This window comes from Furipterus horrens, unplaced genomic scaffold (genome assembly GCF_987537825.1).
Source record: "Furipterus horrens unplaced genomic scaffold, mFurHor1.1.pri manual_scaffold_5, whole genome shotgun sequence".
In the NCBI taxonomy this organism is placed as follows: Eukaryota; Metazoa; Chordata; class Mammalia; order Chiroptera; family Furipteridae; genus Furipterus; species Furipterus horrens.
Window position 1 is genome coordinate 168,989,324 of NW_028327175.1, and position 142,074 is coordinate 169,131,397.

The 142,074-nt window shown below is 46.0% G+C and overlaps 3 protein-coding genes, 1 non-coding gene and 8 pseudogenes across 7 annotated transcripts; 9 read left to right on the forward strand and 3 right to left on the reverse strand.

Annotated features, from left to right (window-relative positions):
- Positions 1-3,444: 3,444 nt before the first annotated feature.
- Positions 3,445-3,964, forward strand: LOC150010345 (large ribosomal subunit protein eL24 pseudogene; annotated as a pseudogene).
- A 5,691-nt stretch (positions 3,965-9,655) lies between these two features.
- Positions 9,656-10,175, forward strand: LOC150010346 (large ribosomal subunit protein eL24 pseudogene; annotated as a pseudogene).
- Positions 10,176-15,867: 5,692 nt separating this feature from the next.
- On the forward strand, positions 15,868-16,387 carry LOC150010347 (large ribosomal subunit protein eL24 pseudogene; annotated as a pseudogene).
- A 5,692-nt stretch (positions 16,388-22,079) lies between these two features.
- On the forward strand, positions 22,080-22,599 carry LOC150010348 (large ribosomal subunit protein eL24 pseudogene; annotated as a pseudogene).
- A 5,693-nt stretch (positions 22,600-28,292) lies between these two features.
- Positions 28,293-28,812, forward strand: LOC150010349 (large ribosomal subunit protein eL24 pseudogene; annotated as a pseudogene).
- Positions 28,813-34,505: 5,693 nt separating this feature from the next.
- On the forward strand, positions 34,506-35,025 carry LOC150010350 (large ribosomal subunit protein eL24 pseudogene; annotated as a pseudogene).
- Positions 35,026-35,215: 190 nt separating this feature from the next.
- LOC150010351 (tRNA wybutosine-synthesizing protein 3 homolog pseudogene) lies at positions 35,216-36,185 on the reverse strand (annotated as a pseudogene).
- An 867-nt stretch (positions 36,186-37,052) lies between these two features.
- Positions 37,053-82,486, forward strand: ANXA11 (annexin A11). Its single transcript, XM_090278292.1, has 15 exons — positions 37,053-37,109; positions 62,103-62,165; positions 64,186-64,298; positions 65,269-65,667; positions 67,531-67,618; positions 67,870-67,964; positions 68,700-68,813; positions 70,930-71,020; positions 71,448-71,527; positions 71,666-71,722; positions 73,805-73,898; positions 78,692-78,787; positions 79,753-79,811; positions 80,016-80,138; positions 81,690-82,486. Exons 2-15 carry the CDS (start codon positions 62,111-62,113, stop codon positions 81,747-81,749), a joined length of 1,524 nt encoding a protein of 507 aa, XP_090134418.1. The 5' UTR covers positions 37,053-37,109; positions 62,103-62,110; the 3' UTR covers positions 81,750-82,486.
- LOC150010353 (protein CEBPZOS-like) lies at positions 74,203-75,421 on the forward strand (annotated as a pseudogene).
- Positions 75,109-75,271, forward strand: LOC150010354 (U1 spliceosomal RNA). Its single transcript, XR_016511525.1, has one exon. It is a non-coding gene; the product is annotated as a U1 spliceosomal RNA (small nuclear RNA).
- A 6,321-nt stretch (positions 82,487-88,807) lies between the features above and the next one.
- Positions 88,808-104,911, reverse strand: PLAC9 (placenta associated 9). The gene is made up of 4 exons (XM_090279490.1): positions 104,596-104,911; positions 95,319-95,416; positions 90,278-90,401; positions 88,808-89,594 (listed from the first exon to the last, which is right to left on the reverse strand). Exons 1-4 carry the CDS (start codon positions 104,657-104,659, stop codon positions 89,584-89,586), a joined length of 297 nt encoding a protein of 98 aa, XP_090135616.1. The 5' UTR covers positions 104,660-104,911; the 3' UTR covers positions 88,808-89,583.
- Positions 104,912-133,214: 28,303 nt separating this feature from the next.
- Positions 133,215-141,610, reverse strand: TMEM254 (transmembrane protein 254). 4 transcript variants are annotated; one of them, XM_090278294.1, is made up of 4 exons: positions 141,481-141,610; positions 139,535-139,638; positions 139,281-139,340; positions 133,215-135,481 (listed from the first exon to the last, which is right to left on the reverse strand). In XM_090278294.1, the coding sequence occupies exons 1-4, from the start codon at positions 141,568-141,570 to the stop codon at positions 135,361-135,363; spliced, it is 375 nt and encodes a 124-aa protein (XP_090134420.1). In that variant the 5' UTR covers positions 141,571-141,610; the 3' UTR covers positions 133,215-135,360. The 4 variants fall into 4 exon arrangements, with proteins under 4 accessions (XP_090134420.1, XP_090134419.1, XP_090134421.1 ...); XM_090278293.1 differs by lacking the exon at positions 141,481-141,610 and adding an exon at positions 141,109-141,248; XM_090278295.1 differs by lacking the exon at positions 133,215-135,481 and having other exon boundaries at positions 139,277-139,340.
- Between the last annotated feature and the right edge of the window lie 464 nt (positions 141,611-142,074).

The following is a 142,074-nucleotide window of genomic DNA, read 5'->3' on the forward strand; positions in this document are numbered from 1 at the left end:
CGTACTATGCCACCACAGTCGTATCATCTCCAGGTGGCAGTGTAAGATCCATGGCAGTTCACCAAATCCCTGCCATGGACCCCGAGGAGCCTATGGACACCACTCCTGCTCCATAGGAAAACCACTGCCCCCTGTCCTTGCCCTTCCTAATTCTGACCACATACCACCCAGTGGCAACATTCCCTTGGCTAAAGTCACCCCCTCTTTTCTTAACTGGGGATCCATCTGGCCACAGCATGGCTGCTGCAGGAGGAGGAACATCCACAACCTCATTGCAGAGTATAACACCTTCCCCATGATCACAGGCACTAGTGTTCACGCTTGCCACCAGTGCACCTGCAGTCCACCTGGCGTACAAGATCTCCGACACTTGCAACAGCCACCACCATGGAGAATACAGGTATGTCATGAGACATGTCTCTTTCCACCTTCTGTCAGACCACTGGGGGCATTTCTGGCTGCGTCACAGCCATTATTGTTGCAAGTCTTAGCATCATCCCTGTGTTTAGACACACTTGTAGCTGCACTGTATTTCAAACCTGGAACCTACCTGTGCTGAATCTAGGTGATGCTATGGCAGGTTACAACTTCCCTCCCGTGATGGGAGGGCGTGTTCTTCCCACTTTGCATTAGTACAACGGGGGCCCACCTGGCCATGGTGGCTGATTTTTTTTAATGACAAAGTCAATAGAGTAATAATTTGTGGTATAATCAGTAGCTTCTAATTCTTTTGATTTGTCCAAAGTTTGTTTATAGGAAGGTCGTGATGCTTTGGTCATGAGTTCAATCTCTGGGTCCTGCTTTCGGTTTAGAAATTATTGATGAGATAGTTTGATCTTTTATTTATTCAATTACTGAGAAGTTCTGTCACACAGAATCATCTTTGAATACCTATTTGTCTGTTTATTTTTTAGACAAAAGCATTTCAAGTTGCTACCAACAACATTTTTAAAACCCATAAAATTGTACAATGGAATGTGTTGCTTCTTTGGATGATATCTTTCTTGGAATATATAGTTTTATGGTTTGGCTCAGTGGATTGAGCGTCGGCCTGCGAGCTAAGTGTCGCTGGTTCGATCTTCCAGTCAGGGCACATCAGAGAAGGAAAACTCTGACTCCAAAAAACCTCCGCTGCCTTGCGGCATACCTCTTCAGGGGAAAGGCTAAGGGAGTAAACCCCGACAGAAAATCCGGAGCCGGAGTCCCTAAGGCGGTTTGACGTTGTAGTCAACACCGGCAACTCCTGCGGCGCACCTGAAGCCAAGCTGTATTGACTCCGTCTTTCCCTTGGACCCTTCAGCTGCGAAGAGAGGGGGGGTCTGCTGCATGGGCAACAGCAGACCCTCCATATCACCCTGCCCAGGCTCTGTAGCTTCAGCTCCACTGGAGAGGACACTCCAGCGTCATCGCAAGATGTCGATTCAACATGGGAGGAGACAGATACCGTGTCACTCCCGAGTCGGACTGCACAGCCATTCTCGGCGGTGCAGATAGACTCTTAAGAAGCTACACCATCGTCTCTCGAGACGGACGGCTGCCGACGACGACGAGTTCTGATTCTAATCCATGGAAGTTGATAGAAATTAAAATTCTAACACCCCAAAGCTGCTTTTGGGGGATATTAATTTTAGGTGTTTATTAAGAAACAGGACTCAGAGAGAACCTTCGACCCTCTCCACCCGCTTTCCTGTCCAAGAGAGTCAGATTGAGAAACCTGTTTTAGGAAGGAGATTTTAGATTGGGTGCTGCCTTAGCCTAATTTGAATTAAGTATGGTAAATCACAGGGCTTCAGGCAGGTGCCTATCAACTAGATACCCCTGTGCCCCATTGTTTCTGGGTTGCCTAGCAAGAATTTGTTCCCCTCCTCCTCAACTACCTGAAAATGGCCCACTCTCACTTCTGAAATCGAATAGCCCTCCTCCATTCTTTGTACAAAATGTCTTGTATACCCAAGGTTGCCGCACTTGTCTTTTGGATTTTCATGCCTATGTGAGTTTCCCATGAGCATGTATTAAAACTTTGATTTTCTCCTGTTAATGTCTCTTGTTAATTTGATTAGTCCAGCCAGAACATACAAAATGGAAGGAAAAGTATTAAGACCTTTCTTTAGTCTCCCCACTATTAACCGTTCTGACCTTGAAGGGCTCAGTTCTGAGGCAAGAAAGTGTGTGCTACATACAGACGGAATGCCATCCTAAATGACTTATTATTGTTTAAAAGTAATAATTAAAGAACCTTTCACTGAGCCTTATAAAAAGTGAGTCATTCAAAGAAGCTGTCTTTGTGGCAATGATGCGCTGGGATGAGGGAGAGGCGACCAGGGTGTCTAGGCAGAGGGGTTGGGTAGGTGGATGCCAGGTGATCTTGACAAATGAACTCCCCCCTCCCCGCACCCCATGAGAGCGCGAGGGATGCTGCGGGTTAGGTGGAGGCTTCACCCAGGCGCCGCAAGTCCGGCCAGCTACTGCACCGACCTGGTGCCAACACCCTCTGGTTTTCTCTAAGTTGCTCTGAAGCCTTTGGCCTCAGTTTCACCCTCATCCGCCCACTTATCTCCGAAAAATTCAGTGCAGGCTGGAAAAAGAGCCGTGCCTTGGGAGAAGCCATGGAAGACGACTGGGTCCCCAGGGCTCATCGTGGGGCTGAGGCTAGGTTATAAAAGGGCTAGCTAGCCTTGCGCCCAGTTCACACCCAGTTCTCACTCCCATTCAGAGGGCTTCAGCCGACCGCTTCCGGCCTTTCTCGCGTCACCAGCGGTATAAAAGCAAACAGGACCACCTGTTACCGCTTGTAACAGCTGCCAATAGGCGACAACGTAAATATCCTTCCCTAAGGAGCTAGGTGATAAAGAATGACACACACGATTGCGCACACTGTGCAGTCATTAGGAAGAATCAAGTTGATCCAGCTCTGCTTGCATGGTCCCTCCAAAACAGTGTGAAAAAGCATGTCGCAGAAAAATACTGCAAGGCTGCTTTGTAAATAATATATGTGAATACACACACACATAAACACACAGAGAATTTGTTGCAGAGAAGGGCACACCTAAAAAGTGGGTTGGGGACTGAAGAGTGAATCTCAGCTTAAAAAAAATTTTTTTTTATCATAGGATAGGAACCCATCCAAGATACCACATTACATTTAATTTTCACATCTCCTTAGGGCTCTCTTGGCTGAGACAGAGTGTGTTCCAGACTTTCTTTGTTTTTGATGACTTACATAGTTTTAAGGAGTACTGTTTAGGTATTTTGTAGAATATTCCTCAACTGAGAATTAGACTGGGAGTATGTGTTCTGGGAAAGAAGACCACACTGGTACATACTATTCACTTTTTTCATTAAAAATCATTTAACTTTTGTAATGAATTTCTGTGATTTAAAAGATGGTAATTAAATCAGCAAATATTATACACAGCTATTTTAAAAAGTCATCTATGGTCTTCACCATCTTTCCTTCTTTCCGGCAGTAGCAACCATGAAGGTCGAGCTGTGCAGTTTCAGCGGGTACAAGATCTACCCTGGACATGGGAGGCGCTACGCCAGGACCGACGGGAAGGTTTTCCAATTTCTTAATGCAAAATGTGAGTCGGCGTTCCTTTCCAAGAGGAATCCTCGGCAGATAAACTGGACTGTCCTCTACAGAAGAAAGCACAAAAAGGGACAGTCGGAAGAAATTCAGAAGAAGAGAACCCGCCGTGCAGTCAAATTCCAGAGGGCCATCACTGGTGCATCTCTGGCCGATATAATGGCCAAGAGGAATCAGAAACCTGAAGTTAGGAAAGCTCAACGAGAACAAGCTATCAGGGCTGCCAAGGAAGCAAAAAAGGCTAAGCAAGCATCTAAAAAGACAGCAATGGCTGCTGCTAAGGCTCCCACAAAGGCAGCACCTAAACAAAAGATTGTGAAGCCTGTGAGGGTTTCTGCCCCCCGTGTTGGTGGAAAACGTTAAGTTGGCTGATCAGATTTTTAATAAAAATCTATAAAGTTAAAAAAAAAAGTCATCTATGTTTATAAGATGGGTGTCTCTAAAATCTAGAGAAAAATTAAATCTTGCTTTTCTAAATGTCTGCTACACTCAACAAACTAAAATATAAAGAGCAGCTTTATAATGCTTATAAGAAACATTATTCTACAAGACACTTTAGAATCAGATCTTAGTAATCTTCAGGGAAGATAGTAACACAGATTCCTGGATCATCATTGTCAAGGTCTTTTGTGTTTTTTTTTTTAAAGATTTTATTTATTTCCTTTTAGAGAGAGGGAAAAGGAGGGAGAAAAAGATGGAGAGAAACATCAGTGTGTAAGAGATACCTTGACCGATTTTACCTCTCACATGCCCCCAAACGGGGACCTGTCCTGTAACGCAGGCATGTGTCCGGACTGGGAATTGAACCGGTGACCTTTTTCTTCACAGGGTGGCGCCCATTCCACTGAAACACACCAGCCAGGCTTCTGTTTTCATCTTAATAGTCGTTTTTAAACATTTCACATGTTTAACAAATTCTAAAGTTAATATATATGTATGTTCCTTCTGAGCAATTCGGTATGCTTTGATTTCCATTAGTTCCTTCCCTTTTTATTCATTAGTAATTCAGCACATTGGGTTTACACCCCTGCTAGCTGCCAGCTCTTTTCTGGGATGTCTCCAGGTGCAGCAGCCTGTTGGTTAGGGCTTTGTGTCCACTCCACCTCACAGTGTTTCACAGCTGACTGGTGAGGCTGGTGGCCAGGGCAGACATGGAGAAAGTGCTCCTGCCTCGGGCTTCCAAGAGAAGCTGAAAAGGTCCCCTGAGGAGGTGGGCCATGTCCAGGAAGGAGCCAGGTGGCTCCCGTACTGACTTTGAGCAGGACCTGGCCCCTGGGACAACAGTGGGGCAGGCGCCAAAGCTCCCACAGAGCCAGTGGCCAGACACGGTGATGTCAGGCAGGTGGGGCCTCAGTGGTATGGGACAAAGGCCTCATGGAGGGCAAGGCAGGTGCCAAACACTTGCTACACAGAGATGCAGGTCCCAGGTGCTAGAAGGTCATGATGGGATTGGCCATTCAGGGAGGCCCCGCCCCTTCCTCTGTGACCTCTCAAGGTCCATTGATGTTTCCATGGAGACATCAGAAGGTCCTGGCTGAAGTCAGTTCAGTGTGTGCTAGAACCCCAGAGGAGGAGGAAGCAAAGGAGAGACTCTCCCTGTTTCCACTCTTATTTGAGTTCGTTTGGCGCACAACTGCCCCTACATGGGCAATTTCATTTCTCGGATTCGCTTGTTCTTCTGCCGCCTCCGCCGCGGCCACCATCCCTTGCCTGGTGGCCATCACCATGTCACCCGTGATTATGGCCCACCTGGCTGGGACCACCCTGCTGTCAGACATTTCCACCCACTATGTCATTTCTGTCATGCTCCCGGTCCATCGGCCTTCGGCCTTGTCCCGAGAGGGCGGTGTCCTCTCGCACAGACTGTGCGCTTCCCTCTGGAAGTCCACCAGTTGGTGAAATGGAAGGACCCCCCGCAGAAGCCTGTGCTTCCTGCTTGTACATCCGGGAGGTCTGGAAGCTTGAGACCGGGCCCTATTCGTCATTCAGGTCGCAGATCTTCTGGCCTGCGCTCACCACCTGAGCAGGCAGTCAAGGCTGAGGAGCCGGGACCCTCTATAATCGTCCCACTTCCTTTCCCAAAGGAGGTGGTGGGGAAGGTCCCGGAAGAGTCCCCAAAAGACACGGCACACAAGACCAGCCAGGTAGAGGAAAAAGGGCAGGATCATGGGGACAGCCCCCACAGCAGTGGGCATCTGCCCAGCACTCCAGATTCAGTATGTGTAGGGAAGGAGAAGCAATCCAGCAGCAATTCTCCCCGGGCCTCTGCCAGCAGGAGACCCCGCAAAAGAAAGCAGTCTGGGCCGCTCTTGCTTCCACTGCCACCACTGCGGTGGGATCGAGGTGAGCTGCCCCCGCCTGCTAAACTTCCTTGCCTTGCCATGGACCCAAAGCTGCACACCATGGAAAGATCTGAGGGTCCAAGGAAAAAGACTGCGGGGGACAAGACCCAGGTCACTCAGCCTGCTGCTTCTCTGCCTCCACCTGCCTCGGTGCCTGCAGGAACCCTTCCCCTGGCCACTCAAATGGGGCAGGCCCCTGTTACGATCACTGCCAGAGCATCTACACGTTTGACCTCTCGGCCCGCTTTACAGGATGATGACACCGAAATGGACACGACTCCTCCGTACTATGCCACCACAGTCGTATCATCTCCAGGTGGCAGTGTAAGATCCATGGCAGTTCACCAAATCCCTGCCATGGACCCCGAGGAGCCTATGGACACCACTCCTGCTCCATAGGAAAACCACTGCCCCCTGTCCTTGCCCTTCCTAATTCTGACCACATACCACCCAGTGGCAACATTCCCTTGGCTAAAGTCACCCCCTCTTTTCTTAACTGGGGATCCATCTGGCCACAGCATGGCTGCTGCAGGAGGAGGAACATCCACAACCTCATTGCAGAGTATAACACCTTCCCCATGATCACAGGCACTAGTGTTCACGCTTGCCACCAGTGCACCTGCAGTCCACCTGGCGTACAAGATCTCCGACACTTGCAACAGCCACCACCATGGAGAATACAGGTATGTCATGAGACAAGTCTCTTTCCACCTTCTGTCAGACCACTGGGGGCATTTCTGGCTGCGTCACAGCCATTATTGTTGCAAGTCTTAGCATCATCCCTGTGTTTAGACACACTTGTAGCTGCACTGTATTTCAAACCTGGAACCTACCTGTGCTGAATCTAGGTGATGCTATGGCAGGTTACAACTTCCCTCCCGTGATGGGAGGGCGTGTTCTTCCCACTTTGCATTAGTACAACGGGGGCCCACCTGGCCATGGTGGCTGATTTTTTTTAATGACAAAGTCAATAGAGTAATAATTTGTGGTATAATCAGTAGCTTCTAATTCTTTTGATTTGTCCAAAGTTTGTTTATAGGAAGGTCGTGATGCTTTGGTCATGAGTTCAATCTCTGGGTCCTGCTTTCGGTTTAGAAATTATTGATGAGATAGTTTGATCTTTTATTTATTCAATTACTGAGAAGTTCTGTCACACAGAATCATCTTTGAATACCTATTTGTCTGTTTATTTTTTAGACAAAAGCATTTCAAGTTGCTACCAACAACATTTTTAAAACCCATAAAATTGTACAATGGAATGTGTTGCTTCTTTGGATGATATCTTTCTTGGAATATATAGTTTTATGGTTTGGCTCAGTGGATTGAGCGTCGGCCTGCGAGCTAAGTGTCGCTGGTTCGATCTTCCAGTCAGGGCACATCAGAGAAGGAAAACTCTGACTCCAAAAAACCTCCGCTGCCTTGCGGCATACCTCTTCAGGGGAAAGGCTAAGGGAGTAAACCCCGACAGAAAATCCGGAGCCGGAGTCCCTAAGGCGGTTTGACGTTGTAGTCAACACCGGCAACTCCTGCGGCGCACCTGAAGCCAAGCTGTATTGACTCCGTCTTTCCCTTGGACCCTTCAGCTGCGAAGAGAGGGGGGGTCTGCTGCATGGGCAACAGCAGACCCTCCATATCACCCTGCCCAGGCTCTGTAGCTTCAGCTCCACTGGAGAGGACACTCCAGCGTCATCGCAAGATGTCGATTCAACATGGGAGGAGACAGATACCGTGTCACTCCCGAGTCGGACTGCACAGCCATTCTCGGCGGTGCAGATAGACTCTTAAGAAGCTACACCATCGTCTCTCGAGACGGACGGCTGCCGACGACGACGAGTTCTGATTCTAATCCATGGAAGTTGATAGAAATTAAAATTCTAACACCCCAAAGCTGCTTTTGGGGGATATTAATTTTAGGTGTTTATTAAGAAACAGGACTCAGAGAGAACCTTCGACCCTCTCCACCCGCTTTCCTGTCCAAGAGAGTCAGATTGAGAAACCTGTTTTAGGAAGGAGATTTTAGATTGGGTGCTGCCTTAGCCTAATTTGAATTAAGTATGGTAAATCACAGGGCTTCAGGCAGGTGCCTATCAACTAGATACCCCTGTGCCCCATTGTTTCTGGGTTGCCTAGCAAGAATTTGTTCCCCTCCTCCTCAACTACCTGAAAATGGCCCACTCTCACTTCTGAAATCGAATAGCCCTCCTCCATTCTTTGTACAAAATGTCTTGTATACCCAAGGTTGCCGCACTTGTCTTTTGGATTTTCATGCCTATGTGAGTTTCCCATGAGCATGTATTAAAACTTTGATTTTCTCCTGTTAATGTCTCTTGTTAATTTGATTAGTCCAGCCAGAACATACAAAATGGAAGGAAAAGTATTAAGACCTTTCTTTAGTCTCCCCACTATTAACCGTTCTGACCTTGAAGGGCTCAGTTCTGAGGCAAGAAAGTGTGTGCTACATACAGACGGAATGCCATCCTAAATGACTTATTATTGTTTAAAAGTAATAATTAAAGAACCTTTCACTGAGCCTTATAAAAAGTGAGTCATTCAAAGAAGCTGTCTTTGTGGCAATGATGCGCTGGGATGAGGGAGAGGCGACCAGGGTGTCTAGGCAGAGGGGTTGGGTAGGTGGATGCCAGGTGATCTTGACAAATGAACTCCCCCCTCCCCGCACCCCATGAGAGCGCGAGGGATGCTGCGGGTTAGGTGGAGGCTTCACCCAGGCGCCGCAAGTCCGGCCAGCTACTGCACCGACCTGGTGCCAACACCCTCTGGTTTTCTCTAAGTTGCTCTGAAGCCTTTGGCCTCAGTTTCACCCTCATCCGCCCACTTATCTCCGAAAAATTCAGTGCAGGCTGGAAAAAGAGCCGTGCCTTGGGAGAAGCCATGGAAGACGACTGGGTCCCCAGGGCTCATCGTGGGGCTGAGGCTAGGTTATAAAAGGGCTAGCTAGCCTTGCGCCCAGTTCACACCCAGTTCTCACTCCCATTCAGAGGGCTTCAGCCGACCGCTTCCGGCCTTTCTCGCGTCACCAGCGGTATAAAAGCAAACAGGACCACCTGTTACCGCTTGTAACAGCTGCCAATAGGCGACAACGTAAATATCCTTCCCTAAGGAGCTAGGTGATAAAGAATGACACACACGATTGCGCACACTGTGCAGTCATTAGGAAGAATCAAGTTGATCCAGCTCTGCTTGCATGGTCCCTCCAAAACAGTGTGAAAAAGCATGTCGCAGAAAAATACTGCAAGGCTGCTTTGTAAATAATATATGTGAATACACACACACATAAACACACAGAGAATTTGTTGCAGAGAAGGGCACACCTAAAAAGTGGGTTGGGGACTGAAGAGTGAATCTCAGCTTAAAAAAAATTTTTTTTTATCATAGGATAGGAACCCATCCAAGATACCACATTACATTTAATTTTCACATCTCCTTAGGGCTCTCTTGGCTGAGACAGAGTGTGTTCCAGACTTTCTTTGTTTTTGATGACTTACATAGTTTTAAGGAGTACTGTTTAGGTATTTTGTAGAATATTCCTCAACTGAGAATTAGACTGGGAGTATGTGTTCTGGGAAAGAAGACCACACTGGTACATACTATTCACTTTTTTCATTAAAAATCATTTAACTTTTGTAATGAATTTCTGTGACTTAAAAGATGGTAATTAAATCAGCAAATATTATACACAGCTATTTTAAAAAGTCATCTATGGTCTTCACCATCTTTCCTTCTTTCCGGCAGTAGCAACCATGAAGGTCGAGCTGTGCAGTTTCAGCGGGTACAAGATCTACCCTGGACATGGGAGGCGCTACGCCAGGACCGACGGGAAGGTTTTCCAATTTCTTAATGCAAAATGTGAGTCGGCGTTCCTTTCCAAGAGGAATCCTCGGCAGATAAACTGGACTGTCCTCTACAGAAGAAAGCACAAAAAGGGACAGTCGGAAGAAATTCAGAAGAAGAGAACCCGCCGTGCAGTCAAATTCCAGAGGGCCATCACTGGTGCATCTCTGGCCGATATAATGGCCAAGAGGAATCAGAAACCTGAAGTTAGGAAAGCTCAACGAGAACAAGCTATCAGGGCTGCCAAGGAAGCAAAAAAGGCTAAGCAAGCATCTAAAAAGACAGCAATGGCTGCTGCTAAGGCTCCCACAAAGGCAGCACCTAAACAAAAGATTGTGAAGCCTGTGAGGGTTTCTGCCCCCCGTGTTGGTGGAAAACGTTAAGTTGGCTGATCAGATTTTTAATAAAAATCTATAAAGTTAAAAAAAAAAGTCATCTATGTTTATAAGATGGGTGTCTCTAAAATCTAGAGAAAAATTAAATCTTGCTTTTCTAAATGTCTGCTACACTCAACAAACTAAAATATAAAGAGCAGCTTTATAATGCTTATAAGAAACATTATTCTACAAGACACTTTAGAATCAGATCTTAGTAATCTTCAGGGAAGATAGTAACACAGATTCCTGGATCATCATTGTCAAGGTCTTTTGTGTTTTTTTTTTTAAAGATTTTATTTATTTCCTTTTAGAGAGAGGGAAAAGGAGGGAGAAAAAGATGGAGAGAAACATCAGTGTGTAAGAGATACCTTGACCGATTTTACCTCTCACATGCCCCCAAACGGGGACCTGTCCTGTAACGCAGGCATGTGTCCGGACTGGGAATTGAACCGGTGACCTTTTTCTTCACAGGGTGGCGCCCATTCCACTGAAACACACCAGCCAGGCTTCTGTTTTCATCTTAATAGTCGTTTTTAAACATTTCACATGTTTAACAAATTCTAAAGTTAATATATATGTATGTTCCTTCTGAGCAATTCGGTATGCTTTGATTTCCATTAGTTCCTTCCCTTTTTATTCATTAGTAATTCAGCACATTGGGTTTACACCCCTGCTAGCTGCCAGCTCTTTTCTGGGATGTCTCCAGGTGCAGCAGCCTGTTGGTTAGGGCTTTGTGTCCACTCCACCTCACAGTGTTTCACAGCTGACTGGTGAGGCTGGTGGCCAGGGCAGACATGGAGAAAGTGCTCCTGCCTCGGGCTTCCAAGAGAAGCTGAAAAGGTCCCCTGAGGAGGTGGGCCATGTCCAGGAAGGAGCCAGGTGGCTCCCGTACTGACTTTGAGCAGGACCTGGCCCCTGGGACAACAGTGGGGCAGGCGCCAAAGCTCCCACAGAGCCAGTGGCCAGACACGGTGATGTCAGGCAGGTGGGGCCTCAGTGGTATGGGACAAAGGCCTCATGGAGGGCAAGGCAGGTGCCAAACACTTGCTACACAGAGATGCAGGTCCCAGGTGCTAGAAGGTCATGATGGGATTGGCCATTCAGGGAGGCCCCGCCCCTTCCTCTGTGACCTCTCAAGGTCCATTGATGTTTCCATGGAGACATCAGAAGGTCCTGGCTGAAGTCAGTTCAGTGTGTGCTAGAACCCCAGAGGAGGAGGAAGCAAAGGAGAGACTCTCCCTGTTTCCACTCTTATTTGAGTTCGTTTGGCGCACAACTGCCCCTACATGGGCAATTTCATTTCTCGGATTCGCTTGTTCTTCTGCCGCCTCCGCCGCGGCCACCATCCCTTGCCTGGTGGCCATCACCATGTCACCCGTGATTATGGCCCACCTGGCTGGGACCACCCTGCTGTCAGACATTTCCACCCACTATGTCATTTCTGTCATGCTCCCGGTCCATCGGCCTTCGGCCTTGTCCCGAGAGGGCGGTGTCCTCTCGCACAGACTGTGCGCTTCCCTCTGGAAGTCCACCAGTTGGTGAAATGGAAGGACCCCCCGCAGAAGCCTGTGCTTCCTGCTTGTACATCCGGGAGGTCTGGAAGCTTGAGACCGGGCCCTATTCGTCATTCAGGTCGCAGATCTTCTGGCCTGCGCTCACCACCTGAGCAGGCAGTCAAGGCTGAGGAGCCGGGACCCTCTATAATCGTCCCACTTCCTTTCCCAAAGGAGGTGGTGGGGAAGGTCCCGGAAGAGTCCCCAAAAGACACGGCACACAAGACCAGCCAGGTAGAGGAAAAAGGGCAGGATCATGGGGACAGCCCCCACAGCAGTGGGCATCTGCCCAGCACTCCAGATTCAGTATGTGTAGGGAAGGAGAAGCAATCCAGCAGCAATTCTCCCCGGGCCTCTGCCAGCAGGAGACCCCGCAAAAGAAAGCAGTCTGGGCCGCTCTTGCTTCCACTGCCACCACTGCGGTGGGATCGAGGTGAGCTGCCCCCGCCTGCTAAACTTCCTTGCCTTGCCATGGACCCAAAGCTGCACACCATGGAAAGATCTGAGGGTCCAAGGAAAAAGACTGCGGGGGACAAGACCCAGGTCACTCAGCCTGCTGCTTCTCTGCCTCCACCTGCCTCGGTGCCTGCAGGAACCCTTCCCCTGGCCACTCAAATGGGGCAGGCCCCTGTTACGATCACTGCCAGAGCATCTACACGTTTGACCTCTCGGCCCGCTTTACAGGATGATGACACCGAAATGGACACGACTCCTCCGTACTATGCCACCACAGTCGTATCATCTCCAGGTGGCAGTGTAAGATCCATGGCAGTTCACCAAATCCCTGCCATGGACCCCGAGGAGCCTATGGACACCACTCCTGCTCCATAGGAAAACCACTGCCCCCTGTCCTTGCCCTTCCTAATTCTGACCACATACCACCCAGTGGCAACATTCCCTTGGCTAAAGTCACCCCCTCTTTTCTTAACTGGGGATCCATCTGGCCACAGCATGGCTGCTGCAGGAGGAGGAACATCCACAACCTCATTGCAGAGTATAACACCTTCCCCATGATCACAGGCACTAGTGTTCACGCTTGCCACCAGTGCACCTGCAGTCCACCTGGCGTACAAGATCTCCGACACTTGCAACAGCCACCACCATGGAGAATACAGGTATGTCATGAGACATGTCTCTTTCCACCTTCTGTCAGACCACTGGGGGCATTTCTGGCTGCGTCACAGCCATTATTGTTGCAAGTCTTAGCATCATCCCTGTGTTTAGACACACTTGTAGCTGCACTGTATTTCAAACCTGGAACCTACCTGTGCTGAATCTAGGTGATGCTATGGCAGGTTACAACTTCCCTCCCGTGATGGGAGGGCGTGTTCTTCCCACTTTGCATTAGTACAACGGGGGCCCACCTGGCCATGGTGGCTGATTTTTTTTAATGACAAAGTCAATAGAGTAATAATTTGTGGTATAATCAGTAGCTTCTAATTCTTTTGATTTGTCCAAAGTTTGTTTATAGGAAGGTCGTGATGCTTTGGTCATGAGTTCAATCTCTGGGTCCTGCTTTCGGTTTAGAAATTATTGATGAGATAGTTTGATCTTTTATTTATTCAATTACTGAGAAGTTCTGTCACACAGAATCATCTTTGAATACCTATTTGTCTGTTTATTTTTTAGACAAAAGCATTTCAAGTTGCTACCAACAACATTTTTAAAACCCATAAAATTGTACAATGGAATGTGTTGCTTCTTTGGATGATATCTTTCTTGGAATATATAGTTTTATGGTTTGGCTCAGTGGATTGAGCGTCGGCCTGCGAGCTAAGTGTCGCTGGTTCGATCTTCCAGTCAGGGCACATCAGAGAAGGAAAACTCTGACTCCAAAAAACCTCCGCTGCCTTGCGGCATACCTCTTCAGGGGAAAGGCTAAGGGAGTAAACCCCGACAGAAAATCCGGAGCCGGAGTCCCTAAGGCGGTTTGACGTTGTAGTCAACACCGGCAACTCCTGCGGCGCACCTGAAGCCAAGCTGTATTGACTCCGTCTTTCCCTTGGACCCTTCAGCTGCGAAGAGAGGGGGGGTCTGCTGCATGGGCAACAGCAGACCCTCCATATCACCCTGCCCAGGCTCTGTAGCTTCAGCTCCACTGGAGAGGACACTCCAGCGTCATCGCAAGATGTCGATTCAACATGGGAGGAGACAGATACCGTGTCACTCCCGAGTCGGACTGCACAGCCATTCTCGGCGGTGCAGATAGACTCTTAAGAAGCTACACCATCGTCTCTCGAGACGGACGGCTGCCGACGACGACGAGTTCTGATTCTAATCCATGGAAGTTGATAGAAATTAAAATTCTAACACCCCAAAGCTGCTTTTGGGGGATATTAATTTTAGGTGTTTATTAAGAAACAGGACTCAGAGAGAACCTTCGACCCTCTCCACCCGCTTTCCTGTCCAAGAGAGTCAGATTGAGAAACCTGTTTTAGGAAGGAGATTTTAGATTGGGTGCTGCCTTAGCCTAATTTGAATTAAGTATGGTAAATCACAGGGCTTCAGGCAGGTGCCTATCAACTAGATACCCCTGTGCCCCATTGTTTCTGGGTTGCCTAGCAAGAATTTGTTCCCCTCCTCCTCAACTACCTGAAAATGGCCCACTCTCACTTCTGAAATCGAATAGCCCTCCTCCATTCTTTGTACAAAATGTCTTGTATACCCAAGGTTGCCGCACTTGTCTTTTGGATTTTCATGCCTATGTGAGTTTCCCATGAGCATGTATTAAAACTTTGATTTTCTCCTGTTAATGTCTCTTGTTAATTTGATTAGTCCAGCCAGAACATACAAAATGGAAGGAAAAGTATTAAGACCTTTCTTTAGTCTCCCCACTATTAACCGTTCTGACCTTGAAGGGCTCAGTTCTGAGGCAAGAAAGTGTGTGCTACATACAGACGGAATGCCATCCTAAATGACTTATTATTGTTTAAAAGTAATAATTAAAGAACCTTTCACTGAGCCTTATAAAAAGTGAGTCATTCAAAGAAGCTGTCTTTGTGGCAATGATGCGCTGGGATGAGGGAGAGGCGACCAGGGTGTCTAGGCAGAGGGGTTGGGTAGGTGGATGCCAGGTGATCTTGACAAATGAACTCCCCCCTCCCCGCACCCCATGAGAGCGCGAGGGATGCTGCGGGTTAGGTGGAGGCTTCACCCAGGCGCCGCAAGTCCGGCCAGCTACTGCACCGACCTGGTGCCAACACCCTCTGGTTTTCTCTAAGTTGCTCTGAAGCCTTTGGCCTCAGTTTCACCCTCATCCGCCCACTTATCTCCGAAAAATTCAGTGCAGGCTGGAAAAAGAGCCGTGCCTTGGGAGAAGCCATGGAAGACGACTGGGTCCCCAGGGCTCATCGTGGGGCTGAGGCTAGGTTATAAAAGGGCTAGCTAGCCTTGCGCCCAGTTCACACCCAGTTCTCACTCCCATTCAGAGGGCTTCAGCCGACCGCTTCCGGCCTTTCTCGCGTCACCAGCGGTATAAAAGCAAACAGGACCACCTGTTACCGCTTGTAACAGCTGCCAATAGGCGACAACGTAAATATCCTTCCCTAAGGAGCTAGGTGATAAAGAATGACACACACGATTGCGCACACTGTGCAGTCATTAGGAAGAATCAAGTTGATCCAGCTCTGCTTGCATGGTCCCTCCAAAACAGTGTGAAAAAGCATGTCGCAGAAAAATACTGCAAGGCTGCTTTGTAAATAATATATGTGAATACACACACACATAAACACACAGAGAATTTGTTGCAGAGAAGGGCACACCTAAAAAGTGGGTTGGGGACTGAAGAGTGAATCTCAGCTTAAAAAAAATTTTTTTTTTATCATAGGATAGGAACCCATCCAAGATACCACATTACATTTAATTTTCACATCTCCTTAGGGCTCTCTTGGCTGAGACAGAGTGTGTTCCAGACTTTCTTTGTTTTTGATGACTTACATAGTTTTAAGGAGTACTGTTTAGGTATTTTGTAGAATATTCCTCAACTGAGAATTAGACTGGGAGTATGTGTTCTGGGAAAGAAGACCACACTGGTACATACTATTCACTTTTTTCATTAAAAATCATTTAACTTTTGTAATGAATTTCTGTGATTTAAAAGATGGTAATTAAATCAGCAAATATTATACACAGCTATTTTAAAAAGTCATCTATGGTCTTCACCATCTTTCCTTCTTTCCGGCAGTAGCAACCATGAAGGTCGAGCTGTGCAGTTTCAGCGGGTACAAGATCTACCCTGGACATGGGAGGCGCTACGCCAGGACCGACGGGAAGGTTTTCCAATTTCTTAATGCAAAATGTGAGTCGGCGTTCCTTTCCAAGAGGAATCCTCGGCAGATAAACTGGACTGTCCTCTACAGAAGAAAGCACAAAAAGGGACAGTCGGAAGAAATTCAGAAGAAGAGAACCCGCCGTGCAGTCAAATTCCAGAGGGCCATCACTGGTGCATCTCTGGCCGATATAATGGCCAAGAGGAATCAGAAACCTGAAGTTAGGAAAGCTCAACGAGAACAAGCTATCAGGGCTGCCAAGGAAGCAAAAAAGGCTAAGCAAGCATCTAAAAAGACAGCAATGGCTGCTGCTAAGGCTCCCACAAAGGCAGCACCTAAACAAAAGATTGTGAAGCCTGTGAGGGTTTCTGCCCCCCGTGTTGGTGGAAAACGTTAAGTTGGCTGATCAGATTTTTAATAAAAATCTATAAAGTTAAAAAAAAAAGTCATCTATGTTTATAAGATGGGTGTCTCTAAAATCTAGAGAAAAATTAAATCTTGCTTTTCTAAATGTCTGCTACACTCAACAAACTAAAATATAAAGAGCAGCTTTATAATGCTTATAAGAAACATTATTCTACAAGACACTTTAGAACCAGATCTTAGTAATCTTCAGGGAAGATAGTAACACAGATTCCTGGATCATCATTGTCAAGGTCTTTTGTGTTTTTTTTTTTAAAGATTTTATTTATTTCCTTTTAGAGAGAGGGAAAAGGAGGGAGAAAAAGATGGAGAGAAACATCAGTGTGTAAGAGATACCTTGACCGATTTTACCTCTCACATGCCCCCAAACGGGGACCTGTCCTGTAACGCAGGCATGTGTCCGGACTGGGAATTGAACCGGTGACCTTTTTCTTCACAGGGTGGCGCCCATTCCACTGAAACACACCAGCCAGGCTTCTGTTTTCATCTTAATAGTCGTTTTTAAACATTTCACATGTTTAACAAATTCTAAAGTTAATATATATGTATGTTCCTTCTGAGCAATTCGGTATGCTTTGATTTCCATTAGTTCCTTCCCTTTTTATTCATTAGTAATTCAGCACATTGGGTTTACACCCCTGCTAGCTGCCAGCTCTTTTCTGGGATGTCTCCAGGTGCAGCAGCCTGTTGGTTAGGGCTTTGTGTCCACCCCACCTCACAGTGTTTCACAGCTGACTGGTGAGGCTGGTGGCCAGGGCAGACATGGAGAAAGTGCTCCTGCCTCGGGCTTCCAAGAGAAGCTGAAAAGGTCCCCTGAGGAGGTGGGCCATGTCCAGGAAGGAGCCAGGTGGCTCCCGTACTGACTTTGAGCAGGACCTGGCCCCTGGGACAACAGTGGGGCAGGCGCCAAAGCTCCCACAGAGCCAGTGGCCAGACACGGTGATGTCAGGCAGGTGGGGCCTCAGTGGTATGGGACAAAGGCCTCATGGAGGGCAAGGCAGGTGCCAAACACTTGCTACACAGAGATGCAGGTCCCAGGTGCTAGAAGGTCATGATGGGATTGGCCATTCAGGGAGGCCCCGCCCCTTCCTCTGTGACCTCTCAAGGTCCATTGATGTTTCCATGGAGACATCAGAAGGTCCTGGCTGAAGTCAGTTCAGTGTGTGCTAGAACCCCAGAGGAGGAGGAAGCAAAGGAGAGACTCTCCCTGTTTCCACTCTTATTTGAGTTCGTTTGGCGCACAACTGCCCCTACATGGGCAATTTCATTTCTCGGATTCGCTTGTTCTTCTGCCGCCTCCGCCGCGGCCACCATCCCTTGCCTGGTGGCCATCACCATGTCACCCGTGATTATGGCCCACCTGGCTGGGACCACCCTGCTGTCAGACATTTCCACCCACTATGTCATTTCTGTCATGCTCCCGGTCCATCGGCCTTCGGCCTTGTCCCGAGAGGGCGGTGTCCTCTCGCACAGACTGTGCGCTTCCCTCTGGAAGTCCACCAGTTGGTGAAATGGAAGGACCCCCCGCAGAAGCCTGTGCTTCCTGCTTGTACATCCGGGAGGTCTGGAAGCTTGAGACCGGGCCCTATTCGTCATTCAGGTCGCAGATCTTCTGGCCTGCGCTCACCACCTGAGCAGGCAGTCAAGGCTGAGGAGCCGGGACCCTCTATAATCGTCCCACTTCCTTTCCCAAAGGAGGTGGTGGGGAAGGTCCCGGAAGAGTCCCCAAAAGACACGGCACACAAGACCAGCCAGGTAGAGGAAAAAGGGCAGGATCATGGGGACAGCCCCCACAGCAGTGGGCATCTGCCCAGCACTCCAGATTCAGTATGTGTAGGGAAGGAGAAGCAATCCAGCAGCAATTCTCCCCGGGCCTCTGCCAGCAGGAGGCCCCGCAAAAGAAAGCAGTCTGGGCCGCTCTTGCTTCCACTGCCACCACTGCGGTGGGATCGAGGTGAGCTGCCCCCGCCTGCTAAACTTCCTTGCCTTGCCATGGACCCAAAGCTGCACACCATGGAAAGATCTGAGGGTCCAAGGAAAAAGACTGCGGGGGACAAGACCCAGGTCACTCAGCCTGCTGCTTCTCTGCCTCCATCTGCCTCGGTGCCTGCAGGAACCCTTCCCCTGGCCACTCAAATGGGGCAGGCCCCTGTTACGATCACTGCCAGAGCATCTACACGTTTGACCTCTCGGCCCGCTTTACAGGATGATGACACCGAAATGGACACGACTCCTCCGTACTATGCCACCACAGTCGTATCATCTCCAGGTGGCAGTGTAAGATCCATGGCAGTTCACCAAATCCCTGCCATGGACCCCGAGGAGCCTATGGACACCACTCCTGCTCCATAGGAAAACCACTGCCCCCTGTCCTTGCCCTTCCTAATTCTGACCACATACCACCCAGTGGCAACATTCCCTTGGCTAAAGTCACCCCCTCTTTTCTTAACTGGGGATCCATCTGGCCACAGCATGGCTGCTGCAGGAGGAGGAACATCCACAACCTCATTGCAGAGTATAACACCTTCCCCATGATCACAGGCACTAGTGTTCACGCTTGCCACCAGTGCACCTGCAGTCCACCTGGCGTACAAGATCTCCGACACTTGCAACAGCCACCACCATGGAGAATACAGGTATGTCATGAGACATGTCTCTTTCCACCTTCTGTCAGACCACTGGGGGCATTTCTGGCTGCGTCACAGCCATTATTGTTGCAAGTCTTAGCATCATCCCTGTGTTTAGACACACTTGTAGCTGCACTGTATTTCAAACCTGGAACCTACCTGTGCTGAATCTAGGTGATGCTATGGCAGGTTACAACTTCCCTCCCGTGATGGGAGGGCGTGTTCTTCCCACTTTGCATTAGTACAACGGGGGCCCACCTGGCCATGGTGGCTGATTTTTTTTAATGACAAAGTCAATAGAGTAATAATTTGTGGTATAATCAGTAGCTTCTAATTCTTTTGATTTGTCCAAAGTTTGTTTATAGGAAGGTCGTGATGCTTTGGTCATGAGTTCAATCTCTGGGTCCTGCTTTCGGTTTAGAAATTATTGATGAGATAGTTTGATCTTTTATTTATTCAATTACTGAGAAGTTCTGTCACACAGAATCATCTTTGAATACCTATTTGTCTGTTTATTTTTTAGACAAAAGCATTTCAAGTTGCTACCAACAACATTTTTAAAACCCATAAAATTGTACAATGGAATGTGTTGCTTCTTTGGATGATATCTTTCTTGGAATATATAGTTTTATGGTTTGGCTCAGTGGATTGAGCGTCGGCCTGCGAGCTAAGTGTCGCTGGTTCGATCTTCCAGTCAGGGCACATCAGAGAAGGAAAACTCTGACTCCAAAAAACCTCCGCTGCCTTGCGGCATACCTCTTCAGGGGAAAGGCTAAGGGAGTAAACCCCGACAGAAAATCCGGAGCCGGAGTCCCTAAGGCGGTTTGACGTTGTAGTCAACACCGGCAACTCCTGCGGCGCACCTGAAGCCAAGCTGTATTGACTCCGTCTTTCCCTTGGACCCTTCAGCTGCGAAGAGAGGGGGGGTCTGCTGCATGGGCAACAGCAGACCCTCCATATCACCCTGCCCAGGCTCTGTAGCTTCAGCTCCACTGGAGAGGACACTCCAGCGTCATCGCAAGATGTCGATTCAACATGGGAGGAGACAGATACCGTGTCACTCCCGAGTCGGACTGCACAGCCATTCTCGGCGGTGCAGATAGACTCTTAAGAAGCTACACCATCGTCTCTCGAGACGGACGGCTGCCGACGACGACGAGTTCTGATTCTAATCCATGGAAGTTGATAGAAATTAAAATTCTAACACCCCAAAGCTGCTTTTGGGGGATATTAATTTTAGGTGTTTATTAAGAAACAGGACTCAGAGAGAACCTTCGACCCTCTCCACCCGCTTTCCTGTCCAAGAGAGTCAGATTGAGAAACCTGTTTTAGGAAGGAGATTTTAGATTGGGTGCTGCCTTAGCCTAATTTGAATTAAGTATGGTAAATCACAGGGCTTCAGGCAGGTGCCTATCAACTAGATACCCCTGTGCCCCATTGTTTCTGGGTTGCCTAGCAAGAATTTGTTCCCCTCCTCCTCAACTACCTGAAAATGGCCCACTCTCACTTCTGAAATCGAATAGCCCTCCTCCATTCTTTGTACAAAATGTCTTGTATACCCAAGGTTGCCGCACTTGTCTTTTGGATTTTCATGCCTATGTGAGTTTCCCATGAGCATGTATTAAAACTTTGATTTTCTCCTGTTAATGTCTCTTGTTAATTTGATTAGTCCAGCCAGAACATACAAAATGGAAGGAAAAGTATTAAGACCTTTCTTTAGTCTCCCCACTATTAACCGTTCTGACCTTGAAGGGCTCAGTTCTGAGGCAAGAAAGTGTGTGCTACATACAGACGGAATGCCATCCTAAATGACTTATTATTGTTTAAAAGTAATAATTAAAGAACCTTTCACTGAGCCTTATAAAAAGTGAGTCATTCAAAGAAGCTGTCTTTGTGGCAATGATGCGCTGGGATGAGGGAGAGGCGACCAGGGTGTCTAGGCAGAGGGGTTGGGTAGGTGGATGCCAGGTGATCTTGACAAATGAACTCCCCCCTCCCCGCACCCCATGAGAGCGCGAGGGATGCTGCGGGTTAGGTGGAGGCTTCACCCAGGCGCCGCAAGTCCGGCCAGCTACTGCACCGACCTGGTGCCAACACCCTCTGGTTTTCTCTAAGTTGCTCTGAAGCCTTTGGCCTCAGTTTCACCCTCATCCGCCCACTTATCTCCGAAAAATTCAGTGCAGGCTGGAAAAAGAGCCGTGCCTTGGGAGAAGCCATGGAAGACGACTGGGTCCCCAGGGCTCATCGTGGGGCTGAGGCTAGGTTATAAAAGGGCTAGCTAGCCTTGCGCCCAGTTCACACCCAGTTCTCACTCCCATTCAGAGGGCTTCAGCCGACCGCTTCCGGCCTTTCTCGCGTCACCAGCGGTATAAAAGCAAACAGGACCACCTGTTACCGCTTGTAACAGCTGCCAATAGGCGACAACGTAAATATCCTTCCCTAAGGAGCTAGGTGATAAAGAATGACACACACGATTGCGCACACTGTGCAGTCATTAGGAAGAATCAAGTTGATCCAGCTCTGCTTGCATGGTCCCTCCAAAACAGTGTGAAAAAGCATGTCGCAGAAAAATACTGCAAGGCTGCTTTGTAAATAATATATGTGAATACACACACACATAAACACACAGAGAATTTGTTGCAGAGAAGGGCACACCTAAAAAGTGGGTTGGGGACTGAAGAGTGAATCTCAGCTTAAAAAAAATTTTTTTTTTATCATAGGATAGGAACCCATCCAAGATACCACATTACATTTAATTTTCACATCTCCTTAGGGCTCTCTTGGCTGAGACAGAGTGTGTTCCAGACTTTCTTTGTTTTTGATGACTTACATAGTTTTAAGGAGTACTGTTTAGGTATTTTGTAGAATATTCCTCAACTGAGAATTAGACTGGGAGTATGTGTTCTGGGAAAGAAGACCACACTGGTACATACTATTCACTTTTTTCATTAAAAATCATTTAACTTTTGTAATGAATTTCTGTGATTTAAAAGATGGTAATTAAATCAGCAAATATTATACACAGCTATTTTAAAAAGTCATCTATGGTCTTCACCATCTTTCCTTCTTTCCGGCAGTAGCAACCATGAAGGTCGAGCTGTGCAGTTTCAGCGGGTACAAGATCTACCCTGGACATGGGAGGCGCTACGCCAGGACCGACGGGAAGGTTTTCCAATTTCTTAATGCAAAATGTGAGTCGGCGTTCCTTTCCAAGAGGAATCCTCGGCAGATAAACTGGACTGTCCTCTACAGAAGAAAGCACAAAAAGGGACAGTCGGAAGAAATTCAGAAGAAGAGAACCCGCCGTGCAGTCAAATTCCAGAGGGCCATCACTGGTGCATCTCTGGCCGATATAATGGCCAAGAGGAATCAGAAACCTGAAGTTAGGAAAGCTCAACGAGAACAAGCTATCAGGGCTGCCAAGGAAGCAAAAAAGGCTAAGCAAGCATCTAAAAAGACAGCAATGGCTGCTGCTAAGGCTCCCACAAAGGCAGCACCTAAACAAAAGATTGTGAAGCCTGTGAGGGTTTCTGCCCCCCGTGTTGGTGGAAAACGTTAAGTTGGCTGATCAGATTTTTAATAAAAATCTATAAAGTTAAAAAAAAAAGTCATCTATGTTTATAAGATGGGTGTCTCTAAAATCTAGAGAAAAATTAAATCTTGCTTTTCTAAATGTCTGCTACACTCAACAAACTAAAATATAAAGAGCAGCTTTATAATGCTTATAAGAAACATTATTCTACAAGACACTTTAGAACCAGATCTTAGTAATCTTCAGGGAAGATAGTAACACAGATTCCTGGATCATCATTGTCAAGGTCTTTTGTGTTTTTTTTTTTTAAAGATTTTATTTATTTCCTTTTAGAGAGAGGGAAAAGGAGGGAGAAAAAGATGGAGAGAAACATCAGTGTGTAAGAGATACCTTGACCGATTTTACCTCTCACATGCCCCCAAACGGGGACCTGTCCTGTAACGCAGGCATGTGTCCGGACTGGGAATTGAACCGGTGACCTTTTTCTTCACAGGGTGGCGCCCATTCCACTGAAACACACCAGCCAGGCTTCTGTTTTCATCTTAATAGTCGTTTTTAAACATTTCACATGTTTAACAAATTCTAAAGTTAATATATATGTATGTTCCTTCTGAGCAATTCGGTATGCTTTGATTTCCATTAGTTCCTTCCCTTTTTATTCATTAGTAATTCAGCACATTGGGTTTACACCCCTGCTAGCTGCCAGCTCTTTTCTGGGATGTCTCCAGGTGCAGCAGCCTGTTGGTTAGGGCTTTGTGTCCACTCCACCTCACAGTGTTTCACAGCTGACTGGTGAGGCTGGTGGCCAGGGCAGACATGGAGAAAGTGCTCCTGCCTCGGGCTTCCAAGAGAAGCTGAAAAGGTCCCCTGAGGAGGTGGGCCATGTCCAGGAAGGAGCCAGGTGGCTCCCGTACTGACTTTGAGCAGGACCTGGCCCCTGGGACAACAGTGGGGCAGGCGCCAAAGCTCCCACAGAGCCAGTGGCCAGACACGGTGATGTCAGGCAGGTGGGGCCTCAGTGGTATGGGACAAAGGCCTCATGGAGGGCAAGGCAGGTGCCAAACACTTGCTACACAGAGATGCAGGTCCCAGGTGCTAGAAGGTCATGATGGGATTGGCCATTCAGGGAGGCCCCGCCCCTTCCTCTGTGACCTCTCAAGGTCCATTGATGTTTCCATGGAGACATCAGAAGGTCCTGGCTGAAGTCAGTTCAGTGTGTGCTAGAACCCCAGAGGAGGAGGAAGCAAAGGAGAGACTCTCCCTGTTTCCACTCTTATTTGAGTTCGTTTGGCGCACAACTGCCCCTACATGGGCAATTTCATTTCTCGGATTCGCTTGTTCTTCTGCCGCCTCCGCCGCGGCCACCATCCCTTGCCTGGTGGCCATCACCATGTCACCCGTGATTATGGCCCACCTGGCTGGGACCACCCTGCTGTCAGACATTTCCACCCACTATGTCATTTCTGTCATGCTCCCGGTCCATCGGCCTTCGGCCTTGTCCCGAGAGGGCGGTGTCCTCTCGCACAGACTGTGCGCTTCCCTCTGGAAGTCCACCAGTTGGTGAAATGGAAGGACCCCCCGCAGAAGCCTGTGCTTCCTGCTTGTACATCCGGGAGGTCTGGAAGCTTGAGACCGGGCCCTATTCGTCATTCAGGTCGCAGATCTTCTGGCCTGCGCTCACCACCTGAGCAGGCAGTCAAGGCTGAGGAGCCGGGACCCTCTATAATCGTCCCACTTCCTTTCCCAAAGGAGGTGGTGGGGAAGGTCCCGGAAGAGTCCCCAAAAGACACGGCACACAAGACCAGCCAGGTAGAGGAAAAAGGGCAGGATCATGGGGACAGCCCCCACAGCAGTGGGCATCTGCCCAGCACTCCAGATTCAGTATGTGTAGGGAAGGAGAAGCAATCCAGCAGCAATTCTCCCCGGGCCTCTGCCAGCAGGAGGCCCCGCAAAAGAAAGCAGTCTGGGCCGCTCTTGCTTCCACTGCCACCACTGCGGTGGGATCGAGGTGAGCTGCCCCCGCCTGCTAAACTTCCTTGCCTTGCCATGGACCCAAAGCTGCACACCATGGAAAGATCTGAGGGTCCAAGGAAAAAGACTGCGGGGGACAAGACCCAGGTCACTCAGCCTGCTGCTTCTCTGCCTCCACCTGCCTCGGTGCCTGCAGGAACCCTTCCCCTGGCCACTCAAATGGGGCAGGCCCCTGTTACGATCACTGCCAGAGCATCTACACGTTTGACCTCTCGGCCCGCTTTACAGGATGATGACACCGAAATGGACACGACTCCTCCGTACTATGCCACCACAGTCGTATCATCTCCAGGTGGCAGTGTAAGATCCATGGCAGTTCACCAAATCCCTGCCATGGACCCCGAGGAGCCTATGGACACCACTCCTGCTCCATAGGAAAACCACTGCCCCCTGTCCTTGCCCTTCCTAATTCTGACCACATACCACCCAGTGGCAACATTCCCTTGGCTAAAGTCACCCCCTCTTTTCTTAACTGGGGATCCATCTGGCCACAGCATGGCTGCTGCAGGAGGAGGAACATCCACAACCTCATTGCAGAGTATAACACCTTCCCCATGATCACAGGCACTAGTGTTCACGCTTGCCACCAGTGCACCTGCAGTCCACCTGGCGTACAAGATCTCCGACACTTGCAACAGCCACCACCATGGAGAATACAGGTATGTCATGAGACATGTCTCTTTCCACCTTCTGTCAGACCACTGGGGGCATTTCTGGCTGCGTCACAGCCATTATTGTTGCAAGTCTTAGCATCATCCCTGTGTTTAGACACACTTGTAGCTGCACTGTATTTCAAACCTGGAACCTACCTGTGCTGAATCTAGGTGATGCTATGGCAGGTTACAACTTCCCTCCCGTGATGGGAGGGCGTGTTCTTCCCACTTTGCATTAGTACAACGGGGGCCCACCTGGCCATGGTGGCTGATTTTTTTTAATGACAAAGTCAATAGAGTAATAATTTGTGGTATAATCAGTAGCTTCTAATTCTTTTGATTTGTCCAAAGTTTGTTTATAGGAAGGTCGTGATGCTTTGGTCATGAGTTCAATCTCTGGGTCCTGCTTTCGGTTTAGAAATTATTGATGAGATAGTTTGATCTTTTATTTATTCAATTACTGAGAAGTTCTGTCACACAGAATCATCTTTGAATACCTATTTGTCTGTTTATTTTTTAGACAAAAGCATTTCAAGTTGCTACCAACAACATTTTTAAAACCCATAAAATTGTACAATGGAATGTGTTGCTTCTTTGGATGATATCTTTCTTGGAATATATAGTTTTATGGTTTGGCTCAGTGGATTGAGCGTCGGCCTGCGAGCTAAGTGTCGCTGGTTCGATCTTCCAGTCAGGGCACATCAGAGAAGGAAAACTCTGACTCCAAAAAACCTCCGCTGCCTTGCGGCATACCTCTTCAGGGGAAAGGCTAAGGGAGTAAACCCCGACAGAAAATCCGGAGCCGGAGTCCCTAAGGCGGTTTGACGTTGTAGTCAACACCGGCAACTCCTGCGGCGCACCTGAAGCCAAGCTGTATTGACTCCGTCTTTCCCTTGGACCCTTCAGCTGCGAAGAGAGGGGGGGTCTGCTGCATGGGCAACAGCAGACCCTCCATATCACCCTGCCCAGGCTCTGTAGCTTCAGCTCCACTGGAGAGGACACTCCAGCGTCATCGCAAGATGTCGATTCAACATGGGAGGAGACAGATACCGTGTCACTCCCGAGTCGGACTGCACAGCCATTCTCGGCGGTGCAGATAGACTCTTAAGAAGCTACACCATCGTCTCTCGAGACGGACGGCTGCCGACGACGACGAGTTCTGATTCTAATCCATGGAAGTTGATAGAAATTAAAATTCTAACACCCCAAAGCTGCTTTTGGGGGATATTAATTTTAGGTGTTTATTAAGAAACAGGACTCAGAGAGAACCTTCGACCCTCTCCACCCGCTTTCCTGTCCAAGAGAGTCAGATTGAGAAACCTGTTTTAGGAAGGAGATTTTAGATTGGGTGCTGCCTTAGCCTAATTTGAATTAAGTATGGTAAATCACAGGGCTTCAGGCAGGTGCCTATCAACTAGATACCCCTGTGCCCCATTGTTTCTGGGTTGCCTAGCAAGAATTTGTTCCCCTCCTCCTCAACTACCTGAAAATGGCCCACTCTCACTTCTGAAATCGAATAGCCCTCCTCCATTCTTTGTACAAAATGTCTTGTATACCCAAGGTTGCCGCACTTGTCTTTTGGATTTTCATGCCTATGTGAGTTTCCCATGAGCATGTATTAAAACTTTGATTTTCTCCTGTTAATGTCTCTTGTTAATTTGATTAGTCCAGCCAGAACATACAAAATGGAAGGAAAAGTATTAAGACCTTTCTTTAGTCTCCCCACTATTAACCGTTCTGACCTTGAAGGGCTCAGTTCTGAGGCAAGAAAGTGTGTGCTACATACAGACGGAATGCCATCCTAAATGACTTATTATTGTTTAAAAGTAATAATTAAAGAACCTTTCACTGAGCCTTATAAAAAGTGAGTCATTCAAAGAAGCTGTCTTTGTGGCAATGATGCGCTGGGATGAGGGAGAGGCGACCAGGGTGTCTAGGCAGAGGGGTTGGGTAGGTGGATGCCAGGTGATCTTGACAAATGAACTCCCCCCTCCCCGCACCCCATGAGAGCGCGAGGGATGCTGCGGGTTAGGTGGAGGCTTCACCCAGGCGCCGCAAGTCCGGCCAGCTACTGCACCGACCTGGTGCCAACACCCTCTGGTTTTCTCTAAGTTGCTCTGAAGCCTTTGGCCTCAGTTTCACCCTCATCCGCCCACTTATCTCCGAAAAATTCAGTGCAGGCTGGAAAAAGAGCCGTGCCTTGGGAGAAGCCATGGAAGACGACTGGGTCCCCAGGGCTCATCGTGGGGCTGAGGCTAGGTTATAAAAGGGCTAGCTAGCCTTGCGCCCAGTTCACACCCAGTTCTCACTCCCATTCAGAGGGCTTCAGCCGACCGCTTCCGGCCTTTCTCGCGTCACCAGCGGTATAAAAGCAAACAGGACCACCTGTTACCGCTTGTAACAGCTGCCAATAGGCGACAACGTAAATATCCTTCCCTAAGGAGCTAGGTGATAAAGAATGACACACACGATTGCGCATACTGTGCAGTCATTAGGAAGAATCAAGTTGATCCAGCTCTGCTTGCATGGTCCCTCCAAAACAGTGTGAAAAAGCATGTCGCAGAAAAATACTGCAAGGCTGCTTTGTAAATAATATATGTGAATACACACACACATAAACACACAGAGAATTTGTTGCAGAGAAGGGCACACCTAAAAAGTGGGTTGGGGACTGAAGAGTGAATCTCAGCTTAAAAAAAATTTTTTTTTTATCATAGGATAGGAACCCATCCAAGATACCACATTACATTTAATTTTCACATCTCCTTAGGGCTCTCTTGGCTGAGACAGAGTGTGTTCCAGACTTTCTTTGTTTTTGATGACTTACATAGTTTTAAGGAGTACTGTTTAGGTATTTTGTAGAATATTCCTCAACTGAGAATTAGACTGGGAGTATGTGTTCTGGGAAAGAAGACCACACTGGTACATACTATTCACTTTTTTCATTAAAAATCATTTAACTTTTGTAATGAATTTCTGTGATTTAAAAGATGGTAATTAAATCAGCAAATATTATACACAGCTATTTTAAAAAGTCATCTATGGTCTTCACCATCTTTCCTTCTTTCCGGCAGTAGCAACCATGAAGGTCGAGCTGTGCAGTTTCAGCGGGTACAAGATCTACCCTGGACATGGGAGGCGCTACGCCAGGACCGACGGGAAGGTTTTCCAATTTCTTAATGCAAAATGTGAGTCGGCGTTCCTTTCCAAGAGGAATCCTCGGCAGATAAACTGGACTGTCCTCTACAGAAGAAAGCACAAAAAGGGACAGTCGGAAGAAATTCAGAAGAAGAGAACCCGCCGTGCAGTCAAATTCCAGAGGGCCATCACTGGTGCATCTCTGGCCGATATAATGGCCAAGAGGAATCAGAAACCTGAAGTTAGGAAAGCTCAACGAGAACAAGCTATCAGGGCTGCCAAGGAAGCAAAAAAGGCTAAGCAAGCATCTAAAAAGACAGCAATGGCTGCTGCTAAGGCTCCCACAAAGGCAGCACCTAAACAAAAGATTGTGAAGCCTGTGAGGGTTTCTGCCCCCCGTGTTGGTGGAAAACGTTAAGTTGGCTGATCAGATTTTTAATAAAAATCTATAAAGTTAAAAAAAAAAGTCATCTATGTTTATAAGATGGGTGTCTCTAAAATCTAGAGAAAAATTAAATCTTGCTTTTCTAAATGTCTGCTACACTCAACAAACTAAAATATAAAGAGCAGCTTTATAATGCTTATAAGAAACATTATTCTACAAGACACTTTAGAACCAGATCTTAGTAATCTTCAGGGAAGATAGTAACACAGATTCCTGGATCATCATTGTCAAGGTCTTTTGTGTTTTTTTTTTTTAAAGATTTTATTTATTTCCTTTTAGAGAGAGGGAAAAGGAGGGAGAAAAAGATGGAGAGAAACATCAGTGTGTAAGAGATACCTTGACCGATTTTACCTCTCACATGCCCCCAAACGGGGACCTGTCCTGTAACGCAGGCATGTGTCCGGACTGGGAATTGAACCGGTGACCTTTTTCTTCACAGGGTGGCGCCCATTCCACTGAAACACACCAGCCAGGCTTCTGTTTTCATCTTAATAGTCGTTTTTAAACATTTCACATGTTTAACAAATTCTAAAGTTAATATATATGTATGTTCCTTCTGAGCAATTCGGTATGCTTTGATTTCCATTAGTTCCTTCCCTTTTTATTCATTAGTAATTCAGCACATTGGGTTTACACCCCTGCTAGCTGCCAGCTCTTTTCTGGGATGTCTCCAGGTGCAGCAGCCTGTTGGTTAGGGCTTTGTGTCCACTCCACCTCACAGTGTTTCACAGCTGACTGGTGAGGCTGGTGGCCAGGGCAGACATGGAGAAAGTGCTCCTGCCTCGGGCTTCCAAGAGAAGCTGAAAAGGTCCCCTGAGGAGGTGGGCCATGTCCAGGAAGGAGCCAGGTGGCTCCCGTACTGACTTTGAGCAGGACCTGGCCCCTGGGACAACAGTGGGGCAGGCGCCAAAGCTCCCACAGAGCCAGTGGCCAGACACGGTGATGTCAGGCAGGTGGGGCCTCAGTGGTATGGGACAAAGGCCTCATGGAGGGCAAGGCAGGTGCCAAACACTTGCTACACAGAGATGCAGGTCCCAGGTGCTAGAAGGTCATGATGGGATTGGCCATTCAGGGAGGCCCCGCCCCTTCCTCTGTGACCTCTCAAGGTCCATTGATGTTTCCATGGAGACATCAGAAGGTCCTGGCTGAAGTCAGTTCAGTGTGTGCTAGAACCCCAGAGGAGGAGGAAGCAAAGGAGAGACTCTCCCTGTTTCCACTCTTATTTGAGTTCGTTTGGCGCACAACTGCCCCTACATGGGCAATTTCATTTCTCGGATTCGCTTGTTCTTCTGCCGCCTCCGCCGCGGCCACCATCCCTTGCCTGGTGGCCATCACCATGTCACCCGTGATTATGGCCCACCTGGCTGGGACCACCCTGCTGTCAGACATTTCCACCCACTATGTCATTTCTGTCATGCTCCCGGTCCATCGGCCTTCGGCCTTGTCCCGAGAGGGCGGTGTCCTCTCGCACAGACTGTGCGCTTCCCTCTGGAAGTCCACCAGTTGGTGAAATGGAAGGACCCCCCGCAGAAGCCTGTGCTTCCTGCTTGTACATCCGGGAGGTCTGGAAGCTTGAGACCGGGCCCTATTCGTCATTCAGGTCGCAGATCTTCTGGCCTGCGCTCACCACCTGAGCAGGCAGTCAAGGCTGAGGAGCCGGGACCCTCTATAATCGTCCCACTTCCTTTCCCAAAGGAGGTGGTGGGGAAGGTCCCGGAAGAGTCCCCAAAAGACACGGCACACAAGACCAGCCAGGTAGAGGAAAAAGGGCAGGATCATGGGGACAGCCCCCACAGCAGTGGGCATCTGCCCAGCACTCCAGATTCAGTATGTGTAGGGAAGGAGAAGCAATCCAGCAGCAATTCTCCCCGGGCCTCTGCCAGCAGGAGGCCCCGCAAAAGAAAGCAGTCTGGGCCGCTCTTGCTTCCACTGCCACCACTGCGGTGGGATCGAGGTGAGCTGCCCCCGCCTGCTAAACTTCCTTGCCTTGCCATGGACCCAAAGCTGCACACCATGGAAAGATCTGAGGGTCCAAGGAAAAAGACTGCGGGGGACAAGACCCAGGTCACTCAGCCTGCTGCTTCTCTGCCTCCACCTGCCTCGGTGCCTGCAGGAACCCTTCCCCTGGCCACTCAAATGGGGCAGGCCCCTGTTACGATCACTGCCAGAGCATCTACACGTTTGACCTCTCGGCCCGCTTTACAGGATGATGACACCGAAATGGACACGACTCCTCCGTACTATGCCACCACAGTCGTATCATCTCCAGGTGGCAGTGTAAGATCCATGGCAGTTCACCAAATCCCTGCCATGGACCCCGAGGAGCCTATGGACACCACTCCTGCTCCATAGGAAAACCACTGCCCCCTGTCCTTGCCCTTCCTAATTCTGACCACATACCACCCAGTGGCAACATTCCCTTGGCTAAAGTCACCCCCTCTTTTCTTAACTGGGGATCCATCTGGCCACAGCATGGCTGCTGCAGGAAGGAGGAACATCCACAACCTCATTGCAGAGTATAACACCTTCCCCATGATCACAGGCACTAGTGTTCACGCTTGCCACCAGTGCACCTGCAGTCCACCTGGCGTACAAGATCTCCGACACTTGCAACAGCCACCACCATGGAGAATACAGGTATGTCATGAGACATGTCTCTTTCCACCTTCTGTCAGACCACTGGGGGCATTTCTGGCTGCGTCACAGCCATTATTGTTGCAAGTCTTAGCATCATCCCTGTGTTTAGACACACTTGTAGCTGCACTGTATTTCAAACCTGGAACCTACCTGTGCTGAATCTAGGTGATGCTATGGCAGGTTACAACTTCCCTCCCGTGATGGGAGGGCGTGTTCTTCCCACTTTGCATTAGTACAACGGGGGCCCACCTGGCCATGGTGGCTGATTTTTTTTAATGACAAAGTCAATAGAGTAATAATTTGTGGTATAATCAGTAGCTTCTAATTCTTTTGATTTGTCCAAAGTTTGTTTATAGGAAGGTCGTGATGCTTTGGTCATGAGTTCAATCTCTGGGTCCTGCTTTCGGTTTAGAAATTATTGATGAGATAGTTTGATCTTTTATTTATTCAATTACTGAGAAGTTCTGTCACACAGAATCATCTTTGAATACCTATTTGTCTGTTTATTTTTTAGACAAAAGCATTTCAAGTTGCTACCAACAACATTTTTAAAACCCATAAAATTGTACAATGGAATGTGTTGCTTCTTTGGATGATATCTTTCTTGGAATATATAGTTTTATGGTTTGGCTCAGTGGATTGAGCGTCGGCCTGCGAGCTAAGTGTCGCTGGTTCGATCTTCCAGTCAGGGCACATCAGAGAAGGAAAACTCTGACTCCAAAAAACCTCCGCTGCCTTGCGGCATACCTCTTCAGGGGAAAGGCTAAGGGAGTAAACCCCGACAGAAAATCCGGAGCCGGAGTCCCTAAGGCGGTTTGACGTTGTAGTCAACACCGGCAACTCCTGCGGCGCACCTGAAGCCAAGCTGTATTGACTCCGTCTTTCCCTTGGACCCTTCAGCTGCGAAGAGAGGGGGGGTCTGCTGCATGGGCAACAGCAGACCCTCCATATCACCCTGCCCAGGCTCTGTAGCTTCAGCTCCACTGGAGAGGACACTCCAGCGTCATCGCAAGATGTCGATTCAACATGGGAGGAGACAGATACCGTGTCACTCCCGAGTCGGACTGCACAGCCATTCTCGGCGGTGCAGATAGACTCTTAAGAAGCTACACCATCGTCTCTCGAGACGGACGGCTGCCGACGACGACGAGTTCTGATTCTAATCCATGGAAGTTGATAGAAATTAAAATTCTAACACCCCAAAGCTGCTTTTGGGGGATATTAATTTTAGGTGTTTATTAAGAAACAGGACTCAGAGAGAACCTTCGACCCTCTCCACCCGCTTTCCTGTCCAAGAGAGTCAGATTGAGAAACCTGTTTTAGGAAGGAGATTTTAGATTGGGTGCTGCCTTAGCCTAATTTGAATTAAGTATGGTAAATCACAGGGCTTCAGGCAGGTGCCTATCAACTAGATACCCCTGTGCCCCATTGTTTCTGGGTTGCCTAGCAAGAATTTGTTCCCCTCCTCCTCAACTACCTGAAAATGGCCCACTCTCACTTCTGAAATCGAATAGCCCTCCTCCATTCTTTGTACAAAATGTCTTGTATACCCAAGGTTGCCGCACTTGTCTTTTGGATTTTCATGCCTATGTGAGTTTCCCATGAGCATGTATTAAAACTTTGATTTTCTCCTGTTAATGTCTCTTGTTAATTTGATTAGTCCAGCCAGAACATACAAAATGGAAGGAAAAGTATTAAGACCTTTCTTTAGTCTCCCCACTATTAACCGTTCTGACCTTGAAGGGCTCAGTTCTGAGGCAAGAAAGTGTGTGCTACATACAGACGGAATGCCATCCTAAATGACTTATTATTGTTTAAAAGTAATAATTAAAGAACCTTTCACTGAGCCTTATAAAAAGTGAGTCATTCAAAGAAGCTGTCTTTGTGGCAATGATGCGCTGGGATGAGGGAGAGGCGACCAGGGTGTCTAGGCAGAGGGGTTGGGTAGGTGGATGCCAGGTGATCTTGACAAATGAACTCCCCCCTCCCCGCACCCCATGAGAGCGCGAGGGATGCTGCGGGTTAGGTGGAGGCTTCACCCAGGCGCCGCAAGTCCGGCCAGCTACTGCACCGACCTGGTGCCAACACCCTCTGGTTTTCTCTAAGTTGCTCTGAAGCCTTTGGCCTCAGTTTCACCCTCATCCGCCCACTTATCTCCGAAAAATTCAGTGCAGGCTGGAAAAAGAGCCGTGCCTTGGGAGAAGCCATGGAAGACGACTGGGTCCCCAGGGCTCATCGTGGGGCTGAGGCTAGGTTATAAAAGGGCTAGCTAGCCTTGCGCCCAGTTCACACCCAGTTCTCACTCCCATTCAGAGGGCTTCAGCCGACCGCTTCCGGCCTTTCTCGCGTCACCAGCGGTATAAAAGCAAACAGGACCACCTGTTACCGCTTGTAACAGCTGCCAATAGGCGACAACGTAAATATCCTTCCCTAAGGAGCTAGGTGATAAAGAATGACACACACGATTGCGCACACTGTGCAGTCATTAGGAAGAATCAAGTTGATCCAGCTCTGCTTGCATGGTCCCTCCAAAACAGTGTGAAAAAGCATGTCGCAGAAAAATACTGCAAGGCTGCTTTGTAAATAATATATGTGAATACACACACACATAAACACACAGAGAATTTGTTGCAGAGAAGGGCACACCTAAAAAGTGGGTTGGGGACTGAAGAGTGAATCTCAGCTTAAAAAAAATTTTTTTTTATCATAGGATAGGAACCCATCCAAGATACCACATTACATTTAATTTTCACATCTCCTTAGGGCTCTCTTGGCTGAGACAGAGTGTGTTCCAGACTTTCTTTGTTTTTGATGACTTACATAGTTTTAAGGAGTACTGTTTAGGTATTTTGTAGAATATTCCTCAACTGAGAATTAGACTGGGAGTATGTGTTCTGGGAAAGAAGACCACACTGGTACATACTATTCACTTTTTTCATTAAAAATCATTTAACTTTTGTAATGAATTTCTGTGATTTAAAAGATGGTAATTAAATCAGCAAATATTATACACAGCTATTTTAAAAAGTCATCTATGGTCTTCACCATCTTTCCTTCTTTCCGGCAGTAGCAACCATGAAGGTCGAGCTGTGCAGTTTCAGCGGGTACAAGATCTACCCTGGACATGGGAGGCGCTACGCCAGGACCGACGGGAAGGTTTTCCAATTTCTTAATGCAAAATGTGAGTCGGCGTTCCTTTCCAAGAGGAATCCTCGGCAGATAAACTGGACTGTCCTCTACAGAAGAAAGCACAAAAAGGGACAGTCGGAAGAAATTCAGAAGAAGAGAACCCGCCGTGCAGTCAAATTCCAGAGGGCCATCACTGGTGCATCTCTGGCCGATATAATGGCCAAGAGGAATCAGAAACCTGAAGTTAGGAAAGCTCAACGAGAACAAGCTATCAGGGCTGCCAAGGAAGCAAAAAAGGCTAAGCAAGCATCTAAAAAGACAGCAATGGCTGCTGCTAAGGCTCCCACAAAGGCAGCACCTAAACAAAAGATTGTGAAGCCTGTGAGGGTTTCTGCCCCCCGTGTTGGTGGAAAACGTTAAGTTGGCTGATCAGATTTTTAATAAAAATCTATAAAGTTAAAAAAAAAAGTCATCTATGTTTATAAGATGGGTGTCTCTAAAATCTAGAGAAAAATTAAATCTTGCTTTTCTAAATGTCTGCTACACTCAACAAACTAAAATATAAAGAGCAGCTTTATAATGCTTATAAGAAACATTATTCTACAAGACACTTTAGAACCAGATCTTAGTAATCTTCAGGGAAGATAGTAACACAGATTCCTGGATCATCATTGTCAAGGTCTTTTGTGTTTTTTTTTTAAAGATTTTATTTATTTTTAGAGAGGGGAAGGGAGAAAAAGAGGGAGAGAAAACATCGATGTGAGAAACATCCATCGGTGCCTCTCCTCTGTGCCCCCAGTGCCCTGGCTGGGACCAAACCTGAAACCCTGGCATGTGCCCTGACCAGGAATGAAACCCTGCAGCCTTTCACTTTGCTAGACACCCAGCCAACTGAGTCACACCACTCAGGGCTCATTTTCGAGTTATCATTTTCTTCAGTAATGCATTTGCCACGTTTTTTTTTTTTTTCTGTTTTCTTTTTTACTTGTGAGAATATGGATTATTTGTCTCATTTATTTTCTCTTTGGGATGTTAGTTTTTCTTTCTAAAGCACGTTGCAGGCAGTTGTAAAATCTTTAAATTCTCCTTGTTTTTCTCCATTTTCTGATTTGCTATCTTTAATAGTCGATATTTTCCTCTGTTACCATCAGTTTTTCCTTATGGCTTAATGGAAATTAGCCATGCGTGCTCTGGACAGCCGCATATCCTCTCCTCTCATCCCCTGGTGGGCCAGAGTTCCTGAAACCAAGATCTATCGCCACTGAAAGCAGAATCTGCATCTCTGCAAAAAGGGGCTCAAATTTCAAAATGTCATCACCATTCGCATTTTTCAGAGCTACTATCACATCATCTTTTACACAAAGTTTGTGTGTAACTAGTAGCCAGCAAGTTTTGTTTCTGAACCTCAAAGCCATTTATACTCCCATCTTGGAGGATGATATGGCCAGCTCAGTAATTGGTGGTAAAAAACTGTTCATCCAGGAGCTGCACAAGCTCAGCCATATCCTGTCCACACTGCCCTTCTGGCTGAGGTCCCCTTTGCTCAGACACTGCGCCTTCCATCTCCTGAACTCTGCGCCAAGATCCACGCGGGGAGGGATTTAGGGTCTGTACTTTCACTTTAGCTCTCGCCTGCCCCTGGGAGCAGCCATATTGAAGCCCTATTCACTCTGGATGTTGACCTTGATCTCCTGGCTGAGGTAGTTAGTTGGTCAGATTTCTCCACTATGAAGCTATTCTCCCCACCGCCTTTCCATTTCCGTACTATTGTGTGACGTTATTAATGTAGAAAGTTTCTCTACTTCATTTTATTTTTTATATATTTTTATTGTTGTCCCGCGTTTTCCTCCATTGCTCCCCCCAACCCCTTCTCCCAGTCAATCCCCACCCCGTTGTCCACGTCCATGGGTCAGTTATACTAGTTCCTTGCCTAGACCCTTCTTCCCCTTCTTACCTTCCTTCTCTCCCTCCCCCCACCCCCTTCTTTAAATAGTCACTAACAATGGTACCCAAGCCTGGGGGGACTTGGGGAACCCCCTCCCGGAAAGCGGTGCACGGAGAGCGGGACCGATCTCCGGAGGTAGAGGAAGCTCCACGCAGACCTCGGTGCCCCCGCGGAGTCCTCTCATGGGCGCTTAGGAGCCGGAAAAACTCGGCTTCCTTGTTCAAGCCGCGGGAGGCAGCTCTCGGCCAGCTGGCCCAAAATGGCTCACACCTGGGGGTGGTGCTGCGCTCAGACCACGCCCCTTGCGCCCCGGGCCCCGCCCTTGGAACGAGCGGCTCCGCCCCGGGGCGCGAACCCCAGGCGCTCTTGGAGTTTTCCGCACTGCTGGCTCCTCCCCGCGCCCCGCCCTGGCCGCTGTGAAGCCGGTAGGTCCAGAGTGTCCCGAGAGCCGGAGCGGGAGCGAGCCCCAGACCTGCCCGAGGCGCCGCGCTTGGGACGCGCGCAGAGAGAGCCGTTGCTGCCCGCGTCCCCTTTGCTCCTCGCCGCTCCTTTCCCCCCCGTGGCCGGTGGCTAGGTGAGTGAGTTTCCCCAACCCGCCCTATGGCTTCCTGGTTGCACAGCACAGGGGGTGGGAGGCGGTGTCCGGCTGGTCCCGGAGGAGCTTCATCTGCTTACATGGTCTGTGTGCATCAGCTTGATCAGCTGTGCGGATTGCCTTCCGTGTGGGCCCCTCATGGCCAGGGCCACGTGAATACGCTGCGCTGCCGGGGACGGGGTTCAGCGGGCCTGGGCTGACCTGGGACCGGGTGATCCTGCGACCTGAAGGCGACTGGCTGGTGTGGGTCATGGCCCATAGCCTCGTCCCCTCCGACCAGCTAAGTTCTCGAGGGTGTTTTGTGTGCCTTCCGGGAAAGGCTTCTTTAAGGAGAAAGCTGGTAGAGGAGCTGCCTTCAGGAACTTTCTTCCGGAACTGGGAAGACGCAAATTCCTGGCAGCTACTGCTGTGGGAGTTTTATTTGTAAAGCACTGTATTTAAAAGAATGTGGGGTTCATCCCGGGTGCTGTGTTCACCTGTTTCTTTACCTTCTCTGCCTTTTCACCTTCTCCAACCTTGGCCACAGCTTCAGGGAGGGATTGCTGGACTTTTCTCTCTCCTGGGGCCTCACCTTAGTCCCCTCAAGGCTTAGCAAGGTAGAAACTGTGTCTTGTGTCTTAAGGAGAGTTGTGAAGTTCCTCACCTAGAAACTTCGGAGGGCAGAAGTCAAGCTAGCCTGTGCTATCCCAAGTGGGGAACAGCTTGCCTGGGACATTTCTGTGTCCACCCATGTAATCTGTGACCTGTTGTGGAGATGGGTGTTTAGGACAGACCCCGGGTATTGACGTATCTAGCCACTCTGCGCTCTCTGCAGGCCGTTCGCTTTGTTCCCTGCTGCCCTGACTTGGGTATGGAGTGGCATTGTGAGGGGCGAGCTTCTGCCCTGCCTGCACACAGGAACAAAAGCTTGCAGGGTAGGGCCAGGTTGAGTCCAGGAGCTGGACAGGCAGGGCCTGTTACCTTACTCACCCATAACTGGCTCTCAAGGTCCTTTATTCCTTCCTTGCTTCAGTTAATGGTTGGGAATTTGAGGGGGATTAACAGGTACCTTTCCTTCAAGGCACTTTCTGTGCTGTAAGGTGTTCCCTGATAAGATGGCTGGGTGAGGTGCCTGGGCAGTTTGTTGCCCTGGCATTGGGTCCTCCTCACCTTGGTCATCCTTCCCTAATCTTGCCTCTTACAGTCTCCATGCCTTTGTTTCCTCATCTTTAAAATGGAGGTGTTAGCCCTCACTGGTGTGGACCAGGGAGTTGAGCACTGGCCTGTGAACCAAAAGGTTCACTGATTCGATTCCCACTCAGGGCACATGCCTGGTTGTGGGCCAGGTCCCCAGTTGGGGGCATGCGAGAGCCAACTGATGAATGTTCCTTCCCCTCTCTTCCCCTCCCTCTAAAAGTAAATAAATAAAATCTTTTAAAAATGGGGGTGTTAACAATACCTACTTCTCAGGGTGATTGTGAGGATTAACTGAATATATTTAGTGACAGTACAGCTCAAGCAGTGACCTGAGCAAGTGGTGGCTGTTCTGTCATACCCGTGTGTCACAGGTGGGTGTCACCCAGATTAGACATAAAGTTTACATCAGGGACTCGTGCATAAGTCACAAGATAATAGTAATAGCTGTCACTTCCTTCATGCAGCTGAAAGTCCTGTTGAGTTGAACTGCTCTTCAGACCTGTCCCTCTGTCTTAGCTCATGCCATTCCACCCTCCTGAAATGCCCTCCTTCCCTATTTCTGTCCATTATTCACCACCCTCCTGGGAGCCATCCAGGTGCCTGCTCCCAGCAAGAAGGGACCAGATATGTTGTGAGCCCACAGAGCTTTGGCACTGACCCACTTCTCCGTGCTGGCCTTCTGTAGTATTTGTATGGCCACATGTCTTCTCCCTGCCCCTTCCTTTGCCTCTGCAGGGTGAGGGCTGTTTCTTAGCTCAGTGGATGTTGGCTGAGTGAAAGAGGCAGACCAGGGAAGTAAAGGTTCCCTGTTGTTAAAATATTTGACCTTGAGATGGAAATGAGTCCAGACTGAGTGGTGGGAATAGGAGCTGGCTGAGAGGTTAAGTAGGAAGCCCCTTGACTCCTTTAGGTAGCCTTTACGTAGCCAGGGCAAGGGTGACAGGGCACGTTCTGGATTGGTGTTCCTAGAAGGCCAAGGTTGATTAGTGATGCCTTGGTCATGTGATTTGGAGGAGGATGGGTAGTTTGGGATGAAGGAGTGAAACTGAAGCTGGAATAGGTTAGTGTGATTCTTTTTGAGAATTCACTTAAGAATAGAGAGGGGGGAAAGGCTGTTGTGGGCAGGAGGCGAACGTAGAAATGAAATCTGTGCTGTGTGCTGGATGGTCAGAGGTCCTGGGCCTTCTGGAGCTCTCCGTCCTGCCCCTCTCTTCTTAGCCACTGTCTCCCTCTGAGCCCGGTGGAGTTACTGGCACTTGTTTTGTGCGGCAGTTGAGGGAGAGTCTGTATGTGGGTGGAAATTTGCCTTTTTAAAAGGCATTGCTGAAATTCGGTGGCATATCTAATAACCACTGAAGCCATACACTTGGTTTGCTGACCATAACCCCGAACTAAAGGTCTGATGTCATATGGTGGGGGGATCCTAACAGTACAGCCTGAGCAGTGACTTGAATCACAGCTGACCATGCTACACGGATGTGAGAACCAAGGAGACGAGACTGAGGTCATTTGTGCTAAGTGACTTGGGACAAGCCATGTAACCACACAGGCTCCCAGTATTCTGGATGGTAAAGGGCCTACCTCAAATGGTTGTTTGTATTAAGATGTTTGCAGAAGGGGTTTGAGATCAATTAGGGGGTGGTGATGACAGTGGTGATATTGTGGGTGTGTTACTGCAGAGATCCTTGAAGCTGGGAGTGGTGTGTGTAGGTGGTTTTCGCCGCTCTGTGACACTGTGACGGTGTCTATTCCTCCAGGTGCTTGTGTTCCTGAAGGTCCCACTGCCTTTGCAGAACAGAAGGAAGGAATCACTCCTGAAATTGAAAGTCAGGTGTCTCTAGCATCTCACACCTGGAGTGTGAGGAGAGGCTGGCTTGGAGCACAGCAATGAGAGAGCAATCAGAGCCCGGGAGAGAAATTAAGAGGCTGTTAACAGGAAGGTGGAGGGAGCATATGGCAGATTAAGCCCAGGGAGTGGCATCTCTGGGGAAAAGAGTGAATATGTGGGGGAGGCTGGGGATAGCAGATGTGAGCTTGTTGTGTCCACCTAAAAGGTCACGGCTATTTTTATAAAGTGGGTAATGAGACTTGTTGAAGTCCCTGTTAGGTTGTAACTGATGTCAGAGGCATGGTGAGATGAGGAACTCACCTGGAACAGCTGAGTAAAGAAAGGAAGATGAGCCTGTAAAAGAGCCAGAAAAAGAGCCATTCAAAAGGGGATAGGAAAACCCAGACATCGTCCCGCCTAGAAGCTGGGTGAGCCTGCTCCAGCAGTGGCCATTGCTGCTGTGGGAAATGATGTGGAGAACATTGCTCACCTTAGCTGCGGCTGCTTTTGTGGGATGATGGGTTGGGGAGTAGTGGGAGGTGATGACCTGGGGATAGTAAGTATAGGCAAGGTTTGAAGATGTGGGCTTTGAAGGGGAGGAGAAGGATTGGGTGGTGCTGGAGAAGGGCGGCCTTGAGGGGTACTTGTTTCTGTTTCCTTAACCCATTCTCCTCCCATGTTTCTCCTGAGAAGTTAGCAGTGTGGATGGCCTGCAGTCAAGGAGATCCCTCTCTCCTTCCCTCCTTCCATGTCACAGAGACGCACCTGAGAAACTTGGCATGTTTCACCAAATGGATTCATAGTATATATCCTACTCTGTAGCTTGTGTTTTTGGTTACTTTTATCATGGACAGTCACTGGGGGTTACTATTCTACATCAATAGCAGGTCTATATATAATGTTCAGATGTACCATAATTTATTCAACTTTTCCCTTATTGATGGGTATTGAGACTGTTGATTATTTTAAAAACCTGGAACAATGGTGGAATAAACAACCTGTAGGATCCTAATTGGAATGTCATTGAAGGTATTTATTAGGAAAAGTTGACATTTTTATGATGTGAAGTTTTCAAAATCAGGCACATATTACAGACCTTGTAATATATCTTTACTAGATATTGTGAATGGGATTCTAACTGAATATGCTGAATTTATAGATAGATGAGAGAGAGGGAGTGAGAGAGAATTTTGTGTGTGTGTGTTTGTCATTTCAACCTTTATTTTTATAATTTCTCCTTTTGGCATATCTTTTTAAAATTTATTTATTTATTTGTAGAGAGAGGAGAAGGGAGGGAGAAGGAAAGGAAGAGAAACATCTGACCTGACCCACAACCCAGGCATGTGCCCTGACTGGGACTCAAACCTTTAGGTTTGCAGGCCAGCACTCAATCCACTGAGCCACACAAGCGAGGGTGTTTTGGTATATTTTGTTGCTCTACCTTTAATATAATAAATAGTTCATTTATTTTTAGTCTTTATAGAGCATATAAAGAACCACAGTTAGAGTACATGTCTAGCTAAATGGGCTTTTGTATGAAATGCTTGCCTTTCCATTGCTTCCTAGTCATTATGTAGATAAATTTTGATCCAAGGATTATAAAATGGGATCCTGAATTTCTGAGTAGTTTTGCGGGGGTGAGGTGTGATCATATTTTATTGTTGACTGCTATATTCTTTGGGTTATAATTAGTGAATGTGATCAGCAAAATCTTTTTATTGGGCTGTATTAAGGTTTTCTTTGTGGCAACTACATGATTAATATTAAAAGATTTTATGGACATGAAAGAAGACTATATATTCACTGTGTGAAACAACTTTAGATTTATCTCTTAACTTGAGCTTGCTCAGTCAGATACTGAGAGGTATATCAAAAACTCTTACTAAAGTCTTATTAATATTTTTTTTAAGTCAAACTCTACTTATATATTTTCTAGCGTTATGAATTTGGCCTTCATGTTTGATGTATGCAAGTTTATCAAACTTTGTGGATTGCACCGTGTGTCATTTGTTACTTATTTGATGCTTTTGGCCTTTGGCCGTGAATTCCATATTATCTGTGTTTAGGAGAACATATAGCCAAGGATGTGGAAGAATTCCTCCTCCTGTATAGTCCTAAAATTAATAAATCAGTGCATTTTAAAAAACAGTAAGTGAGAGGCTCAGAAATTTAGAGGCAGGTGTCAGTCACAGTGGGGGGTCATCCTTGCTCCTTTAGTTTCAATTCTAGCTGTGGAGTGGGTACTAATCGGGTCTTCCTCACCTGCTTCTCAGCTCTCCCCATGATCGAGAGCTCCCCTGCCCCCCGACTGTTCCAGTGGTTCCCCTGAAAACCAGATTTTTAGGAGGGATGGATAAAATGAGATTTGCATTCAAACCTCAGGGTCAGGCCTGTGTACCTCTTTTCTTCCTTTGAGGTTACCACCTGCCTCTGTGTTCAAGGATATGGTCCAGTTGCTCTTGATTGCAATTCATGTTTCCTTCCTCATTTGTGGCAGCAAGATGGGCTTTCTCTGTTTCCCAAGGGATATGACAAAATATACAGCTAGTACACAAAAAATGGACTCAGGGCCAAATGTCAGATGTAAAGACTTAGTCCCCCAGTCTTACGCTGTTTTCTGTATGGTATTTTAGGTCACATAAACTGTTTAAAGGCACTGGAATGGCTAAGCCTTGTTGTACCACGAGATCGTGGTGAGTAGTTTTCCAAGTTCTGTTTTTCCAGAGTAAGGCAAATGACTGAAAATGGCTGGAAAAAACCCTTAGCCTGCTGAGGCAGGATTATCGAAAAGTCCTCTACATGTTTTTAATGTTAATTTCATGTGTCATTTTTCTCTGTTTACCTAATATGTTTTTGTCCTACCCTTTATTTTTAGCCTTTCTTTCTCCCTTAAAAAAGAAAATGTTTCTCTTGTAATCAGCACATGGCTGGGGTGGAGGAGGAAGAAAGGATTGCAGAAGACAGTGATAATAAAACAACAAATCAAATGTTGTGGCTTGTGTCTTTGGCAGAGAATTCAGGCTGTTCAGATACTGAATATTCTTGATTTTATTCCTTGCATCTTGTCTTCTGTTTATTATTTATTATACTTGGATGTTATTTCTTTCCTGTTGCTGCTATCTTGGTTAAGTTTCTCATCATTCCCTCTTCCTCACCCGCCTGCATTAGGATTAAGGTTTGGTCGTGAATTAGGAAAGGAGTTTCTTTCTCTCCTTTAGAAATTGGAGGGTTAGTAAGTGTCTGTTCCATGAAGTTGTCCAGGTATCACACTGCACACGTGAAGTTGCTCCCAGCAGTCTCTAGGGCTATGGTTTTCAAACTTGAGCATGTATGAGAACAACCTGGAAGATTTGTTAAAACACAGTTTCGTGGACCCCAGCCCCAGAGGCTCTGATGTAGGAGGTCTGTGGTGGGGCTTGAGACTTTTCATTTCTAAAAGTGTTACCAAACAAAAAGCAGAGGTTCGGCCGCCTATCGACACAAAAAACCAGACTAGTGAGGCAGGTGCTGATGCAAAAGGAAAGAGATCTATTCAGGTGCTGCACAACCTGGGAGAATGGTGGACTCTATCTCAAAGACCATCTCAATCCTGCTGAAGCCCGCAGTTCTTACAGAGATAGGGAGGGGAGGACTTTTTTCCTAATCTAGTTACCATTCTAGCTTTTGGTCCAGTGTGTGGGGCTGTCCATTCATCTTTCTAGCTTTCCTGTGCTTGGTCCCTATCCATTTATCTTCATAGCTTTCCAGGCTCTGGGGCCCTTTCTATTCATTCATATCTCTAGCTTTTGGTTGCTCAGTGTAAGAACCTCCTCCTGTCACCCTCTTGGCCAGTGGATGGAGACTCCCCTGGCGTTGGATTAATTTAAGGTAACTAAGTGTCCAAGTTGTGCTGATGCCACAGTCTGGGGACCACACTTTGGGCTGCACTGCTCTTCCTCATTTGCAGTCCGTCCCTTACCTGCCTGGCCCAGGACAGCAGACTTTCATATCTACACAACAGGGCCCTGCCTGGCTGCCAGGGAGACTTTGAAACAGTCTTTATTTGGGGCTGCCATGTGCCAGGCTACGGCTAGTGTTCTGTTATAGAAGTAAGGAGGAACAACCAGAAGTTTCTGGACCATCACCCACTGCTGTCTCTAATTTTAAGCCACTATGCTGCTTGTCAGTGTTGCCATTGGCTAGGCCAGTATTCCTCAGGTTAAGAAGTGGGAATGGCTGGTGTCTCCTGACAGTGCAAGGCATGGCGGCCTCTGATCCTGTGGGCTGGTGAAGAAACTAGCAAGTTGCTGCTGCTACTCTGCTGATGTGCTGAGAGTCCTTGTTGCTTCCAGGCCATTCCCTCTGATCAGGACTGGCAGCTACACATTCTGCCACATGAAGCCACCTCCCAATTTTACAGGCCCTGCAGGATGGGAGTTGGGGCTCCAAGACCCAGTTTTGGGATGCGGAGTATCTTGCTGTGCTTCCTCCCCCGGACTTGCCTCCCTCTACTTCAAATATTATAGGTGACCATTTCTGGAAGATCTTGAGGGCAGAGGCCATTTGAACCCAGAACTGAGCTAGGGCTAATGGTCTGTGCATCTCCTGGTACCCCACTGAGATAAGAACAAATGGCTGTCAGCCTGCTGTCTGCTGCTGTTCACTCATAGAGAGATGAACCTGAGAAGAAAAAATGTTATAGAGACTTCCCTGAAACAGGTGACACTTCCTCTGTGGCTCAGTTCTGGGGGATTTTATTTGGGAGGTAGCAGAGTCATTTTCTCATTCTGTCTTTCCCAGGGTAGCCTTTATATTTCCCAAGTCCATTTTCCTGCCAGGAAGGTGGAGTGGAGCCTAGAAGTATGATGAGTGGAGGGGAGCCAAGCTGGGCTGTAGTGCACCTGCCAGGAAATGGAGAGGCACGTAGGGTTTGTCCTGCCCCAGCCAGTCCTGAGACTTCTGGCAAGCCCCTTCTGCTTTCTGGGCCTCGGCTCTCACCTTAGTAAAATGAGCTGGTTGAAACAAATGATTTCATGAAGGCCCCTTCCAGCTCTAATGTTGTAGGATTCTTGTGTGGTCCAAATGTCACTGCACGGGGACTGACTTTTAATTTCTAAGAGATGTCTTTCAGAACCTGCTTGCTCAAGTTCAGTTCCTAGGTCAAGACTACACACTGCCCTATTGCCACTCTCCCAACCTGTTTTGCCCAGATTTCTCCAGGTTTGGGAGGGCAATGTCTGAGGCGCTGCTTGGCTAATGATTGACGAGGGCTCTAGCTATTCGTAATTCATGGAGTATGGGTGGGAGAGTTGAATGTTCAACAGCACCTTCTGAGAACTTTTGTTCAGTGCCTGGGAAGTACAGTCAGGAATGGTGGACTGCTGCCCTGAGGCTCTCCCTGGCTTGTTTCTGTGGCTCACTGGCACCTATGACCACACCTCAGAGGTGAGACAGAGCCCAATGAGGGCAGGGCACTGGGGCTCTGCAGTCCCCGCCAAGAGTAGGGCCCACTTGCCTACTTAGCACAGTTAAGGATTTTCATACACCCCTGAGCCCCTGCCTTGGCATGGGAAGGAGAGAGGAATGTGTTAGCTGTATCCTCTGCCCCCAGAATTCCTGGATCTTACGTACCAGAAAGTCGGACCAAAGAGGCTGTTGGAATGGGTGCCACTCAGGGTGTGGAAGAGGGCGTTGCTGTGCCCAGCCCTGCACTACTCTCTGGTAGAGGCCAGGGGGATTCTCTGCTGCCTTTAAATCTTTAGTCTTTACCTTACCTGGCATCCCTCTCCCCATTTTCATTGTGAGAAAGGACCTATGACAGATTTTCATATGCAGGTGAGGTGACATCTGTTCCTTTGATGACAAATTCAGGTGCTTGGAGGTAGAGTCCAGGTGGGGACAGTGGGCAGCTGAAGCAGGCACACCTGTCTGAAGGGGTAGCTGCGACAGCCATAGCATATTGCTGTATCTCCTATTTTTTCATTAAAACAGAATTAAGTCAGAGAGTTTCTTTTGGAACACTACCCCTTCTCACAAAGAAAGAAATGTTTGTGAACTACAAAACCTTCACAGAGCCCCAGGTTCTGGGCAGCACAAGGTCACAACATGGATTCCTCACAGACCCACTCATTTATTAGGTGAGGGAGGAGAGATGCCCCAGAGAGCCTCGGGTTTGCCTGCTGGAGAGAAGGCGTTTTCTAAACACTCCCCATCCCCTCAAGATTGCATTTCCTGATTCTCAGCCTTATCTCCGTTCTTCCTGGGAATGGCTCTTAAACAGGTCCTCTGAGAATTTCCTGTAACTGCTCTATTGTGTTTCTCTCCCCAGCCAGAGGGAGAACCTGGAGCTGGCCAAGACTTTGTTTTCTCCTCCTGTGTACCCTGGGAGTCTAGCACAGAGGTGGAATTCCTGTGAAGCTAATGAAATTTATAAGCTTCACCTTTAGACCCCTGCCCCTCTGCACTTGGCTTGGGCCTTCCAAGGCCTGGCCCTCAGAGGAAATTCAAAGCTATCTGCTTTTGTAAAATTTGTCCCGAAGGGCTGTTACATATTCATTTTGTTTTTTATTGTTTCACTTACTTGTTTATTTATTGGCTGATTCTTGTTTGTGTCTGACTGGGGATCGAACCTGCAACCTTAACATATCAGGACAACACTCTTAACCAACTGAGCTACCCGGCCAGGGACAACATATTCATTTTCTTAAAGAGGGCCCCTAAAATTGTATATACTCCAGGTCCCACATAACCTGGGCCTCCCCTATAGATGATGATGATGATGATGTGCTTGTGTGTCTGGTTTATTTACTTAGCATATTTGTGAGGTTCATCTGTGTTGTAGCATGTATCAGTCCATTCTTCTTTATGGCTGAATAATATTACGTTGTGTGACTATATCACATTTTATCTGTTCATTAGTTGATGGACACTTGGGTTGATTTCTCTTTTGGGCTATTATGAATAATGCTGCTAGTGTTACCAGTGATATATGCTGGTGGTGAAACAGCACCAGTTGTTACCAGCAAAGTTGGACATTGTTTCTTGAGTTTGGCAAAGAAAGAATTCAGAGCCAGCCACTCAAATTATAAGGGAAAGATTATTTACAAAGTTATAGAAGTAGTACAGAAGTAGAGGAAGGGCCCTTGCAGCTCAGGAGCAGCAAAGGCAAAGGTAACTCTCAGTGGGGAAGAGGAGGGCGAAGGGAAAGGTGTGCCAGGAGGTGCCTGTTTTTATCAACAATTGGCTGGCAGCCTACCTTTTGGAGAGTGAACTCTTGGCTTAGGGGCAGGAGGTGGGGGTCCTGGGCCAGCCCTGTTAGGATCTTAATGTTTCACCTTGGCATGTCACTTCGTCCTCTTTGGTTGTCAGTTTTCTCATTTGTGAAATGAGAGCAGAGGTGGGGTGGGTAGGAATGAACTGAGTTATCTCTAGGGCTGAGTGACCTGACTTCCCATTTGCCTGACCCTAGCCGACTGGGTGAGACTGCCCTGCTTGTGCAGATTATACTGGGACCTTTTCCCTCAGTAGAGTATTTGCATTGCTTGCTGGGTGTGTCTGTCCTGGTCACTGGGAACCCATTCAGAGTCTCACCATGGTGACTCATGTTGACTGATACTACGAGTGAGCAAAGTTTTTCTGAGCTCTTATTCCCAGACTTACAGGAGAGGTGAGCACCTGGTCCTTCTTTTCATTGTTGGAATGGTTTGTCTTGGTAGTCTTAGTGGTCTTGGTGGTTTATTATTGGGTTGGCCACAAAATTCATTGGGGTTTTTCCATAAGATGGCTCTAGTAGCGCTTATTTTTCTTTAACTTCATTTGAAACAATTTTGTTAGATTGTATTGTGACAGCTGTCATATCAGCGTATATTAAGAACAACTTAAAAAATTGGTGAATTTTTGTGTGGCCATTTTAATATTGAAGATGGATAAAAATCTGCAACATTTTTGGCATATTTTTATTATTTCAAGAAAGGTTAAAACACAACTGAAACACGTACACAAAAAAGTGTATGGAGAAGGTGCTGTGACTGATCAAACATGTCAAAAGGGCTAGAGATTTCTTGCTGGGTGATGTTCCATAGTCGGGTGATAGAGAAAAATCGAGACATTAATTGAGAACAATCAATGATATACTATGCAGGAGACAGCCGACATACTCAAAATATCCAAATCAGTAGTTATTGGTCAAAATGAAAAACGTGTCTTTTGTTTTATGGAAAAAACCTAAATGGACTTTTTAGTCAACCCCATACTTACCGTGTCAAAGAAAGCTTGCTGAGCTAGGGAGACTTGTGTGTAGATCTCTTATATAAAGAGACCAGAGATCTTTTCAAAGAGGACACCATGAAAGTGTTGCTGGACAGGGGTCTGGCCCTGAGTGGGTCTGTCCAGGACCAATTGTAGTGTGGGTTCTTGACTTCATATAGAAAAGATTTCACAACACCAGTCCAGGTGACTATGAGGATACATTTATTAAAGCTGGGGACACTGAAACAAGGAAGGACTTAGCATAGAAGAAGCAACAGGAGAGCCTAGGCTGGGCTGTTTTATTAGCTCACTGGGAAGTCAGAGAAAAGAGGGCTTTGGGGACAGGTTCAGGGAGTTAGCCAGCTGCCGATTGCCTTAGAGTTTAGGAGACACAAGCCTGTAGGGGAAAGAAGTGGAGGAAGAAGGGGAAGGAAATGGCAGGAGCTGTTTTTCTTGGCCTGGAGCTGAATTACAATTGAGGCCTGGATGTCATCTCCTAGGTGTTATCTCTAGGGAGGAGAGGTTACCCTGGAGGTGAGGTCCATGTTTTTCGAGTTTTGCCCCCTGCAGGCACTCAGGGTCTTCACCCTGGTGACAGTGTGCACCTGGCTGTAAATTGCTTGGCCATTATGTTTTTTCTCAGTTTCCCTATTCCACTTGCCAAGGAATTTTCCTAGCCTCTCACTATCCTGTCTCACAAGGAACTTGAGAGAAGGAGAGATGTATTCATTTTCTATTCCTGCTGTTTAACAAATTACCATAAACTTAGTGACTTAAAATCACTACTTTTTGTGGTAAAATGTACATAACATAAATTTACCATATTAACCATTTTCAGGTGTGGAGCTTCATTATATAAAATGCGTTCACATTGTGCAGCCATCACCACCATCCTTCTCTAGAACTTTTCATCTTATAAAACTGAAACTCTGTCCCAACAGTAACGCATCATTTCCCCCTCCCCCAGCCACCCTTCTACTTTCTGTCTCTGAATTCGACTACTCTAGGTACCTCATATAAGTGGAATCATACAGTAGTTATCTTTTTTGTGACCAGAGTTAACCAAGTAAATTTGATGATGTAATTGACTTTATTAAGCAGTTCATGAATCTAGCAACTGGAAGGGTGCTTTGAGAGGCTGTACAGAAGGGAAAGTTTTTATAGGAAGAAGGGCGGGGCAAGGGAATTATTAACAAACAAAGATTATTTTGGGGCCTGGACATCTTTGTGGGGGGAGAGAAGGGAAATGGAAGGGTTTTTAGGTGTAGGTGGCCCCCTTCTGTGGCGGGCAGGGGTTGGAGAGGGCCTGCACAACAGACTACCTTACTGGTGCTTGACCAGGAAATTCCACACTGGTTGAAAGGTTTCTGGGAAAGGTTGAAACTGCAGTTAGGTCAGGTATTAAATCTAGTTTGATATCATGGGCTTTTAGCAAGAGTGATGACATTTTGGGCCTGTATATTTTTCCTTTAACACTGGCTTGTTTCGATTAGTGTAATGTCTTCAAAGTTCATTCATGTTGTAGCACATGTCAGAATTTCCTTTCTATTTAAGGCCAAATAATATTCCTTGTATATGTGGGTTTGACCAAACTGACCACAATTGCCAGGAAGCAAAATCTCAAGGAATTGAGAATGGCAGTTTTTCAGTTTATTTTATACATTATAACCAAAGGAGGAGATGTGAAGAGGATTTCATGAAGTCCATTGGTGATAGATTAGGGAGCTGGGAGAAAGCAAAGTGGGTAAATCTCTGAGATTGGATGAAAAGTAAAATGGGTAGACACATACTTCTTCTACATGGGTGGGTACAGGACAGTTAACAATAAATGCAGCACATAGAGCGGCTGTTTGGGAGCAAGATGACAACGGGAGGTTTTGTACTCTGGGTGAGGAAGTCCAGAAAAATGCAATTACTCTGACATTCCAAGGGTATGTTATCGTAGATGCAAAAAGACAGGCTTACTTAAAGGTAAAGATTGACCTTTGTCAAGGAAGCTATAGGCCTCCCATGTGACTACCCTACATGATTCGCTTTCAGCTAGGGATTTTAATTTCAAACCATCCTGTCTGGTTACTTTTGGTCTCTTGAGTTTGTAAGGCTGCCATGCCAGCCTCTCCTGAGTTTGTCAGATTTAGTATGTGGCCTCTTTTTAGTTCACGTGAGTAATACTGCTCTGAACATGGGCATACAAATATGTTTGAGTCCCTGCTTTCAGTTATTTTGGGTAAATGCCCAGAAGTGGAATTGCTGGATCAGATGTTTATTTATTTACTTATTTTAAGATGCTCACCTGAGGATATGCTTATTGATTTTTAGAGGAAGGGAGAGAAGGGGAGAGAGAGAGAGAGAGAGAGAGAGAGAGAGAGAGAGAGAGAGAACGAACCATTGATCAGTTACATCCTGTATGCACCCCAACCAGGAACCGATCCCACAGCCTAGGTATGTTCCCTGACCAGGAATTGAATCTGCAGCCTTTTGGTGTATGAAACAACCACCACTTGTTTGTTTGTTTGTTTATTTATTTTTGAGAAATTGTCCAGCTCTTTGCCACAGCAGCTGCACTATTTTACCATTTTGCTCCCCAGGCTTCTTGGCTGTTGGCAGGGTTGTATCTTTTCTGGAGGAGACTCCCTATTTCCTTGTCATTTCCAGCTTCTCAGCGCTGACTTCATTCCTTGGTACATGGCCCCCCTTCCTCCACAGATGGAATCCCTCATGCTGTTTTTTCCTTTTCATCTTATTTCTCATTATTCTTTCTTTCATCCTTAACACAGCTAGGAAAGGACACCCGTAATTAGATTGGGCCCACCTGGATAATCTCTCCATCTCAAGGTTGGTAACCTTAATCACATCTGTAAAGTTCCTTTTGTCATGTAGGGTAATACAGTCACAGGTTCTGGGGTATTTTTGAAGGACCTAATTAAGGAACCTGATGGCACCTTGATCTTGAGCTTTTCAAAGTCCCCCCTTCTCCCCCTTGCCCTTCTCAGCATTGTCCCGACTGTCCTCCATCTCCACGTGGGCTGGACACCTGGTAGACTGTACATCAGAGCCTGTTCCTCTTTAGCACTTGAGACAACAACAGTGGGTGAGCTGGTCACAGCGAAGGGAACTATCCATACTTCACGTAGGTCTTTTCTTCATTCAGTCCTCTCAGAAACTCCAAGGTAGCGGACAGTTTGAAGTTCAGAGAAGTCGGTTCTCAGTGAAGGTCACTTCGCAAGTGCTGCCAGGCTAATGCTTCTTAGGGATGTCGATGTAAAAAAAGTCCGAACCTGTAGAAAATTTTAATAAATATTTATTTGCGCCTGGAAGCAAGAGCTCAACAGACTGAGAGAAATAATTCTGAGAATAAACATATAAGCTTGCTGTTTCTTGTATGCATTTGAGATTAAGGAAGATTACCTAAAGGTGGGAGGAAGCAATTTGGGGTTGAAATTACAGGATAAATTAATATTATGTACTCTCTTGGGGCTTATTTCAAAGGTGTGTTAACCTAGATGCACAGAAACAATAGTAAGCTTGCTTAAGGCAGAAATAAATCTTTTATTAACAAGTTACATGCCTGCGACGTGACTACCCGCCATGGCCTGCCCCGTTAGGAATTTATGATCAAATCACCCTGTCGGTTACTTTTCATTTAGAACCCTTTTTTTTTTCCATTTATAGGGAGTAGGTTAAAATTAACTGAGTGCCTACTGTATGCTAATAAGCTACCTGGTGGATAGCTTTATACATGTGTGTATCAGTGTGTCAGAACCTCACAGCCACATAGTTAAGATGGATGTATTGTTTTTTCCTAATTTTACATGTAAGGCAAAGGCTTGAAGAGGTGAAACGACATGCCTAAGGTCACTCAGCCAGCAAGTGGTAGAACTAGAATTGGAATCATTGTCACGGGCTCCAAACCCTGTGTATCGCCCCGGTTCCCCAGCAGCAGAGTTAGAAAATGATACCATGTCCGTGGGCTGTGGGTAAAATTCATACAGTAGAGCCGAGAAGTCTCTGGTGACTGTCCTGTGATGTTTCTGGCTCTTGATGGGGGACTGTGGGTTGTATGAAGATGGGGAGCTCGTGTAGAGCATGCGAGGGAGAGGAACTGGGGGTGGTAGAAGCAAGGGCCTGCCGAGACTCTGGAGTTGGACATTCTGAGACCCACTGTTGGTGCTGCTTGGCTGCGGGACCTGGGATGAGTCACTCAGCTTCCCCTTTCCCCATCCGGATGAGGAAGGGGTTCAGAGAAGTAGCTCCCCAAGTTTCCTTCCAGCTGAACCAGAGGGGTTGTGTTGTACAGGTCATAACTGCTGTGGGGCATGGAGTGTGTGGCATCCCTGTGGGCTGAGGTGTTGGTGGAGAAACAGCACTTGAGTTGGACTTGGCAGGAAGTGGAGTGACTTGAGAGCTGAGGGTGGATGGCAAAGGGTGTGGTCAGGCATCTCTGGGACTTGTGCTTGATTAACATCTGCTGGTCCCTCCTACTTGGTTTCTCAGGCTGGTCCTGGGAGGAGCCTATTCTGATCAGGTGGCGGAACTTGAGCAGCTTCCCTGTGCGGAAGTGGTGCAGCAAAGACCCAGACCTGTCTCCCTGGCCTGAGCTGTGCTTTGAAACACAGCCCACAATTACCCTCTTTTTTTTTTTGAGTGAGGGGGTGGGGGGTGTTTCCTTATGTCCTGACCTTACATAGGGCTTGGGTGGAGGGCTTTTTAAAAATTTCTGCCACTGTGATAAGAAGTTTGGTGTCTATAAGGACTGCAGCCTGAGTCCCCCCACATTCTGCACCTGGGTTTCAGCCAGATAGTGACACCGTATGGGTTCAAGTTTTTCCTCTGCCTGCTTTCCACTCCTTTGAAATACTGAATTGGGGGTGGCATTTGAAGGTGATGGCTCTTTCTGAGGCCCATTTAGTGTGGGCAGGTTCAAAGGGGACTCTCCCCAGGAACAGGAATGAGCCAGGTTTGTGGGAGAGCTGTGCTGTGGAGGGGGTAGGTAGAGAGACCTCATGTATGTATCTTTTTGCATGTGAAAGTGGTCCTTGGCGCAGGTGAGCATCGCTCAGTGAAAGTGGTTCTTCCTGCCTCTCTTCCTCCCCTTCTCGGTTTCAATGACCTGGCCTGAAAAGGCAGTGAGAGGAGAGAGAATGATGTCTGTCAGGGTGAAGAGCCCAGAGTGGAAGTATAGCCACCATCCCTTAGTATTCACAGGGGATTGGACACCAAAATCTGAGGATGCTCAAGTGACTTATATAAAATGGATTAGTATTTGCATATAACCTATGTACATCCTTCCACATCCTTTAAATTATCTCTAGATTACTTACAATATCTAATACAGTGTAGGTGTTGTGTAAATAGTTGTTATACTGTATTGTTTTGGGATCAACTTTTAGGAAATTTTTTTTTTCAAATATTTTTGATCAATGGTTGGTTGAATCAGTGAATATGGAATCCACAGATACGAAGGGCTGAATGTACTGACAACAGGCTCCTGGGTCCCTTCAGAGCTGGAGCCCTGCTTCCTCCCGTCCCTCTTCCCAGGCCTGTTTCTTTTCATAGAGGCCGTTTCAAAGGTGTCTCTCCCTTCCCCACAACATTCCCCACAGTCAGCTTCTTGCTTCTGTTTCCTGCCCTTCCCCACTCCCGCAGCTTGGACCAGGGCATGCAGAGAGGATTCCTGGGGTTACTGTATTGGAAAATACAACACAGCCATTCACAGGACCTGCTGCTATAGGGCAGGGCCTGGTATGGGAAAAGGAACCTGTAGATTTCACTCCTCCCTTCCTCTGCCCTTCATACGGTCCTGACTCTCCTGTTGCTCTCTCACCCCATCTCCACCCTGCCCCCACATTCCGAAGTATTATCAAATGGCCCAGTGTCCTCTGGGACCCTCTAATTCTGTCTGCCATTTTGTATTGTGGAATCTGACATAATGAGAGGTTAAGGGATATGAGAACATTTGATATTAAACTGTTAGCATTCACATTTTATAGATATAGAACAGGGAGGCCCAGAAAGGTTTAGTATAAGCTCACACTAGTAGATAGCAGAACTGGAATTTGAACCTGGGCCGATTGGCTTCAGAGTTCATCACCCTGTGCTGCCTTTGATGAAGTACCTGGGTTACGGTGAAACCTGACATTCTGATTCCTAATCTATTGCTCTTCCATCACTCGGTGTTTTTAACATTTCAGTCTTTGAAATATTAATTTATCGGGCAGGTGGGCTCTGTGAGGAAGTAGAGCATGGGTTGAAAGCGAGGCTTTGGAGCCTGACTGCCTGGGTTTGAATTCTGGCTCAGTCAGTTACCAGCTGTAGCCTTATGCAAGTTCCATAATCTGTTTCCTTATCTCTAATATGGGGGTCATAATCTTAGTGTTTGTTTTATGGAGTTGTTGTGACGTTAAATTCCATGTAACATGCCTAACACAGTGCCTAGTACATACTAACTATTCAATAAATGTTAACTATTATTGCCTAATAAGTTTGGGAAATTTAAGGAAAGAGTTAAGCCATCTTCTTCGTTATAGGCCTTGTCAGAGCCTTTGTTATGCTGTTATGAATTGGTACTTTCTTGGAAGGGGATGTAGTAGGCAGCATTTTTCAAAGATTTTGGACACCTAATCTCTCTTTTTTTAACTGGGTAAATTCTCAACTTGCAAGGTGTTCAGCTGGTGTCAGAGAACACAGTTCAGGAAACACTGAGCTGTGGGTGTCACGCAGCCTGTTGATGCTTGCCAAGACTGAGCCAGGGATGGGGGCCAGGTTAGACCCGGGACACTTACTGACTGCCTGTGGCAGAGCTTGGGCTATGCCTGGTCTCCCTCCTTCCCTTTCCATTAGTATGGGGAGAGGGAAGCGATGTGAGCTGAGGCTCCTGAGGGTTTCTGGAACCTCCCAACCAGGAGGAATGGCCTTAGTCGACCCCAGTTCAAAGTACAGTTACTGCACCGTCTTCCTGCTGCCCTTGGAGGAGGGGTTTTTAAGTAGGTCACCTACTGCGGGACCACCTGGGACCACCAGACAAGCCAGCCTAGTTCAGGTTGAAATGGCCATGGATTTTGCAGCCCTGTGAGGGGAAGGAAGGCAGCTCTGCTCTCAGCAGGCTGAATTCTAGCGTGTGTTTGTGGCTTGAATAAGCCATGTCCCTGGCATATTTTAGCTACAAAACCGAGACGGTTGGAAACTAGGTAATCTTCAACATCCCCACCTTTGTGGACATTCTGAGAGTCTCTAAATCTAGGGTTGGGCTGAAAACCTGAAGAGGTGTGTCCCCTTCAGGAGTTCTAAAATCCAATGGAAGGGTGAACCCTGAAAAGGGAAGTCCCCTGTCACACCCATGAAACAGTGAGGTCTCTGGAGGTGAGGACCTGGCTTCAGGTCGCACTGCTTGAGATCCTTTTCCATGCGAGAGTCTTGGAACTGAACTACCTTAAATAGACATTTCTGTCTTGCTTTGGGCCCCATTCACAGACTGCTCTGGGTCGTTGCCTGTCACTGTCCAGTGCCGTGACCTGGGGAGGAATGTCCCGTGCTCTGGGGTGGTGTATGGGGAGGCCCGGAGCTGCTCAGACCAGCACAGGGCTGGCTAACCCTTCTTGCCCCCTGCAGCACCAGGAGGTGTGCCGGGTAGGAATTCAGATGACTAATTACACTGAGTCTAATTATAACTTTGTATGGAGGGATGAGAATTTGCAGATAAGCAAAAAAATATCTGTTTTTAAAAATCATACGTGTCTATGAACATACATAAACTGATATGCACAGACACATTTATGCATTTACATTTATATGTGTGTGGTTTTAAAAAATATTTATTTTTAGAGAGAGGGGGAGGGAGGGAGAAAGAGAGGGAGAGAAACATTGATGTGAGAGAGAAACATCAATAGGTTGCCTCTTGAAGGCACCCCAGTCAGGGACTGAACCCGCAGCCCTGGCATGTGCTCTGACTAGGAATCTAACTGGTGACTCTTTGCTCTGTGGAACGATGCTCAACCAACTAACTTGAGCCACACTGGTCAGTGCTATCTGTATGTGGTTTTGTTTTGCTTTGTTGGTCTTGAATTATATTTTAGAAACTGCTCAGTGGTGACCTTTGAGTGAGGGGTTAGAGAGGAGAGTGACTTTTGGTTTTCACTTTGCATCTTTCTGTTCTTTTTAATTTCCCTGCCCTGTACTCCTATTCCTTTTATTTTTAAAATTTCACTTGTAATTTATTTATAGAGCAATTTTAGGTTCACAGCTTAAGTGGAAAGCGCAGATTTCCCATATGCCTCTTGCCCCCGCACATGTCCAGCCTTCCACCCCTCCTTTTTCTCCCATGTCCCTGCCAGTCAGGCGGGACACTAGAAGATGTTCGAGGTGCAGAGTCCCACCTGTATGAGGAGTGAGGTCCTTGTTCTGGGTGACTCTGCCTCTTCTCCCAACACACTATTTCTGGATTCCTGTGTTTGGGGACTCTGTCTGGTGCCCTTATGGAGCCCTTAAAATTTAATGATATACTTGTGTACGTATACACAGCTGTAGGGGATGGGTCCTTTTATGGTCCATGAAAAGCCCCCTATGTACCTGCTGTATTTTTCTTTTCATTTTTTAAATGTTTTATTTATTTATTTTAGAGAGAGGGGAGAGGGAGAAAGAGAGTAAGAGAAACATCGATCGGCTGCCTCTCTCACGCCCCCAACCAGGAACCTGTCCCGCAACCCAGGCATGTGCCCTGACCAGGAATCGAACTGGCTGCCTTTTGGTCTGCAGGCCGGTACTCAGTCCACTGAGCCACACCAGCCAGGGTTCCTGCTGTATTTTTCAACAGTCCCCAGCATGCCGAAACTCGGTGCTTTTCCTCAGAAGCAACTGCTGAGAATAGAAGCTAGAAAGTGTCCAAGTATCTCAAAGAGAGTTTTCTAGGGTGGAGCACAGAATCATTGGGGATGACGGTGGGGATGGGGGTGCTTGAGTTTCAGATTCCTGAGTCCATCCAGGTTGAAAGGCCCAAAATGATTGGGCCCAGCCCACAGCATTTTTTTAGTGAGCTCTCCAGGGGATTCTCGTGCTTGGTGACACAATGCTGCCCAAAGTGTGGTCCAAAGTCAAGCAGCATGGAGGGGCCCTCTCCCAGGTCTGCTGATTCAGACACTAGGGGAGGGACCTGGCAATCTGGTGTTAACAAGCCCGGGAAGTGATTGTTTTGCAGACTGAAGTTTGAGGAGCAAACTTCACAGTGTACCCAGGGAAGGCCACAGCTGGATGAAATCAGGGTGTACAGCTGCAGGTAGAAGGGCCCAGTGAGGAAGGAGGGTGGTGTTTGTGCTGTGTGGCCCCAGGAGAGGGAGGAGCAGAGGCCCCGAAGTTCCCTGGAGGCTGCTTTCTAAGAATTGGAGCAATCCCAGAAGGCCAGCTGCCTGCCGGAGTCCTGAGGCAGAGTTCTGTGACTGGACCCGGACGTGCCCTGTCAGAATTGTGTCAGCAATGTGAAGCATTCCCCACCCAAGCACCGTTTTTCTTCGTGAGAGGGCAGCAATAAATAGGAGAGCAGTGCAGAAGGTTGCTACTGTGGATGCCAGAGAGACAGCACGGCTGCTGGATTGCAGCGCACTGTGTTGCCTTCTGGGGTGGACAGTGCGGGTGGACCGGCTTTGGGCGGGGACAGTGAGGGGCCCTGGAGGTCCTGCCGAGCTCCCTTTTGAGCATACCCAGGGTCCCAGAACAACTTTGCCAGTGACAGCACGCCTTGGTGGTGGCTTCTTTTGAGAAGAAGGGGAGACCAAAGTTACCCAAAGACTGAAGGATGAGCAGATTTCTTAATTTCCAGAAAAGTGAGGAAGAATGTGAATGTTGAGTTAGAGCCGCATCAGCCTCTGAGGACAGGCCCTAGTTGAGAAGGGAAGAGGCCGGCACTGGGAGCCAGGGTGGTGCACCCCAAGGTTGCCCCAGGCTCTCCAGTTGGCCTGCTTTGCTCCTGGGGGTCACATTGGAGGATCTAAGTGTGGGGGATGTGTTCAAACCCTCATTTGATAGAGGCCCTCCTTATACTGTTGTGAGCGCCATGGGGACATGTGCTGTTTTGTGGTTTAGTTAGGTGGCCAGGTAGCTGGTGAGCACCTGTACCCACTGTTGTCTAGCTGGGGACTGGTCAGCCGTGACAGTTCAGGAGTGTCTGTCCTAAGTCCTTTCTGTATCGGTGGATATAAAAAGACTGAGAGAGCACACCGAAATGTTCGATGTTGGTCAGAATGCCAGGAGATCTGAGTAGCTGAACTTCTGGGCAGAAGGTATGGAAGGAATTTAATAGGAATCTGCCTCAGGTCTCCATTATCCAGAATACCTTTGTGTTACCAGTACGGGGGCGGAGGGGTGAGGCACTGCCCTGCGCTCTCCACACCACAACAGGGGCCTCTGGTTCTGAAAAGACTCAGAGAAAAGGAAGGGTGTGGGTTATAGGCCTGAAATTATTTCAGACAGGAAGTGGGAAAAGTGACTATTCTTTCAGGAGGGGAAGACTGGAGATCTCCTGGGGTAAGAGGGAGACCCAGAGATGAAGGACTGTTCGTTGGACGTGAGATTAGACCCAGCCTGTGGGGCACTCTGGGGCCAACTTCATTGCCAGGGGACAGAGTCTGACTCTTGCTGGGAACTCTGAAGCCCTGGTGGGAATGAACAGTCACCCTGGGAGCAGACTGAGGCTAACCCATGGTCTTGCCTCAGGCGGGGAACACCCAGATGGGGAACACCAGAGGTCCAGGCCCGAGCCCTATGGTATATTTATGTAAATATGCTAATCCCAGGCTCAGTGGGGGGCTGTCTCAGACTGAATGGACCCTGTATGTGTTATACAATTCTTGAAAGAACAGCCACAGCCTCCAGTGAGCTCAGAAATCCCCATCTGAATTGGGCCTTTTAACAGTTTTTTTTTTTTTTTTTAATAGGCATTACTTATGTGGCAAAAAAATGCAAATATAAATAGTAAGCTTCCATTCTGTCCCTAGTTTTTTTCCACCAAAGGCAGTGAGTGTTACCCAGTCTCTTGTTTATTGTTCCAGGGATGGTCTCTGTGCATGTATATATATTATACATATACACATACACACACAAACACACACACACCACTAAGTTTGTATGTTTTCTTTTTAAAAAATACTTGATTAATAACGACGACGACCCTGCAGATTTCAGGTGTACAGCTTGCCAGCAATTACTGTGTCTTCTCAGAAGCTAAAATTTAAATGATGATCGTTTCATATCCCCATATATAGAGTTGGCTATTCCAAAAATAGCTACAGAGTAGCCATTGTATAACTGTTGTGATTTATTTAGGCTCATATTAAAGGGTTTATTGTAACAAATGATGCTGCAGTCAAATCCATGTGTGGATCATCTCACACAGGTATAAGTGTATCTGCAAAATTGATTTCCAGAAGTTGAGTTTCTGAGTCAAAGAGTGTGTCGTTTTTAATTTTGACCTCTGTATTTTGATTTTATTATTATTTAAAAATATTTTATTTATTTTTTTAGAAAGAGGAGAAGGGAGGGAGATAGAGGGAGAGAAACATCAATGTGTGGTTGCCTCTCATGCACCCCCAACTGGGGACCCGGCCTGCAAGCCAGGCCTGTGGCCTGACTGGGAATCAAACTGGTGACCCTTTGGTTCGTATGTCAGTACTCGGTCCACTGAGGCACACAAGACAGGGCTCTGTGTGTTTTTAATTGGTGATTCTCAGCATATTAGCATGAACATCTTTAATCGTTAGTTCTTTTTCTGTATTACCTGTTCACATTATTTAAGTTTTTCTAGTGGTCATTAGTCTTTTTCTTATGGTAAAATGTTTTTCATAAATTTGTCATTTATGTTTATGTTGTTTTCCTTATCTTTTTCTTATCATAACGTCAGTGTGTTTGGAGTTTGGAACTACCTCTTTCATTTAAATCTTTGGTCTGGCTGAAATTTATTTTGGGGTATGGAACAAGGTAGTATCCCACTTTTTTTTTTTTCCTGCCACCTGGCTGTGGCTGGGCCTTTTGCCCTCATTGCTTTGGGAGAAGATGAGAAGTGGACGGGGGTCTTTGATGCCCAAAGTTTCTGTGTAGTGGTGGTCTCCAGAGAGAAGGGTGTCGGGAACACAACCACACTCACCCTGTTGTCTCGTACAGGAGTTCCTCTTAATCCCATCAGAAGGTTCCTGGCTCATCCATCATTCAGATTCCCAGGATATTTTCACACCAGTGATGTCTGAGGGATCCGAGGGTTCCGGCAGAAGGGGCAGGCCAAGGGCAGGACCTGGAGGGCTTTGTGCTGATTGCTCAGTGAGTCAGCCTTAAGGTAGCCCCACTGGGGTCTTGACCATCATACCACATTATACGAAGGTCTTGGGGCCACACTGCAGGTAGCCAGTTCTAGCTCTCTCCAAGGTCACTTGGCCATTGTCTGGCCTTCCATTGCTTTGCCTACAGTCACCTCTGGGCCTACTGACCAAAACAAATGACCTCACCATTTGGCTCAGACCCAGACCTACCCTGTGGGGACTGGTGATACCTTCAGGAAGTCCTGCAGCTTCCTTGAAAAAGGCATGCCCAGTTCTCCAACATAGCTAAGAAGAGCAACTAGACTCTTGTAGGTAGATAGTAGCCTCTAGAGCAGTATTTATCAAAGTGGGGCCCTGGACCAGCAGGCAGCATCATCTGGGAACTTGTGAGGCATGCAAATTTTGGTTCCTCTAACTCAGACTTCTTCTGCAGGTGGAGCCCACTGTTGTGTTTAACAAGCCCCCCAGGTAGATCTGGTGCAGTTTTGAGAACCAGTGGTCTCTGCTGGCTTGGGGCCCAGTGCACTAGGAGCAGCTCACTTGGGGCCAGCAGGTGTGATTGTTAAGGGGCCTACAGGTTTCAGCAGCAGTAGGCAGGTTGTATGACAATGAGTGGCTGATGTCACAGCAGATCTGTGTCTCTCCTGGGCAGTTTAATTGGCATGGGGCATGGCAGAGGGGTCTGTATACAAAGGGATTTTTTAGAGCAAGTATCCTATCCAGCACCAGCCTGCAAGAGCCGCTGTTCCCAAGCCTATTTTCTTCCCTTCTGATCCGCAGGTCACTTACCCTTTTTGAGCTCCAGCTGCTCCATCTTAGAAACATGATGTGCGGGCCCACTTGCCTGATTCCAGATCCTGGATCAGATGAGCCCTCCCGAGGTCCCTTCTTTTTTCTGGGAACAATGATTCCATGTCTGGTTCCCTTGCAGGATGAACCAGGCTCTAGAGAATGAAAGTGTAGCCTGGGGCCGATCTAGTCTGGGGGCCGCTGTGAGAGCATGGGGTCTGCAGGTTGTGCTCAGGAAGATGGGCTCTGGTCCCCTGTGGGATGGATGGTGATAAGGACACTGGAAATAAAGACAAACAGACCTGGACCCCTGAGGTGGGAGAAAATCTCGTGCACACACACAGACTCCCTTCTCGGGAGAGGTAGGAGTAAACTGAGGGTGAAAGGGGTTTTTAAGGAAACCCACTGCTCCTGGGTGGTGAATCCTCTAGTGGTGGGTGTAGGCCTGAGCCTGACCCTGAAGAACAGTGGCCTCAGTTGCTCTTTGTAGCTGGAGGCCCTGGCAGGTAGAGGGTGAACTGGTTGCCACAGTCCGGCCTGATGCAATTTCTCCTTTGGGGGCCTGGCTTGTGGGTATTGCTGTTCTCCCAAGAAGCTGCTGGTTAAGGCTGGTGGGAGTTCCTGGCAGACCCTGAGTGTTTTTTTTCTTCCTTTCAGATCTGACCATGAGCTATCCGGGTTACCCCCCACCTGCAGGTGGCTACCCCCCAGTTGCACCAGGTAAGAGGGTTGCAGGGGAGGGATGAGATTGCTTTCCAGTCATTTCCTCACTCTCACTGTTCTCCATGGTATAGCCAGGTCCGGGGGGTAGCGGGGTTGGGTGGCTAGAGGTGGCTGGAGAGCACGGACTCTTAGACCAGGAGAGCCGGGGTTTGAAACTGCTTCTGGAAGGCCAGGACCAGGTCTTTTAACTTATTAGCTAATAGGAGTGGGCAGATGCCCTCTCTTCTCTGGCTCTGTTTTCTCCTTTGCAAGTGGCTTCATGGATCTCTTCCTCACTGGGTTATCCCCTAACAAGGTAGCCAGGTAAAAGCCTCTGGCATAGGTGTCCTTGAAGCACTCTTAGGTGACTTGTCACTTCTCCTACCCCATGCTCAGGGTGCATGGTTTTACAGCGGCTGAGGGAGGAAGTGAAAATGGTCCGTATCGGTCAGGTATTCCTTCTAAGGCTGCCAGAAGCTGTGGGCCGATAGCCATGAGGCTGCACCAGCGGGTGAGGTGCTCAGAACCTGGCCCCAGCCACAGTGCTGCTCTTCATGCCTGGGTTCCTGAAATGAGATTTGGCCCCCAGGGGAGAGGGAACATGAGCACTACTGGGACAAGGGGGAGAGAAGGGACCACTGCATGCTGGTCATCCTGAGCTGTATTGCCCCTTGCCCCGTGAGACCCCTGGACACATTTGCCAAGGGCCCCACAGACCATTTGGACCCACCGTCCCAATCAGCTGGTGAAGAATGTCCAGAATGAGGACGCAGCTCAGCCACTAGCTTATCAGGGGTTGATCTGGGCCATTTCTTTCGTTCTTTTTTTTTTTCCTTTTAAAGATTTTATTTATTTATTTTTTAGAGAGAGGGGAAGGGAGGGAGAAAGAGAGGAAAAGAAATATCAATGTGTGGTTGCCTCTCACACGCCCCTAACTGGGGACCTGTCCCGCAACGCAGGCATGTCCCCTGACTGGGAATTGAACCAGAGACCTTTTGGTTCGCAGGCCGGCGCTCAATCCACTGAGCCCCATGAGCCAGGGATCTGGGCCATTTCACTCTGAACATGCCCTTGTCCATATTTGCCACCGCTGGCTTGAGTCCCCTCTCCCTAGTAGGAATCCTGTTGTTTGTGTTCTACCACTGCCACTCTGTCAGTGCCCGACAAGAGGGGATTCTGAGAAGGCTCTGTCCTGAGAGTCCCAGAACCCCACAGCTGAAAAGCCAAACTTGAGGTTTCAGGACCTTTTTGCTGCGGAGAACAGAAATGCATCTAACAGGCCAGCAGCCCACACAATGATACCATGCTTGTCACAATGACAGCTGTAACATAGCTGCTCATCGGGCACCCAGCTAAGCCCTGCACGGGCATTAACTTTTAGTCCTCAGCACAGCAATTTGAAGCAAACACTAATTATTATCCCCACTTGTCAGCAGAGAAAACCGCCTCGCCCTAGGGCACATACCCTGGTTCTGCTGGTTTCAGAGCTGGGGCTTTTCACTGATGCTCTCTCACTGTCCGCCTTACAAGGACGGTGTCTGTGCTTTCTGTGATTCAGGCCCATCTCCCTCCATCTTACCAAGCTGCTTCTCTGTGATAGCAAACAGCCACAGCTGCAGGACCCCCCTCCCCACCCCAACCCCCACACTTTTGCATGTCCCTGGATTCTCAGTGCTCCCTGAGCTCATTGCTGCCATGGGCTTGGTACAGTATCCTAAAATGACCTGTCCTTGCGCCTGTGATGAGCCCATGGGGCAGGTCTGCCCTTGAGTCTCCTGCATACACAGTTTCCCCCTCGAGGGGCTTGGGAGTGTTTGCCGAACCACCTGCTTCCTCTCTGGAAAAAGAAGAAGTCTCCCTCTTCTCTTCTTCTGGCAATAGGATTGGGTTAGCCTTTGTTGCCTGGGTGTTTTCTGTGTGGTCTGTAATGCTGTCCCCAAGACCCTGCTTGGCATGCCCCCGGGACCACCTGAGAGCTTGCTGTCTCTTCTCCTGTTGGGAGCTGACCAGGGGCTAACAGGCTTGGTGTTGCTTTCAGGTGGCGGTGCCTGGGGAGGTGCTGGTTACCCCCCGCCCAACATGCCCCCTATTGGGCTGGATAACGTGGCCAACTACGCAGGGCAGTTCAACCAGGACTACCTCTCGGGAATGGTGAGTCCTGCTGGGCTGCCCCCAGGCCCACTCCTGCATGGCCAGAGGTGGACACTGGCTTCCCTGTGTCAGAGGTGTCTGTGTGTATTATCCATGAGTGCTGAGTGTATAGAGGGGCATCTTAGAACATAGGGGTTTTTTTTATCAGGGCTCTCACCTGCTCACTGTCCCTCTCTGGATCTCCATTTGTCCATCTGTAAAATCAGGGAAGAGGAATGTTTTGGGCACACAGTCTGTAGGTCCTTTTTGGCTCTGTGGGATTGGATAGGGTGGGGCCTTCATGGAATGTGTATTGAGCGCCTTCAGTATGAGTTCAGAATAGGGTCTGCAGGGAGGTGGGGGTAGGTATGTGTATGTGCATGTGCCATGTACAAGTGTCCATCTGCATGGCCATGTCTGGATGTCTGTTCTGGTTGGGCCTGGGAGTGGGTGCCCAGTAGCATGGACAGACATGCTACTTTTAGTTGTTGATTTGCTTTAAAATAGTAAATTTTGTAATCTGAAAACAAATATATGCTCAGTGTAAACAGTGCAACCAATAGGCAGTCTCATTTGTGCCAGGCCCATTCTGGGCACTGGGGATATGTGAATAAAAAAGCCCACAGTCTCAGCCCTAGAGTACTTATGACCCACTGGGAAGAGATAGGTGATTGCCACAAGTAAACCATGTGGTAGAGCTGGTGTGGGGGTTTGGGCACAAGCATAGCTTAGGGGGTCAGCAGTGCAGGTGGAATGCATGTAGGACAGCGTCAGGGTGCTCAGACTCTGCTTAAGCTCTGAGAGCAGCCTCTGGGACCCTGCGCAGGGGCTCAGGTAAGTGAGGGACAGAGGCGAAGGCTCCCTCTCCCTCTGGCAATGGGATTGAGTGGACTTTCTTGCTTGGGTGTTTCCCATGTGGTCTGTAGTACTGTCCCTGGGGCCCTGCCTGTCATCCTCACTAGTCTTATGCTCTACTTTGTGGCTTTTTCAGGCGGCCAACATGTCCGGGATGTTCGGAGGAGCCAACGTGCCAAACATGTACCCTGGGGCCCCAGGGGGCGGTTACCCTCCTATCCCCCCTGGGGGTTTTGGGCAGCCCTCTTCCACCCAGCAGCCTGTGCCTCCGTATGGAATGTACCCACCCCCCGGAGGAAACCCGCCATCTGGGGCACCCTCCTACCCGCCATACCCAGGGGCTCCTGTGCCAGGCCAGCCTATTCCGCCTCCTGGACAGCAGCCCCCAGCGGCCTACCCTGGGCAACCTCCAATGACCTACCCTGGGCAGCCACCAATGCCACCTTCTGGGCAGCAGCAGCAACAGCAGCCGGTGCCAAGCTACCCAGGGTACCAAGGGTCCGGGACCGTCACCCCTGCTGTACCCCCAGCCCAGGTGAGTGCCAGCCCTGGGCTACCCTCAGTCGCATCCTGGCTCCAAAGGCCCAAGACGTGTGGCCCGCAAAGGCAGATTTAACAGCGTGCGCCCTGCGCCCCAACTTCTGAAGGGCCCTGCAAAAACCCCAACTTTACACTTTTTTCTAATGACACCAAATTTGGTTTTATATGTGCAATTTTAATTACGTACAGGTTTACAGTCGGAGGTAAAACCTGATAGTATGTTTATATTCGCTTATTTTCATTACTACGCTGCATACTACACACATACTATGCTGCATGGGCCCCGTGCGGCTGCGCTACCGCTCATCAGAGCAATAGTCGTATTTGCTCCTTTGTACTTACAAAGGTTCTCCTGCAGTGCAGACTTAACAGTATATGCAATTACGCAAGGATGTAAATTAGTTTGTGGATGTGTACTTGTTTCATTTATGGTTAAAATAGCTTTCTGTGCGTAAAAATAAATATTTTTATTTTCCCTGTCTTTTTTTTTTTTAAGAGGCCCAATAATTTCTTCTGCGCCTGGGGCCTCAACCGAATTTAATCTGCCTCTGTGTGGCCCAGTGTCCTCTGCTAGCAAAGCTGGGGTGGGTCTGGGGGGGACAGGACAGGGCTTAGTCCTCCAGCTATAACTTGTTTTAACAAAGTGTCAATTTCTCATAGACTTCCCAGCCCAGTGTGTATTCCTGAAGACTAGGGAGCTGCCCTGTCTCTCCTAGTTTGGTTATGTGTTCTGTGTGCGAGTTAGGTGCGAATGTCCCAGGGAGCTCTTCCTTCCTCTCTGTTAGTTATTTACTGCCTGGGCTCTGTGTATTCTAAGAACTGCTCAGGCTACTGGGCTCACGGCTTTATGCTCCACAGCTTTCAGTCTTCAATTTTTGGATGGGTGTCCCGTCCCGTGTCCCCCCCCCCCCCCCCCCCCCCCCCCGCAGCTCACTTGAGAGGATTTGTAAAATCTCCTTTGGGTAGGGAAGATTGTTGGCTTTAGAGCTGCTACTCTTTGCTCATTTTGGAGAGCAGTTCATGTCTGCAGAGCCTAGAATTCATTGTCATGGTTACTTGGCCAAGCCAGCACAGTGCAAGGCTAGTGGTATGTGCTTGATGACTATTTTTAGACAGAGGGTCCCCTCTCCCCCTCCCCCTCCCCCATTCCCCAGCCTCTGCCCTGCTCTCCATCCTCCCACCCTTCCTTGTACCTCATCTTTTCTCAGAGTTTATCTCCTTAACTCTGTTAAAATCAGTTTGTATTAGCCACAGAAGGTAATCCACCAAGAGACTGTTTAGACAAGAACATTTAAGCGTTCTGGGGAGCACAGCTGTTAGTGACCAGGAAGAAGTGAGGCAGGCAAGCAGGTTATGGAGTCTAGAAAACACGCCAGAAGACTGGTGCTGGTCCAGGAGGTGGTTGGGCTGCATGGACCATCGTGAGGCTTGGACACCTACATCCGCCTAGAGGAGTCACCTTTTCTGATTTGCACAGAGAGGCTCTGTGGTCAGACCAGGTCCCATTAGGAGGACCCTGCTGCGTGCTCACGTGTGCTTTGGTGGTAAGGCACCAAGAAGCCAGTGGCTCCTGCTCCGGAGGCCTCTTCTTCGGCAGGACCCAGCCAGCCCCGGAGGACCCGGGTGTAGGGCAGAGGTTTCAGCATCAGGACTCAGCTATAGATGAGTGGGCTTCTAGCCATGGGAACCAGACCAAAGCTTCAGTACCAGGACACAGTACAGATAATGGCCACATTAGGGCCACTCAGTGCAGGTACCCCAACTTTTAGAGAAAAGGTTATTCCCAGAGTCCGGGGGTCGGGGGGTCGTCTCCATCTGCGGAATACAGCATCGTACCTAAGTCTGTTTGTCTGAACAGTTTGGAACGCGAGGCACCATCACAGATGCTCCTGGCTTTGACCCCTTGCGAGATGCTGAGGTTCTGCGAAAGGCTATGAAAGGCTTTGGTGAGAAGCCCCAGTGGCTCAAATGCTCACTCCCCCCCCCCCCCCCATTCCCCAGGCAGTTACCCAGTGGCTCTGTGGTCTGGGGTCACTGGGTGGAGGCAGCCTGGCCCCAGTGGTAGTGGAGAGGAGATGGATATGGGGGTACATTTGGAGTGCCCAGAAGAATGGGAGGACCCATGTCAGGGAGTCTCCAGCTGCAGAGCATCCCCATGACCCCCATCCCTGCCCACTCCCACCTCTTCTTCCTCCAGGGACTGATGAGCAGGCCATCATTGACTGCCTGGGGAGTCGCTCCAGCAAGCAGCGGCAGCAGATCCTCCTGTCCTTCAAGACAGCTTATGGGAAGGTGAGTGTGTGTAGGGGAAGTACACAGGGAGGCCTGGCCCCTCCTGAGTTGAGGCATATCCTCCAGCACAACCCCGTTCACCCTTGCTTTTCCTTGGGGCTGAGTAGGCCTAGGTCTCCTGCACATTAGGGTGTTCCTTGCTGCCCACTCAGCCAGTGGGCGCTCAGCTGATGGCATCTGCTGGTGTGAATGCTGCTCTGGGGGAGAAACCCAGAGTTCATAATGTACTGAGATTTGATGTGAGGTGCCCAGAGATCTGGGTTCTCACCCTGGCTCTGCCACGATTCACTGGGACCCGAGGCAAGTTATTTCCCCTCCACTCCCACCTGGACTTTGTCCTCTTCTGGGAACCCTGACTGCTATTCCTGTCCTCTTCATGGCCACCCTGGGAGGTTTAGCTGGTAGAAGGGTTTTGAAGGAAAAAAAAAAAGGCTCTCAGTACTGAACAAATGCAAAGGCGGCATATTTTGAACTTTCGGGCTTTTGAACCTTAGAAAGGTAATACCTGGGTAAATAGTGAATAGGCAGGCTAGTGTGATAGCCTCATTCCTTCTCCATCGTTGATGTGCCTTGGACACTCTGGGTGTGGAGTCAGATGCAGGCTTTGATTTTGCAGATCTGGGCTGGGGATGGAGATTTGGCTTTTTAAAAAATTTTTATTCTCTCCCTGTTAATCACCTCCTATGGATTCTCTAAGTAGGTTTTTTTTGTTTGTTTGTGTGACTCTCCAATCAGGATTTGATCAAAGATCTGAAATCTGAACTGTCAGGAAACTTTGAGAAGACTATCTTGGCTATGATGAAGACGCCAGTCCTCTTTGACGCTTATGAGATAAAAGAAGCCATTAAGGTGTGTTTGTGTGTGTGTGTGTGTGTGTGTTCATGTGCGTGGACACAGTCCCTGGGAAGGCCTGGGCTGCACGGAGTGTCTTAGCCCATTCACTAGCTACTGTTGTCATTTCGGCTCCTATAACCTCATTGGGCTGGAGTCCAAGTGCCGTAGAAAGGGGAACTTCAGTGACTTCCCCAAGAGGAAAATGCAATGTCATTTATTGTCAGGAAACATCTAAGTCTCTCCGTCATAAAAACATGGTGGGAGCTGGAGTTGTAAAGGGGTATGAGGCATGGGTGGGGTCATCCTCATTCATTAGACCTCTTATTATTATTAATATTTTTGTTTTAATTTACTGATTTTAGAGAGGGGGAGAGAAACATCAATTTATTGTTCCACTCCTTGGTGTATTCATTAGTTGCTTCTTGTGTGTGCCCTGAGCAGCAATTGAACCCACATCCTTGGCATATTGGGGTGACAATCTAACCAACTGAGCTACTCTGCCAGGGCAGGACTCTATTATTAGCAAATAACAGAAACACCCTGAGGACTTTGAGAACAACAAAGTGGCGATTTGGTTATGAGGAGAGAGACAAGCAGCCTGTCATGGAGAAAGATGGGACCAGGAGATGTCATGACCAGACACCCAGGCAGGGCTTCTCTCATCTCTGCTTTATTCTTCGTCTGCTTTCCTGCTTCTGCTTCCACGTTTGCTTGGCAGGGGATCCTTGTCCATTTACTCATCAGAGATCCAGCCACAGGAGAGACCAGCTGCTTCTGAGTCCAGATTCCAAATAGAGCACACACTGTGAATGGCTTAGTTTGGTTTAGTATCTGTCCCCAGTCCTTCAGTCATGACCAAGATCAGGGACCTCTACGTTCCATATACTCCTGGGGTTCTCAGTCCTACAGCTAGACTCCTGTGGGTGGGGAGGGGCAGTACCACAGGAGAATCCTTGTGAATAGGACAGGTGCTTCAGTAGGAATTGAACATTTCCTCAGAGGCTAGAGGCAGACCCTTCCTGCCCCCAGGGGGGTAGGTAAAGAATTCAGTGTGGAGCCCAGAAGGGAGACAGGACTCTACTGGAACACCCTACAGTGTAGGGTCAGTGTGCTTTCTTCTACAGAGGGATCTGGAGGCGGTTGCGGAGGGCACCTGGGGGTTGCTCCTAGACCTCTGCCCAGCCTCCACCCCCAGCCATTTATGAGGCTGCAGTGTTTGTGGGGTGCTGGAACCAACACAGATTTGGCGTCATTTGTCACTGAGCAGCTGTGTGTCCTTGAGCACCTGTAAAATGGGAATGTGGTAGCTCTCCTGACGTGTGGTGAGCACAGAGCCAGAGGATGACGGGAGTGCTTTGTGAACTCTTGAGTCATCAATAGTAGCAGTAAACATGAACTAGCTAAGCCTTTGTTGGCTTACTGTGTGACACGTGCTTAACTTTATGTAACTCGTCTAAACCTCGTGACTTTACTACAAGGTCGGTGCCAGTATCACTCCCATCTTACGGACAGGTAAGCTGAGGTGCAGAGGCTACGTAATGTGTAAGGTCACACAACTAGTCAGCAGCAGAGCTGAGATTCAAACTGACATACAAGCTGGTGACCAGCCCTCCACCTCCTCACTGTCCCTGGCATGGTTCTCCCTTGTCCTCACTGTTGCTGCCTCTTCCTGGATGTCTCCAGATGCTCCACAGTCCATTCTAAGACACGTTTTCCCACATGTCCATGCTTGCTTTAAACCCATTTTCTCAGATATTTCTCATCTCATTCATGGGTTAAACTTGGAATAAAAGAGTTCTGGGTCCACATCTCAATCCACTGTTTCCTGTGTGGCCTTGGACAAGTCACTACACTTCTCTGATTCTCAGCTTCCCAGTGGATAGAATGGGGATGATTCTTCTTTCAATCTCCTCATCACCATGTGGCTCTCATTGTCTGGTACTTTCCTGGGGCTGTGGAGGACAGCGTGGCTGCTGGCAGTGGGATAGCAGCAGCAGCCCCAGGGGTTCCTCCTGGCTTCTGTTGCTGGGATTTGTACCCTGGGGAATAAGGCAGTGGTACGGCACCTGCTCTTTCCTGGATACCAGTGAGGGAGCTGTAACAAGCCTGTAGTTTGTTGTGTTCTCTGCAGGGGGCTGGCACTGATGAAGCCTGCCTCATTGAGATCCTCGCCTCCCGCAGCAACGACCATATCCGGGAACTGAGCAGAGCCTACCAAACAGGTTAGGCTGCCCCCGCCCTCTGCAGCTCCCTGTATGTTCAGGGCCTTGGCAACACCCTCGCCCAGGGCCTCTGTTCCTTCCTGGTATTCTTATCACCTCATCTGCCACCACCAACACGTGGGGCTTTGATCTGGACCCAACCCTGCCTGCTGTTTGCACACAGGACAGGTGGCTAAAGTGAGGGAGGGTGGAGGAGAATCTCATTGGTATGGTTTGGGCCAAGCCTGAGGAGGGGCCAGGTCAACCTGGAGTTCATAGCCCCTCCCGGATTTCCAGTTGTGTGTCCCTGGAGAGCCTTGTGGGTCACCTGTCTCCTCGAGCTCAGGACTCCCAGGCCCTTCTCTTCTCAGTGCCCACTGTTGACTGTGTCTGCAGTGGGCAGCTTTGTCCATGGGGCTACAAAGCAGGCCTTCCCTGTGTCTCCCAGAATTCAAAAAGACCTTGGAGGAGGCCATTCGAAGCGACACGTCAGGGCACTTCCAGCGGCTCCTCATCTCTCTCTCTCAGGTACCTTTCCCACGACAGAGCTCAGAGCCAGAGCTCAGCGTGGACAGGGGGGCATCCCTGAGCAAGGAGGATAAGCAATGGGGAGGGAGGGGTGCAACTCCAGGGAGCGGTCTTTACCACATAGCCTGTTCCTTTCAGGGAAACCGGGATGAAAGCACAAATGTGGACATGTCACTCGTTCAGAGAGATGTTCAGGTGAGTTTGATGGCCAGATCAGACAGTCTTCCTGGGCTTCCTAAGGCAGTGGGGGTGCCCCACTTTCTTCATGAGGGAGGAGCTCTGGTATGGAAAGAGAACTGATAAGGGGTGGGTTCCAGATGCTATGACTTTAGAAGGGCTCTGCTAGTTTTCAACTGGGTGGCCTTGAGCAGGTCACCCAACCTCTGGGCTTCAGTTTCCCTACCTGTAAGAGGGAACATGCGTGATAACTGTAGCAGCAGTTGGTAGATCACAGTTATGAACATGGGACTTCATGTGACTTGGTACTTTGTCTGTTTGGTTGCATATGCCACTATATTTGCAAATAGGCAGAACTCACACTTTCTTGTGAAGCTTTTGAAGGTTTGAGCCTAGAAACCAGCTGTCACATTCATTGTGCAGCCTTAGAATTCCGCCCTATCCCCAACCTGGTGTGACTGCAGACAAAAGGGGAAAAGTTATCATTTCTCTCTTTATCCAGGCATCTGAGTGTTCCTCTAGAGGAGTTTAGGTTCCCCACTAATGAATTCAGACCATCAAAGCTGTGGAGAGAGGCATAGCTTTCTGGTGGGATTGAGATGACCATACCTCTCTCCCTCTTCATTGCTCCCGTCCCCGACCCCAAGCTCCCAGAGCTGGTCTCCTTATTTCTCCCATCTGTCAGGTTGAAGAGAACCTCTGTGGAATGCCTTCTTGTTAGGGTTGGAAGAGAGCCACTCTTATGATCTGGTCCATTTTGCTTTCCAGATAGGGAAACTGAGGCTTAGAAAGGTGGAGCATTGTGCCCAGGGAAATCCGGAGGCAGACTTGGACAAGGGCTCAGACTCCTCGCTCAGTTCTCTGCAGGGAGGCATGGATACCCACACACACCTGGTCCCAGATGCCTTCCCGTCTTCCTGGCTTGAGACATCCATTCCCATTTCTAGACTCGGCTGGACAGTTTCAAAGCTCCTGGACTCTGGCTCTGGCCTCAGAGGGAATATTCCTATTCCTGTGTTCCTATTTCCTGTATTTGCCGTTCCCCAGCTGATGCTGAAGTTGCCTCAGTTTCAAGGTGTCATACCTGCTGCTCTGCTTTCATAGTTCTGGACCTGCTGCTGCCTCACCTTGATCTGTGGGATATCTGAGCCTCTGATGGCCACCTTCTTCCTCTGGGTATTGGTGTCATTAGATCCAAGAGCTGTTAACCTGAGGCCAAAAGGCACTTTCGAGTCATATGTTGGCAGGGGTTACAAATTGGCAAATATTTTGGGCTCACACTTGCAAAGCCTTATCAGGTAAATGCACATTCTGCCCATTCGCAAACATAATGGCGTATACAACCAATCACAGGGAAAATACCTATCATGAAATCCCACATCTGTAACTGATATATCAATTGTTGTATTATTTATTGTCTCACATGTTTGTCCTTATAGATAGGCAAGCTGCTTTTAAAGATTGGGGGACTTTACATAGAAACCAGGATTTCTGGCTGCTTATGTGAAATGGATCTGGTACCTGTGAGCCTGAGCTTCTCATTGTCTCAGCAGGTGCTAAGAAGTAACCACCCCTCTGTGTGGTTACCCTTGATCCTCAGCACTCTCTGGCCTTACAACGAGCCTGTTTTCCTCAGGTTACCCAGCTGGCCCCTATGGGCTTTCAGATTTCTGGCCCCAAAATCTAATCCGATCATCACGTTGTAGAGACAAGGAAATGGGGCTCAGAGAGGGCCAGAGGGTCTCATGGCAAGTTGGCTGTGGAGCTATGACTTGGGCCCAGGCTTCTCATGCCATTTTTTCCCTTTGTACTGCTGTTCCCTTGGTTAGGTTAAAGCTGTTCCTTGCCTATCCTGGGCTCCAGTCAGCCTCAGTTCTGAGTTCTCACCAGCTTCAGAATCCTTTGTGTTGCCCAGTGAGGGGATGTGTGGATGGATGGTGTCTAGGTTTGCACAGTGAATGGAGCATAGGCAGGGAACTATTTCCTTCCTCTCTGGGCCTGCAGGGCCTGGCATCTCTGCACAGCTCTCCTAGGTCACCTGAGCCTGGTGTCTGGGGTAAGACCTACATTGCATGTCTATCTTTCCCTCGGTCTATCTAGGAGCTGTACGCAGCTGGGGAGAACCGCCTGGGAACAGATGAGTCCAAGTTCAATGCAATCCTGTGCTCCCGGAGCCGGGCCCACCTGGTGGCAGGTAAGGCAGTCCCAGGTCTCCCTGGGGCCAGGTAATGAGGGCAGACAAGAGCTTGTAGGAACACCTGGCAGTTCCTTTCTGCATGGGATTTTCACTTGCTGGTAGTAAAGGGTAGGGGGGGTCAAATATGTGGTGACGGAAGATGACTTGACTTTGGATGGTGGACACATGATGCAATATGAAGATCATGTATTATAGAATTGTACATTTGAAACCTATATAATCTTATTTAATAAATTTTATTTGATAAATTTTAATAAAAAGAAGAAAAGATATTATCAGACCTGTGTGTACACAACTGAGGATGACCCACACTATGGAACCATTGGCAAAGAATATCTTTAAAGGAGTTTTAGTAGCTGAATTTGTAGGTGTTTTGGGAGCATATATCTTGTTTAATAAGGTGAACATAAGCCAAGATTTCAGGTGAACAGTGAGCAAGAAGTTTCCCTTCATCTTGGAAGTTTATTTTAAATCTATTCAGACATCCCGCCTGGGTCTACATGACTGTGGCCAGGTGGTCTCAAGCAGAAAAAGAGGTTTATAAAATGTCTTGAGATTGTGAGTCAGTCAGTGATGCTCTCTTTAAAGTAAATGAATAAATAATTATTTATTTTTAAAGGATTTTATTTATTTTCAGAGAGAGGAGAAGGGAGGGAGAAAGAAAATGAGAGAAACCTTGGTTGGTTGCTTCTTGCATGCCCCCAACTGGGGACCTGGCCCGCAACCCAGGCATGTGCCCTGACTGGGAATCGAACCGGCGACCCTTTGGTTTGCAGGCTGGTGCTCAATCCACTAAGCCACACCAGCCAGGGCAAAAAAAAATTTTTTTTAATCCTCACCATAGGATATGTTCTTAATGATTTTAGAGAGATAGGAAGGGAAAGAGAGAGAGAAAAATATTGATGTGGTAGAGAAACACTGATTGGTTGTGCCTGATACATGCCCCGACCAGGGACTCAACCCTCAACCTAGATATGTGCCCTGACTGGGAATCAAGCTCACGACCTTCTGGTGCATGAGTGATGCTCCAGCTGAGTACCCGGCCAGGGCAGTGAAAGGAAAGAACAGAGCTGCACATTTCATGCTTAACAGGCTGTGTTCTTCTGTTGTCTTAAGCAGAGCATACCTTCTCAAACTTGCTTTATAGGCAGGCCTGCAGGCCCCGGGACAACACTACATGCTAGTGCAGTTATGACTTAAGAAGGGCTAATTTACCTGGCAGGAGAGATACCATGATCATGAAGGTGGTTTCCCAGGGTGAGGCTTATCCATTGCATTCCAGATGTGCTGACCCCTGAGATTTCCCCAGATGTGGAAAACTCGACTACGTAATTTATGGTAATGGGGGACTGCGTTTGTGCTGTGCCCTATTTAAACAAAAAGGAAACATTGAACATTCTGGAACGTATGGAATCAGAGAGCAAGATCAGGAAACGTGCTTGTACAGTAAAAATTAGGAATTTGGCCACCAATCAAGGTTTACCCTATTTCATAGTATCAGGCAAGATTAAAATGCAAAAGTTGACATGGATGGGATTTGGGGTATTTAAAGCAAAATGTAAATTTTAATTAAGCCAGAGGTTTTACTGTTTGGACTAACTGAAGAAATTGGTGGAAGGTAAGCGTATTAAGTTATAAAGTTTTGTTTATACTAAAAATAAAGTGGTTCTCCTTAAAAACAAACCAAAAAAAACCCCATCATCTATAATTGTGATATAAACTTTTAAAAATAGATAAAATAGTAACATCTTTTAAAAGTATTTATTGTATTTTAATTCACACATTTGAGATCTAAAAATGTTATAGGAAATACTGCTTTTATCCATTTCCTAAAACACTACTACCGAAATTCTTTGCATCTTTGACATCAATGTCTCTGGCACTACTAGAGCCACTTTTTTAAGAAAAATTATTATTTTTCTTAATCTTTACCTGAGGACATGCTTATTGATTTTAGGGAGAGGGGAAGGGAGAAATAAAGAAAGAAACATCAATATGAGAGAAAAACATCAATCGGTTGCCTTGTATGTGCCCTGACTGGAGGCCGAGCCCTCAACCTAAGTATGTGCCCTGACCAGGTGTCAGACCCGCGATTTTTAGGTCTGACCAGGGACTAGAGCCACTTCTTAAAAACAGCTTTACTAAGGAATAAAAATTTTCCATAAAACTCCCAAAAAACAAAGGAGATACCAGCACATTTTCTGAGTTTGTTCAAGAATCAGCTCTGGGGGAAAGCAAAGGAAGAGGTGAGGGAAACGTGAGCCTCCTGTTGGCTGGCACCTGGATGCTAAAATGTGGAATATTAGACTTGAGAGAGCTGTCTAATCCAATGTTTTCCAAAGTGGGACATTAAAAAGTAGAAGAACTAATAAATACTAAATAGCATTTATTTATTCATTCACAGATTTATAAATGGAGCTCCTGCCATGGCCAGGTCATGGAGTTGGTGTGGGAAGCAGTAGGGAACAGCACTACATCAGCTCTGTTCTCATGGGCTTCACATTCTTGTTTGGGGAGACAGGCAGTAAAACAACATTAAGTGAGATCTGTACAAGATGGCAAGTCATTTAGATAAAATAATTAAGTTGGAAACAGAAATGAAAGTGGGAGGATTGGGGGTGCTTGGGGCAGTTCCCACTGGGGCGGTGGCATTTGAGTTAACATGCAGGTATTTTAGGTGCAGGGCCTTCTTGCACGGCTGTGAGATGGAACGGGGGCTGGTGAGGCCAGAGTAGGTGGAGTGAGTGAGAGTGGTCAGGTTAGCCGTGGCAGGAGATGCTACTGACGACTGTGAGGACTTAGGTTTCTATCCTGAGTGAGCAGGAAGCCTTTGAGGACTATTGAGTGGAAGAGGACATGACTTAGGATCTGCAAGTTCACTGGCTGTTGTGTTGAGAAGAGTGAAGGGGTCGATGGCAGAGCAGGACACCAGCGAGGAGGCTGCCGCGGTATATCCAGAGGAGGAATGCTGGTGCCTTGGACCGGGTGGCGGGGGCAGGTGGTGAGAAGGGGTCAGCTTCTGGCCTTGTTTGCCCATGATTTGGACGTGGAGTGCATGCAAGAAAGCAATCAAGGATGTGACACAAGCATTTCCTCTGACTGAGTCAGTGGAAGAAGGTGCTTGGGAAGCTGTGGACAGAGCAGGCCTTACGAGGGAAGGGAATAGGGAGCCTAAGGCTAGAGGTACCAGGCAGAAAATTTGACTTATAAGTCGGGAGGTCAGGAGAGATCTGGGCTAGACATGGAAGTTTGGGAGCAGTGAATGGGTGGGTCAGACCTGTTGAGGTTCTGGGACTGCAAGAAGACTAGTCAGGAGGGAGACTGGAGAGGGACAAGCAGTCTGAGGACAGGACCCTTGCGGTAGGCAGAGACACCCAGAGAAAGGGGAGTGCTGGAGGCTAATATGTGAAGGCAGGTGAGGACTAAGAATGAGGACCACACTTAGCGAATGGCCTGGGTGAAAACTTTGGTCCTTACTCTGTGCATGCACTAAGTCTTACAGGGCACACGAGTAAATGCTATTGTTCGCTCCCTTTACAGATGAGGAAGCCAGGCATAGGGCAGATGGGGAAGTTAGGTCACCCAGCTGGGAACCTGGCAGAGTTTGGATTTGAACTCAGGGTGCCTGGCTCCAGAGCATGCTTTTCAACGTCTACACTGGAGTGTGAGTGAACATATTTTCATCTTAGTCATTATTTATTTTAATGAATTTAATATGGAAACAGCATTTTAAACCCTGGTTTCACAAGCGTAATTACTTAGGAGAAAAGAGGAGCTGATCTAAAGAAAATATTAAGTAATGAAGACAAATACAGCAGAAATCACCACACTGATATGCAAATGACAGAAGTTTGGAGAACAGTGATAGGAACTGAGACCTAGGCTGGGGAAAGAGTGATTTATATCCAGGTCAGAGCTGGAGTTAGGACCCAGGGCTCTATGGTGCCGCCTGCCTCTCTCATAACCGAGTCAGTTCCCATGGGTGCTCAGCTCACCCTAGTGTAAGTTGGGGGGCTGGATAGGCGTTAGCTCATGGTCAGACTGAGAGAGACAAGACTGACACGTGGAATAATGGAGAAGGAATGGCATGGGCTGGAAGTGCAGGAATTTTAGAAGAGAGGGGTCACTGTGTTGTGTTTTGGTGGGGGGGTCCAGGGTGGGAGCTTGGGTGCAGTTTGGGTAAGCAGTCTGGTGGGGGCAGCCCTGGCAGTGGGACTGTGTGAGCAGGTGTAGGGGTGGGGTACATACAACTTGGGGTAAGGAGACTGGCTGACTTGAGAGCTGGGCAGGTGTGGTCCGTGGGGCCATCCAGATGCTGGGAGCAGAGGGAGAGGGGGCTTGGGGAGGGACAGAGCTCCTCACCATGTGTCCTGTGTTAGTTTACTCTGGTTGCCATAATAAATACCACAGGCCGAGTGACTTAAAATCATTTATTTTCTCATGGTTCTGGAAACTAGAAGTCCAAGATCAAGGTGTCAGCATATTTGCTTTCCTCAGAATCCTCTCCCTTGGCTTTCAGTGCTCACCTTTGTGCTGCGTCCTCACATGGCCTCTTTGCGTGTGTATTCCTGGTGTTCCCTTGTGTGTTCAAATTTCTTCTAAGGACACCAGTCAGAGTGGGTTAGGGCCCACGCAAAGGGCCTCCTTTTAAATTAATTACCTCTTTAAAGGTAATCAGATATCTCCAAACACAGTCACATTCTGAAGTATTGGGGGCTGGGACTTCAACGTGAATTTAGAGGGGGAACGACAGAATTCATCCATAACAAATCCCTTCTCTCTTCTGCTAGTTTTCAACGAGTATCAGCGCATGACCGGTCGAGACATTGAGAAGAGCATCTGTCGGGAGATGTCTGGGGACCTGGAGCAGGGCATGCTGGCTGTGGGTAGGTGTCCTGGGCCTGCCGCACCCACTGCCTGCCTGCTGGGACTGATGTGTACTGGTTGAGGGGCAGGCAGTGCAATGAAAGAACCACAGGGTTCAAGATTGCTAAATCCAGCATGCCTAAGGGGTGGGAAGTCACACTGCTTCCCAGATCACCGCGTGGTTGTACCCCCAGGCGTCCTGGAGGTGGCTTGTTTCTATTTCCAGTATAACTCTGGGAAGGGAGCTGCAGTGTGGGTATTAGTGGGAGAGCAACCAACTGCGCTGCTGGAGGAGATGACTCATATCCTGCCAAGTTTCCTCTAAAAATACATCCCTGCAGGCAGTTGTCAGATGTTTGTGATGGAAACACGTGGTTGCAATAGCAACACACGCCTTAATAAAGGAAAGCTGGCCCAGCTCCCGTGATGAGGGTGTGCTTCTTGCAGGCCCATGCCCCGCCCTTTATAAGGCAAGGACTCTAGGTCCCGCGCCATCAGGGATTGGCCCATCTTTAAATCCACTTGGGAAATTCATGGTTTGCTCGTCTTTAGCTTTTCTTTTCTTGGAGTGCTCTGATGGGAGAGATGATGAATCCTCCTTATTTCCCTGCGTGTCCCCCATGGTAGATTTAATGGCCTGAGAATACTAGGGAGACATTCACCCACTCGGCCATCCTTTCTCCAGGAGGTTCCCGCATCTCCAATTCACCCCCTGCACTTGAGCAGCAACACGGTGCCTCATCCTCAGCCTATTTCTTCCCTGCACAGCTCCTTTCACTCTGTTGGTTGCCAGGAAAGAGGTTGGGCTGTTGTTCAGGCTCTACATGTTCCTATTTCAAAGAACTGGAGCCGAGACCATGGATAATTGATTGAGCCTGGAGAAGGGGGAGATGAAGGTGGCCTCCTAAGAGGGCACTATGTACTCCATGCCCCCTGGACTGGCAGTTCCCTGCAGATCAAGTAATGCTGTGTTTCTCTCTTCTAGTGAAATGTCTCAAGAATACCCCTGCCTTCTTTGCTGAAAGGCTCAACAAGGCCATGAGGGTATGCAATGTCCATCTGGAGGGTGGGTGGGGGTGTGTGAGCCCCACCTGTGCTTACAACCAAGGGCTCGGGGTCGAAGGCTGGGGGAGAGCCACACCTCAGCAAAGAGGACAGAGGGCCCATGGGCAGGAGGGGACCAGAGTGCAGGGCAGGCTGGGATGGTGAGGAAGCCCATCGCTTACACTTTTGGTGGACACTCTTTAGGGAGCAGGAACAAAGGACCGGACCCTGATTCGCATCATGGTGTCTCGCAGTGAGGTCGACCTCCTGGACATCAGGATGGAGTACAAGCGGCTCTATGGCAAGTCGCTGTATCATGACATCACGGTACGGCTTCTGGGGGTGACTGGGCTGCCTGTGAACCCCCTGGTCAACCCACACTGTCTCCTTTACCGCCCCCCCCCCGCCCCCCCACCCCCCAGAACTCCCGCAGCTTGGCCTCCAGCGCATGGGCCCCTTCTTTGTGGACTTTGTACTTTCACTCTTCCTTTTACTACTTCTTCCAGTTGCCCCAAGCAGATTGTAAGCTCCTGGTGGCAGCAGGGTCTTCACTCTGCTGTCACCCCCACCCTGCATCCTCAGCACGCAGCACACCTGCTGTGCATGAAATGGATGGAGGAGGTGGTTTTTAACATCGCTGTCAGAGAATGCAGGACCTTCCTCACCTGGGTACCTGGCCTCCTGGCCGCCCTATGATTCTGTTGCCGTCAGTGACACTCGTTCCTGAGGCCTCCAGGATTGACACTTGGCTCACTAGGAGTTGCTTCTTTCTCTCACCTTGATGGTGGAGGCAGTGAGGAAGGCAGTTCAAAGTGAGGGTGCTGGGGTTGGTCATGCTGCTTGGAGCCCAGGTCTGGCTTTCCTACTTGTTCAACATCTGTGTGATGTTGAGCAGTTATCTTAAACCTCCCTGAACTCCAGTGCCACCATCCTTAAGACAAGGGCAATGGTAGCTTCCCTATGGGCATTGAATCTTGAGTGAGGTGCTCCGTGTAAAGCATATTGAGTGACCCATGTGAGCGTCTCGCTAACACCAGCTACTCTTACCAGTGTGTGCTGGAGCCAGTGTGACAAAATGTATTCCTATCTGGGTGATCTGACAGTTAAATTATGAACTCATATGAACCTTGCAACTAAAGTCACCATGGTCAAGTCCTGATTTCAAAGTCACTAGCATTTGATATTGGGCATGTCACTGAGAGAGCCTAACCTCCATTGTCCTGGCTGTAAAAACGATACTGTTGGTAGCAGAGGGTTAATAACTAGCCACAGATATTATTTTCTGTGTGTCAGTGGGCTGTGGGCATCTGGAAGAAGCCATAGGCCTTACTCTTGAGGAAGGAAATGATTAGAAATTAGCTTAGCATGGCCTGCACTTCTGAAGTAAGCCCCATGGGCTCAGGTGGAGGAGGCAGCCGTGTGAACTGGGATACCCAAATAATAACGGTGCCTTCCACTGGAAGGTCATGTCAGTCCATTATGCTTCCTGGATGGGACATCCTACTGTCTTATGGTATAATCCCAACCGAGTGCAACAAAACAGCTCCAGGAAATGCCACCATTAGTTAGCCCTGGGTGGGGGTGGTTTTTGACTGTTTAAATTCTTTTTTGCATTTATTTTTCAAATTTTGACTTGGATATTGGGGTAACGGTAGCTTTCTGTTTTTTAAAGGGGGCTGGGGAAGGCTAAACTGCATTGTCCAAGGCCTGCCCCGCCTAGCGTATGAGTCTCGGCTGCTCTGGGAACTGCATGATGGGGCATTTCCTTAGGACGGGACCTGCCGCTCTCTCTAAGGGCACCCGGGGCAGAAGAAAATGCGGAGCCAGGCCAAAACTGGCCCCACCTCCTTTAACGGATGTACTTGTTTCTGTGACCAGGGGGACACCTCGGGGGATTACCGGAAGATTCTGCTGAAGATCTGTGGTGGCAACGACTGAGCGGTGACAGGTGGCTCACTTCTGTCCACCTGCAAGCAACATTGTTGCCAGGAAAAGGCCAAAGGATTGTCTGTCTGTTTCTGTCAAACCCACAAAATAGCCCCTTAGGTGTCCCAGTGCTGACCATCGTAGAGCCGTGGCCTGTCCTCCACCCGCCCCTCCTGGCCGTGGGTTGTGGCCGTGCTCGTGCAGGAAGGCCTGGGCTTGGTCCGGAAGTCTCAGGACGCCTTTTCCTCCGCTCCTCACAGCCTCTCACTGCGCATGTAGCTGTTGTTTCCTGACTCAGGCAGTCATTCCCTTTTGCTTGCAGCTGTGACACTCAGCTTCATTTTAGTCCTGTAATTTTAATCTTTATTTTGAGGCATTTTTTTTTATAGTCGGTGCCAGACAGCATATACAAGTCTCACCGCTGCCATACACAGTCACTCTGCTGTCAAGTTAGGGAGCAGCATGCCTCACTGAGGAGGAAAAGGGAAGATATTTAAGGATAATCATTGAATCTGGTGAGAATGTGTCATGAGCTTTGTTATTGCCAAACTTACTGCTTTTTAGAAAAGAAAAAGAAGAGCCAGAAAGTTAGCTGTTCCTTCTTCCATGTAAAACCACGAAAACAAAGCCAGCTCCCTGCCAGTCATAGGGCTTCTTATAACTGAGAATGTGCCTTAAACCTGAATGTTGATAGCCAAAAGCCATTTCTAAATTAAAGTCAGCCAGCTCTGGGACAGTCTGGAAATGTTTCCCTGGTGCCAGCTTGTTTTCTTCGGCTTCATGATTTTGCCCTGTAGCCCATGGGTTCCAGCCTTATTAGCCAGTGAAAGTTTATATGACTTCAAGTAGAAACTTGTTCTCAGGAAACCCTGAACGTAAGTAATTTTCAGGGAGCCAGGTTGTAAGGATTTGAGAAAGGGGTACTCAGGTGGGGGCTCAGACACTGATAAGGGGATTTTGGTCCCAAGTGGACACAGCGAAGTCCACTGAGAGCAAAGTAGGAAGAGTGTGGTCTTTCACTCAGGTCCTGAAGGAGGGACACTGGTAGGAGAGTATGTGCGTGAGTCCTGCGGCAGGCCTTAACAGCTGGGTTCCAGAGAGGCATAAGAGCAGCACCTTCCCTGAGGACCCTTCTGTCTGAAAGGGTGGTCCTGGTTGTGGTCTTGACTGGCTCATTGCTCCCCCCCATCCCCCAAACCACCATGGCTGATGCTATTAGTATAGGGCAAGTCCAGAAGGGGCAGAGTTTCTAAAAATCATTGTCATGTCCTGAACCCAGAGCTTGCCTTGCTTGTCATGGGTCTCTTCACTCCCTTTCTGACCTATGTGGAAAGTTTAGGAAGGAGAGAATCCAGAGACTAGGCTGGGAGACCAGCCTGCTGGGGGCCCTGGCCAGGGGCTCCAGTGGTGGTTTGTCCACAGAGTGGACATCTGCTTGGAGATACCTCCTGACTCCTCGTGATACCCCTTGGACATGGTGAGAGGAGGGGTTAAGCCAAGGATCATGGAGCAACCATTAGCTGGATACTAGCTTGGTCTGCCTAGACCTGCCTTCCCCAGCCAGAAAAAACTGATGTGGGCATTGGAGTCTGTGGCAAGCCCAACACATCAGTTCAGCTCTGCCTCAGTTGCCATGCCTGGACCTTCTTGATCAAGACCCAGCATGCTTGCCCTTGCCGTTGGGTGCCAGGTGTGACCTCCCTGCTGGGATGGACTGCTTGGCATTGTACAACTTGCCGTGTACTCAGGCTGACCCCAGAGGCCTTCAGAGTTGTGCCAGGGCCTCAATTCAATCTTATAATGTGACTGCAGATGTTTTATGACATTACTTTGCCCAGTTGTCTGTACCAGAGATTTCAACCTTGTGCCCTGAAGGCACTATCTGACCTGCACGTGTATTTACTTGGGTCTCCAAGGAGTCTTTTTAGATATTTGAAATTGTTGCCAACATTGAAGCATTGAAAGGTTTTATATTTAAAAAACATTTAGACTCCTGGCTTCTCTTGAAAAAAACAAAATTTCTGGGAGTGCTGGCCCAGCATTTCTGCAGAGCGGTTGCTGCTTGAGCCAAATTGCCGCCGCCCCCATTAGGCATGTACTCCTCATTTTGCTACAGGACCCACCACTCCCTAATGTGTCCTGTCATCACATGTTACCTATTTGGCCCCTTTAGACCTTTGAATTTGAGACCCTGGTCTCTGTACTTTGACCACCTGTGTTCGTCCTGAGCCTGGTTGTCTTTACCTTCCTGTCCCTCTGGCTGCTCTCTTGGTCATGTCCATGGGACCCAATCCATAGTAAGTAAGTATGGGCTGGAGGACTCTGAACTTCTCACAGATCTCTCCAGGGGCAAAGGAACCTACTGGCTTTTAAGGTTAGTAGGAGGTTGTTATTAATGTTGATTATACCCAGGACAAAAAGGATGGGAGGCAGACATTTGACCTTACAGATCATCTTTTTGGGAGAGTCCTACACTGGGTCTGTGGAGTTGTCAAAGCCAGTCCACAGTACACATCTAATGTCACTTCCAGAATAGAGGATGAGGCAGCAGGTTAATACAGCTCTTGGTAAATTTTCAACAGCTGTGGGGCGTTGGAAGGAACACTGTGTAAGGAATAGGACTGAGACTAAGGTGAAGTGCAAAATTTAGGAAAGGAACCTTAGAATGCTCACTTCGTGGATGGAGAAATGGTCCTAAAGTAATGACATAATATACCAAATAAAGACTCCAGTAACATTAAAAAAAAAAAAAAAGCCCTGTTGCAGTCACGGAGTCATTATGCTGTAATGAGATCCCATGGAGCTGAGGCTTCAACTGGGTAGCTCAGGTGATCAAAAAGAGAAAAGGGAAAAAAACAGTAGGTAGCCACCACTGTTAAGAACCACCATGAACTTCCATAGATGATACTTCATCTCTGCAAATCAAATTCTGCTTCCACCATGGAAGCCCATTCAATATTTCCATCAAGGTGTAAGCAAGTTGGTCTTGAGCACTTTAGATTAGAAAACAGAATGAGAAATAAAGCACGGGGGAGGTAAAACTCTAGCTTATATTCACAATAATCTTGACAGTGAATTTCTCAGGAAACCGCAGAAACAATTTTGCCTCAAAAATGTGAGGGGGGTAGGGAATTATCAGATGTTAGCCTTTTTAAACACTTGATTTGTCTGAGATGTGTGCTTCTATGACACTGAATCAGATAAAAGTAAAAAAAAAAAAAAACCCTTAGTGCGCATCAGGATCTAAGGAGCTTGTTAAAGATGCAGGTCCTTGGACCCCACCCTCAGATTTTGAGCAGGCATGGGGGCCAGGAAACTGCATTTGTAACCTGCTTTCTGTGATTCTGATGCTTATCTAAAGTAGATAACAGCTTAAGTTTTCACCCCAGCACACCTGAAAGTTCTCTATACCTGCCTGTGTTCCTCTGGGAAACAGGTGTCATTACTCTGTCCTTCATCTGGCTACATGTAGGATCCCCTCAGCAAAGGATTCAATCAGTTCTACAAGGGGCTCCTACCCTCAGCCCTTGCTCCTTGGAAAGCTCTCCTTTGCCTAATACTGGGGTCCACTCTGAACCTGGTTCCTTCCCAACAATTAGAGTTGATCTAATAGAAAGAGCAATGGTCTTGGAATCAAGCATCCCTATTCTGATCTCAGCTGAGCACTTAACAATAGAGCCCCCCCCCCCCCCGAAAGTCTGAAACAAAAACAGACAGAATTGAAGGGAGTAACAGTTCAACAATTAATAGTTGGAGACCTCAACATCCCACTTTGTCTATTGTGTAGAACAATTAGACAAGATAAGCAAGAAAACAAAATTTGAACAACACTAAACCACCCAGACCAAATAGACATATAAAAAACAGTCCACTCAACAACAGAATATACATTCTTCTCTAGTGCACATGGAAAATTATCCAGATAGACCATAAAACTAAATAAATTTTAGAAGATTGAAACCATACAGAGTATCTTTGGTGATCACATGGAATGAATTTAGAAATAAGGAAATTTGGAAATTTTACAAATATGTGGAAACTAAAAAACATTGTTTATGTTTTCACTTTTGTTTTTTGTTTATTCTGTTAAGTTGTCCCAATTATTTTTTTCCGTTTACCCCCTTCTACAGTCAATCCTCTTTTGCCCACAGTCAGTCCTCTCTTTGTTGTTCATGTCCATGAGTCATTCATGCGTGTTCTTTGACTAGTTCCTTCCCCTTCCCCCATTCCACTCCTACAACTATCCATCTGTTTCATGTTTCCATGTCTGGTTCTATTTTTCCCATTAGTTTATTTGTTCATTAGATTCCAGTTATAAGGGACATCACATGGTATTTGTCTTTTGCGACTGGCTTAGTTCACTTAGCATTAACAGTCTCTGCTGTGTAGTATTCAGTAACATATTCTTTAAAAACCCCAGTGGTTAAATAAATTACAAGACAAATTAGGAATTACTTTGAGGTTAATGAAAATAAAAACTATATACAAAAATGTGGGATGCAGTGAAAGCACTGTGCTAAAGGAAACTTACAGCTGTAAATTCTTACATTAAAAAAAGAAAAGATCTCAACCCATTCTTCCAAATCAAGAAATTGAACTAACAATCATATACAAACAAAGTAGAGGATTACGAGAAAATAGTTAACAATTCTATGTCAACACATTAGATAACCTACAGGAAATGAAAGAATTCCTAGGAACACTAATTCCCAAATCTGACTCCGGAAGAAATAGAGAAATCTGAATTAACCTATAATGAGATTAAATCAGAAATTTAAAAAACCCACCAAAGAAAAAGGATCAGGAGACTTCACTGATGCATTCTATCAAGCATTTAAAGAAGTAATACCAGCTCTGGCCTGTGTGGCTCAGTGGGTTGAGCACCAGCCTGCAAACCAAAGGGTCACCGGTTCGATTACCAATTGGCACATACCTGGGTTGCTGGTGAAATCCCCAGTTGGGGGCATGCGAGAGGCAACTACACATTGATGTTTCTCTCGCTCTCTCCCTCTCTCTAAAAATAAAATGTTATTAAAAAATAATACCAATCTTTCTCAAGCTATTCCCAACATATAGAAGGAACACTTCTGATTCAGCCTTTGAGGCCAGTGTTAACCTTGATACCAAAGTCAGACGAAGACCTCACAAGAAAAGTGCAAATCCTCAGTAAAATACTAGCAAACAATCTAGGAGATGTTAAAAGAATTATTTACCATGACCAAGTGGGATACATGAAAGGAATACAAAAGTGAATGTAATACACATTAAGAGAGAAAAACCACATGATTATTTCAAATGCAGAAAAAGCATTTGAGGAAACCCAACAACTTTATGATTTTAAAAACTCAAGAAGCTAAGGGGTGAGGGCAGAGGGGGAAGAACTGGGACCACTATAATAGCATAAACAATAAAATAAAATAATAAAATAACCAGAAAAAAGGAAATTTATCAACCTGAAATAAAGGGCATCTATGAAAAGCCGCAATTAACTTGAAAGAATAAAGGCTTTCTCCCCAGATTGGGAACAAGACAGAGTGGTCTTGCCACTACTATTGAACATTGTATTGGAAGGTTTAGCTAGGGCAATTAGTCAAGAAAAAGAAAGAAACGCATCTAAGTTGAAAAGTAAAAAAATACTATTCACAGATGGCATTATTGTATATATAGAAAACTCTAAAATACTCATACAAAAACTAGTTAATAAATGAACTCAACGAAGTTGCAGGATAAATGATCAACATACAAAAATCAGTTGTCTTTCTAAACAGCAATGAACAATGTGAAAAAACAATTCCATTTACAATAATTAAAGAATAAAATACTTAAGGATAAATTTAACCAATGTGGTGTAAGGCTTGTACATTGAAGAATACAAAACTATAGAACATCTCATGTTCATTGATTGGAAGATAGTATTATTGAGATGGCAATACTCTCCAAATTCATCTACAGCTTCAATCCAATCCCTACCATAATTTCAACTGCTTTTTTTGCAGATAGACAAGTTGACCTTAAAATTCATATGGAATTGCAAAGGCCTAGTCCCCAAAACAGTCTTGGAAAAGAACAACAAAGTCAGGGAACCCGTACTTAATTTCAAAACAATGCAAATCTATAGTAATTCATATAATGTGATACTGATGTAAAGACAGGTGCATAGACCCATGAGATAGAATTGGAAAGTCAGTCTAAACATCTCTGCTCAATTGATTTTGGCAAGGGTACCAGGGCCATTCAAAGGAGAAGGAATTTCTCATCAACAAATAGTGCTGGGAAAATGATATCCCCAAGCAAAGGAATGAAGTTGTCTCCCTCACATCACATACAAAAATTAATTAAAAATAGATCAAAGAACCCAATGTAAGAGCTAAAGCTATAAAAATCTTAGGAGAAAATAAGTATTTATGACCTTGGATTTGACAGTGGATTCTTAGATATGACACTAAAAGTACATGCAACGACAAAACATGGACTTTGTCAAAATGAAAACTTGTGTTTCAAAGGACACTATCAAAGTAAAAAGACCACCCACAGAATAGGAGAAAATATTTGCAAATTATGTATTTGATATTTGATAAAAGCCCAGTATCCACACAATAAAGAACTAATAACAAAAGGCAATTCAACTTTTAAAATGGGCAGAGGACTTGAATAGCCGTTTTTCCAAAACAAAAACATACAAGTAGCCAACAAATTCGTGAAAAGATGCTTAGCATCACTAGTCATTAGGTAAATGCAACTTAAAACCACATGCTATACCACTGGTTACCTACTGATGGCTATAAGAAAATCAAAAAGACACGGTGAGGATGTGGAAACAATGAAACCCTTATATAAACATTACTGGGGAATGTAAAATTAGCTGCTATGCAAAAGAAGGGGAAAAAAGTTTGATGATTCTTCAAAAATTTAAACAGTTACTATTTGAATCAGCAATTCCATCCCTAGTTACAGACCTCAGAGAAATGAAAGTATGCATCTACACAAAAGGGAATGAAGCACTGATACATGCTGCAGCATGGATGAACCTTGAAAACATGCTAAGTGAAAAAAAGACACAAAAGGCTGCATATTGTATGATTCCATTTATATGAAATGCCCAGAACAGGCCAGTCCATAGAGACAAAATTTCAGTGGGTTTCGAGGGATGGTGAGAGGGGAAATTAGAAGTGATGCTTAATAGGTACAGGGTTTCCTTTTGGCCGATCTAAGTGTTCTGGAATCAGAGTAGTGATGATTGCACAGCGTGGTGCAGCCACTGAATTTGTAGAGTAAAATGGTTACAATTTTGAATTTTGTGCTATGTGAATTTTACCTCAATAAAAAAAATTGTTTTAACTTTAATGGGCACACGAAATCCCCTGGGGGGCGGGGGATCTCATTAAAATGTAAATTCCGATTCAGTAGGTTTGGGTTGGGCCCCAAATTCTGCATTTCTGACAAACTTCCAGGTGAGGCTGCTGCTCATCTGTGGCCTTACTCTGAGCCACAAGGCTACCCAAAGGGCCCTTCCACGGAGTCATCTTATGATTCTGAGCTTCAGGTGCCTCCCTTCTGTGGACCAAGCCTACCTGCCCACCCTATAAAGAAGGAGGGCTGGAGCACAGAAGGGCTGGGGGTTCCCAGGTCTGAGCCTTCATGGGGATGTGGGCCTCAGGGCATGGGAGTAGACAGAGAAGCGGCTGCGGCTATAACGGTCACTATGCCAGCAGACACAGATCAATGGAGGAGCTTTTATTTTGCATAAATCTGAGGAAGAAAGGCCAGGTGCAAGGCTCTGTTCTCAAAGGATGGCTGTTTGACAGGTGTATTACTTCCAGCCGCTGGGCAACTCCATCTCCAGTGCTCAAAAATGATCTGAAAGAAAGGGGGCGGCTCAGGGGGAGGGGCTGCTACAGGCACCCTGCCCTCTCCTCCCCTTCCCTGGGGAACTTCCGTGCCAGGGGACTCAGGACTCAAGGAGGGAGCAGGGTGACAGTCTCTCCACTGCCTGGTCAGAGGGATGCCAGTTTTTCCCGAAAGCCGAGGTGGATTTAACGGTGGGTGCACTGGGCGCGCACTCTGGGCCCCGACTTGTGAAGGGCCCCACAAAACCATGTATTTTTATTTTCCCTGTCTCTCTCTTTTACTCAAGGGGCCCAATATTTTCTTCTCCACCCGGGACCTCAACTGACCTTAATCCGCCTCTGCCAGAAAGGGTTTGGTGGTGGCACAAGCATGGTCCTTGGAAGGGAGATTAAAGGAACCAAGAGCTTGGAGGCAGCTGCTCTGTGTCAGGGTAATGGTGCTGTGAGTGGAACTTGGGTAAACAAGGCGCCCTTCCAGGTGCCCTGAATGATGCTGGGCTGCAGCCACCCCAGTGTGGGGGTAGGCATGGGGGACGGGAGCACTTGGGTGAGCTGGGAGAAATGCCTTCCCCATTCTGTCCCATGGAGGAGCTGGAGTCCTGGTTTGTCCAGGCTGCACCAGTGCGCCCATCCCCATCCTGCCTGCCCAGCCCCGGGGGCTGTCACCTCTGCCACCTGAGCCACTGCACTCACCATCTCCCAGGAGGTCGGGGGTTGGGCTGAAGGGCCCAGGGGGCAGGTTCCAGGCCAGCTCCTCCAGCTGGCTCAGCAGACCTTTCACTTCTGCCTCCAGGTGCTCCACGGTCTTCTCTACTTTCTAGAGCAAGGAGAGATGGGAACGGGGTGAGGTGAGGTGAGAGGACCCGAGGACAAGAGTGGTGCCAAGTCATCAGGAGCACCTGGTGGTCCAGTGGGGAGAGAACTGGGTGCCAGGAGACCTGGGTTCTTCTGGTTCAGCCTCTGCCTCTACCTGCCTCTCGTTCCCCAGATTACAAAATCTTAGGGGCTCCCTTTTCTACGGCTGCTCCTGGCTCTGGCACTCTTGGTTTTTCTGAAACAGGTTTGGAGTGACTAGGATTCCTCTTCCAGTTCTAGACTTCAGCACAGAAAGCTTCATTTCTTCTGTTACCCTGCCTCCTGGTGGCAACTCTGCTAAATGACAGGTTTGGGATTTTGAAATTTCTTTTATTCAGTGTTAACTTTTTTTAAAAGTATTTTTTATTGATTATGTTGTTACAGCTGCCCCAATTTCTTTTCCCTTTGCTCCCTTATTCCCAGTACCTGCTTGTTTCCAGCAATCCCACACCCCTTAGTTCAGTCCTGGGTCGTGCATATAAGTTCTTTGGATTCACCCTTTTCTATTATTATTCTTAACTTCCCTCTATTTTGTACCAACCAACTATGTTTCTTAGTCCCTGCACCATTTCCCCATTTCTGCCCCTCCCCCATCCCAGCTGATAACCCCCTAAATGACCCCCATACCTACGATTCTGTTACTTTTCTGGTGGTTTGCTTAGTTCGTTTTTGTTTCTATTTTTTAGATTCAGTTGTTAATAGTTGTGAATTTGTTGTCATTTTAATGTTCATAGTTTTGATTTTCTTTCTCTAAAAGAAGTCCCTTTAACATTTCATATAATAATGGTTTGATGAAGATTAACTCCTTTAGCTTTACCTTGTCTGGGAAGCACTTTATCTGCCCTTCCATTCTAAATGATAGCTTTGCTGGATAGTCATCTCGGTTGTAGGTTCCTGCTTTTCATCACATTGAATACTTCTCGCCAGTCCCTTCTTGCCTGCAAAGTTTATTTGAGAAATCAGCTGACACTCTTATAAGCACCCCTTTGTAGGTAACTCTCTGCTTTTCTCTTGTTACTTTTAAGATTCTCTCTTTACCTTGAAACTTTGGCATTTTAATTATGATGTATCTTGGTGTGGTCCTCTTTGGTTCTAGCTTGTTTGGGACTCTCTGTGCTTTCTGGACTTGTATGTCTATTTCCTTTGCCAAATTTGGGAAGTTTTCCTTCATTATTTTTTCACATAAGTTTTCAATTTCTTGCTCTTCCTCTTCTCCTCCTGGCACCCCTATGATTCGGATATTGGCACATTTAATGTTGCCCCAGAAGTTCCTAAGCCTCTCCTCATTTTTTTCAATTCTTGTTTCCTTACTCTGTACTGGTTGACCTTTTTTTCTTCCTATATTCCAAATCATTGATTTGAACCCCAGTTTCCTTCCCTTCACCATTGATTTTGTGTGAATTTTCCTTTATTTTATTTAGCATAGCCTTCACTTCCTCCCTTAAGCATTTGCTGTACTCAAACATATCTTCGAAGTCTGTGAGCACTTTATCACCAGTGTTTTGAACTCTGCATCTGTTAGGTTGGCTATCTCCTCGTTTGTTAGGTTGGCTATCTCCTCATCGCTTAGTTCTCCCACTGGAACCTTGATCTGTTCCCTCTTTTGGGCCATACTTCTCTGTCTCCTCATCTTGACAGGCTCCTGTGTTTGTTTGCTTCTGTGTCTTAGGTAGAGCTGTCGCACCTATTATGCTGTAAGACGTGGAGCCTTAGGCGTTCATCAGTACAGGGCAACTCCTTTCACCACGTTGTGACACTGTGTGTGGGGGAGGGGTCTGAGAGAGAACAAGGCTGCTTGCTCAGCACTTGCCCCCTTTCAAGGCACTTCTCCCACTGGCACCTCTGTAGCTGTTGCCCTGGCCATTGTTCCCAGAGTGAGTGGGTTTGCAGATATTCTAGGATTGTGGGAACCCTTTAAACAAGCAGACTCTGCTGAGAAACTGTCAGTTTCATCCTCTGTCCCAACCCCCACTGGTTTCACAGTCAGAAGCAATGAGGCTTTATTTTCCCCAGTGCTGGAACCATGAGCTGTGCGGTCTGGTCTGGTGCTGAGAGCCCTCCCAAGGTGTCCCTCCCTACTTTATAAAATGTATGACTGCACTTTCCACTGGCCTGCCGCTGCTGCCTCTGCTGCTGCCACCACACTGCGTCCTCTCCGTCCCAGCTCCACCCCTCCTACCTGTATGGATGAGTATTTCTTCTTTCTGTCTTTGTTTGACTTCCATGCAGCTCCATTTTCTGGAACTTCTAGTTGTCTCTAGTTTTGAGGTAGTTGTATTTCTTCTTAGTTGAGGAGGTAGACACAGTGTGTCTGTCTCTGCCTCCATGTTGGCCAGAAGTCTTAACTTTTTTTTTTAAGTCATTTTTATTTATTTAATTTTTAAAAAATATGCTTTATGGATTATGCTGTTACAGTTGTCCCAATTTCTTTCCCCAGTGACTCCCTCCCTCCAATTGTCCCTGCCCTTAGTCCATGCCCATTGGTTGTGCACATAGTTCTCCACATCTTCCTACTATGCTTCTTAATTTCTGTACCATCTCCCTCCCTTTCCCCCCTTCCCCCTCCCTGCTGACCTCCCCCCATAATGTTCATCATACCTATAATTCTTTTTCCACTCTCATTGCCTACTTAGTTTGCCTTTGTTTCAGTTCACTAGCTTCTGTTGTTGGTTGTTGTCATACAGTTTTCATTTTAATGTTCATAGTTTTGATCTTCTTTCTCCTAAACAAGTCCCTTTCACATTTCATATAACAGTGGTTTGGATCTGATGAACTCCTTCAGTTTTACTTTGTCCTGGAAGCGCTTTCTCTGCCCTTCTATTTTGAATGACAGCTTTGCTGGATAGAGTAATTCTGGTTGTAGGTTTTTGCTTTTCATTACTTTGAATATTTCTTGCCAGTCCTTTCTTGCCTGCAGAGTTTCTTTTGAGAAATCAGCTGAGAGTCTTATTGGGACTCCTTTGTACATAATTCTCTTCTCTCTTGCTGCTTTTAAGATTCTCTTTATCCTGAATTTTTGGCATTTTGATTATAATGTGTCTTGGTGTGGTTCTCCCTGGGTCCAGTTTTTCTGGAACTCTCTGTGCTTCCTAGACCTGTAAGTCTATTTCCTTCCCCAAGTTAGGGAAGTTCTGCTTCATTATTCATGTAATTTTTCAATTTCTAGTTCTTCTTCGCCTTCTGGCAACCCTATGATTCAGATGTTGGCTTGCTTATAGCTGTCCCATAGGTTTCTGAGCCTCTCTTCATTTTCCTCACTTTATGTTTCCTCTTTATGCACTGGTTGACTGTTTTTTCCTTCCCTATATTCTGATTTGTTGATTTGATCCCTGGTTTTCCTTCCCTCACCACTTGTTTCATATGTATTTTCATTAATTTCAGCAGGGCTAGCCTTCATTCCTTCCCCGTCTTGTTTAAGATCTGCTGTTAGATCTGTAAGCTTTCTTATAACCAGAGCATTGAACTGAGCCTCAGAGAGATTTCCTACCTGCTTGTCCGATAGATCATATATTTGCTGTCTGGTCAGCTGAGTGATTGGGATCTCTATCATGATCTGTGCCATCCTGACAGTTTGTGTTTACCTTTGTTTCCTGGGTGTGGTTGTCACACCTCCTATGCTATAGGGGGCGGAGCTCCATGCCCTCATCACTACTGGGCAACCCTTCTCACCACACTGTGATGCTTTGTGTGGGGGCAGGGGTTCAAGATGGATTCCTGCTGTTCACTCTCCGCTGAGAAACCAGGAGCCTCCTCCTCTGTTACCATGCCCTCTGGCCCTCACAGTCTGAGGCAATGGAGGTCTGCCTTCCCTGGCATTGGAATCGTGAGCTGACGGGTTTGGTCTGCAGCCAAGGGTGCTCCCCAGGTGCTTCTCACCTCCCCTTAAATATGGGTGTCTGTGCTTACTGCGGTCCCGCCACCTTCGCTGCAGCTCCTGCTGCCAGCACAGCTTGACTTCTCTGACCTGGCTTTGTCCCTCCTACCCATCTGGATGAGCGCCACTTCTTTATAACTTCATATGTTGTACTTCCATGTAGTTTTATTTTCTGGAACTCCTGGTTATTTCTGGTTTTGTGGTAGTTGTATTCCTTCTTAGTTGTGGAGGGAGACGCAGTGTGTCTGTCTATGCCTCCATCTTGGCCAGAAGTCTTAACTTTTTCCATGAATGAACCCCATTAGCAGTCTGGTGAAACCTACAGATCCCCTTCTTATAAAATGATTTAATCGAAAAAATAAAATATATAGTATTTCCAAGGACACCAATTGTATTAAAATATTATTCAAGTATAATAAGTTAAATTTTTGATATAAAATTTATATTTTTATTAACTCACTAAATAACATGGTCTACCATAAGGTCTAACAACTACTTCAATTTTGACATACTGATTAGAATAAATGATATGTTGAGATATTCACAACAACTATAAATGGGATAAAATTATCTGATTTCTATTGACAAAATCACAGTACTGTTAATACTACTATGATTTGTTGTATTTATAATAAATGGGAATGCTAAGGTTTTTAGAAATAAAGTATAATTTTTTTCCCCACCGAAGTTTATGGACTCCAGGTTACAAACTGGCTGTATAACAGAACATAGTGACTACATTTCCAACTTTCCTGCTGGTAATTATGCAGAGGATTATGGCTTGGTGTAAGCAAGACCCCAGGAGTGGCAGGGTCCTTTAGTGGCTGGTCAGTCTGACAGCCCAGGCCACACAGGGAGATGTTTAGCCTGACGGCCCAAGTGGCCAGGGACCAGGATTGGCCTGATTTCCCTAATATTCCAAACCAAGACTGGCCTGAACCCTATAAAGCCACCAGCCTGGCAGGTGGACCCAAAGATGCATATCCTCCCAGTCACCCTTATTACCTCCTCTATGATGTCTAAACGGCCATGGACAGCCATTTGTATGTCACACCCTGTGCTCCGAGCTGGGTCTCCTTGGGAGGGGATGAAGGGTTCAGCAGCTGTGGGAAGACAAGTCTTGTCACTGTGGGGCCTTCATTTTCCCTATAACACTTAAGAAACTTGTAAAACACTGGGCTCAAGTGAGGTGGGTCCTGAAAATAGCCACAAAGAGAAGCGAAGGCAGCTCAGTGGGGGGTCAAGGGGCAAGTGTGGGATGCCCCAATTGCTCACTTGTCTCTGTGGTTTCTGTGAGCTCACCTACCATCCAGGAGGGTTTCCTCAGGGAGGTGCTGCCTGAACTGGGTGAGTTACAGAAGGGAGGAAAGTTTCCAACAGGGAGAATGGCGTGTGCAAGGACAGAGAAGCACGAATGACCGTGGTTCAGTGTACAAATCCTGGGGAGTTTAGAGTGGCTGGGAAGTAGAGGGTAGGTGGGGGATGAGACTGGAGACATGGATCATAGAAACCAAGCCAGAGGCCCTAATAACCAGTCACGATGCTTGTTGTGGTGTTTAACAGAAGGGTCACATAGTCATATATGAATTTTTAAAATTCAGAGACTGGACAGGAGGGCTTTGTCTTTGAAGGCAGGAAGTTACTGCAGTAATCAGGGTAAGAAGTGAGGAAAAATGAGGCAATAGGAATAGAGAGGAAGAAAATGAGTGGAGAAATTTTAATAGTTGCATTGACAGTGGTGACCAGTTAATAATAGCTGACACTTGCTGAGTGCTTACTATGTACCATGAAGTATGCTAACCAAATGTATTAATCAAATTCTACAACAATCAATTATTATCCTTAATTTACACATAGGGAAACTGATGCACAGAGGGGTTAAATGGTATGTCCGATGTCACACAGCTAGTAAGTGGAAGATCTGAGGTTCAACCTGTTCAACCCTTGATTCATCATTTTCTCCCCAACACTGCTTCCTCCTTGGTTCTCTTGGCACTAACAACTCTCACACTGGAAGGTTTAGACCCCTGGTTCTGAGCTCAGGTTTCAGAGTTGGTGGCTCTGAGATGCCTGTGGGTCATTAGAGTTGGCTGGAACTTTGAAGAACACTGACACTCAGAATGGAGGATACTGTCCTAGAAACAAAGCAAAGCAATTTACAGAGGATGGAGCGGTCAGCATGACCTAAAGCAGCCCAGAGGTCTAGCAAGCTAAGGGTGGAAAAACAGAGCAACAGGAAAGTCACTGCTATATCCTACCCAGCACTTTTAGTGGGGTGGGGCAGGCAAAGCAGAGTTTAGGTTGCAGTGGAAGGAGAAGGGAAGGAGAGATCAGAAGATAAAAATATGGATCCTGGAAAATGTTTCCACAAAGGCTGGCTGTGAAGAAAGGGAGAGCAGACCTCAAAGTCTAGAGAAAGTTTATTGTTGCTTCTGGTTTTTTGCCACATGGAAGAAACGCAGCCATGCTTGTAGCCTGAGGGACAAGAGGAAGAGAGAACAGAAGGAATGCATTTGAGGGTAACAATAGCACATGGAAGAGAGAAGGAATGTGGCAAAAATGGGTTAAAAAGTTCTACTTTTAGAGGGCCAAAAGTTGAGTGAGTTCCCACCTGATGGCCTCTACTCATTCTGTAAAGTAACAAGAGAATCATTTTGCTGAAAATTCATGTAGGGTTAGGAAAGAGGAGAGATTGTTGTTGAATTTTCAGGAATTCTGTGAGTGGATTGTTGAACACAGTTACTAAAATAAAAGCCATGGAGAGAGCATTTACAGCACACCACTGGTGAGGGAGCAGGATAAAGAGAGGGCTCCCAAAGGGGCGGAGGAAAACAGGAGGCAGTGCAGGAGGGCTGCAGAATGACTTGGCATCAGTGAGGAACTTTGGAAGCGCCAGTCCTCCCCCGGCAGGGTGCAGAGCAGCAAAGATGAATGGCTGGACAGAGCTGAAACCTGGGAGTCTGCAGGAGGAGTGTGGTAGAGGGCAAGAGAGCAAAGAAATCAAGGGTTTGGCCAGCAAGGTGTTGAAAAAATGAGCTCTGGAGTCTTGCTTGGATAAGGAAGAAAAGAGGCCAATAAGAAAACCAACTGGGAGAAATGGAGGGGCTGAAGGGACTGGAGGTTTTGATGCGATGATGAGAGAAACAAAAGGAGCAGGTGGTAAGGGATACTGCAATTCTAGCTTTTATAGGTGGAGTAGCATCACAGTGACAGTATCACGGTTGCGGCTAGGGATATGGTCATCTGAAGCAGGGGGGAGTAACAGTTACTGCAGTTGGTCTCTGTGGGTGCAACACTTCTGGACCTGTAAGGCCTCGGTCGTGATTGGGTTGCCCAAAGAGACATTTAAAGTTTTCCCAAAGGTTGGCAGGTCTTGAGGTAAGAATGGAGATGTTAAGCCATTTTGCTGGTGATGAATATGTCACTCTGAAAGGTTGAGTGACTTGCTCAAGGTCACACAGTCAGCAAATGGCTGGACCCCTAGCACCCTGGCCTTCTCTGACCCCTCCTCAGGAAGCTGGCCTTCTGAGCTCTGCTGGAGTCACCAGATTCTCTGGTTCTAACTCTATCTGGATCCCAGCTCTTGCACTCAGGGGCAAGGACCATAAGGGACAAAACTTCCTTCCACTCTGAGCATCTTTTGTGGAGAACAATTTGTTTTACAACCTCCATTTCATTATTTTCCTCCACTGAACTTATGAAAGCCTCTTCAAAAGACAATGGTCTTCTTGTTGACTTTGGGGAAGGAAGGGGTTGTTATAATGGCACTCTGGTTACTTTTTTTTTAAAGGGACTCTTTTAGAGATCTATACTAAAATATTTACAGATGAAAGGCTATGATGTCTTGGATTTATTTCAAAACAATCTAGGCCTGGGAGTGGGCGGAGGCATGTGTGGAAGTATAGAGCAAACAGGGCTGGCCAAAATTAGCAACTGTTGAAATTGGGTGATGGGGACATGAGAGTTCATTGTACTCTTCTCTCTACTGTTGTATGTATGTATGGTTTAAAATTTTCCATAAGAAAAGCCAGTTATCTGATGGGTTGTTAGCAGAAAACAGAGGCCATTGTGGGCTGCATGCGTTGATATAAAATATTCAGGGCAGGGGAGAGGGTGGTACGGAGATGCCACCTAAAGGGCTGTGCTCCATTCTGGGCCACGTGTCCTACGCATGTCTAGAGGTGGCCAGGATGTTAAAGGACTCAAAATTTTGACTCATTTATCTCAGCTGAAAGAACTGGGGTGCTTGGCCTGGAGAGGAAAGACTTCGAGGGGGCAGGAAGAGCTGTTCTCACCCACAATGTGGGCTGTCAGGGAAGAGATGGCTGACCCAGTGTGGGTCTGTGTCCACACCCACCCTGTGCAGGTCTGCCCAGAGGCCTTTGGCCAGATTTTCCCCTGAGCCTCACCTGCCCTCTCCCAGACCCTAACATAGTCTCTCCCACCCCACCCCCCAGCTGAGGCCAAAGGGAAGCACCATGACCCTGTTGGCCAGTAGGGACCTGCCAGCTTTGTAAGTCATGAACAACATGAACATACTGTTCTTTATGTGTTTGTGATGAGATCAAACTTGGCTTTAAAACCCCTCCAGGGAAAAGGCTGGACTGAGGTTGCTCTCCACATCATACAGCACTAATCTCTCACATCTGGATAGGACTTGGCCCTGGGCTCCACCGCCCAACTATCCATGAGCTCACTGGTGCCTCCCGACCAGTTCATTGGAGAGAGAAAGCTGGGGCAGAGCCAGGGCCAAGGGCGTCACTCTGCACCATAACCCCCTCGCCCATGTGGGTCTTCATGGCATTGACCTCAACACATGATGGCAGAAAACACACTGGGTACCCACATTCTCAGCCAAGCTTAGCCATGAATTGGTGTGAACCTGTGGGAAACTTTCTCCTCCTGCCTCAGCCTCTGCAGCCTCCTCTGGAATATGGGTGGGACGGCCGAAAGCACTGCCACCCAGATATAGCTCATCCAAGATGTTGCTGGGTCTGTCAGAGCCTGCTGAGAGGCCTCAAAAATTAGCCACAGCCCTGACTAGTATGGCTCAGTGGGTGGGCATTGTCCTGCAAACAGAAAAGTTGCAGGTTTGATTCCTAGTCAGGGCACATGCCTGGGTTGCAGTTGGGGCCTGTACAAGAGGCAACTGATCGATGTTTCTCTCTCACATCGATATTTGTCTTCCTCTCTTTCTTCCTCCCTTCCCCTCTCTCTAAAAATAAATAAATAAAACCTTAAAAAAATTAGCTACAAGGACAAGTTGCTTCCTGGACCAGAACCTCCAGCAACGTAAGTCCTGGGTGCCTTCTGTACTTTTTTATTTTTGTTTTTGAACTGGCAAGAGCGCGCACGCACACACACACACACACACCTTGCAGCCTTGGCTTCCTCCTCAATAGAAAGGGGCTCATGATAATGCCTGCTTCATGAGGCTGTTAGAAAGCTCCAACAAGAGGAGTGGGTAAGGCTGAAGGATTACTATGATCGACCTTGAGGAGCCAAGACTGTGGTTCCTCAGTCTTCCCTTTCTTCCTCTGCTCCCTCCTTCCCTGCCCCAGCCAACTGGGAAATGGACCTTATTGGATGTTGGGTTGTTTTCCCTGGCCTGGATCCTACTCAGGGCCTTTGTGCACCCTGGATGGTGGCCAGGGGTGGAATGTTGTGAGCTGGTGAGAACAGGCTGCCAGTAGAGGCCAGAAGCCCAGAGAGAGGCACTAAGCTAACTTCTCCAGTTAAGGAGACATGGCCACTGGGTCCCCTTGGGAGGTTGGAAGTACAGCCCCCTCCCACTTATAAGCAGAGGAGACCTTTTTTATCTGGGACTCAAACACTAAGAAAGCGCCCCAACTCAAATGGTTTCTGCCATGCTAGGTAATGACAGACACCTTCTCAGTGGTGATGCTGAAGGTGCTGCTGTGCCTCCTGAATCATCAAAGATACTCTGCTTTGACCAGCAACTCTTCTCACTGGGGGGGGGGGGGGGGATAATTATATTTGACCACATTCAATATAATAGAATAATAAATTTTACCACATTTGATATTTTTATTAAAATTTGTGATTCAGTCAAAACCATCAATTTTTTTTTTAAAAGAACATTATTTTCAATTATGTGATGAACTCCAATCTGTGGAACTGCTCTGGTTGAAACAGCAGAGGGATCCTCAGGCCCCCAAAGAGAGAGCTCAGACTCTGAGGAACATTTTAGTTTAGTTTAGTTTAGTTTGTTTTGGGAGAGACACACCCTGCTCCCTTGGTCTCTGGTGCTTTTCCAGATTTGGATTTTAGCCTTGCTAATCACTCTGAGAGCACAGCAATGTCATTCCAATACCTTCAGTTTCAGGTTAAGTTAGTATTTTGCTTAGGATACAAGTTAGGCTGCTGTAACAAAGAGCTCCCTCACTTTATACACGTGTTTATTTCTTTCTCATATATCAGTCTAGAGGTTGATTGGTTGATGGTCAAGGCTGGCAGGCAGCTCTGCTCCCCGAAGCCATATAGAAACCAAGATTCCTTCTATCGTGAAATACTGTTTTTTAATCCACTGGGTAATAATGTACTAGGACATTCCCAAATCCCCATAATGGGGAGAAGATCTAAGAAGCCATTGAGATAACTAATGTCTCTCCACATGCTGTGAACAGGATGCAAAATTGGGAGTCGGAGACACAGTGCCACCTTCACTTCCTACTGACTGCGCTCTTTGCCTTGCACTAGCTTCCTTGTCTATAAGGGATCTGCTTGGCTCTGCCTGCTTTGGAGGATTACTGTGTTGATCACAGAAGATCCTGTACTTGAAGGTGCCTTGGAACTGCCAAGGGAGGTATAAATGCCATGCAGGGCATTTACCAGGTGAGCTGAAGACTGTGAACAGGCCAGTGAAAGTCCCCCACAACTGCCCCCTCCATAAGGAGTCAGTGCTCTTGTCTAGATCACTCCAACCAGCTCTCCTCAAGATGGGGGACTGACACCTTTGTAGCCATCTTGAGGGCCCCACAAGAGCCCAAATGTGGGCCTTGGATCCAGCTGTCTTTGAGTGCTTTGTTCCTACACGTATATTTTTGTAAGAAGAAATGCTGTAATCCTCACCACAGCCCTTCAGCATCTTCTTCTTTCTCCCAGAGCAAAAACCAGAATCCCGGGGAAGACAGAGACCTGGAGTGGTCAGTGGTGGATAGTGAGAGCCTCCCCAGGGCGCCCAGTGGCATAGGTGAGGATGGTGATACTGGTTAAAAGGACCCGGCTCTAGGTCTCCAGATTCCTCTGAGAGCAAAACAGGAAAGGAACGCAGCCAAAGCCTGAACCTAAGAAAAAATTCTCTAGAAGTGACACAAAACAGTTGGCCTAACTCGAAATATAAATAATTTTTTTATAGATCAATATGAAAAATCTAAATAGTACAACTCAAAAGTCAAAAACAATTTACAGGGAGTAGTAGAAATGACCAATATGCATTTGAAGAAAAAGTCCAATCTTGGTAGTGATCAAAGAAATGCAAATCAAAGCAATAAAGACCATCGTAAAGTATTCTTGCAAAAAAAAAAAAAAAAAAAAAATTCCAGCCGGAATTAGAACAGGTTGTAGGTCTATTTTCTAGTTTATAGACAATACAGGGGCAAAAAGAACATTTAAATGACACCTGGGAGATGCAAGAAGCTAAAATCTAAATGTGGAAAACTATAGGATAAACAACCAGTTTCTTCAACAAATAAATTTTAAGAAAAAAACCAGAAGAGAACTTACATGTTTAAAGAAACTTAACAGGCATATCAATCAAAGCAATGTATGCACCTTATTTGGATCAAAGAAAGCAAATGTAAAAAAATGACACAATCAGGGACATTTGAACCCTGATTGAATATGTGAGATATTAAGGGATTCTTGTCTATTTTTAGTTTGTAATAATGGTATCATAGTTATGTTTATTAAAAGATTACTTTTTAGAGGTACATCAGGAAATTTTTAGAAATGAAAATATACGGGATTTCCTTCAAAATAATTTACAGGCACACCTCGATTTATTGCACCTCATAGACATTGCATTTTTTTTTTTGCAAATTGAGGTCAAGATCCTCCACCAGCAAAAAGATTATGACACACTGAAGATTCAGATAATGGTTAGAATTTATTTATTTCATTAATTACTTTAAAATTATTGCTTTTCTACACATAATGCTACTGCATATTTAACAGACTGGCATAGTGTAAACATTACTTTTATATGTATTAGGAAACCAAAACTATACTTTGACTCATTTTATTGCAATCGTTACTTTATTGTGGTGGTCTGGAACTGAGTCCACAATATCTCTGAGGTATGCCTTTATATCCAGAAGACTTCATAATTAAAAGCTAAGGAAAACAATGGTATATTGTCTTAAGTTTGAAAGATTATACACAAAAATGTGCGAACTCAGTGTGAAATTACATTAATACATTTATACTTTCTTTTTCCTAATCTGTAGCAATGAACATGCATAATTAGAAAGAAAATAGAAACAATTTTAAATTAAAAGGGATATATATATATATGTATACACCAGCTGCAGCTAAAGGGGCCACAGAAAGCCAGCTCTTCCCTCAGGTAAACCCCAGGCACTGCTTTGTCTCCTCGGTTCCAGGAGGTGGGGGCTGCAGGGGGAGGAGAGGGGCACGGAAGAGAAAAAGAAGGATGTGCACTGAGCTGAGCCATTCCTCACACAGCCTGTGATGTCCTCTTAACAGGTGAGGAAATGAAGGCTCAGAGGGATCAGTGGGCTGTCTCAGGGGAGGAGAGAAGGATCCAAGTGTGTTGACATTCGGGCGCTTCCTCTTTCATCCAGTCCCAGCAGAGGGCTCTATGGGGTGGATATAATTCTTCCCAATTTACAGAGGAGGTAACAGCCTCAGAGGGGTGAAGTGACTTACTCAAGTCACTTAGCCAGGGGCTGCCCAGGATCAGGACTGGCCTCCATTCTTTCCCTGGTGCTTACTCCCACAGGTCACTGTGCCCTGAGGAGGACTTGGGTTCAGGTCTTCCATTCAAACTAACACAGGGCACTTTGCCTGGGTGACTCAACATCCACCCACTCCAGGTTGATGGGGGAGCAGCCTGGCCGTGGGGACACGGGCCTGACTGAGGGCAGGAGGCCTGGATGCTTGTGAGGGCTCTGCCATGGCACCACTGTGAGACCCGCCCCGAGCTTTCCCTTGGACAACTGGAATGAGCACCAGTTGCGTCTTGCCGAGGCCTGTGTGAGACACTGGGTATGTGGGAACGTGGTTTGTAAAGTGTAACATACTGTACACTGTGCAGAGTCTTGGGGTGGGGATGGGGGTGGGGGATAAGTTTCTGTGTACACAGAAAGTAAATATGCCTGCAGGCACCTGACCTGAGCCTCACTGTGAAGGGGCAGCACTTAAGACAGCTGTCAGGGAATGGTAGCAGGGACAGTGCAAGGCAAAGACCCAGCCAGCAGAGCACCCAGAGGGCTTCTCCCTGCTGCACCCTTTCCTCCACCCCCAAGGCAGCTCAGGCTCTCAGGGACCTCTCTGGCAGCCCGGAGACTGGTCTCCTCAACCCACCTACAGAGCCTCCTCAGGCCACCTGACAGGTGAAACAGGGACCTTTCTCCTGGGCCTGCCTGCCTGTCCCTGAGTGGTTGTGCTGGGCCAGGCCTGGGTCATCTGCCTGTTGGAGCTCAGATTCTAAGACTAGTAAAACCAGGCCTGGGAGCCTCTGTGGACTCTCTGATAAGAGCTGGGGAGGCGTCAGGGGCTGCCGCTCTGCAGATTTGACCTCCCACCCTGTGACCCTTGTCTCCTCCTCTCTCTCCTTCAGACCTGGGGTTTCTCCACAAAGATTTGGTCTCTCAAATCTTTTCCTTTTCCTCTGCATTCTCTTCCTGCCCCCCACTTCTCTTACCATGTTAATTCCTCTATTTCTTTCCCTCTTGTTCCTTTTACCTCTCAAACTGCTTTTTCTTTCTATGCCAATTCATAGCTCAAAGTTCACACCCATCTGCTGACCTACAAAGTCTCTGTCTCAACCTCTACTTTTCTCTCTCTATTCTTCCTTTGTCCTCTTTCTAATCGTCTGACGCCTGCCTTTATTTCGCTGCCTTTTCCTGTCTCTCTCTCTTATCTCTCACCATTTTCCTCTCTCTCTTTCTCTCCCTCTTTCTCCATCTCTCTCCATCCGGCTCTGTTTCCATGTCCCTCCTTCCTCCATCTCTCTCGCTCTTCCCTACCTCGCCGTGCGCGTCTGTCCCGGGCCCCTGCCCGTCCGGGCCCTACTCACCGGCGTCGGCGCCCGAGGCGCGGAGCAGGGCGAGCCCGGCCAGCGCGCAAAGCAGGGTCCGCATGGTGCCGTCTGCCCGCCGCAGCCCTCCCCGGGATCGCGCCGGGATTGCGCCGGCCCGCCCGGGAGGAAATGCTCTTAGTCCTAGCCAAAATTCCTGGGCGGCTCCGGGCTTTCTGGCTCGAGCAAATCCGCCCCCTCCAGAGGCCCCTCCACACCCCGCGGGCCCTGCAGAGCCCAGAGACCCGGTGGGCGGAGGGCGGACGCGCCAGCCTGGGTGCCTGCCGGGCAAGGGGCCGCCCTGGTGTTCTCCGGGACTCCTGGCGGCCGAGACAGAAGGGAGAAGGACGAGGGGTAAGAGTTAGGAGTGGGCTCCAAGCGACTGCTCCCGGGCCTGGATATCCGTTATGGGCCCATTTTACAGACTGGCTGGCCAACTGAAGCTTAGAGAGCAGTGCCTTCTTCCTTGCTGTGACACAGAGCTGTGGCACAGGATCTAACTCTTGACTGCACGGAATGTGGAAGCTTGTCTCTCTGTCCCCATAGAGTAACTTATTCACTCTCATTACATGGGACAGTGTCCTTGAGACTTGGTTTCTGCCTTCTATAGAAATGTACTGTTCTGCTAAAGAAGCGATAAATAGTAATGTTAGAAGATACTTTTCAATAAACGGTGAACTCATGACAGCTGTAAAACGAGCATTGAAGATTTGATTTAACGCATTGTTAATGAGGGAATCAGTAAGAGGTGACAACCACGTCAAAGGACAGACACATCTGGAATATTGACAAGAATGTGCAAATAGAGATAAACTGGCTTCTTCCACACCCTGAGGGAGAATGAATTGAACCTATAACAGGAATAATTTGCATACATATAGAGAAGCAATTTTTGCATTCCTGTCTATGGTTTACAGACTTGTAAAACAGCTTAAAGGCAATGAGAGGCCCAGATCCCTAACAGAATCAGAATCAGTGTTCAGCTCTATTCTAGAAGTGTTAGGTAGATTCTGGTGGAAGAAGGAAATGAAACAATTCTTATTCACATATGTCTGCCCTCAAGGAGTTTACAGTCTAGTTAACACTATAATATTAATAAACAGTAGCTAATCTTTGATCAATTTACCTCTATATACACCCTCTCTCTGATCTCCACTGCACCTCTGTGAGGAACACAGCATTACGTCCATTCTTCAGATCAAGAAACCAAGGCTCAGAAATGTTAAGAACCTTGCTGATAGCCACCCAGCTGGTATAAAGTGGAGTCAGGATTTGAATCCAGTTCTGCTGCCTCTGCAGGCCAACTCTTAGACCAGTGATTTTCAACCATTTTCATCTCATGGCACACATAAACTAATTACTATAGTTCTGCAGCACACCAAAAAAAATATTTTTTGCCAATCTGACAAAAAAATTTGTATAATTTTGACTCATTCACACCAGATGTCTGTTGTTGTGTTGGTTGTTGTCATTTTTTTATTTGACAGTCTAAGGGAAAAGAAGTCAGTGTCCCTGACTAGTCAGGTATTGCATATTTTAAAAATTCTTGCTGCACACCGGTTGAAAAACACTGCCTTATATAATAATATACACTGTGTCCCTGAGAGCTGGTTTGTCTTTTTTCATTCTAAGCAAGCCTCGAGTAAGAGCTGGGTAAGTTTTTCAGTGAACTTCAAATCTACCTCCCTCTAGTATAGAATACAATAGTCAAATTCTTATTCATGGGACATGTCCACTCAAGTGCAAAAAAAAGTTAAGTTTTAGTGAAAACAAAAGCAAAAACTAAGCAGCCCTAATATCTGTGCTGTAGAGCCTTGAGTGCATAGCCTGGTTTCAGTGGAGAGCCTTCATCACCAAGCCCAGGAGAACGTATTTATACAGCAAGAACCCCCATCAAGGTTAATTGGAGTCCTTGCAGATCAAGGCTGCCTCTCTGTCTTCTCATTTTCTCATTCCCAACTGTGGCTGTGCAGGTGTCCAATAAAGTCATCACAATAACCAGTAATCTGCACTTCTTACTTCCTCCTCCAGATAATAGCCTCAGGCACAAAAATTCCAGTTCTGAATCAGCAGATCTCAGACAGAGACTTGATTCTAATTTTTAAGATATCCTCATGGGGATTAGGATGCCCAGAGATGCTGAATCAGGAGAAGGACTTATTTTAAGAATGCCAATAATATCTCACCCTTGTTAGTAGGACATTCCTGGGTAGGTTAGTCAGGGTGAAAGTTTTCAAAGAACAGCTGAACCGACAGGGATTCATGCAGCTCAGAACTAGTGGGCTACCTAATATTTTGAATTTGCAATAAAAACAAACACACATAAAATACCTTCTTGTTGTAGAGTCACAAAGTAAGAAAGCAGACAGAGGAAAATGTGAAATTCCTCCCTGTCACTAACTCCCCCTACACAGTGAATCTAGTCCAATCCCCTCAGCTTGTTGTATTCTTCCAGTTCCTTTTCTACGCACTCGCTAACTAATATATATTCAGACAGACATAAACTTATACCTGGGATTGAAAAATAGATATTTTTTGGAACTTGCTTTCACTTTCCTGTTTATCTCATTCATACCATCAATCTTGAAGATCATTCTACATTAGTGTTGCTGGTGGAAATGACGTCCTTTCAAAGTCTCAAGGAAAGCATTCCAGGGACCCACATATGGGAGGATAAGGTGTACTGATAAGATTTATTATAGAAGCAAAATCAGGGGACAGCTCCATCCCACTGTGGAAGAAGGTCAAATTGTCTTCATCAAGCCCTGAAATAGGGCCACTGTCCAGACATTTTATGCCATCCTGAAGCTTAGTCCGGTTTATCCTCTGTCCTTGTTGGGCTAGCACAGTCTGTGTTCTGGACTGCACTCTGGCTGGTGCTGCACTGCTGTACCCAGGCTCATGCTTGGAGCCTGCACTTGAAGTCTGAGTGGCTGCTAGGTTCACATGGCTGCTATGGAGAGAGAACGTGTGAGTGCAGGGAGCGAGTCCATTAAGGAAGGGGAAGGAGGGAGAGAGAGATGGCTTTGTTAAGTTTGGATTATGTATCTGGGGCTTGGGAAGGACCAGGTGCCCTTTCAAACTAACCAGTCAATTTTCCAATCCTTCATGGACTTGCATTGGGTCCTTTCCACTAACCAATCCATTTTCTAGATTTTCTAGGGTTTTGTGTCCCTTATCCCATCCAATCCTTTCGCCAGGCTAGGCTCTACCCCTAATGGTCTTGGCTCCTACCGTGCATGCCTCACAGTACAGAGACTTCCCCCTGCACCACCTTGCTCCTACTGGGCATGTGCCCAGCAGAGGAATTTTCCCTTTATTGTTTTATTCCTTACCCCCTACAGTCCAACCAAATGAACTGGTTGTACCCTGGGGAGATTGGAAAGCTGGTCCTTCCTCCCCGCATGGGGGAGGGCAGGGTGTTAATCCCCTTGGTGGGACAATGCTATCATCCCCTGGGGTTTCTGAAGCTGTAATTTCCTAGTGAAGCAGGTTTATGTGTCCTAGTTGATTGTGCTTAATGTCTGATTCCCCTTGCCCCCTTCCTTTATTAATATCTAGCTACCTATCTTAACATTAGTACACATACATCTACTTCATTCCTTTGAAGAGTGGCAAAATATCTCGTGAATGGATGCACCATTATTTTTCCAAACAATCCCCTACTGATGTACATGTAGTTTGTTTCTTTTTCCCTCAGTGTAAAGCATGCTTCAATGAACATCCTTTTGTATATCTCTTTATGTACATATTACATACTCATGTATTTCTAAAAGGCTAGATTCCTGGAAGAGAAATCGCTGAGTCAGAGGGCCTTCTCTATTTTGTTGGATATGCCAAAAATTCTCACTAAGCCCATTGGTGGGGCCTGGCACTGAGAGTTACTCCAGGGCTCACCCTATGAATCCTGCTCTGTGTTGGAGTTGTGCTGCAGGGGGTGCTATTTACATAAAATAACTTCTGTAGTCAAGAAACTCGAAGTTGTATATCTAGTAGCCTTGTACATTCTTCAATTCTGGATATATATGTTTTAAAATACAGACAATTTGATGATAAAGAATGTTACTTTGTTCTTTTTATTTACATGCTATTTATTATGAATAAAGTTGAGCTTTATTTGCCAATTCAAATACTTTTTTCACCCCCTTGTTTTCTTTACATATTCTAATTATTAATTCAATATTTGTTATAGGTATTGGCAATGTTTTCTTCCATTCCCCCATTGTCTTTAACTTTCTTTGTGGTGTCTTTCATCATATAGAAGATTTACATATTTAGGTAGTCAAATCTCTCAATATTTTCACTTATGGCTTCTAGATTTTACAACTTGTTTATGGTTCCTCATGCCAAGACTATTAAAATATTTTCCAATATTTTCTTCAAATAGTTTAATAGTTTTTTTCAAATCCAATTAGAAATTTTATGTGGTTGAAGAAAAGATTCAAACTTAATTTTTTTCCCCCAAATGGACATTTAAAATCCTAATGCTCTTTATTGCATAGTTCATCTTTTGGCCACTAATTTGAACATAAAATAAATTGCTGATTAGCTATCCATTCCCAAGTGGAGTTCCAGAAAATCTCTAGCCATCATGTCTATCATAAGGTCAAGGAAACAAAAAGAAAAGCTTATCATTTTAATAAATACTGAAACTACTATTTGATGAAATTAAACAGTTATCCCAGATTTAAAAAACAACAACAAACTCTAAGAGGCAGAAATAAAGGAAATAAAGGGACATTTCCTTAACAAGATAACTACTTTTATCTTAAACAAATAGTTTACATGTACATACTGGAGGAAGGAGAGAGGCATTCTTATTAAGCCAACATCACTGCTAGTAATTATCCATGGTCTGATCCAGGCAATGAAGCACAAATGAACACAAGAGGTGTTATGAAAGAGACAAAATAGTGCTAATAGTGGAAGATTCATTTGCTTTCTTAGAAAACCCAGTAGAACTAAGAAGTGTTTGGAAATCAATTTATTTTCTCACACCAATAGAAATCAGCCTAACACATAAAGGAAAACTTCTGGGCAAGATGATCGTAAGGACTCAGTTTGCTAAAGTCCTTCCAACATTCTCTAGAAATGACCAATGGAACTAAAAACAGGGAAAACTGGCATCAGTGCCAGTAACTGGGGAAATATGCCACCCACATGCCAGGCCTCAGAGCAAGCTGATGGCCAGCTGGGATTAATGGCAAAAAGAACCATTATGAGTCATAAATCTCTTATTTGCTAAACTTCTTCTTTGAACCTGGTATTGAACTAAGTCTGTTCATGTGTTATCTCATGTGATCCTTGCACCAAGAAACCTGTAAGGTAGGTATCCTTACCTCCATTTTTCAGATATGATACATTTGATCAAGTTCAGAGCGTGACAGATCCAAGGTTGAGAGCAGGTAGATCTGGTTCTAAAATCCATGCTCTTAAGTATTATCAGGCCTCTTTACTTTCAGAGTAGTTAAGTAGTGAGGGGATCTGGAGAGAGGTGGAAATGAGAAGACAGCAAATGGGCTCAGCATAGCCAGCAGTTAGGGGGATCCCGTCCAAAAGCACTTGCACAAATGAAATAGCACAATGTGCAGAGCTTTTCTTTCATTTAATGCTCCTGTCACCCAGGCAGGCAGCATCCAGGTCCACAGTGAGCACAGTGTGAGGCTCAGAGAAGTTAGGAGGTGCCCATGTAGAAATGTGGGGTTTGTTCCCAGGGTGCCTCTGCCTCCAGTGGCAATGCCACAGGATGCACATGGGCCTCCCAGCCTGGCTGTGCTGAGGGGACAAGTGGTGGGGAGTCTGGCAGGGGGCCAGGGAAACAGGAAATAGGGGTTGGCCATCTCTCTGGGGGTGGAGTGTGAGGGGAGAGACAGCCCAATGGAAAGGGCCTTGGTGGCCAGGAGGGTAGGAGCTGCACAAAGCCTCCTTGTATTCTCTTCTTGGCACAGGTAAGATTAGGTCCAGGAGAGCCCTCAGCACTGTGTGGGCTGAGCCACCTTCTCTCTGCATAGATGCAGGGGCCCATGGCCACACAAATTATGGTCAGAGAAATTGAACCAGTGGGATGTGGGCATGAATATCTCTGTGGGGGGGGGGGGGCACTTGACAAGTTCAAATTTAAGACTTTAAAAAAAAATCCCCACCCGAGGACATGTTTCCATTGATTTTTTTAGAGAAGGGGAGGGAGAGAGAGAAAAAACAAAACAAAACAAAAAAACATTGATGTGAGAGAGAGACATCAATAGGTTGCCTTCTGTACATACCTCAACCTGGGATCAAACCCTGGGCAGAACTGGCAACCTTTCCATGCACAGAATGATGGTCCAACCAACAGAGCCACACAGCCAGGGCTTCTCCTTCTTCTTTTTTAAATCTACCACCTTAATGTGCAGTCCCGACTCTTCCCAGGCAGGGAAGGTGGAAAAATCTGCTGAGTAGAGGAAGAAGTGAAGTGTGGGAGGAAGGTAGAGGTGTATTGTTAGCAATAATTATAGTTCTAACAGCTGACTTTCAGTGATTCTGACTTTGTGTCAAGCACTGTTCAAAGCACTGTGTGCTTCATTTCTTTGTTAATCTGGGCTACTTACTGTGCAAGGTGGGTTCTGCCGTTATCCTAGAGCCTGGCAATAGCAGTTTCCCAACAGTGTGTTTTGAAGTAATGAATCCACATTGAAGGGTGGCAAATGGGGTCCTACCTCCTCGGCTTTGACATTTTTACACACATTCACTTGGCTCATTGGGATTCAGTTGATCCGTGCTTGCAGGATCTTGTGTGCGCTCGGGGATTAGGGAGTCCGTTGGCAACCCCCTTACCCCTTAAAGAACTTTGCAGTGCTCTTTAAGCACATCTCATTTTGCTCCTTGAAGTTGGAGTTGGGGTAGAATGTAAACTGTCTGAGGACCTGGTTTGCCTCTCTACTCAAAGCATTTCAGTTACAATCCCTCAGTGGGGGGAGGCTTCAAAACTTGACCCTATCCTTCCTGGTTGTGTAGCCTTGGGCAGGTCACCTTCCTTCACTGAGCTTCAGTTTCCTCGCCAGCAAAGAGGGCTAACACCTACCTCACAGTGGAAGATGTGAATACCCCACCTGCTTTTCCAGCTTTCTTGAGCCTGTCACTGTTTCCTTGCCTTATTTATTTGCAGATTGGGAGTTTCCGGAGGATAGAAAGGGTGTGGGCAGTGCCGGACAGGCCTATGGAAGCCCTTGGAAGGAGTGAAAGCTTTCCAAGGAGTCAGGAAAGTCAATTGCTGACCAAGTCAGAGCCAGCAGCTGACTCTTTCCTGAAGTAGGTGCAGGAGGATCACAGCCTTTGCTTCTTAATCTTTTTGGAACATAGACTTCTTTTAGGCTTTGATAAAAGCAGGGGACTTGTGCCCTGAGTATACACCTCGTCGGCCGTCGTCGGCAGCCGTCCGTCTTGAGAGACGATGGCGTAGCTTCTTGAGAGTCTATCTGCACCGCCGAGAATGGCTGTGTAGTCCGACTGAGGAGTGACAATCCCTGCCACACTTGTTACAGGTGAAGGCAGATGGCCGTTGTTGCTGCTGTTGACGCTGCTTCCGCCTCAATCTTTTCTGGACCGCCTCCTCGTTGCGCGCAGCCTCTGCCCGTGACGTACCTTGCCTGACCGCGAGCCTCCAGGCTAGGCGGTCGTCTGCTTGAACTTCCCATGTGTTGAGATTGATGGAGCATTGTGTCATGTCCTTTTTGCAGATGTCTTTGAACCGCAGTTTTGGGCGCCCTGTCATCCTCTTGCCTTCTGCTAGCTCGCCGTAGAGGAGGTCTTTGGGGATACGGCCTGCATCCATTCTTTTGACATGGCCGAGCCACCTGAGGCGTCTCTCGCTAAGAACTGCATGCAAACTGCTCATATTGGCTCGCTTCAGCACCTCGGTGTTGGGGACCTTATCCTGCCAGGCGACATGCAGGACGCGTCGCAGGCACCTCATGTGGAAGCTGTTGAGTTTCCTTTCGTGCCTTGCGTAGGTGGTCCACGTCTCGCTGCCATAGAGGAGAGTGCTGAGTACGCAGGCTTGGTAGATGCGCAGTCTGGTTTTCTCAGTGAGGCTGGAATTGTTCCACGCTCGCCGGTTCAGTCTGGCCATAACTGTGGCTGCCCTGGCGATTCTCCGGTTGACCTCCAAGTCGACTGACAGAGAGCTCGAGATGGTGGACCCGAGGTAAGTGAAGTCGTTGACAACCTCCAGGGTGTACCCGTCGATGGTGATGCATGGGGGAGTCCCCGTGCCTTGAGCCATAACATTCGTCTTCGTCAGGCTGATGGCTAGTCCGAACTCCTTGCATGCGTGGGAAAGGCAAGTGACTAGCTGCTGGAGTCCCTCTTCGGAGTGTGATGTCAAAGCTGCGTCGTCGGCGAAGAGCATCTCACGGATGAGCACCTCTTTGACTTTGTTCTTGGCTCGTAGACGGGCCAGGTTGTAGAGCTTGCCATCGGATCTGGTGTGAATGAAGACACCCTCGCTGCAGTCCTTAAAGGCGTATTGGAGGAGCATGGAGAAGAAGATTCCGAACAGCTGAGTATACACCTACACTCACACATACACACATGCAATTTTGCATATAACTTCAAAAAACTAATCAACAATCTCAGTGTTTAAGATATTATGTAAAAGGCCTAAACAAACCTTCTGGAAGACGAGACACCATGCAGAGTCCTAAGTTGTTCTAGTCCTCCCAAATAGGTTCATAAGTGAGCCCATCTGAGATCAGCAAAAGCCAGCAGAAAAACCAGCTAGCTGAACTGAGCTCAAATTGGTAATGTGCAGAATCATGAGCTAAATAATGGCTATTGTTTAAAGCTATTAAATTTGGGGATGGTTTATTACACAGCAAGTGCTTAGTGATACAATCTCCATGAAGAAAACTTGAGAATGCTATTGACGGACACAAAAGAAAACTTGAACAAATGAAAAGATGTATCATGTTCTTTGATAGAAAGACTCAGGAGTAGGGAGATGTCATTTTCCCCTAAGTTATTCTATAATTTAAATAAGCTACACCCAGGCTGGGGTGGCTCAGTGGACTGAGCACTGGCCTGGGAACCAGAAGGTCGCTGGTTCAATTCCCAGTCAGAGCACGTGCCTGGGTTGCAAGCCAGGCTCCCAGTTGGGGTGTGCAGGAGGCAACCAATTGATGTGCCTCTCACACATTGATGTTTCTCCCTCTCTTTTTCCCTTTGCTTCTCTCTAAAAATAAATAAATAAATACAATCTTTAAATAAGGTACAAATGAAATACAAATGGGATCTTTTTATCATCAGATAAGCTGATATTAAAGTTTATATAGAAAAACACTCTTTGGATTCCAGACATTATCAAAGGTTCACTGACCCATTTATGGACCCCAGGATAAGACCCTTTATTTTAGAACTTCTGGGTGATGAAGACCAGGCTCTTCTTCCTACGTTCTGCAAGACAATCCTCTCCCAGACCACCTCCAATGTCACAGGGATGATTCAGTTCCTCCCTGTTTCTGGATATACCTTTAAGGGTGCCCAGCCCCCTCTAGTCCCAGTGGCCTCTTTAGTTTCTACCTTGATTCTGCTAGAAGCTGTCTAGTCTCTGACTCATAGGCCCTGAAGGCCAATGTCCATTTCCCTGATCCCTCCGCCTAGTCTGGATATAGCAGTTACAGCTGGCCTGCTTGGAGTTATCTTCCCCAGAGTGACCATGGAAGAAAGGCTTGGTACCTGCTCCACAGTGGGGCATGGCCACACCTACTCCCAGAAGCTGTCAGTGCCACTGACATGACCTTGGATCAGGTCTCTTAGCACATCAACCCACCCTCCCAGCCAGGCAGCATGGCTGCCTCTGTGCTTCTGAGTTGGTCCTTTCTTCTCCCCTTGAATTAACTCCCATGGTGAGAAATCAGGAAGTGTCTTTGCCATCTTTTACAAGGCCTGAGCTTCTGCTGTACAGTTTCCCAGTGGCCTCAGAGCAGGCTGCTCTAGCCAATTCTTGCTCAGATTCATGTGCAGATACCATTTCAAATAGACATTTCAATTGGACCCCTTATTTGAAATAGAAATGGAATAATTTCTACATAAGGAATTAGATGATGAAATCTATTTTAAATATGTATTTCACAGAGCCATGTATTTTAATGTGAAAACAGTTTTTAATTATTTTATCGATTATGTTGTTACAGTAGTCCCAATTTTTCCCCCTTTGCTCCCCTCCCAGTACCCGCCTTACCTCCAGCAATCCAACCCCTCAGAGTTCATGTCCATGGGTCATGCATATAAGTTCTTTGGCTTCACCCTTTCCTATATTATTCTTAACTTTCCCCTGTCTATTTTGTATCAACCAATTATGCTTCTTAATCCCTGCACCATCTCCTCATTTTTCCCCTCTCCCCCTCCTAGGTGATAACCCTCCAAATGATCCCCCTACCTATGATTCTGTTCCTATTCTTGTTTGCTTAGTTGGATTTTGTTTTTACTTTTTAGATTCAGTTGTCGATAATTGTGAGTTTGTTGTCATTTTAATGTTCATAGTGTTGATCTTCTTTCTCTTAAATAAGTCCCTTTAATGGCTTGGTCAGGATGAACTCCTTTAGTCTTATCTTGTCTGGGAAGCACTTTATCTGCCCTTCCATTCTAAATGATAGCTTTGCTGGATAGAGTAGTCTTGGTTGTAGGTCCTTGCTTTTCATCACATTAAATACTTCTCACCAGTCCCTTATTGACTGCAAAGTTTCTTTTGAGAAGTCAGCTAACAGTCTTATAGGCACGCCTTTGTAGGTAGCTCTCTGCTTTTCTCTTGCTGCTTTTAAGATTCTCTCTTTATCTTGAACCTTTGGCATTTTAATTATGATGTGTCTTGGTGTGGTCCTCTTTGGGTCTAGCTTGTTTAGGACTCTCTGTGCTTCCTGGACTTGTATGTCTATTTCTTTTGCCAAATTTGGGACATTTTCCTTCATTATTTTTTCAGATAAGCTTTCGAGTTCTTGTTCTTCCTCTTCTCTTTCTTGCACCACTATGATTTGGATGTTGGTATGTTTAAAGTTATCCCAGAAGTTTCTGAGCTTCTCCTCATTTTTTTCAATTCTTGTTTCCTCATTCTGTACTAATTGACTGTTTTTTTTCTCCCTTATGTTCCAAAGCATTGATTTGAACCCTAGTTTCCTTCACCTAACCATTGCTTTTGTGTAGATTTTCCTTCGTTTCATTTAGCATAGCCTTCACTTCTTCCCTTAGGCATTTGCCATACTTAAGCATATCTGTCAAGCCTGTGAGCATCTTTATCGCCAGTGTTTTGAACTCTACATTTGTTAGGTTGGCTATCTCCACGTCACTTAGTGCTTCCACTGGAACCTTGATCTCTTCCCTCTTTTGGGCCATACTTTTCTGTCATCTTGACAGGCTCCTATGTTTGTTTGTCTCTGTGTCTTAGGTAGAGCTGTCTCACCTGTTATGTTGTAAGGGGTGGAGCCTTAGGTATTTATCAGTATGGGGCAACCTGTTTCACCACGTTGTGGCACTGTATGTCGGGGAGGGGTCTGAGAGGGAAGAATGCTGCTTGTTCAACACTCACCCCTCTTCTAGGCACTTCTCCCACTCCTTTATGGGATTGGCACCTCTCTATCTGTTGCCCTGACTGTAGTTCCCAGAGTGAGTGGGTCTGTGGATGTTCTAGGCCCATGGGAGCCCTTTAAACAAGTGAACTCTGCTGAGAGACTGGCAGTTTCTTCCTCCACCCCAATCCCCACTGGTTTTCATAGTCAGAACCAATGAGTCTTTATTTTCCCCAGAGCTGGAATCAGACCAGCTCGTGGTCTGGTCTGGTGCTGGGAGTGTTCCCCAGGTGTCCCTCCCTACTTTTTAAAACGTGTGACTGTGCTTTCCATCAGCCTGCCACTGCCACCACTACACCACGTCCTCTGTGCCCCGGCTCCACCTCTCTTACTTGTCTGGTAGAGTATTTCTTTTTTATATCTTTGCTGGACTTCCATGCAGCTCGTTTTTCTGGAAGTTCTGGTTGTCTTTAGTTTTGAGATAGTTGTATTCCTTCTTAGTTGTGGAGTAGATGCAGCATGTCTGTCTAGGCCTTCATCTTGGCAGGAAGGCTCCACATTGTTTCTTCTTGCAACAATAAATTGCTCCTAATTCCCTAGACACAGCTCTATTTTCTGGAACTTCTGGTTGTCTCTAGTTTTGAGGTAATTGTATTCCTTCTTAGTTTGGAGGGAGATGCAGTGTGTCCATCTAGGCCTCCATCTTGGCCAGAAGTCCTACTGTGAAAATATTGATTCTAGGAAGTGATTTTAAATGATATGGCCCTGGCTAGGGTGGCTCAGTAGACTGACTGAGCACTGGCCTGGGAACCAAAGTGTCGTTGGTTCGATTTCCACTCAGGGCACATGCCTTGGTTTCAGGTCAGGTCCCCCAGTTGGGGGCGCACAAGAGGCAACCACACATTGATGTTTCTCTTCCTCTCTTTCTCCGTCCCTTTCTCTCTCTCTAAAAATAAATGAATAAAATCTTTAAAAATTTTTTTTTAGAAAATAAATGTTATGGTTATAACTATAGTTTACAACCAAAATGTCATGAACACATACATGCTAAACACACACAGTCTTTGGAGTCACAAGGATCTAGATTTGATTCCTGTTTCTGCCACTTACTAGCTCAGATTGTTAAAGCTACTTAATTTCAGTAGGCCTCAGTTTTCTAACTGGAAAATGGCATAATGGCACCTACCTCCTACTGGCTAAAGGGAGGATTAAGGGAAAGAATGCAAGCAAGGTCCTGAGCACAATGCTTGGCACACAGTGAGTGCTCAGTTAATGTTTGTCCTTATTACTTATTAACAAAGAGGCCATTCTGTGGGATTCCTGTGGGTTCAAGGATATAATGAGATTGCATAAGGATTCTTGCATTCTGGCCAACAGTGTATTTTGCAACAGGCATGACAGAATGCCAGGACAATATTAGTAACACGTTGAAAATTGAAATTTTATAATATATTTATTTTCAGTTTCCTAGGAAATATTCTGTAATACTCTGAAAGCCCAGGAAGTTCTCTAGCTGTGCAGATGTTACAGCTTCATATATGCTATGAATACCTCTATTCTGTGTACATGTACAACATATTATTGCTGCACCTTTAGCCAATGGCAAGAAAACCCCTAGGTCTGCAGAGCGTTTATGGTATTTGTGCATTGCTATGGATACAGTATCAAAGGCAGGCGCCAGTAACATGAACAGGATGTAGGGGTTTAGGGCAGCTAACAATAATGGAAACTATTTTCACTCTTAATGGGTCATTTTGGAATAATATTTTAAAATATTTGGGAGGTGAGGCATGCTGTTGAGAACATTACTTCAGATGTTTCATCCAACACTGCTGACAGGCAGCTTGGTGAAATACCGTGGAGTCTGGGACCTTGGTCTACCACCAAATTGGCTGGGTGACAATGGTGGTCACTTTGCTTTGTAGGCCCTCAGTTTCTCCCAGTGTCAAGTGAGGGGTCCATGTGAAGATTTCTGCAGTCCCTCCCAGCATTCTGATTACAAGTGGACACAAACACGTTTTTATCTCATATCTTGTGTAGTTCAATGCAATTCTGGTGAAGTTGAGTTGAGAAACATTAAGAGAAATTTTTGAGCCCTGGCTGCTGTGGCTCAGTGGATTGAGCGTCGGCCTGTGAACCAAGTGTCGCTGGTTCAATTCCCACTCAGGGCACATGACTAGGTTGCATGCCAGATCCCCATTTGGGGGCATGTGAGAGGCAAACGCACATTGATGTTTCTCTCCCTCTCTTTCTCCTTTCCCCTTTCTCTAAAAACAGATAAATAAGACAAAATAAAGTAACCTTGTTAAAAAATTTAAAAAATAAAATAAAAAAAAGAGAGATTTTTGGAGGCATTCAAGATGAGCTATGCTAGTTGGCTAGCCTGGACTTGCTTTGTCTGTTGTTACCTGTCTTGTTCACAAACCTGGTAGGTTTGAGTTGGCTCTCACACTGTCTTGGAGACAGATTTTTTTCCTCTGCCAAGGAAGCAACATGGAAAGTGGGCAACTCAGCTCTTGTTGGCAAATTGTCAAGCATTAAATAAAAGTCAGATTAAGTAACCAAACTCACACTGTCCTCAGAGTCTTTCTCAAGATGCCAAAGTTCAGCAACAGTTGACATATTGAAACATGACTGGGTCTCACCACAACACTATTTATTTATTTTAAATGTTTTATTTATTGATTTTAGAGAGAGAGGAAAGGGGGGGGAGAGAGAGAGAGAGAGAGAGAGAGACTTGATTTGTTTTTTCACTTATGGAGTCATTGGTTGATTCTTATGGGCCCTGACCGGGGATTGAACCCACAACCTCAGTGTATCGGGATGACACTCTAACCAACTGGGCTAACCAGCTAGGGCCACAACACTATTTATTTAAGTTAAAAATATACACTCACAAAACAACAATGTAGATTTTGCAAGAATACATACACAGCAAACACATTGGAATCATTGTCTGGGGGTGGCCAGGAGGAAAGTGGGGATAAAAGGGAATAAACAAGTCAAGAGGAGAGTAAACACTGAGACTCAAAGAGAAGATAAAATTAACCCAAAGTGATATAGCTACTGAATAGTGGGTAACAATTTGAGCACTCAAAAGCCAAGGACACTATTCCATTACAGTCTACTGCCTTTTGCTTTTAATGGAAGCAGAAACAATAACAACAAATGATTGAAATATGACTTATTTATCAGTTCTCTCAGAGAGTTGCTATGTTTTTACCTTTTCCTCGAAAAGTGAAGTACCTGTAAAATTCCCTCTTAGAGAGCTTTCTCTTTACCAGATCTTGTATTTTGGGGGTGATTTCATTCCCTAGTAGAATGAAAGGTACAGTAATTAATTTTACTCAGGTTGTCTGAAGTTGTTTCAGGGTAAATAATTCCAGTTCAACAAGATTTTAGAGGACTCTAGAGAGTTAGAAAGGGAAAAGTTTTTCAAAATTTGTTCCTTAATCTGGTGTACCACTCTCCCAGGAATGGCACTCAAAACATGACATCAGGTGTTTTGTGTAAGAGCCTCAGCCTCTGGGGATCTACACTATGGTGGCATCTGTTACAGGAATTGACACCTAAGGAAGAGGCAAAATAAAAAAAATATTCATATGTATTTGATTTTATTTACAAAATTACATATAAGAAGGATAAACCAGAAATTAATGATATTTGTTATGTAAGATAAATGAAAATAAGATTGAGAAATACGCTGAATCTCCCTTCACAACTAAGAAGGAATACAGCTACCTCAAAGCTAGAGACAACAAGAAGTTCCAAAAACTTGAGCTGCATGGAAGTACAACAAACAAAGATATAAAGAAGAAATATTCATCTGGACAGGTAAGAGGGGCGGAGCCAGGTGGAGAAGACAAAGTGTGGTGGTGGTAGCAGCGGCTGGCTGGGGGAAAGCCCAGTCACACATTTTAAAAAGTAGGGAGGAACACCTGGGGAGCACTCTCAGAACCAGACAGAGACCTCGCAGCTACAGTTCCAGTACCACGGAAAAGAAAGCCTCATTGCTTCTGACTGTGAAAACCAGTGGCTGTCGGGGTGGAGGAAGAAACTGCTGGGTCTCTCAGAAGAGTCCACTTGTTAAAAGGCCCCCACAGTCCTAGAACATCATCAGACCCACCCACTTTGGGAACGATGGCCAGGCAACAGCTAGAGAGGCACCAGTCCCATATGGAAGTGGGAGAAGTGCCTGGAAAAGGGGCGACTGCTGAGCAAGTGGCACTGTTCCTTCTCAGACTCCTCCCCCACATATAGCTCCACAACGTGGTGAAACAGGTCACCCCATACTGATAAATACCTAAGGCCCCACCCCTTACAACGTGACAGGTGAGACAGCTCTACCTAAGACACAGAGACAAACAAACACAAGAGCCTGTCAAGATGAGAGTCAGAGAAATATGGCCCAAAAGGGGGAATGGATCAAGGTTCTAGTGGGAGAACTAAGCAACGAGCAGATAGCCAACCTAACAGATGCAAAATTCAAAACACTGGTGATAAAGATGCTCACAGGCTTGAGAGATATGCTTGAGTATGACAAATGCATAAGGGAAGAAGTGAAGGCTATGCTAAATGAAACAAAGTAAAATACACACGAAACCAATGGTGAAGGGAAGGAAACCTGGGTTCAAATCAAGGATTTGGAACATAAGGAAGAAAAAAACAGTCATCCAGTACAGAATGAGGAAACAAGAATTGAAAAAAATGAGAAGAGGCTTAGGAACCTCTGGGATAACTTTAAGTGTGCCAACATCCGAATCAGTGGTGCCAGAAGGAGAAGGGGAAGAGAAAGAAGTTGAAAACTTATGTGAAAAAATAATGAAAAAAAAGTGCCCCAAATTTGGCAAAGGAAATAAACATATAAGTCCAGGAAGCACAGAGTCCCAAACAAGCTGGACTCAAAGAGGACCACACCAAGACACATTATAATTAAAATGTCAAAGGTTTAAGATAAAGAGAGAATCTTAAAAGCAGCAAGAGAAAAGCAGAGAGCTACCTACAAAGAGGTGCTTATAAGACTATCAGCTGATTTCTCAAAAGAAACTTTGCAGGCAAGAAGGGACTGGTGAGAAGTATTCAATGTGATGAAAAGCAAGAACCTACAACCAAGACTACTCTATCCAGCAAAGCTATCATTTAGAATGGAAGGGCAGATTAAGTGTTTCCCAGACAAAGTAAAGCTAAAGGAGTTTATCATTACCAAGTTTTTATTATATGACCCATAATAAAACACCAGGACACAGGACTTAAGCAGTAAACGAGGCAGTTTCTTATTTACGGACTTGCAAGTCCAGGTGCAGCCTAACAAAGCTCACTGAAGCTCAGAGCAGGCCACTTTTATCCTAGTGCGAGTAAATCCCCCCTTTCTTCCCCATTGCCTTCCTCTCCGTTTTTCCCTTCTGGATACTCTGGAGTCACAATCTAACTTGATTGACTAAATCAACTAAGGGTCCTTATTTTGCTGACCATGCATAGTTACCAGATGATAAATATTCCATGATGGGTACCCCTCACACTCGGTTAACTCTGACTGTTTATGTCTCCAGCCTCATTTCCTCTTGAAAGTTTTCTCAACCTGCTTATCACATTTCCCAGGTTACAAAATATTATGTCTTTTACACTCTGGGTTAACTCTGACTGTTTCTCAGGTGATAAATATTCCTTAACTCTGACTATCTGTGCCTCTAGCCCCTCTTGAAAGTTTTCTTAACCTGCTTATCACATTTCTCTTTTGCTGGTAATCATTTTACCGGTTTTAGTGTCACTTTTATCTGTCCCTCACAGGGTGAAGCCAAAGAACTTATATGCACTACTCATAGACATGAACTAAGGGGCAGTGGGATTGCCGGAGGGAAGGGGGCTACTGGTAGAGGGGAGCAAAGGGGGAAAAAATGTAACTACTGTAACCACATAATCAATAAAATATACTTAAAAAAAAAAGAAAAAAGAAAGAAAGAAAAGATTGAATTTTCTCTTCTGGCCAAGATGGAGGCCTAGACTAACACATTCCATCTCCCTCCACAACTAAGAAGGAGTACTGTTACTGCAAATCCAGAAATAACCAGAAGTTCCATAAAATAAAGCTACATGGAAGTCCAAAGTATGAAGTTATAAACAAGTGATGCTCGTCCGGATGGGTGGGCGGGGTGAAACCAGGGCAGAGAGGTGAAGCTGTGCTGGCAGCAGCAGCTGCAGCGATGGACAACAGGACTGTGGTAAGCACAGACGCCCGTATTTAAGGGGTGGCGAGAAGTGCCTGGGAGCACCCCCGGCTGCAGGCCAAACCTGTCAGCTCACGATTCCAACACTGGGGAAGACGGACCCCCATTGCCTTGGACTGTGAGGGCTGGAGGGTGTGGGGACAGAGGAGGAGGCTCCCGGTCTCTCAGCAGAGAGAGAACGGCAGGAATCCAAAACGGCAGGAATCCATTTTGGACTCCCGCCCCCACACAAAGCGCCACAGTGTGGTGAGAAGGGTCGCCTGGTAGTGATGAGTGCATGGGGCTCCGCGCCCTATAGCATAGGAAATGTGACAGCCCCTCACCCCCCAGGAAGCAAAAAACTGTCAGATGGCAGGAATAATGATAGAGATCCCAATCACGCAGCTGACCAGCAAGTAAATACATGAATTAACGGACGAGCAGATATATAACCTTTCTGAGGCTCAGTTCAGCACTATAGTTATAGGACAGCTTACAGAAATAACAGTGGGACTTTATCAAGATGGGGAAGGCATGAAGGCTAGTCCTGCTGAAATGAATGAAAACACATATGAAACTAGTGGTGAGGGAAGGAAAACTAGGGATCAAATCAACAAATCAGAACACAGAGAAGGAACGAACAGTCAACCAGTGCAGAAAGAGGAAACAGAAAGTGAGGAAAATGAAGAGAGGCTCAGAAACCTCTGGGACAACTATAAGAGAGTGAACATCCGAATTATAGGGTTGCCAGAAGGTGAAGAAAACCTAGAAATTGAAAAATTATGTGAAAAAATAATGAAGCAGAACTTCCGTAACTTGGGGAAAGAAATAGAATTACAGGTCCAGGAAGCACAGAGAGTTCCCCTCCAAAAAAAAAAAAAAAAAACTGGACCCAGGGAGAACCACACCAAGACACATTATAATCAAAATGTCAAAAATTAAAGATAAAGAGAGAATCTTGAAAGCAGCAAGAGAGAAGAGAATTATGTACAAAGGGGTCCCAATTAGACTATCAGCTGATTTCTCAAAGGAGACTCTGCAGGCAAGAAGGGACTGGCAAGAAATATTCAATGTGCTGAAAGGTAACCTGCAACCAGAATTATTCTATCCAGCAAAGCTATCATTTGTAATGGAAGGGCAGATGAAGTGCTTCCCAGACAAGGTAAAGCCAAAGGAGTTCATCATCACTGGGCCATTATTATTTGAAATGTCAAAGGGACTTACTTATGAAAAAGAAGATAAAAACTATGAACACTAAAATGACAACAAACTCATAACTGTCAACGACTGAATCTAAAAAATGAAAACAAAATCCAACTAAGGAAACCAGAATAGGAACAGAATCATAGGTATGGGGATCATTTGGAGGGTTATCAGCTGGGAGCAGAGAGGGGGAGAAATGGGGAAATAGTGCAGGGACTAAGAAGCATAATCAGTTGATACAAAATAGACAGGGGATGTTAAGAATAATATAGGAAAGGGTGAAGCCAAAGAGCTTATATGCCCGACCCATGGACATGAACGAAGGTGGGGTGGGATTGTTGGAGAGTAGGGAGGTACTGGGTGGAAGGGAGCAAAGGGGAAAAAAATTGGAACTACTGTAAAAACTTAATAAAATATACTTAAAAAAACTAAAAATGAAAAAAACAAATAAAAGTACTTATTTAAAAAAAAAGAAGCATAATTCATAGAAACAACATAGATAGGGGGTTGCTGAGAATAGTATAAGAAAGGGTGAAGCCGAAGAACTTCCATGCAGGACCCATGGACATAAACTAAGGGAAGGAGATTACTAGGCAGAGGAGGGAAAAGGGGAAAATTGGGACAACTGTAATAGCATAATCAATAAAATATACTTAAAATTAATAATTATTTATATTTCCCCATTAATAAAGCAAATAGTTTAACTTTCTCTTATGCCCAGTTAACTTATTCTACTGTGCCCTGCCCCACCCACACCCGCGTGTATCATCATGGAAATTGTCTAGAATGTTTCTATGATGTTATATGGCTGTATTTGGCTGAATATAAAACTCTGCATTTAAAGTTATTTTCCTCCAATACTTTCTAAGTATTATTCTGCTGTCTTCTAGCACCCATTGTAGCTGTCTGATGGTCATCTCATTGTCATTTCTTTGGAGATAATTTACTTTTTCTCTTTGAAAGCTTCTAAAATTTTCTCTTTGTCTTTATTATCCTTAAATGTTATTGTTCAGGAATGGATTTTTTCTTATATCCTTTGTATAGCACTTTTTAAGCCCATTTAAATAAGGTCATTTGGGTGAAATTTACCTACATTATTTCTTCAAATAGTTCCTCCACACCATTTTTACTCTTCTCTCTATCTGGAACTATTGTCCAGGCATTATTATTTCTAAGTTAAGTCATCCATATTTCCAAGCTTTTCTTTTGCATTTTATATCTTTTGTGTTTTCCTACGGTGAGATTTCCACAATCTTGTGTTCACAATTTTTTTCTTCAACTACATCCATTCTATTTCACTTATTCTATTTTTATTTATTGGGTTCTTTATTTCATGCCTATGTTGATGAATTTAAAAAGTCTAGAGGCTTTACTGAAAATAAATGACAAAATTTATACAAGAGTCTTAGGGTTTGCAAGCCACAAACAAAACTAGGGAAAACCCCAGAAATGTTCTTAAGAAGAAAGAAAAGTTGACTTCTTTAAAAAAATTTTATTTATTTATTTATTTATTTTTATTTATTTTATTTTTTAAATATGCTTTATTGATTATGCTGTTACAGTTGTCCCAATTTCTTTTCCCTTTGTTCCCCTCCAGCCAGTGACCCCCTCCCTCCAGTTGCTCCCCCCACTTAGTCCATGCCCATTTGTTGTGCATATAGTTCTCAACATCTTCCTATCTACTCCACTCTTTCCTACTATGCTCCTACTATGCTTAATTCCTATACCATCTCCGTCCCTTTCTCCCGTTCCCCCTCCCCGCTGACATCCCCACAAAATGTTTCCCATACCTATAATTCTTCTCCCACTCTTGTTGCCTACTTAGTTTGCCTTTGTTTCAAATCCCTTGCTTTTGTTATTGGTTGCTGTGATACAGTTTTCATTTTAATGTTCATAGTTTTGATCCTCTTTCTCCTAAATAAGTGCTTTTCACATTTCATATAACAGTGGTTTGGATCTGATGAACTCCTTCAGTTTTACTTTGTCCTGGAAGCACTTTCTCTGTCCTTTTATTCTGAAAGACAGCTTTACCAAATAGAGTAGTCGTGGTTATAGGTTTTTGTTTTTCATTACTTTAAATATTTCTTACCAGTCCCTCCTTGCCTGCAGAGTTTCTTTAGAGAAATCAGCTGCGAGTCTTATTGGGACCCCTTTGTATGTAATTCTCTTCTTTTCTCTTGTTGCTTTTAAGATTGTCTCTTCATCCTTAATTTTTGACATTTTGATTATAATGTGTCTTGGTGTGGTTCTCCCTGGGTCCAGTTTTTTGGAACACTCTGTGCTTCCTAGACCTGTAATTCTATTTCCTTCCCCAAATTAGGAAAGTTCTGCTTCATTATTTTTCACATTATTTTTCAATTTCTAGTTCTTCTTCTTCACCTTCTGGCATTCCTATTATTCGGATGTTGTCCTGCTTATAGCTGTCCCAGAGGTTTCTGAGCCTCTCCTCATTTTCCTCACTTTTTGTTTCCTCTATCTGCACTGGTTGACTGTTTGTTCCTTCCCTATGTTCCGATTTGTTGATTTGATTCCTGGTTTTCTTTCCCTCACCACTAGTTTTGTATGTGTTTTCATTTATTTAAGCAGGACTAGCCTTCATTTCTTCCCCATCTTGTTTAAGATCTGCTGTTAGGTCTGTAAGCATTCATATAACCAAAGCTCTGAACTGTGCCTCAGAAAGATTTCCTATCTGCTGAGCCGTTAGATTAGATATTTGCTTTCTGGTCAGTTGCGTGATTGGGATCTCTATCATGATCTGTGCCATCCTGACAGTTTTGTGTTTACGTTTGCTTCCTGGGCGTGGCTGTTACACCTCCTATGCTATAGGGGGCGGAGCCCCATGCACTCATCACTACTGGGCGACCCTTCTCACGACACTGGTGTTTTTCGTGGGGGTGGGGGTTCAAAATGGATTCCTGCTGCTCACTCTCTGCTGAGAGATCAGGAGCCTCCTCCTCCATCTCCATGTTCTCTGGCCCTCACAGTCTGAGGCAATGGGGGTCTGCATTCCCTGGCATTGGAATCGCGAGCTGATGGGTTTGGTCTGTAGCCCGGGGTGCTCCCCAGGTGCTTCTCACCTCCTCTTAAATACGGGTGTCTGTGCTTACCGCTGTCCTGCTGCCGTCGGCGCAGCTGCCACTGCCAGCATAGCCTGACCTCTCTGTCCCAGTCTCACCCCTCCTACCTGTCCATATGAGCACCCCTTCCTTCTTTATAACTTCATACATTGGACTTTCATGTAGCTTTATTTTCTGGAACTTCTGGTTATTTCTGGTTTTGAGGTAGTTGTATTCCTTCCTAGTTGTGGAGAGAGATGGGGTGTGTCAGTCTAGGCCTCCATCTTGGCCAGAAGTCTATTTATTTTTAGAGAGAGGAGATGGGGGGGAGAAAGGAGACAGAGAAACATTGATGTGTGAGAGAAACATGAATTGATTGCTTCTTGCAAGCCCTGTACAACCACTTCAGCCAGGGCAAAGTTAAAAAGTTCTTATAGTAAAAAATGCATTCTTGAAAAGAATCAGCCCTGCATTCGTAGCCCTAGGATTCGTCCAGGACAGTTATCAGTCAAATGTCAAGTGGTCTGGATAATGGATTACTGGGTGTCTATAAAATGGGCTCCAGTAAGGCTGGTCATGTCTAGTACTGTGGATAATGGAAGTCACATAAATGTAAGGTGGTCTAAATATGTGAGTCCTTCAAGGGGTAATCAGAGGGTTATCTGGAGTTTTGATATGGTATTGAGACAGGACTGGAAAGTTCAAAATTTAAGTTCCTGGCCTGTTAAAACAAGAATATAATCATTTCCTCATGATTCATCCTACTTAATTTTAGTAAGTTAGCTGCTTGACTATAGTGACTCCATCTTATTTCTTCACTCTATTCCTCAATGAATATTTTCACTTAGTTCTTTTTTATGATTTCTTGTCCTTATTTCATATTGCTGATATCTTCTTTTATTAATTCTTTATCTCCTACTTATGAAGCATTTTTTGACTCTGATTCTTTTGTTTTGATTCCTCTCTTTCAGATGGTACATGTGGCTCTGTGCAGAGTTGTCCTCAGCTGCCCAGTTATTTGGCTTGTGAGCTTGTTTTCTCATGGGCCACAACAAGCACATCTGGTAATATGCACTAGGGGAGGGCTGAGGCCAGGCTCAGTCTATACTGAAATTAGTGATTTAGTGCTGAAAATCCAGGAACCACAAAACCCTTACTGAATCGTTGTTTCATGACAATCCACTAGTCACTCTTTTGTGTGGGTTTTAACTTGTAAGCTTTTAGAAAGAAATGACCATGTAATCCACAATTCTGGTGATTTGGTGGGGAGCATGGTGGACTGAATGCCTGAGGGCTGACAACCTGTGTTTATTGCAATGAACTCTCTCCTATTCCACAGTTGTGCTTTTGTATTACTAATAATGACAAATATTGCCATGGCAGTCTCAGGTAGCCTTGCTCTGAGGAATCACCCATAGACCATTCTAGGATTAAACAACAGGTTTATTGAGGATAGAGGGGGAAAAAGGGATGTAAGGAAGAAGAAATTGCTGGACCAACTTGAGAGCTCCTAGGAGCAAGGTAAAAAAGGAAAGGTTAAAGAAGAAAAAAAAAGAAGAAAGAAAGAGAGAGTGGAGGCTCTCAATCACCCACGTGGGCCTGTAGAAATCACCTGCCTGTGTGGCTGCAGGTGCTGTCTCCAAACTTTGCCAAACACACATTTCGGTTAGGGTGAATTTACCCATTAATACATTCAGCACGTTATTTACATCTCCTTGCTTTCCCCACACCAGGCCAGTCAATATATTGTGCTAGGTCCATCAACATTTCTTCTGGGAATGAGCAAAGACCATTTTTATTTCCTATGGGAGGGGCTGTGTCCAGGTTAATTTGCATATAGTTCATTTGCGTACATCAAAAGTCTGGTGGGCAGTCCAGCTGCCGCCCTCTTCTGACATACTGCCCACTTTGGTACTCAAGGGTCAGGCCAATGACTGTCTGTCCCAAGGCACCTTGAAGGAGAGGCAAGAACAGAAGGTAAAAAGTTCTAGTTTGCTCTGCTGCCCAAGGCTACAGCCACCAGCACTCCCCACCCCACTCCAGTTCCAGTAGTCTTCTGCCTGGGGGGGCGGGGGGGGCGGTGCAGGGCAGGAGAGGGTGGTTCCTTAATTTTCCCCCTTGGTTATAGGAATTTGCCATTATCTACTATTTCTTCAGGGCTGATTTTGGGAGAGGGGCTCAGTGACCTGAGCTAGTCAGCCATCTGGGCAGGAATCCTGTCACTGTCTTCAACTATAAAATGGGCATAATTGTTACCTCAAAGAGATGCTGTGGATTTTAGATATTTTATATCAATGTCTAGAACAATATAATTGAAAAGTATTGGATTCTTTTTACTTTCAAAGAATTGAATTCTTTTTACTTTCAAAGACCACAATCCCAAACTTTGATTCCCAAGGAGGGAGGAGTATGCAGATATGCCAGCTGGTTAATTTGATAAGCATTTTTTGCCTCACAACACTGCTTTTTGCCAGTTGTTGTTTACATGAGTGCTGAGCTCCCAGTGAGGTATTCAGTAACTTTTCTTACTGACTAAAACATGTCAGCACAAACAGAAATCAGTCCCAAGCCTCGTGATATCAGGATTGAACAGTTTGGTTACTAAATTTTCTCTAAAACTCTTGCTACTCAAAGTTGGCTGCAGATCAGCAGTGTTAACATCACCAGGGAGCCTGCTAGACAGGCAGAATCTTGGACCTGCTCCGCATTCAATGAATCAGAAACTGTATTTTTATGAGATCTCATCTGATCCACCTGCATGGTCAAGTTTGAGAAGTGCAGGATGCATCACTGGCAATTACCAACCTTCCAGTAAAATTACCCTCTTGTTTAATGTGTAATAGTGTACAAAGTTGCTTTACTAGATGACTTCACTTAAATTTACCATTCCCGACGTCTGGCCAAGATGGAGGCCTAGACAGACATGCTGTGTCTCCCTCTACAACTAAGAACTACAACTACCTCAAAACTAGAGACAACCAGAAGTTCCAGAAAATATAGCTGCATGGAAGTCTAACAAACAAATATATAAAGAAGAAAATACTTATCCAGATAGGTAGGAGGGGTGGAGCCAGGGCAGAGAGGATGCAATGTGGTGGTGGCAGCAGCAGGCCAGTGGAAAGTGCAGTTACACATTTTAAAAAGTAGGGAGGGACACCTGAGGAGTGCTCTCAGCACCAGACCAAATTGCACAGGTCACAATTCCAGCGCTGGAAAATATAAAGCCTCATTGCTTCTGACTGAGAAAAACAGTGGGGGTTGGCGCAGAGGATGAAACTGACAGTCTTCCTGCAGAGTCTGCTTTTTTAAAGGGCTCCCACAATCCTAGAACATCTGCAAACCCCCCCACTCTGGGAATGACGGCCAAGACAACAGCTACAGAGGCACCTGTTTCCCTTGGGAAAAAAAAATTCACCATTCTATTTTCATTCCAGCCACAATGTAATCTTTTTAATGAGGAAACTGAGGTCCAGGAAGGTAGCATACTTGCCTAAAATCCTGTGGCTAGACCTAGGTTAAACCCCACACTTGTTTCAGTGAGTAGTGTAATACTTTTTGATTATTAATTGTATGCTATTAATAGTATGCTGAATATTTTCATTAGTATACATGGTGAGCTTAGGTAATAATTATGCTTTGTTCTGACATGTATTGGAGAAAAATATAATAAACCTAGTCTGACTTTTTATAGTTATTCTTGCTTAGAAAGATTTTTTTAAAAGTCTATTCAGATGCAGTATAGACATGACTAAAATTGTGAGTGACAATGGTTCCTACAGGCCTGTTTAGGGAACACTTCCCTACTTTATATTAAAGATGACATTCCTAGAGTCGCCGGTTAGATTCCCAGTCAGGGTATATGCCTAGGTTGCAGAACAGGTCCCCATTTGGGGGCGTGCAAGAGGCAACCACACACTGATGTTTCTCTCCCTCTCTTTCTCCCTCCTTTACCCTCTCTAGAAAAACAAATAAATAACATAGTTTAAAAAAAAAGATGACATTCCTCTCATTTATAGTGGTGCCAGGATTTCAATTTTGGTGGCCATTTTAACTGAGTAATTTTTAGCTAGTACCATCCTGTGCAAATGTTGGCATAAGGAAAAAGTAAAAGTTCTTTCATGACTATTTCCCTGAACAGTATTAGTATGCCAAAGATATTTTCCATAATCTAACTTTATGATAATACAAACAGAAACAAGGCAGTCAGTATACTCAATCCTATTAAAAAGTTTAGAAACCATTTAAAAATGTTTGTTGATAGTAATTGCCAAATACAGTATTTTGAATTGGATTTTCAAGTGTGCCCTGTGGAATCAGAGTATAGATCTCCTCTTCATAAAATGTGAAAGGATAACTATAGATTCCGATTGTCCAACTTTGATGAAGAGGAAACTGTAATTCCCAATTTGATGTGGACAAGTGACCTTGTAGAGAAAAGTCTCACAGACCTCAAATTTATTACTCAGCTGCCCCACTGGCCTTTTTTTTTTTTTTTTTTTTTTTTTTTTTTGGTCTGTGCTGATAAGGTGAGGGTAAATGATACAACCCAGGCTGCTAAACTAAGAGCTTTAATTAACAGGGCTCCAGGAAGGGCTGGGGCAGATAAAAATATGATTTCACTCTGTACTCTAACCTCAATGGCAGGTTCACTTGTTTTCAGACTCTCCATGTACAAACAGGCTCTCAGATGGCAAGCTGTTTTGCTAAAGAACTCTTTAGCAGTATATTTAACCCTTTAAATAAGAAAATAACCTGTTAAACCCAAGGCTTGTTTTAAGACCATGGTTTATAAACACATTTAGACTTGGATTGCATAGTCATAAACATGTTGAATGTAGGAAATAGTGTTAGTTTATAAATCTGGCCTGTTTTTATTTAAGTTGTGAGGTCATTAGTTGTTATGTTTTTTTCTTTCCATTGGTCCTTTTTTTATTCTTCTAAACTACACACACTCTTCACAGTGTTCTGGTGGGGGTAGGAGGTGGGTAATAAAATTTTAGCTTGGCTGCTTCCACTAAAATGCCTCTGGCCTTTTCTTATCTAGACTCAACATAAAGCTGTTTCTCCTAAATCAATTCAAAGCGAAGATGTCTCCATTTTTTTTTTTTTTTTTTTTGCTTCACAGACTTATTTCTAAGCTCCTGGGCTGTGAGGGAAGGGAGAAACACAAGATGCAGTTACTCTGGCCTGTGTGATGGTGTTACCTCATCTGGATGGGATGCAATTTATGGATCTGTAAAATGAATCACAGGCACCATTTATCCAATAAGATCATTGTTTGCTGTAAGCCATAATGCTCAAAATAAGATTACAGGATTTTATACTTTTGGCATTAAAAAAAGATCAGAATACTTCTCTCACTTGCTGCATAGACTGCATCATACACTAAATGAAGTATTAATGGAAACTAGAGGGCAATCCCACAATAAAAGGAGACACTCATGTCGACCTGGGGCTCGGTGGGCTTGGAGATGTTAAGTTCAAAACAGTTTTGAACTCTTTGATTTTGATGTCTTTTAGTGTTTCTGCCATTTTTTGTTTCACCTCTTCCACATGGGCAAAACGTTTCCCTTTGAGGACTTTTTTCATCCAGGGAAACAAACAAAAAGTCTCTCAGGCTGAGAAGGGAAGGTGGGGAACCGGGGTCATGATGTTTTTGGTCAAAAATGGCTGAACGTTCAGTGCAGTGTGGGTAGGTGCACTTGTAAATCACCCATCATGAAATGGGCACCCCTGAATTTCATGCTGTGAGATCCCCAAAGGAGAAGAGTTCAGCAGGGGGCACAAACGTCCCCTGTAGCTCAGGGACAGTGAATGAGGGGTGACAACTGGATCACAGAGTCCCCACTTCATGAGCGACGGATCTGACCCTCGAATCACCATGGGGGATGGTGATTTCCATCTGGATGAGGACACTGTGTCCTTACCAGTTCTCTGCTCTCCTCACGTGTCATCCGACATGATAAATGGCTTGGAGTGAACTAACTGTTGGAGACCCGTCCAACAGATGTGCTTCCTCAGGGGCTATTTGAGAGCTGACCCAGTGTGACCTCTTAGTGCTGGGCAGGAGCCTGGGACCCAGTGCTGACAGGCAGCTGCAGTGTCTAAGGGCCGCCCAGGCTGCGTCAGCCGTGGACAGAGTGTCCTGCAGGGCAGAGTATGTGGAGAAGCGCTTCTGTCCCTCCCAGGGCATTGCGCTTGCATTTATAAACTCTGTCCCCTCTGTGTCCCTACAGTCAATCCTCAGGGATCCAGCCAACCACAGCCGGAGTGAGACAGTGCAAGGGGTGTCCCTGAAGGGCCAGCTCCCAGGGTGGGGGACCCCTGTCCAGAGCCTGACCTGCTGGCCGTGCACAGGGACCATTATTGGGTGCAGGCAGGGAGCAAGGCCACAGGCCCCTCACAGGTGTAAAGGGCTTCACCTTCAGACTCTTGTCCTTTCTGGCAGTTACAATGCAGCCACAGAGGGGATGAGGCCAGGCACTGTGCCCATGAGGCCGGCAGCCTGTCCCTGGCCCACACGGCCTTAGGATCAGGGTGTTCCATATTTTAAAACAAAGTCTGTATTTACTATGTGGAAACAACAACAACAACAAAAAAAAAACGTAACAAGGAGCACACACACTGCAAACACTTTATCCGTGAAAATTCCGTAATTTCTGAACTGGATAAAACAGTTCTATAACAAAGTCTATTTGAGAAAAGGTAGAATCAAATGTGTGACAATTTATCAAAACTGACATACAAATCCAGTATTTTACTGAAGACAATTCACAGCATTTTATTCAAATTCAATAATCTGCCATATTGTTCCTGGCACCATTAATACTATTATCATTATTTCCCTTGGAGAAAACCATGCTTTCAAAAAAATCCGAGTTGGATTTCCACTATGTTTAACCCTAAAATATTTTACCTTACCAAAAAGCAACCCCTAATCAGAAGAGAAACAGAGGGGAAAGACAGATTTGTAGAAACTGATCTCAATCAGAAAGAGTTCATTGTTTATAGTCTTTCAGGGTTGTGGTTCTACATGAGGCCTTATTTTGGGAGAGGGGAAAGAGAGCTGTTTCTCATAAATGTTTGCTTAAAACACATAGCATGCCCTACTGCAGAAATTTTCAAAAGGTGTGCTACAGCATGCTGGTGTCCATCAATAATTTAAAAAAAAATTTAATCCTCACCCAAGGATAGGTTCATTGATTTCTAGAGAGAGAGGAAGTGGGAGAGGAGAGAGAAACATCGATCAGTTGCCTCCTGTACACACCCTGGTCAGGGACTGAACCCACAACCCTTTGGTGAATGGGATGATGTTCCAACCAAGGCACCCAACCAGGGCTGCAGCAAGAATTTTTAAAACATGAAATACCTGACTATTTAATCAGGGGTACTGTCCTCTTTTCTCTTAGATTGTCAAATAAAGAAATAAGAACAGCCAACACAATAGCTGTCCACTATGAATGATTCAAAATTACATCTATTTTTTTGTAGATCAGCAAAAAATTTATTTTTTGCTGTGTCATGAGATGAAAAAAAGTTGAAAATTGCTGCCCTACCGTATTATGCAAGGAAAATAAGGCCAAGCAGGAGGGCCCTCATGGCTCCTATTGGCGACAGTCATTTACTGGGGTTAGGGAACAGAATCAATAACCCTCCTGCCTTGACCAGTCAGCAGTAATGAGGTATAACAAGATGAATGGGAGGAAGAGGTAGTAACCAGCTGGGTCACCCATGGACTAGAATCTCTACAATAGGGATGTGTGTGTGTTGGAATAAGCCAAAGCTGAAGGGAGACACCTACAGTCTGGAGAAAGGGACCAAGAATAGGAAAGTGTGAAAAAGAAACAGGTTTCTCATTGGGGGACCCATAGAAAGATGGTACTACCAGTCAAAGATAGTCCTGTGCTTTTCTTTGAGATAAGGTTACACTAAATGGGTCCTGCAGTTTTCACATAAAAATTGGAATGATACTAGACAGTAAAATCAAAGTTTCCCTCCTTTGTTCAATAAACACTGATACAACACCTGTGTGCAAGGCAATGGGGCAGGTGCTAAAGGTAAAATAAAGCTATCGAAGATGTGGTCCTGACTTAAGGAATAATCTAGCAGTAGCCATCAGACCCTGCACTGTGTCCAAGGGGCCATGTGGAGGGAAGAATCACTCTGGCTGGCAGAATCAAGGAAGGTATTCTCCAGTTCTCTCCTCTTGGGTGTCAGTCATCCTTTTTATGTATCTGCTCAGCCTGCCTCTTTCCAGGCACTTGCTTATCTTCCTTATCTTTCTTGGTGGTATGAGAAATGAAAGTTTGAGAGGATAAGATCTTGCCTCACTGGTGCTAACAAATGCATGCGGAATTGATGTATTTTGGACATGTTAGTCCATCTTGGTCCAGAAAGGTAGAAAAATTTTGGGAAAGGAGAGCTAAGATAGTTGTAAGGTGTTTTAGTCAAGAGATGGGAGCAAAGGTACACCAAGAAGCAAATTCAGTACATGGCTTAAACCAGATGATAGGGAGAGAGCACCAACACAGCCAAGGACTTCAGGAAGGTAGCTGGAAGCCCTCTGCCAAATAGGTTAGTCTGCAGAACAGGACAGCTAAAATCTTTTCCTATTATCTACTCAAGTTCAACCAGAGCATATGAGATAATGAATAACTAGAGGGTCTTAACTTTCTAGAAAATAGAAAGATGGAGTAAACAAAGCACCCCCCAAAAATGGTGAGAGGTTGGATGTCCAAGTGTAGAGAAAGCTTCTGAATATGGTCTTTAAGGTTTTTTTGGGTGTTTTGGTTTGTAAGCAATCAAGATGGAAAGGGAGGCTATCCCAAAGAGGAAGGTCTGTAGAAACCAGAGTAGTTGAGCTCGAGCACTCGTGATGCCTTTAGACCTAGAAAAAGAAAAGAAAAATTTAACCACCAAAATTTTAATGTTATGGTTTCATAGAAGTTATTGTCTTCTATTTTTAAAAAAATAATGTACTCCTTCTAACTGCTTTCATTGGGTTTATTTTGCCATCTCCTCCAACTTCTTAACTCAAATTGTTTGTTTATTTATTTTCACTTTCTTGTGCATTTACGATGGTACGCTCTTCCCAGAGAAACAATCTGGCTACTGCCTAGAGCACTATATTATAAAACTGTTTCTCACATGATTTTCATGAGTGGATAGGGTTAATTAAGCAGCACTGGTATGGCTTCAGAGCAAGTGTTTTGAAAATAGGACAGATGTGAATCTTAGCTTGGCCAGCTATCAGCTGTGACCTTGGGTGAGTCACTCAATCTCTCTGAATCAGTTTCCTTGTCTAAAATATAGGAATAATGGCATTTATTTAATCAGTTTGAGATAATTTATGAGATAACGAACACAAAGTACTTAATAAAGGACTTGGCATATAGTAATAATAAACACCTGTAACTAAACTGCTTATAACAAAGCTCAAAAGAAAATGAACCAATTGCAGTGAATGGCTATATAAATAAGTCTCACATGAATGCCTTTAAATTTAAAACAAAATTTAAATACAATATATGTAAAAATGATACACAGTTGACCATTGAACAATGTAGGGGCTAAGGAAACTGACCTCTCCACATAGTTGAAAATCTGTGTATAACTTCTGACTCCTGCAAAATTTAACCACAGTTGGCCCTTGATATTTGCAGGAGATTGGTGTCAGGACCCCTCAGAGATAGAGAAACCAGAGGATGCTCAAGCCCCTCGTATAAAGTGGTGTAGAACAATGCAAGCACCCAGATCTCCATGTATGTGGATTTCCAATCAACAATTGGTTTCACAGATGTGAAACCCATGGATATGGAGGGCTGACTATATTTATCGGAAAAGAACAAAACCAAACCCATGTTCTTTAAGGGTCAAGCATAATTTTCCACAATAACAAATTATAGGAGAAAAATCATGATAATAAATGAAGAAGAAGCATCGGATAAACTTCAAAATCCATTTTGAATCTAAGATCTCGGCAGAGATCTGATAGAGAAGATCTACACAACTCTACACACTACTGTATTGGAAGTACTAGGCAGTGCAATATGAAAAGAATCAGAAATAAAAGACACACAGAATTGAAAGAAGAAATACAACTGCTTATACAGCATTACTTATAACAGTAAAAAACTAGACTTAAGAGTACATCACAAAGGGGTAAGGTACGTCCATATATAGAACACTATGCACTAACAAAATGAATGAGACCAACATATCGGTATAGACATGGAAAAATAGGCATATATGACAAGGAGAAAAGTTATGGAAGAGTTTAAATATATATATATTATGGTGGCTATAAGTCAAACATATAGTCCAATCTTAACTCTGGTTAAAAGGAACTCACCAATTCCTTTCTATTGCTGGACAGTGGGATGTGGAATGCTACAGATGTATAATATGTCTTTGCATATTGAGTCATTCACTTAAATTCATTCATTCATTCATTCATAATCTAAAAGGAATATTTATTCTGTTTTATAGTGATGAAGAAAGATGCATTGCAACATGTTGAACCATAAAGAAATGATTTCAAGAACACAATAATAGTGACTGAACTTCTCCATGTTTGTTCTTCCTCTGCCCTTTAAGAACTGGATAGGAGGATGTTAATGAATCTTTTGATTTTCATTAGAGGTTCTAAACCAAGAACAAAATAGGTGTCAAGTACTTTAACAATATAAGTTGAGGGGCTGAACCACACATGTCCAAGCTAGGATTTCACTGAGAGGCTGAGGAGGTCATTGGAAAGAGGTACTAGTGCTGTGGCATTTCCTATCACAAGTGAACCCCATAGAACAACTTCAACAGAACCACTTGGAGGGCAGTACAAGAGTCCCCTGGAATTTGGGGGAAGGGATTAACATCTGATTCAAAGTTGAAAGATTGGCTTGCCAGCTGGTTACAAGGCTGCACTGGGAACAGCGCACATTGCAGATTTAGCCCACTGTTGGGATTAAGAAACAGTTACTGTGAGCCATACAGACCTTGTGAAAGGGTGGTCTTAAAAGGAACCCAGGCCCAGAGGCCTAAATGAATGGCAGAAGACATCTCAATAACAGGGAACTTTTCCCCAATCATAGGTCCTGAGGAGAAACTGTAAGTGGCATGCTGGAAGACAGGTCTGAACCAACCATCAGGCACAAGGGAGGTTCCAAGTGATGGGTGGTTTCCCAAAAATCTACAGGGCCCCTCTAAAAGAAGAGCCAACACTAGGTATGCAACATCCACAGCACCCAGCTGCCAATCACAAGGCAGACTGTGCCCTGTTGCTTCTAACTGCTCCCACCACCTCAAGGGGCCACAAGCAGCTGCTAGGAATAGGAAATAAAGGTGGAAGAGGAGACATCAAATCCACTGTCTTCCCCACAGCAGGCTCCTGAGCCCAGCTTGATGAGAGCAGACATTCTGAATAGATAAAAATTTACAGTTTTAATAAATCAATTGGACTAGACTGGAAAATATCACAAGGAAAACCTGTGAAACTGCTTCAGATTTCATCCAGGGCAAGGGTGGAAGACACAACAATCTAGAGGGTAAGAGTATTTGGAGAGGGGTGAGAAAGAATAAAGCTCATTTCTGTTCCTCTCCTGAAAATTCTAGCTTGTTTAATCAACCAGAAGATAAGAGTACCAAAATCTATTTAAAGCACTTAGCAGTATCTGGCATAGTGTGTATCCAATAAATATTAATTAATTAATTATTAAAACACAGTATTAATAAAGTATCATACTTTCCACTTTTAGAAGTAATATAGCAACAATGGAGGTAATAGTTAATCTTGACCAGAAAAATATCAACTGCCAAGCATCACTATAACCATCTCTTTCATTACATCATACCTTATGTATATGCTACATAAAGTACAAATGTAAAGTGAAACTTTTCTAGTACTCTCACATAGTACTAACCTACACTAGCATCTGTTGAGTGGCGTTTAGTCAGGCAGCTTTTAACTTGCATTGCATCCTAGGGTTATCTGTGGAGTTTGTAAAAATAACATATTCCTATGTCAGAAGCAAGGTCGACCAGTTGGGATTTTGTGAGTCTGGAAAACAGGTGTGTGTATTTTGAAAAAGTTCCTCAGATGACTCAGTTGTGAAACTAGGATTGAGAATCATCAGCTCCAGTCAGTTACTATACTTTTTCAAACTAGAAGGCAGCCTCCTAATCTTCTGTTCTTGTTGGGGATAATACAGAGAACTTAAAAAAAAAAAAAAAAAGAAAGTCATCTAAATTAAGTAACTAAATAACTGATTAGCTAACACAAATGAAATGAATTCATTCATTAAATATTTATTGAGTAATCTCTCTGAGCTAGGCTCAGTATTAGGCATGGGGATTTAACTCTACCCTGAGAATGCTCTCTGCCTACAAGTACATGAATTATTTAAATATGGTTATTCTCAACTTACATTAGGTACCAAGAGAAAAGTGACAAATACCTATTAAAAACATGTCCTGGCTGGTGTGGCTCAGTGGATTGAGCGTTGGCCTGTAAACCCAGGGTCACAGGTTCATTCCCAGTCAGGAGACATGCCTAGGTTGCAGTCCAGGTCTCCAGTTGGGGGCATGTGAGAGACAACCACACAGTGATGTTTCTCTCCCTGTCTTTCTCCCCCACTTCTCCTCTCTCTAAAAATAAATAAAATCTTAAAAAAAATAAATATAAAAACACTTACTTGCACAATACCATGGCATACAAGGACTCTCCCACGTGAATCAGCCAGGCAAGCCAATACCTGAAACAAAAGTCAGCCTACTTTAAGGTGATGGTTATCTGCTGACGAAATCTAACACAGAAACCTCAAAAAGGAAGGTGCTTTAGTGTGAACTAGCACCACTCTTAGATATCTAAAGGCAACTGCAGCCCTCCCAGGTCTACAGTGAGACTGGAACTGCAGTGTCCCCTTCCCATTTCTGCAGGTCTCCTTACCCATTGTGTAGGAGGGTGTGATGGTGGTCCACCAAGTACTGAGTGAAGGGGCCCAGGGGCCCTAGGCTCTGATAAGGAATACTTTGAGGCCAGAAGACAACCCACTGAAAGAGAACCAAAGGCACAGAACACCTATGCGGTCACTTAAATCATATATTTTAGAGGCTATGAAATAATCCTGCAAGGACAAAAAAACAAAAACAAAAACACAAAACCCTCTGAACTAAGTCATCTGGAGTTCCACTCTTGACTTCCGTTTTCTACAAAATATTCTAGTGGGAGATTTATGCTGAGGAAACTATGTGGTTATTGGACTTAGTGCTTAGGTTGGATCACTTCTATTCTTGATGAAATCCACCCAAACATTATTTTATACAGGTTATTAACAAATTTTAAGAGCTTTTGTGTCCTGACTAGCTTCTTTACTGCACAAACTATGGCCTAAGTCAAACCCCCATTTAATTTAGAATCCCTATTTCTTCTTTCAGTTTTTCTACCTCTACAACTGTGACTGATTCACTGCACAGAATTCGAAAATAATTAAGATCAGGTTTGTGAAGTGCTAGTAGCAACCAGTTAATCACATAAGGTTTTTGTGATCTTATCAACTTTCCCTCTGTCAGTTAGGCTTTTGAGAATAATTAAGTCCCAAGAGGTCCAAAATTTATGGCCCAATTCATATTTCAGCCAAGAGCAGTACTACCTCTACCATCATGGTGTTACACACCTAAAATTTAAATAAAGCATAAAACATCACTCCATCCTCCCAAACTAAGGGGAATGAAATGAGCACCACCTACCAGCTCCACAATATCCCAATTTGAGGTATTCAAAGCTTTCCTACATCTATGTTCTAACTAGACAGAAATGCAGAATCATAGAATATAAATGCACCTTTGAAATTTTTCAGTTAAACACCTCTATTTTACATATGGGGAAATCAGGACAAAGGCCGTAGATTTCACAACGAAGAACACCGTGGACAAACAAACACACTTCTAATCCCCAGTCTCCAGGATCTACCGGGAAATATCCAAATAGTTTTGCCTTCATTCAAAATTATACCAACTCAGTCCCCAACCGACTTTTCCAGAAGTTTTGCCTGTTATCTTTTAAACGAACTCCGTCAGCCAGACAAAAGTCATTCCTCCTCTCAGTAGAGATCACCTGCCTTCTTGGACCCACACCCGTGCCAAAACATTTATATCCTCTCTATTCTTTCTTACCAACTAAGTCCTATCCATCCTTTAGGCTTATCTCTGTTCCCTAAGCAATTTCAACTACCTCAGACATTCTGCTTCGGAAGCCCTACGCTGCCTCTGCAGGCCTACGGCAGTCTGTAAACCTGCCTTCCTCACGAGTTCTGAGACTGGGGTCAATCGCAGTAACTCTGGAGCGGAGAGAACGCTAAGGCAGGGACATTCTAAAGCAGAAACTGGGATATAAGCCTATTGAACTTCCGCTTATTGAAATAACCTTGGCAACCGCCACCGGCGCGAGCCCAAGATATTGCTGCCAAGGAGCCCCTCCTGGCGGGCCCCCAAACAGATGCCTCGCCCCGTCCGGCATCTCACCGCGAAATATCCTAGCCCGAGGACGGTGACCAGCGAGGGCAAGGGCCTGGCTGCACGGAAGTAGGCGGTGGCAGCCTTGCCGGCCTCGGACTTCGTCAACACCATTTTGAAAAATGTAGACACTGAGCTGTAGGGTGGAGAGCCGTACCTGCTCCCGTTCCCACACAGGCAAAGCCTGAATAGCCGGTTTCTCAGGGCCTCCAGCGCCGGCTAAAGGCGCCGGCAGACAAGAGCGCCTGCGTCTTTTCTCGGGATCTAGTCTCTCCCTCAGCTCCCAGCGCGCGGGTGCGGGATTGCGCCTGCGCGACCATTCCTCCTTGTAGGCCCGGATCCTGAGTTGAGTGGGGCACTTGCGACCCTCGCTGCTTTTACCGTGTAATAGCCAAAGGAGAGGGTGATGACGGTGAACCAGAACAGGCTGCCCCTCTGGAAGTATGACTCATGGTCCGCTGCCATCCCCATCGCTGCAGAACAAACTCGAGAATGCCCGGCAGGGTACCGATTCCTTAGGAGGAGGAGGAGGCGCGGTGGGGGGCGGGGCTTCCGCGAGCGCTCCTCCCTCCTTCCTCGACCCTTCTCTCTACTTCTCGTCCTCCCTCTCCGGCGTGAAAAGATTCTGAGGTTTCTGCAACTTTGAGAGCGATTCCTGCTGGATCCTGCCGGGTGGGCTGGATATCATCTGCAGGGTTACTTTCCCGCGTTTAAGTGAAGGTGTGGAAATAGGTGCTGTTTTACGTACAACTCTGATAACCACGAGTGCAATTTTTGAACTTCAGCTTGGCTGGCTCTGTGAGAAATAATGCTCTTCCTTTTCATCAGATGTGTGGACCATAGGGCATAGCAGTTAGGAACGGGGACTGTGGAGTAGATTTCCTGGGGTTAAGCCCTGGCTCCGCCACTAATTTTATTTTTGCGAAAACTCAGACGAGTTACCTAACCCGTCTGTGCTTTAATTTACTTCCTAAC

Bases quoted from the DNA above. Each gene is read 5' to 3' on its own strand.
- PLAC9 (XM_090279490.1), bottom strand. From the start codon at position 104,659: ATGCGGACCCTGCTTTGCGCGCTGGCCGGGCTCGCCCTGCTCCGCGCC. The intron at 95,417-104,595 runs GTGAGTAGGGCC...GTCTTCCCACAG, and splicing joins CGCCTCGGGCGCCGACGCCG to CTGCTGAACCCTTCATCCCC. The intron at 90,402-95,318 runs GTAATAAGGGTG...TCCTTGCTCTAG, and splicing joins GTTTAGACATCATAGAGGAG to AAAGTAGAGAAGACCGTGGA.
- ANXA11 (XM_090278292.1), top strand. From the start codon at position 62,111: ATGAGCTATCCGGGTTACCCCCCACCTGCAGGTGGCTACCCCCCAGTT. The intron at 71,021-71,447 runs GTTAGGCTGCCC...TGTGTCTCCCAG, and splicing joins GAGCAGAGCCTACCAAACAG to AATTCAAAAAGACCTTGGAG. The intron at 71,528-71,665 runs GTACCTTTCCCA...TGTTCCTTTCAG, and splicing joins TCCTCATCTCTCTCTCTCAG to GGAAACCGGGATGAAAGCAC.
- TMEM254 (XM_090278293.1), bottom strand. From the start codon at position 141,213: ATGGTGTTGACGAAGTCCGAGGCCGGCAAGGCTGCCACCGCCTACTTC. The intron at 139,341-139,534 runs GTAAGGAGACCT...CTTTTGTTTCAG, and splicing joins CACACCCTCCTACACAATGG to GTATTGGCTTGCCTGGCTGA. The intron at 135,482-139,280 runs GTAAGTGTTTTT...TTCTTTTTCTAG, and splicing joins TATGCCATGGTATTGTGCAA to GTCTAAAGGCATCACGAGTG.